The sequence below is a fragment of the Eleginops maclovinus genome, chromosome 6 (assembly GCF_036324505.1).
Source record: "Eleginops maclovinus isolate JMC-PN-2008 ecotype Puerto Natales chromosome 6, JC_Emac_rtc_rv5, whole genome shotgun sequence".
In the NCBI taxonomy this organism is placed as follows: Eukaryota; Metazoa; Chordata; class Actinopteri; order Perciformes; family Eleginopidae; genus Eleginops; species Eleginops maclovinus.
This window is the reverse complement of record NC_086354.1, coordinates 17,452,006-17,588,895: the sequence shown is the minus strand read 5'-3', so window position 1 is coordinate 17,588,895 and position 136,890 is coordinate 17,452,006. Positions and strand designations below refer to the sequence as shown.

Below are 136,890 nucleotides of genomic sequence, written 5' to 3'. Positions count from 1 at the left end.
ACTCACCAGGCACTGTCCACTTCTGTTCGATTCACCCATCTTCTTGATGATGGACAGAACTACTGCAACCTCTACAACCTGCTGTCAGGTGAGTTCAGGATCACTTCTCAACATGAACTGTCTCCTTCATGCATGGTTTTTCCTTGATTCTTTTAAAGTAACTATTTTGGATGATCAACTGTCCTGCTTGTGCTGTTTTAAAATGTAGAATGAATGTAATGATCTAATCATATCTATTTGTGTTTGTGTCTTGTAGCGAGCGGCCTCAACTCAGAACCAGGCTTCATGGAGATAACCAATGAATGGGCTTGCTTGGGCTACAAACTTGCCCCCTGTGGCTCAGCTTAATTCACCAAATCATGTTATGAGTTTTTATATTTGAATTGGTAAATGTGTTTTTTCTCATAAGGTCAACTTAGGCATGCATCCTTAAAAAAAGAACACCAATAAAGACATTGCAAATGATTATGCTCCCTGCTCCTTTTTCAATTTTAGATCAAGTATCAAAAGTTCTTTATTCTCACAGCAAGGAAATGTAGCTTGTTAGATCAAAGCCAGTGCAGATAAAAGACATAGATAAAATGTAGAAGTAGACTAACTTCTTGAATAGAGAAATAATTATCAGCCAGCTGTAATATCAGTAAATTAGCTTAGTTCACAAAATCATGTTGTGATTTGTCATATTTGAATTGGTACATTAGTTTTTTCCCCTGATATTCTCCTACATCTCCTATAATGTTTTATTATTTATATACCTCTGCCTAAAGGGAAGAGGTAACAATACAATCTTGAAGGTTCATTATGATTTGTTTCTGTATCTTGCAACTGAGCATTCAGATGGATGCATCCCTTGTAAAATGAATTAGTTTGATCACAAAGATCTCCTTTCTTTCACAACATTACTTTTCTTTTGTTTTGGGAAGAAACAATAGTATCTGCATGGATAGATTTATAAACCTCTCATCCTCTCTCAGCCATCCTATCACTTCTTTAGTTTTGTTTTACTGATAAGGAGCAGGAGTAGGAGCAGGAGCAGGAGTAGGCTCCGGCACAGGGACGGCGGCCAGAGAGCCAAAGAGTCCTGCAAAGAGAGCAGAGGCCAGCAGCAGAGTCTTCATGTTGATACGGAGCAGGTTTCTTCCTTCTGGAGAGCAGTGGTGGTGTTGCTGAGAGAGCTGGATGCTGACTGGTCCCCTTGACAGCTAATTTATACTAAAAATCAGGCCTGTCATGTAAAGGAGCCTTGAAATTGATTTTGTTAATGGCCTATACTTTGTGTCCTGTGCTCATTGTCTTAACAGCAGTACAATGCAAACCCTCAAACGAACCACATGCTTGAATGGCAAATGAAAAACCAAACATTTAGAAGCTTGTCACAAACTTGCCTCTGATATTACATTTGATAAATTTCCAAAATAAGGATATCAATGGTGTTAAAATACCTACACATCAAGGGGTTGGATTTCCTCAACTACACAATACTTCTTTCCCCTTACCTTTAGCCATGTAGCCATGTAAACCCTTTTTAATTGTGTTTGCTCGACAACATGATATTTTTTGGCATTGTCATTTGCAAGATTGAATAAAAAAGAAAAGAAATCAACACCTCTAATTTCTGACTATACTGACTAGTTATTGGTAAGTAGCTCCAAGCAAAAGTGTTTGTATTAAGGTTTAACGATATTAAGACTAACCAGAAAATTGTGTCAATTGATGAAATCACCCTTTAATGTTAAAAAGGTGGTGAGAGGGCGGTGGTGGCAAAGTCCATAGGGGCTTGGCCTGGGAACTGGAAGGTCACCAGTTCAAGTCCCCGAAAGACCAAGTGCCACCGTGGTGTCCCTGAGCAAGACACTGGTTACCTACACTGCTCCCCGGGCGCCGTACATAATGGCAGCCCACTGCTCCTAACACTAGAATGGGTCAAATGCAGAGACTGCATTTCGTTGTCCTAGTAGGCTACTTGTACTCTGTGCAATGACAATAAAGTTGAATCTATCTATCTATCTAAAAGTAACCTTATTAATGAAAGAAAGCTGACATCTTAACTTTCTTGACAAATGCTGGTAAAATGTTACTTCAGGGGCATGTTAAATGTATACAAATGTGCTTATTGGACATGTTACATGTTCTTATGTTTGTATAAATATTTGCATTTTATTTTATATTTGTATTGAACATTATTTATTTTACTTCTCTGTTTATATTAATAGTTCTTTATTTATTTATCTTTCATTTGGTTGTATTCTAATATAGAGCCACTATCACAAAAACCCCAAATTCCCCAGGCTTTAAATTCTGGTTTTCAGTGGAATTGTGATTCTGCTCAAGGGTGTGCAGGACTTTAAATTGTATTTTGGGATTAAAGTCAATCCGGAGTGTTCTGTAAGACAATCACCACAAGACACATAAGTCATACCCAAACCCAAATCAACAACAAGGATCTTAACTCATGACGGGTCTGACATTTTGCATACAACTTATAAAATGTAATTTCTGTGGCAAATTCAATACAATTGTGACAAGCTTCCACATGTTCTAATTCAAACCATGTGGTTTGTTTGAAGGTTTGCATTGTACTGCTGTTAAGACAATGAGCACATGACACAAAGTATAGGCCATTGACAAAATCAATTTCAAGGCTCCTTTACATGACAGGCCTGATTTTTAGTATAAATTGGCTGTCAAGGGGACCAGTCAGCATCCAGCTCTCTCAACAACACCACCACTGCTCTCCAGAAGGAAGAAACCTGCTCCGTATCAACATGAAGACTCTGCTGCTGGCCTCTGCTCTCTTTGCAGGACTCTTTGGCTCTCTGGCCGCTGTCCCTGTGCCGGAGCCTACTCCTGCTACTCCTGCTCCTTATCATGCCTTCTGCGAAACAATGTGGTGAGTTGGGATGCTGATCTGGTTCTTATATTTCACATGTGTTGTTTATTTCATTGTGAGATAAGATAAAAACCTTTGAAGAAAAGTTATTTCACTCTGACTTGTTGCTGCTCTGTGTGTCTCAAGCTTGAATGTGTGTTTTTGTTCCAGGCTCTTTGGAGACCCTTGTACTGAAATCCAAACCATGTTACTCACACAGATTCAAGCCATGACCGAGTATACGGTAAGAACCGCTTTGCTGTTAATGTGACTGATGTTTTAGACCGGTTCAGAAAAAAAAGAAAAGACGGCAAAAGTAATTGCTTCATGTATTTAATCATTTTCTGTTTCAGCTTGTGTTAGCCGTCCCTCTATTTGTCAAAGCCAACCACTCTTACCCGGAGATCCCCGACGGAGAGACCATCATCCTCAATTTGAGCCCAACCATACTGCCCGGAGGCTGTCGCGTCAATGTAAGTATCAATGATGCTCAATATATTATTGCTTTTAAATAAAATGGTCCTAAAGGGTTCACTGTAGAGTTGTGACGTTAATACAATTATTTGGTTGGTGAGTATTCTCTGCCACCAAAACAGACATTTTACTTTCTTGTTGTCTGGGAGAGAGCGTTGCATTATAACCGTCATGTTAAAGTAATACCACAAGATATATTTTGCTTTATTAATGTTAAGCAGGCCTTGTGAGAGCTCTAACTTTTGTGGACTCACACATTTGCAGCCCTAGCTTTATTTTACTTATTCAATATTAAAGAGGATATATTTTACTGACTTTCAGGTTCATATTTATATTCCATAACTCTACTATCTGAAACGAGAGCCCAGTCTAATCTGATTGGTTAGCAGGCCGGCTCTGTGGTGATTGTTGGAAATATCCCGGCCCTTAGCCTATCATGTGAGTGTTGGATAGTAATGTCACTGTGGAGGCGTGTCAGGCTGCGGGAGTGTGTGGGAGAGAAACTCCCTCTGGAGGGAACTTTGGGATTGTTGCCTTTGCAGACCATTTACATGCAAAAACAAACATCTACACGAAAGGGGAAACAAACAGAAGCCCTAATAGGGCCTCTTTAACTGATCAGCTACTGATGTACTACATCTGAAAAAACTGAGACATATGTTCAGATAAAGATATGCTTTCTGTCAACAAACTATCGCTAATGAAGGATAAATGTTGAAAACCAAAACCAAGGCCAATAGAAACTGTGCACAACCTTCAAATAAAACTAATCTTATTTATTTCCCTACTCACCAGGCACTGTCCACTTCTGTTCGATTCACCCATCTTCTTGATGATGGACAGAACTACTGCAACCTCTACAACCTGCTGTCAGGTGAGTTCAGGATCACTTCTCAACATGAACTGTCTCCTTCATGCATGGTTTTTCCTTGATTCTTTTAAATGTAATTTTGGATGATCAACTGTCCTGCTTGTGCTGTTTTAAAATGTAGAATGAATGTAATGATCTAATCATATCTATTTGTGTTTGTGTCTTGTAGCGAGCGGCCTCAACTCAGAACCAGGCTTCATGGAGATAACCAATGAATGGGCTTGCTTGGGCTACAAACTTGCCCCCTGTGGCTCAGCTTAATTCACCAAATCATGTTATGAGTTTTTATATTTGAATTGGTAAATGTGTTTTTTCTCATAAGGTCAACTTAGGCATGCATCCTTAAAAAAAGAACACCAATAAAGACATTGCAAATGATTATGCTCCCTGCTCCTTTTTCAATTTTAGATCAAGTATCAAAAGTTCTTTATTCTCACAGCAAGGAAATGTAGCTTGTTAGATCAAAGCCAGTGCAGATAAAAGACATAGATAAAATGTAGAAGTAGACTAACTTCTTGAATAGAGAAATAATTATCAGCCAGCTGTAATATCAGTAAATTAGCTTAGTTCACAAAATCATGTTGTGATGTGTCATATTTGAATTGGTACATTAGTTTTTTCCCCTGATATTTCCTACATCTCCTATAATGTTTTATTATTTATATACCTCTGCCTAAAGGGAAGAGGTAACAATACAATCTTGAAGGTTCATTATGATTTGTTTCTGTATCTTGCAACTGAGCATTCAGATGGATGCATCCCTTGTAAAATGAATTAGTTTGATCACAAAGATCTCCTTTCTTTTACAACAATACTTTTCTTTTGTTTTGGGAAGAAAAAATAGTATCTGCATGGATAGATTTATAAACCTCTCATCCTCTCTCAGCCATCCTATCACTTCTTTAGTTTTGTTTTACTGATAAGGAGCAGGAGTAGGAGCAGGAGCAGGAGTAGGCTCCGACACAGGGACGGCGGCCAGAGAGCCAAAGAGTCCTGCAAAGAGAGCAGAGGCCAGCAGCAGAGTCTTTATGTTGATACGGAGCAGGTTTTTTCCTTCTGGAGAGCAGTGGTGGTGTTGCTGAGAGAGCTGGATGCTGACTGGTCCCCTTGACAGCTAATTTATACTAAAAATCAGGCCTGTCATGTAAAGGAGCCTTGAAATTGATTTTGTTAATGGCCTATACTTTGTGTCCTGTGCTCATTGTCTTAACAGCAGTACAATGCAAACCTTCAAACGAACCACATGGTTTGAATGGCAAATGAAAAACCAAACATTTGGAAGCTTGTCACAAACTTGCCTCTGATATTACATTTGATAAAACTTCCAAAATAAGGATATCAATGGTGTTAAAATACCTACACATCAAGGGGTTGGTTTTCCTCAACTACACAATACTCCTTTCCCCTTACCTTTAGCCATGTAGCCATGTAAACCCTTTTTAATTGTGTTTGCTCGACAACATGATATTTTTTGGCATTGTCATTTGCAAGATTGAATAAAAAAGAAAAGAAATCAACACCTCTAATTTCTGACTATACTGACTAGTTATTGGTAAGTAGCTCCAAGCAAAAGTGTTTGTATTAAGGTTTAACGATATTAAGACTAACCAGAAAATTGTGTCAATTGATGAAATCACCCTTTAATGTTATAAAGTAACCTTATTAATGAAAGAAAGCTGACATCTTAACTTTCTTGACAAATGCTGGTAAAATGTTATTTCAGGGGCATGTTAAATGTATACAAATGTGCTTATTGGACATGTTACATGTTCTTATGTTTGTATAAATATTTGCATTTTATTTTATATTTGTATTGAACATTATTTATTTTACTTCTCTGTTTATATTAATAGTTCTTTATTTATTTATCTTTCATTTGATTTTATTCTAATATAGAGCAACTATCACAAAAACCCCAAATTCCCCAGGCTTTAAATTCTGGTTTTCAGTGGAATTGTGATTCTGCTCAAGGGTGTGCAGGACTTTAAATTGTATTTTGGGATTAAAGTCAATCCGGAGTGTTCTGTAAGACAATCACCACAAGACACATAAGTCATACCCAAACCCAAATCAACAACAAGGATCTTAACTCATGACGGGTCTGACATTTTGCATACAACTTATAAAATGTAATTTCAGTGGCAAATTCAATACAATTGTGACAAGCTTCCAAATGTTCTAATTCAAACCATGTGGTTTGTTTGAAGGTTTGCATTGTACTGCTGTTAAGACAATGAGCACATGACACAAAGTATAGGCCATTGACAAAATCAATTTCAAGGCTCCTTTACATGACAGGCCTGATTTTTAGTATAAATTGGCTGTCAAGGGGACCAGACAGCATCCAGCTCTCTCAGCAACACCACCACTGCTCTCCAGAAGGAAGAAACCTGCTCCGTATCAACATGAAGACTCTGCTGCTGGCCTCTGCTCTCTTTGCAGGACTCTTTGGCTCTCTGGCCGCTGTCCCTGTGCCGGAGCCTACTCCTGCTACTCCTGCTCCTACTCCTGATCCTTATCATGCCTTCTGCGAAACAATGTGGTGAGTTGGGATGCTGATCTGGTTCTTATATTTCACATGTGTTGTTTATTTCATTGTGAGATAAAACATTATAAGTTAAAAACCTTTGAAGAAAAGTTATTTCACTCTGACTTGTTGCTGCTCTGTCTGACTTCAAGCTTGAATGTGTGTTTTTGTTCCAGGCTCTTTGGAGACCCTTGTACTGAAATCCAAACCATGTTACTCACACAGATTCAAGCCATGACCGAGTATACGGTAAGAACCGCTCTGCTGTTAATGTGACTGATGTTTTAGACGGTTCAGAAAAAAAAGAAAAGACGGCAAAAGTAATTGCTTCATGTATTTAATCATTTTCTGTTTCAGCTTGTGTTAGCCGTCCCTCTATTTGTCAAAGCCAACCACTCTTACCCGGAGATCCCCGACGGAGAGACCATCATCCTCAATTTGAGCCCAACCATACTGCCCGGAGGCTGTCGCGTCAATGTAAGTATCAATGATGCTCAATATATTATTGCTTTTAAATAAAATGGTCCTAAAGGGTTCACTGTAGAGTTGTGACGTTAATACAATTATTTGGTTGGTGAGTATTCTCTGCCACCAAAACAGACATTTTACTTTCTTGTTGTCTGGGAGAGAGCGTTGCATTATAACCGTCATGTTAAAGTAATACCACAAGATATATTTTGCTTTATTAATGTTAAGCAGGCCTTGTGAGAGCTCTAACTTTTGTGGACTCACACATTTGCAGCCCTAGCTTTATTTTACTTATTCAATATTAAAGAGGATATATTTTACTGACTTTCAGGTTCATATTTATATTTCATAACTCTACTATCTGAAACGAGAGCCCAGTCTAATCTGATTGGTTAGCAGGCCGGCTCTGTGGTGATTGTTGGAAATATCCCGGCCCTTAGCCTATCATGTGAGTGTTGGATAGTAATGTCACTGTGGAGGCGTGTCAGGCTGCGGGAGTGTGTGGGAGAGAAACTCCCTCTGGAGGGAACTTTGGGATTGTTGCCTTTGCAGACCATTTACATGCAAAAACAAACATCTACACGAAAGGGGAAACAAACAGAAGCCCTAATAGGGCCTCTTTAACTGATCAGCTACTGATGTACTACATCTGATAAAACTGAGACATATGTTCAGATAAAGATATGCTTTCTGTCAACAAACTATCGCTAATGAAGGATAAATGTTGAAAACCAAAACCAAGGCCAATAGAAACTGTGCACAACCTTCAAATAAAACTAATCTTATTTATTTCCCTACTCACCAGGCACTGTCCACTTCTGTTCGATTCACCCATCTTCTTGATGATGGACAGAACTACTGCAACCTCTACAACCTGCTGTCAGGTGAGTTCAGGATCACTTCTCAACATGAACTGTCTCCTTCATGCATGGTTTTTCCTTGATTCTTTTAAATTTAATTTTGGATGATCAACTGTCCTGCTTGTGCTGTTTTAAAATGTAGAATGAATGTAATGATCTAATCATATCTATTTGTGTTTGTGTCTTGTAGCGAGCGGCCTCAACTCAGAACCAGGCTTCATGGAGATAACCAATGAATGGGCTTGCTTGGGCTACAAACTTGCCCCCTGTGGCTCAGCTTAATTCACCAAATCATGTTATGAGTTTTTATATTTGAATTGGTAAATGTGTTTTTTCTCATAAGGTCAACTTAGGCATGCATCCTTAAAAAAAGAACACCAATAAAGACATTGCAAATGATTATGCTCCCTGCTCCTTTTTCAATTTTAGATCAAGTATCAAAAGTTCTTTATTCTCACAGCAAGGAAATGTAGCTTGTTAGATCAAAGCCAGTGCAGATAAAAGACATAGATAAAATGTAGAAGTAGACTAACTTCTTGAATAGAGAAATAATTATCAGCCAGCTGTAATATCAGTAAATTAGCTTAGTTCACAAAATCATGTTGTGATGTGTCATATTTGAATTGGTACATTAGTTTTTTCCCCTGATATTCTCCTACATCTCCTATAATGTTTTATTATTTATATACCTCTGCCTAAAGGGAAGAGGTAACAATACAATCTTGAAGGTTCATTATGATTTGTTTCTGTATCTTGCAACTGAGCATTCAGATGGATGCATCCCTTGTAAAATGAATTAGTTTGATCACAAAGATCTCCTTTCTTTCACAACATTACTTTTCTTTTGTTTTGGGAAGAAACAATAGTATCTGCATGGATAGATTTATAAACCTCTCATCCTCTCTCAGCCATCCTATCACTTCTTTAGTTTTGTTTTACTGCTCTCAGGGTGTGATTCTGGCATCAAAAATACATGGTTTTATTCACACTTTTGGCTGCTAAGGTGAGCCAGTTCAAGAATATTAGCGATCGCTATAGTGTTACACAAAAGAAAATCAATAATTGTTGTCCCTCTTTGACGGTGGCCCACGGGTATATTCAGGTCACACTATCCGAGGCAAAGGATTTCACCTGATCACTACAATCAAAGATTCTATAATATACTATATGTCTTGAAACAACGTGGGGTTTGCAATAATAATACATTGAGAATTACAAAAGTATTCAATTCTTTATTTGCTCTGCTCTTGAAACACATATTTTTCAAAATGATTAACATGTGAAATAAACTGTTAACTTCATGTAGGAGGTCAAAACAACAGGGAGCTATTTGTCAGGCTGCTAAGTGGCATAAATTAAATTATTCGTTGCATGATAAAGAACAGCCTACTGTACATTTGAGTTCAGGACTATAGTATTATTCCACCACAGGTACCAGCTGATGTAACAAATGTAAAGAGGAATGAAATATAGGTTATAGATGAATCAATTTCCATAACCAGGCTGCAGCACACTGAGCACTTGTGAGTCCTTACCAACCAGGACTCATATGCCATCTCCCCTGCCAGGCTTGGATATTAAACTGTGAATATATCAGTAGAGGTATGTGTGTATAAAAATCAGGTCATTCACAAAGCTCAATAGTCACCTGCTTTGTGAATGACCATCAGCCACTGTTTGCTGTTATTGAAGGATGCGATTATTTCTTGCACGTCATTTGTTCTCCATGTGGTCACTGTGACCAACATGTATGGCTAACAGGAGTCCTCTGATCGGTGAATGACTATGATGACTAACGGTCCGTGTAATTGGAAAATCTTGTGATTTGAGCCTCGCGTACACGCTCCATGCAAGTATATGCACAGTGCACAGATAGGAAATCATACACAAGAGAAAAAAGACGATATTATTTATATTGAATATACTGTCATAACTTTAGTAGGAGAGATACTTTTCATATACGGGCAATAAAACACACGGTGACATATTCAGACCCATTGATCCCAAACTGATCAAACACTCACAGGGGTAACCTAGATTCGATCGTATGTGTTCTGCAATTATTTTCCATAGCTGGACATAAAATGGGAATGTATAATGATGTTAAATTTGAGTACAAATGACAGACCATATGACTACCTTGTTGGAGTGATTGTTGTTTGCACTAGGAGCTGTTATTGTGTTTTGGGGGGTCCTGGTAGGGTCTCAAAAACCTCAAACAATTGCAGGTTTCCTCTGCAAGCTACTAAGTAAACTACCTCCACCCCATGTCCTCCTTCTTTTATGCTGTATTTGACACTTCTAATGTTATTTACTGTATGTTGTCATTGATGCCTTCTTTGTTCCGTACCCTATGGGGGGCTTTTTGCTGCTGCTCTTTCAGCCTAAGGTATACATGAATGCATATGGAAGGGCGGGAAACTCTCAAGACAAAGCCATACTGGCAAATTTAGCCTACTGCAGATTTAAATACATTTTCTTTAACTAAAGTGGTTTGGACTGAAATAGCTCTAGAGTGTAGAGTAATGGCTAACGTTACCTTGTCAGCACATTGCAGACCTCGATTTCAACCCAGATCATTATTTTTTATGGATTGATCTTTCTTGGCATGAAAGACGTAGACCTCTCACTGGAGAGATATAACCTACTAATAAATAAACAAAACTGAGGAGGTAGAAGCCAAGAGAGACAGGAAGAGAGGTTTATTACACCACCTGTTAAAACTCTATTGTTTTTAAACAAACCAACAACATTCCTGTTATTGTCCAGCTATTTGGAAGAGTCAATTTGGGCAAACTTAAGGCTAAGCTTAAGAAGAGAGGATCAAAATTGATTATTGTTCAATGGATGGCTCCCTCGCCATGCCAAGTTGCAGGAGAAAAAAAGTATGACACACACACAGATCACCGAGAAGGACATGTATTGGAGTTTTATTGCATTTATGTATATTATTTTAATTTCAAAAGGATTGTCAGGCTTTACAAGAGGCGAGCCCGTAGCCCAGGCAAGCCCATTCATTGGTCATCTCCATGAAGTCTGGTGTTGAGATGAGGCCGCTCGCTGCAATCAAGACAATTAGACACAAAAACAGATAAATGAAAATGTAATTATTTAAAACTCATGCCTTATATTCATAGACATTGATACAACAACAATGTCTCTAAAATATAGATATTATTAAAGTGTTCAGTCGAGTAGAAACCCGTTATTAAAAAAGTGTACTACTGTAAAAATAACTGGATTTTCTTTTCTTTTTTTGTGGATAAACAAACGGTTGATCATGCATGGAGGAGACATGTGGATAAGTGAGCCTGAACTCACCTGACAGCAGGTTGTAGAGGTTGCAGTAGTTCAGTCCACCATCGAGAAGACTGGTGAATCCGATAGAAGTGGACTGTGCCTGGTAAGGAAGCAAATAAATAAGATTCAAACATTTAGACAAAGGTAACACGCTGATAATAATGACTTTATTTGTGGTTTTCTAAAATATATTATCATTTAGAAATAAGGTTGTGGGCAGATATCGATTCAAACTATGTCTTATGTTAACCTATTTCATTCTCTTTTTCACAAACAGACAGTAGGTCAGAAGCTCATATCTTTAAATATATCAATAAAAGAAAGCTGGTGCTGCTGTTAAAGTGGAAGCAACACCATGGAGCCTGTAGTAATGTGACATATCTGTAAGTAATTACTGTACATACTGTATATGGTTATTTGCAATAAGTATGGAATGCCCTCTTCAAGATATAAGGCAGAACATACAACCAAAGGAATAACTTTACTTTTGCACTTGTTTGTCACTAGTTTGTTCTTATGACGTCTGATCACATTAAAGCTCTACAAAGATATAATGCTATACTACAACTACACAAAACAAACCACTTATGAATCACTAACCACCTTTAATCATACACAATTGGACTCGTTTCTCAAAATTGACCATCATTGAAACTTACGAACACACAGCAGCCAGCGGTCAGTATGGTTGGGTTCAATGCGAAGGTGATGTTCTCACCCTTGGGGCTGTCGAGGGAAGTGTGATTGGCTCTAATAGAGAGAGGGTTGGTGGACAGAAGCTGGAACAGATAACAAAATGTCATTACAGACACATGATGATAAGAAATGAAATGTCAGCTACCCATCTACAATGTAATTCACATTAACAGAAGAGCAGTTCCTACCCTGTACTGAGGGCTGAAGGCTTGAATCTGTGTGACTACTTTGGTGCTGATTTCATTACAAGGTACTGCAAAGAGCCTGGAAAAGAGAAATGAAACAAAGGTAATTTGAAATCCTGATTTTGACCTCAGACTAAAGCGATCATGGTTTATCTTGAACAAACAACAGATGTAAAATGACTCCCTCAAAACCAGCAATCCTAACTCACCACAGTGTTTTGCAGAAGGCATGGTAAGGAACAGGAACTGGGATAGGGACAGCGGCCAAAGAGCAAAAGAGTCCTACAAAGAGAGCAGAGGCCAGCAGCAGAGTCCTCATGTTGATACGAGCAAGTTTCTTCCTCCTGTTGAGCGGTGGGGGTTCTGAGAGAGCTGGATGCTGACTGATCCACTTGCCAGCTCATTTATACCAAATATCAGGCTTGTCATGAGATGCAGAAAATATCGTTTGAATTGATTTTATGATGCGTATGACTTTGTGGTTGTGTGCTGTTTGTCTATAATTCCTGCAATAAAATGCCTCTGATTTTAAATTGTACACACAGTCAAACCCGTCACTCTTTTTATCACCCATAGTGAACCTGAAATTACATATTATAAACACAGGATTCCAGTGGAGTGTGGGAAACAGACAAACAACTATGTAAAACTGAGATTCTTTCAAAATGGGGCACTTTCTTAAAAACGCATGTGGTCAGCTCAATTAAGACACAAAAACACATGTTTCTGACTTACCTACAGCTATGTAGCCATGTAAAAAAATATGATATTGTTGCAGTTGGGTACATATCAACCTCAACCACTAACATTTTATGTTCATCTCATCTTTTACATTTTATATTTTAGACATTTCAACTGCAACACCTCTGTACAGAAACTGTGCCTGTTGTTCTGGAAAATCCAGATCATGCTGTAAACAATTTTCTTCTGTTTGTTAGGAAATAGTTCACAGAAATCTGGTCGAAAGAATATATAGCAAGTCACCGTGTTCAAGGAAAGAAATGTGGCTTTGAAACATTTGAGTGTCAATGTTCTTCCTTTGAGCACATATCATAAAATGTGGACACAGAAGATGTTGAAGAAGATATCTCAACAAAAAATAACCTTTTTTGGGTTGATATCACGAGAGGTTAAGGTGACAAAAGTTTCAAATCCACCTGTCTCCCTATTTAGTGAATAACTACCAGACACACTATAATATTAAGTGGAAAATATAAGGTAAGTATTTGTAATTTATAATAACTGAATCATGTTATTCTTGTGCTCGCTGTGACCAAAACGGAAATTTAACAAAAGTCTTCTGATCTGTGAATCACTACGATGACATTTGGTGCATACTACCATTTTAAAGAACACTCTTGTGATCCAGAGGGGGAAATAAATGATACAGTTAATCCAATTTAAAATATTAAAATGCTAACAGGGAGGTGCACAATGTTCTGGGAGGTACAAAGGGACTATAATTTTCACATCTGCTAAACTGACAACAGTTTAAAAAAACTAAAAAAACTACAGAGTTTCTGCATTTACTGAAGTCCTAGACTTCATTTGAACCTGTCCCATTACAGTTGTTATGTTTATCCATGCTGCAAACAGTATTGGTTTCAGTACACTGTAATTCAGTGGATGCTTTCTAGTGTGTGGCCAAATGCAAGAACTAAGGAAGACCAGAAGCACCCTCACCTCAACAAAGATTGAAAAATACAAACGTTTTGTTGTAATGGCCTATTATTTCTGGCCTGAATCTTTAGAAATTGTTTTTTGTATAAGGTTGTATTTTTCACAAGTAAATAACTATTAGAAAAAGTTAGAAAAAAATAATTAAGGATGTTGAAGCGTGAGGCATTGGAAGATCCTTGGAATATAGTTTTATATATGTACATAAGGGCGAGTGGTGATCACTACACACTGAAATAGCAGCTACACAAACTGTTATAAAGTCAATCAAGGGGAAAGATGTTATTCTTACCTAAATATTTATTTGTAAAAAATGATGGAGATTTAATCATTTATGCTAAACACCTGTTGCCAGCGTTATTCTAAGACATGTATGCCATGTTGGTTTGAGTGAGCTTTGGAGCTGAGATTAACTTCAAAGATGCATGTTGATAGTTCAGGAAGTTTGGAAAGAGTGGCTTCAGTATTTACAGATGCTTAGAAAATTAGAAAAAGAGATTGAGGGTACTTGCATCTCCATAAACCCCTTGTTGGGATGTTTCTTGTGGCTGTATGTCAGATAGATGCTAGCTTGTGTGTCAAAAGAAGCAATGCACAAAACAGTTGTTCAGAGTAAAGGACGGCCTGTAGGTTTAATCGTGAAGATGTTGTATAGCTTTGGGACTCATTAGTTCTGCTTACCAAGGCCCTTTAAAGGAGTGACCTGGCTGAAAGGGAATTAGGTTCAAACTTGATCCGACCCCTGTGCCGGTCGTGGTCTGAAAGGTATCAGGAGACATGTGTCTTTGTTGCTGTGGATGTGCCGGTCAGGGCTCGATCATAAGAGAAGATTAATATTGACACACATGACCTGACTGGCGTAATCTAATTAAATTGAATACCAGTTATTTTATGGACGTACCATAAATACTAAGAGCAGTGTTTCAGAGACAATGATGTCATGTCGCCTTATACAGCCGCGGAAAAATTTAAGAGACCACTTCAGCATTACTTGTTCTCTTGTTTTATTTTTATTATTCATAGCTATGCCTTTGAGTTTCTATTGTATGCTATAAACTACTGACAATTTGTCTCTGTGTTGAAATTCAACTGACACTGGAATGACTGCCATACATGTAGAGATACCAGTTTAAGAAACAATTGGAGTGGTCTCTTAATTTTTTCCAGAGCTGTATGTGATTACATTTCTTTTATTAATCTGTTTTGGCTCAAAAAGACAGAGGACTGACTGAAGCACAAGGCCACTGAGAGGTCAGCAATCAGGCGATGTGCCCCTCAAAGCAATCACAAACATGCAACAAATGAAGGATGGATCCTGCAGCGACATCAGGAACTCATTTCTATTTTCCCTCGGATAAAAGTTTCAGCACAATAGATGTGTTGTCAAAAAATTAAAGAGAAGTAAAGGACCTAATACAATCCTCTCCTTTGTTTGATGCGGCTGCAATCTCGGCACAGATGTGTAAATACAGTGGTGAGTTAATCCCACCTTATCTGCATTGCTAAATACATTTGGATGTATTTTTGACCTTTGTAATTTGTTTAAACCAACCCTTTAATAGATGTTTGCTGCTTTTATCTGCTAACAAACACACACACATTTGTGAGACAGCATGATACCAGGAGACACTCTTTATGCACTTGTTTTATTTACAACACACAGCATTTTCTTTATCCATGTAATGAATGACTTTAAAAACAAAATCCTCCCAAACTGACAATATACACTCTTTATGTACATATTATGCAATATGTTGACTTCTCATACACTATGCCTTGCGGTATATATACACTTCATGAATACAAGATTGTGACGGCAATGATTGCAAAATGTTCCCTGTCTTATCCGTAATCTTGTCTGTCTGATGTCTTGACTGCTGTCTAATCAGTCTCATCTACTTCCTTTAACAACACTTTTAATTAGTTGAACGCTATGCAGTGTGTCAAAGCGGACAAAAAAAAACCTCAGAGTAGTCTGGAGATAAACAAGGACAGGTCAGAGCATTGACACTTCCACCTTGCACTTAATTCACATCTAAAATGTCAAGTAATTCAAGTGATTCAGGTGTTAAAAAGAGCATTTCAAATACATAACCTTTTTCAAGTTTGCGATTTACCTTTCAAAGATTGGAAAACCCTACGCTTCAGTCAGATTATTTGTTGCTTAACAGAAGGTGGACAATTACATGGGAGTGGTAGAAAAAAAACATGTCATTTTAAACCCACTTTGACAGCTTCTTGTCCTCAGTACAATGCAATGCAGATCCGTAGTGCTGAGCACAAAGTTAATATGGCAATAAATACACTACCGACTCACATCAGTGGCCGTCTGTAATTCACTCTCGCTGGAGCCATCAGAGCCTCACCACAAACACACAAAACTGATAAGACATCACACACAACACTGAGCCAAGGGTTTTTTGCTTCCGCCTTAAATTACAGTGGGTCGTAGATCAACATGGTGTGATGTGCGCTGCAATTCAGCACTGCTTTAGGAAAGATGTTCCTGTCTGTGTACATTTTCTTTCATCAGTTTGACAATCGACTGAAGATTGGAACAGGGAGGACCGGTTGGAAGCTAGTAATTTCACATTTTGTTTTTTAAAGATGACAGTTTGGATGTGTCAACGCATCCAACAGAAACCTGCAGTGCTGCTTAGTCATTTCACCACAATGGGAGAGACTGAACAGTAGAAGAGTGTCTGAATGATCCATGAAAGAATGACATCTTAGTTTTACAACGACATGCATTGCCCATAGGTTTTAAGTTTTTATCCCCTTACGAAGGATGACAAGATAAAATCACATCTAATAAAGGTTCAACCCATCAATCAAGATCCAACCCCTTAACCCTTCTTTAGATAATTAATTGATTATAGACATGTTAAAATCTCTTAATTTCTTCTGAGATAATGGCATTAAAATAGCTTTGCCTTGATAATAACGGAAGATTATGTCTGATATCCTGTACAGTAGATGTCGATGATCATTTCAAGTAAAAGAGTAACAAAGCACAAATATTTATAGGAAAACAAAATTACATCATGAATGCTCACTGACCTCCGGCAAACTCTGAGAAATGCTACACCACACAACCACATTGTCACGTGTATGGCAGCAATCAAAGGCAATTGCAGGACAGTGTATTTCATTAGGATCCAGGCTCTGTATTGCATTCATCATACAATACACAGGCACGGAAAAAGCTCCTGCTCAGTTTAGCTCCAACTCGCCTCAAAGAGAGTCTGCTTTTTTTATGCTATATTATTGGTTCTCATAGTCAACTGATTAAACGGTTTGAAACACATGATGTCATATAAATATGCAACATCATAGGTCATGATATATGTGTAACATATTTGTCATCAGACTTGGTTTTATTAGTTCTGTTTTTTCTTGTTAATTCCAATGTTAGAGTAGTTCTATACGCATTTATTAGTAATTTGTTAATAGGTATAATAGTAAATGTGTTTACAGTGCATTGAACAACCTGATTCTATTATTGAACTTCCACAATTCAGAAATGAGTAGGCCTAAGTGTCTTTATTTAAGCAGATTATATCCTGTTATTGTTTTAGATGTGTGTTTTCTTATTCTTTTTTTTTACTTTTCAATTTCTCAAAAACTATTCGCAATAACTTAGTGAGAAGATGGAGCAATCTGGGCAAAAGCACCGACCATAGATGCAGCGATTAATGAAACGTACTGTATGTATACGTTCTCTTTTCTCCCCTTACTCTCTATGTGCTATGTGAAATATTATGTAAACTTACAAACCTGTTACAAAAGTTGAAAAAAAAGCTGTTTAAAATGCATGGCCTGACACCGTATGGAGTATTAGTGTCCAAACTTCCTGGGAAAAAAGGGAAGCAGGATGGTAACTGTTCGATGACTGACACTACAGTACAGTACATATATAGTGTGGGTAATTACTGTCTCTTTCACACACACAACTAGCCTTCGCTTTCTCTCTCATACCCTCAGGTGGGGCAGTAAATAAACGCTGATGGCCTGTTAGCCATCAGGTGTTTAGCACTGCTTAGCACATTTTCAAGAGTAATGAACCCGGTGTGGATCGAAACTGTCCTATACTGCTAGTACTGCAGTTGCATTATGGGCAGTAATGAATGCCTTTATACACTGTTGGTATTCCTACTGTGTCACTCATTATTCAGCTGAGAAACAGAGAGAAAGGGAAGGGAGTTTAAGCATTCTGTGATTAAGGCAGATTAAATATTGCAGAGAGGTTTTTGGCCCCCGTTTTGGAGATTCACTGCCACAACAGTCTTGAGTTCCTAGCTCTTACCAACTGCTGCCTCCCATCGACACAGATTACAGAGCAGACGAGTGGATGTGAATACCGATGTCTAAAATAAAATCTGAGTATGATGCAACAATGTTCGATCCATGGAGGAAAAAAAACATCCCATCAAAAACAACATCAAGCAGTAATCCTCTTTGGAAGAAAAGGTCATATTTGGTTTGTGTATCAGTCCTCCACACAATGAATAATCTTTTACGGGGACGGTAAATGAAAAAAAAAAGAGCACAGCTCAGAGCTCTTTAATTAAGAATTAAAAGTAAAGTAGAAGCCTATTTCTAATTTGTCCACTGAACTTAGTGCTAGGGGCTTTTTAAGCGGCGTGCAGAGACGAGGATAGACAAAGGTCCCACTTACAGTAGCTTAACTCTGTCTCACTTAATTGAGTTCATTCCAAGATACAGATAAAAGTCGAAGCAGATACATACATATTAGTTGGAAACAGGAGATGTGGCTCCTTTAATGTCTTCACTTGAGTTCTGCTGATCGTCTCACTTCCTTGCAGCCTGTTATGAGTTCAAGCTGTTTTAAAATCTGCCAACATGGCAATCCTCAAGAACTGTACCCTTTACAGTTCTTCCAATTACTGTACTTAGGGCTTCAAGTAATAGCTAGACCTCTATCAGAGCTTCACACTCACACCTCTCTTTACAGAGCGATAGCAGTCCCTCAGACCCACTCCTGCATGGAGCGCTTGCAGTACAGTATGTGGCGCTGTGTGCTCTTCCTCCTGAACTGGAAAACAGTATAGAGGAGGACCATCATGCACAGCGCCAGGACACAGGGGATGGCGATGGCCACTGCTTTCTCCGTGCCCCCAGCACTGTCCAGTTTGATGACAACGTCCACGTCACCATTGTCGTAGTGGCGCTCCTCCGCCACCGGGGGGTTCCAGTCCCAGTCGGGGTCTGCAGGTAGACCGTCACAGCCCATGAAGTCCCTCAGGATGGACCTCGGGTAGCCGGGCTCCACGCGAAGCAGCTGGTTGTTGAACTTCCAGTACTCCTTGCCCTTGTAAAAGTAGGTAAAACCTGCAGGGAGGTATTGTGGGACAAAACAAATTCACTTTTATACATATACTGTACAGCAGCATGTACCACTTTGTCATGCAATAAAGAAGCCAAAAGATTGACTATGTGTTATTGTACTTTTTTTTAGCTGAATTTCTATTTCTGTGTAAGTATAACAACAGCAACATAAACAAAATGGAGCAAATTCTTTGTAAGAGTACTCATACCTGGCCAATTAAGCTGATTCTTAATCTGATGTCTCTCAACAGAATCTTTATGTGAAAAAAAGAGATCCATTACTCGCTGTGTGGTTTAAAATAAGGCTAATCTTTTTGGGCTACAGAGTTGAATTGAAAGTAAAGTGCCTTGACATTCAATTGCAGCAAGCAAGATTGGAGAAAAAATATAGAAGAGTCAACGTTCCTAAAAGATAATTACTTTGATATGCTAATCCTAATTGCCTAAACTGTATAGCAGGGCAGCAACTAACTTATCATTTATTTTCTTTCATTCATATTAACTGTATGAGACAACCCAGAAAGATACAAATGACTATCATCCATCATGAAAACAAGCAGCAGATCATCATAAAGAACCTCGTCAAGTATTCCATTGATATTCAAAATGCATTTTCTTTAGATCCACTGTTTGTTGACTCTTGTGTTGAGCAGCTGCAGTGTATGCATTGTGTGTTTGTTTGGTTTTTTATCACTCCCTTACTATGAAGAGTTTTTGTGTGCAGATTCCCAGAGCTCTGATAAGTGTCTTAAAGCGCAGATTTTACGCCGGTTTAAATATTTTCACGGAAAATTTGAAAATTAATCCAGAAAACAGATGCTGTTCAGTCAACTTCCTGTTTTCTTTCTGTCAAGTTGTTGCATTCAGGACAAACATCTTGCTCTTCATATTTTATAAATGTCACTCTGGCATTGCAGCAACGTTGTTCTAAGTGTGTAAATTATCTCACTCCAATCTCACTGTCTAGTTTCAAAGTCATTGAAGCTGACATACCATTGGCCTTATCCACAAAAGCCCCCTGTGGAGAGTCGGGAATGCCCTTCCAGATGGTGATGGGTTTGGGATAACCTGGATCCATGGTCCTCATGTCCTCATTGTACCTCCAGTACCTACAAAAGGACAGAAACAATGTCAGTGAGTGCCACGGGCCCATGAAACACCTGACCTCCCCCTGACCTGGGTCGATTGGGAGGAGATTAAACATTCTTGCAACTATGCACAAATCCACACACAGAAACACAAAACAGCTCAGTGGTGGCAGGTTTAATTAATCCAACAGCTGGACACAGTTGCTAAATTCATCAATGCTAAAGCACACAACTATTTGTCAGTCTCTAAAGTATACAAATATAAGTATTTATTATTCTACTACACTAACAAAAAAAACAGTCCCATTTCATAGAAAACAACAAAACAAAAGCAAAAATTATCTATTTGTTTCATAAGAGTACAGTTTTGTCATTCCAACGTTTAATTATGCTATTACACAAAACTAAATATAATTTATTGATGCTCAAATGTTTGTTTTCTGTGACTATACTGGTGCTTCTAACAGTACACACACTTTTAAGGACTGTTTTTTAGCAAGTTGGATACAAACACCAGGTGAGGGCAGTTATTTTTCATATTGCTCAGAGAGAAAAGCCTTAAGAAGATGTTACGTCCTCACTATATACAGCTTTAAGAAAGGAAGAATACAATATCAAGGTTGTTTCACGGACAAGAACTGAAGATCTGCACGCTGTGTTCACAGCGATATTCTACAGCCGCGGAAAAAAAGAGACCATTTCAGCATGATCATTTTCACTTGTTTTATTATTTATAGATGTGCGTTCGAGTTAAAAATGTTTTATTTTTTTTATTGTATTCTTTAAACTACTGACAATTTTTGTCTGAGTTGGAATTCAACAGACACTGGAAACAAAAATGTAGAGTGGTTTCTTATTTTTTTCCAGGGATGTATCTGTAGCTTGCAGTTAGATTTGAACAAAAAACGTATTCTGAACATTTGAAGATCTGCGACTGACTTTATCCCATGACCAGAGAAAGTGGTCAATCCATCATCCACACTTTGTTTATCTGCCTGGCAAATGTGTTTCAGGGGTTGTTTTGATTGATCCGCTTCTCATACACTGATGCTCACACACATAAATCTTGCTACGCAGTGACATTTCTTTGAATTAGAACAAACAGCACACTGTCGCAGAGGGAGGGAGAGAGGCACTCGTGTTTGAGACGATGGACAAAGCGTCCTGTTTGTCATGATGTGCAGCAGCAGGTTGAGGGATGACGGTATCATGACAAAGCATTTTGACAGCTTTCACCATACTTTCACTGACCTCCTAGGATATGATTTATCATGACAGCTGAACAAACATGTGACTCACACTGCCATCTTTCAAAAGTTAAGATCATTGCCACGCACACGGGTAAACAACGCATCCTCTGCTGTTTCGGAAAAAGAATCCTAAGTAAAATAGAAATTAAACTCAAGTATTGCAATCCCCATCCCAGTTGTTGCTCTTATGTTGGCTCCTATTGGGTTGAATGCCAATAAGCAGCATTTTTGAGCTGTTAAATAGGCAATCAGCATTTTCAGAGCAACATCTGATTTGCATTGCTTCAAAGGTGACAGCTAATCTATGCCAAGATGCACTGAATTAAAAACCTGCTAAATTATTTAATATTTCATGGAAAACTGTCCCCAAAATCATTAAATGTACCATTCAATGACAAAATGTATTTATAAGGAGCCAAAGAGGGCTGACAAATACTTTTTTCTGTAATATCAACCCCTCACATTACTGTTTATATACAATTTGGTCACTCAGAATCAATTTATCAGCTTAATCAAAAGATTTCAATAAAGATTGCAGCCTTCATTGATCCTCATAGCACTTTGTCTGCTCTGAGAGCCAAACAACTTAACTTCACATCACTGCTGATAATCGTTCGTCACAGACCTGTCTCCTTTGAAGAAGTAGGTTTTGGCGACGTCCTCCCACCAGACGGCTGTCTCGATACTCTGAGTGGGCATGCCGCTCCCGAACAGCGAGATGTCCTGAGGGTATGATGGCTGGAGAGTCGTGTCCTTGAAGACCCAGAAACGGTTTCCTAAAATAAACACAACAAATTATGATGCTCTGGGACGAACACATCATAAAGATGACCTCAAAAATCACACCACAGTCAGTCAAGTGTGTGTGTGTTCCTTCTCAGTGAGTTTTTTTCATATCACAAGATTTTAAAGGTCAGATGTAACACCTCATTGACAAAATACCAGCACAGCACAACATCTATGCAGTGTTATCCACAATACAATAAACAGCAGGATGATGCTATGAACGGCACTCTGCAGAGACTTGTTGTTTTGAGTTTTATTGGAGCTATTGTTGCTTTTAATTTAGTCTGATCATAAATGCAGCAGGCAGGGTGAGGAGAGCTGCCGGGGTGGTGAGCTTGCAGTAAGTAGCTTGAGACTAACATACACACACATGCAGTTAAGTCCCCTTGAGAGAATAAATAAAGCATGAGGCACTCTGATCCCACTGGGTGACAGATGTCATGTTAATCTGCCTGATGGTCCGATGGCTGTAATGGACCTGCAAACATTGTGTTTACCGTACAGAATGCAAAGCAACGTCAAAGTCACCGGCTCAGACGCGTTCTAATAAACGCTTACTGGATGTTTGAAGAGCAAACATGTCCTAATGGACTTGTAGTGGGGGCAACTAAATAATTCACATTTGTCATTCGTTATTTGTTACAATAACATGTTTGAATATACAGTATCATGGCTATTTATTTGTAACTAAGGATAAAGGTTTTTTTTGTGGATGTGTTTTTATTTATTTTGTCAGAGTCAGGTGCCAAAGTTCTTGTACACAAACAAAACGTAGGTTAAAAAACTGTGGTTTCAACAAGTCATTGTGTATATGATAAGATGTCTTCCTCTTAAAAAATGTGCGAAGCTGTGATCAAAATGTAAAATAATCCTGTGTTGTTTACATCTACGTCTGCTTTTGTGGCAAGCAGTCAGGATCTTCCTTGCCTTTCTTTTATTGGCTACAACTAATTGAACCATGTGACAGAAATGCGCATCACGTCGCCCTTGTTCATGTGCATTTTAATGCATTTGCAAAAAATAAAAAATAGGGACCCACTTGTAAAAACTTTACTCTATAGCACTATAGCAAAAAAAACTGAAAAGTAAAATCCACAAACGGAAAATATTCTTCTTTATTACCTTTGAAGAAGACAAATTTCCCTTCGCTATTTTCATACACGGCATCAATTTTGGGAGGCAAGCCTTTCCAGAAGTAGTTGATCTGCATGGGGTAACCGGGGACGACTGAGTTGTCCCGTACTCTCCAAAACCACTGGTCCTGTAGAAACAGATAAGGTAGAATCATCATCATCATTGTTGTAGCCATGTTTTCTCAGGCTGATGATCTACTCTACCTTGAACACAAAGAGCTCCTGCCGCAGGATGGCCAGGGTGTTGAAGCCTCCGTCACAGATGTTGGGTTTGGAGTTGGGGTTGGAGGGCTTGGCCCCCTGTGGAGGGCGATGGGGTCTGGCATGGCGGTCATGCTTACGGGGGTCTGAAGGCGGGTGGAAGCGAGGAGGAGGGACTGTGGGTGGAGGCCTGGTAGGCTGCGGGGCTCTATCTGGTGGACCTAAAACGATAAAAAAGGTCTATACAGTTTTTCTGTATTTGTAAGATTGATCTTTTTTTGGGACTGTCCCCATGGAGATACTAAATATGTTTACTTTTTTTTTGGCCAATGCATATTTAATCTTGGCACTCGTTGAGTCATGTTGGCTGTCCTCTTTAACAGCTGACAAATGTTGCTTGCTGGCAAATACCCAAAATCACTGAATGTTTCAGCAGCTTTTGTTATAGTGACTAAGTCAGAGCCTCATTAAGACAGAGACTAAGAAATATCACAGAGGGTTACCATAGATTTTCTGGATGCCCTGTAGGTCATCGTGAGGTAGTTTGAAGTTCTCTGTGTCCATGTACTGGTAGAAAGGAGCCATGATGGCAGTCGGGTCGTTTGAATGTTCCAGACCGAGAGCGTGGCCCAGCTCGTGCACCGCAACCAAGAACAGGTCATTACCTGGAGAGGCAAAGAGGGTAAAAAATGCATTGTTAATGCAAAACCCTCAATCATATACAGCACACAGCACAGTACAGACAGTACATATAGGAGGTGGAGACAAATGGAGGTGAATATGTTTGCTGTGATGATCAGTAGAAAAAACTTGCACAGACACACTTAATTAACACAAGGGACAGGTGGTGATAAGCACAGAAACACATCATTAATAATAAGATTTATACTTTCATGAGATTCATTCATTAGCTGAGCATTTACGTTTCGCCACCTGATCTTTCTTGAGTTATTGTTTTCCCACCAACGTCTTTGCTTCTTTCTGGTTCATGTCAGTATGAATTGACTACCTTAGAGTTTAGGATTATTGGTTGGACACAATCGAGCAATTATTTTACTTATTATAGAAAACCCATTAAACACACAATTAACAAATAACAAGTTGATGAATCAACAATGAATATAATCATTATTTCCAGCCCTCTGGTGCACACGTGAGCTTCCATTGAGCTAATGCGGTGCAATGTAGTACAGGTAAAGAGTTTTGGAGGTAAAAATATGTTTGTGTTGTTGCTATAGAGAGAAATATGCCCCGTGAGCTGACACAATTATGTCATGCTCAAGTAACCAGAAAGCGGTGTAATTACAAACATTCATGCAATGCACCTGAACAACATTGGCAAGGCACAAGGAAAGATTATAGACCTAGTCCGTATCACATTCAAACACACACAGACAAATGAAAAAAGGAAAATGCCGGGGTCAGTGTCTCTGGCCAGCGCTCAGCTCATGGTGTCAACTTGATTTAGAAAGAAGTACACCATTTACGTACAGCTTGTGACTGAAACTGTCCCCAGGAGATGGTTGCCCTTTAAAACATGATATCCATTCCTGCCAGCAGCGCTGCACCGACCAACCACTGACCCTCAGCCAGCAGCTAAAAGGTTACACCTCCCCCTCCCCCATTTATCTTACACAAGCAGCTCCTCCACCAAACCAAAAAAAATGTCTACCCATAAAGACTCCCACGAGACAGGTTGGAGCAACCATTAGCACAAATGTCTACATGCAACATTTACAATTACACCGCTGTGAAAGCCCATTAAAGGTTGCACAGCTTTCCAGACCCATAAGCAGAGATGGGAGCTTTTCAGCCTCAGCTTCAGCGCTCCACATGGATAACCATGGGACACTGCCATGGGAATCTGACTTGGGAGTCTGAGACAATTACCATTGGAGAATGACAACAAAAGAGAGGGAGACAAGGAGGGAAGCTGATGGGTGGCAAGCAGTTTCCCAGAACAAACACAGTGTGAGCTGTTACCCTCCTCTTCCACTAATGGGAGGATAAAATGTAAGCGTACAGCGCATGGGTATTAGCAGGAGCAGCAGCCTGGTGGTGCTCTGACAAGCCTGGCGCCCTGTAGGTAGGGTAATTAAAGCATGTGTGGATGCACGGCTGAGAAAGGCATCTTCTCTCCTGCACCGTGCCGGGCAGGGTGGATCTCATTACAGGACATGTGGGCCGCTGTTACAGTATATTTTAATTTTTAATTTGAGCCTAATCAATAATAACATTACCTAACTTGATCCATCACCACATCAAAACATAACATGAAAACAAGGTTAAACCAACATAACAACAGAAGCCATGCTAACTAATGTGACCTAATTTATCCATAATAGCATGCCATAGCACTTAATGATTGCATCATTAGCCCACATCACCACGTAGTGTAACATATCACAAAATAAAAGATAACAAAATAAGTCTTAACTTTATACATGACGTAACATCATTTAAGTGTCTATAATATCCATAGCTCAACATAACATATTATTAAAGGACTTTGAGTTGAATTTTCGATTCTGATTGGTCAATTTGGACATTTCAGAGGGTGTTAATACTTGCTAACACACCACTGCTTATATAATATACCCATAATAACATAATGGTGTATAACAAAGTGAAGTAAAGCATAACAAGATTCAACCTAATTATAAACTCACCTAACTTTACCTAATATTCCCATAATAGCATTACAATATTTTGAAATTCATTTATATATATATCTCTCTTTCTTTATATCTCTCTTGAAACACACCACTGAGCTCCATCAAATTCACTAAAAACAGAATGGCCACAATCATTTACCAGCAAGCTATGTCTTAAAATAGCCGAGCTTTCTATCCTGTCATCTAAAAAGCTTATTATGCAGGGGGAAAAAACATCAAAATCCTGACAGATGGGGTGATGCATTTTAACAGAGCACAGCCGATCAAAGACATCTCTGCATTCTGTGTTTTTGGTTAAGCATCCCTCATACCGTGCCCTGTGATAACATCTCCCTTATTTCGCACTCCTGCCAAGCCATCTGTATTTCCATTTTTGCTTCCCATCAGCCCTTATCTGTCTCTCCTGACGACTGCTCCTTTTTCTCAATGTTTTCCTCACGCCTTCAACACCACTTTACTTGTTTACGTACCTGCCAACAATGCATTTAACAACCTTTTTTTGGCTTTCTTTCGTATTTTGCTAATCATTTCCAAAGAACTTCTCTGCTGCAGTTTCTCCTTACTTGAGCTTTTTCAATCCTTTATTTGTGTACTCTTGTTTAACCACCTTATAATCACCTCTTCACCCAACTCTAAAGGTTCAAACACACCTTTTTCTTCACTTACCATCATGGTTTGGGTTCCCTAGGGTCCATGGCTCATCTGAGTCAAAGTGTGTGTCACCTCCTATGCCTGGGCCCGGAAAATAGGCGTGGGCGAGAAATCCCCCTTCCCCGTCGAAGGGAGAGCTGTCACCATGAAAACCCGAAGCGAAGATGATGGTGATGTCCACATCACGCCTGCCAGTCTCCAGTGCGCTGTACGGAACGGCCTCAAAGCGTAGGGGAGTCACACCCTGCCACACGTCGAACGCTCGCCGGATGGCATCGTGAGTCTCCCGGGCGCCCACCTTAGGTGTGACATTTTTAATGCTGTGGAAAGAAAGAAAGTAAACCGGATAAAATATCTGCAACAAGGGAGAGGATACGAAGCAGTCAAAAGTAAAAGCTTTTTGCCATCTCTATTAAATTGTCAATGTGTTTTGCAACTGGCAATTAAATGTGCACTGCAATCCTCAGTTAAGTTTGAAACATTTTGATTAAAAAACAATATAAATCTCAGTAAATTGCATTGAACATGGAAAAATGTTGGGCAAGTTGTAGTTCATAAAGTGCATTCACAGTGAATCATACAGTATTATGGGGACTATGGGGAACAAAGCAATCAGCAGAAGCCAAAATAAAGTATAAACTGCATCAGCCCTGTGCCTTGTTATTCCCTTAATTTCAAGGGAAAATGCTTTACTGTTATGTGGGGAGAAAAGTTGCACTTGACAACTATTTCAAGCCCGGCAGCTTTTACTGAACTTTTAACACTGCAGTCGTTATCAGTCCCTAGCAGGCAGGGAGGAATGGGAAATCTTCTCCCTCTCTCTCCACTCATTTTGGTGAATAAAGTGCAGTCAGCAGCAGCGTTGGCTCAGCACTGATTGACATTCCATTAGGAGAGGTGGCTCATCAATTTAAATTTGTGGAGGAAGGAAGGATTTGAATAAATTGACAGTGTTATCGTCCATTACTGCTGCAACCTGTCAATTTGCAGTTGTGCCAGAGAACCTTTATCAGGACCACTCAGAACCTATTAAAAAAGCTGCAGCTTATTTAGGCGAGATAAGAGGAGAGTTTTAATATTTCCGCTGAGATTACGTCCAATTTACACTCAGGATTTTAAAAACGTTTTTCTATGTGGGAAAGGAAAGCCTCAATCTTTATGCTCCTCACCTAAAACCTGTTTGTTTTGTTTCATGGAAAGAATGCATAGAGAAGATTTAAAAAGAAAAACCTGCCTGATTTCATTTTTCATTTTGCCAGCAAGCTATTTATAAACCGGAAAGTAAACATAATCACAGCACATAAGGGCGCATCTATTTGTGAATCTGAACGTGTGATGTTGAAGATATTTTGGTGTGTGTGTGTGTGTGTGTGTGTGTGTGTGTGTGTGTGTGTGTGTGTGTGTGTGTGTGTGTGTGTGTGTGTTCCACCAGTATGTGTGACGTAATTGCACAGTCTCTATGACAACTCAGAGCTGTGATCCCAGGTGGTTAAAGAGGAGGAAGTGAGAGACAGGCTGAGAAAATTAAGATTAACAAATCTGAAACCTGCATTCGAAGCTAAACTCAATGGTCACCATGACAACTGTCTGTACTATCTCTCACCTGTAGGTGATGTGTGTACGCTGCCACTTCTGTCCTGTCAATGCGTATCTCCGCTTCCGTGACCTCGCAGCAATTTTAAACTTGTCCGGTACTCCACAGCGAGGCTTTTGCATCCAACTTAGAGAAAGGAAAAGAGGCGAAGAGAAGGTAATATAAGTTTGCAAAATATAAATTAGGAGGCACATGAAAAAAAAAAAAGTGCACTTAGAAGTTGTCTTTGTGAACATCGACACAGCAGCAAAACACAAAGGAAGTGGTGTGCAAAATATATCACTAAAACTACTGCAAACTACAGTCATCAATACAAGTGCAGGATTTCATTCTCAATGAGTGCTGAGAGGAAATCGACTTTCATGTTTTCTCATTCATAACACATGAGATTATCACAAGTACAGAACACACATACTTTGACACGTAGGCAAAACATTAATTCTCACCTCAGCGTGATATCACTGCATCATCATGCAAAATGAGAAGAAGGAGAAGTGTTAAAACCTTCGCCTGAGGTTGTTTCAGGCGAGGTGATGGAGGGTGAAATGAACAGCTCTATTTTTGGCCCTCACTAATTCATTAAAATATTGATTCCTTTTGCATTTTTAAATGAATGAGCGGAGCATTTGCATAAATGTGTCATCAATGGCCTGCACCTCACAGATTGTACAAGCATGTGTGCATACTCACTCCTTGGTTTTCTCATCCAGTGTCCCTGTGACATTGAGACCATAGACGCGCTGCATGGCAGCGATGGCTGAGTGCAAGGTTTGGGCCGAGCGCAGGACAGACATTCCCGGTTCTGTGCGGGGAAGGTAGCCATACCTCTGTAGCCATCCCTGCAAAAGGTGAGATGTCAAAAGATTTGGGTTTTCATCTGATGCATATTTCAAGCCTTTGTAAGTAGCCTTTTTAAGATAACTTTGGAGATGACATGCAATAAAAGTTGTTGTATCAAATCACATCAGGACATTGTGCATTTGCATTTTGCAAGTTTATTCTGATAATAAATGAGTTAAACATCAACTACAATATGTAACAACAGAGCTGTCAAAAGTGAAAGGATACAAAATAAGCTACCTCCTTTTGTGTGTCTGATTATGTGTTGGTCTCAGATGTAACTTTAATATTTATGCTCTTTTTTAGAATTCATATTTTACTTGACACTCCAAGGAATTGTAGTTCAACTACAGACCACAGATATTCATTGGGGTTGCTAACTCGAGGGCACAGTAGCTGTTTAATGAGGGCAAAGTACTCTTTGTGTAGTTACCCTACCCAGTATTTCCCAGTAAGAGGCCAATCCCATAATAGAAATCAATAAGAAAATAACTGCAGGGCAATTATTCTGCATCTCACAAAAGGCTGAGAGCGCACTAACTATATCTACAGTACTTTATTACCGCAAGAAAGCCAACTGCAGTGAGAATAAGCTTCTGTTATATATTTAATCTTACGGAAGCTTCAAATGAGGTGATTCATAGAATTTGCATGTAAATAATCAATTGTTTGTCTAACCAGCCATGGTAACCAATGTGTCTTAGTATACTTGCTGAGAGGCTCCTTGCACATCATTCTAACTGTTTGCAGTTGAATCCCTTGTAGTGTCCTTAGTCAGTGTTTCCTGCGGCTGCTCTCTTTTGCCCTGTTCTACTTGATACAGAGAGTTGATGCCCGGGCGTCATCCAGGGGTCATTTCCAGATTCAATCCTGATGCTTGGAGGCCACGAGGTGGCCACACTATGCACAGCTGTCCGCACGCCACCCAGCTGCCTCTACATCACTACAGCGGATGATATATGCTCCTTCTAGCTAATCTGAGTAGCTGTCTCCTCTATCCATCCCTCCCCCTTCTGCATCTATCCCTCTTTCTGCTGAGCTAAACGCCTTGTTTATCCTTTTTTTTCCCTCTCTCCTGTGGGCGTGTTTTCTGTGTGTGTTGTATTTGTTCCAAAGGCACAGATCTCAAATAGATATTGTTCAGATTTCAGTCATCCATAAAATTGAATAATGATGTGTTTGTGTGATTGTCAGCCTCAGCATTAAATTTTTTTCAGAGTAGTGGGAGGGGAGCCTGAGGTGAGGATGAAAATGAGGTACAAAGTAAAACAAATCCTATTATGCAGCTTGTGTGTAAATCATTTAATATCCTTTTAGCACTGTGATGCTGCTAAAGAATGTCTGACTGAATGCTGGCCTGTCACATATCCAGCAATGAATACTTCACCTCTCTGTTAAAATACACTCTTCTCTGGGTTGCACATTTAGGATCAGTGGGCTAAAGCAGCTCAGCTCACGGACCGCAGTGTAATAAAATGAGCATCCTTCTGTTTCATTGCACTCTACAAATGAGGAATGCGAGATATGTTCTCCGTTCAGTGCGTGAGCTGTGCTGATAGGCTTACAATGTATCCATATTATGCATTATGGTAATTGTTCCCACGGATAGCATTGGGAGTCGATTCACAAACACATATATGTTTTTCACGCTTAGGCACATGATGTGGAGGAGAGAGCACGGTCATTTATGATAACCAGGGAGGGAAGGCCATTCATCTTACCTCAACGCTGAACTGATGATCCTCCTCTCCGGACACAGCACACGGAATCCAAAGCAAAAAATGCAAGCAGAATGCTGCCGCGTAAAAGCAATCCGATGGTTTTCTTTTACTGGAGGATACTAAGGTCATAATGACCTGTTTTTCCCGAGTGTTTATTAGAAGAAGCCGCCCGTCTGCTTTGGCTCTTGTGTCAAATAAAAAGCATCAGGCGAGCTGTCAAGGCAGATTCACATGAAAGCGAGAAAAGGCCCCAGCGTTTTGTAAAATCCCGATGGTGGCTTCAAATGTTCCGATGTCAAGCAGAGATAACGCGACATGTTATGTCCGCTGCCCTCGCCATTCTTATTTACATCAGGGCTACATCTATCCAGCAGCATCAATGGCCATGTACAGTACCCAGTCTGCGCAAGATAGGCTCCCTCCCGACTCCACGCCTGCGCTTTGATTTCTCACACAGCGCAGCGCCGCTTGGCAGCATCATGAGAGCTGCCCTACAGAGTGCAGGAGATGAATTGCATTCCTCAGAACTGCCTGTACGTTTGACTTTTGCATTGCAAGATCATGTCTCTGAGCACTTAGAAGCACACATGTGAAGTCAGATGGTTTTATCTTAAATTCCTGATAGTAAACAAAGGCCTGCATCCAGATTATGGACTGATTCCTCCTCTTGCTACATACATTTGTAAGTGCACAAACATGGTTTAAAAGACTATATTTTTGTGCACTGACAGATTTAGGTAGATAGTCTATAACTAACAAAATAACGTATGCACCTTGCCTGTAATGATACAATAATCAATTATCTGATTTCAGTCAGCAGCTTGTATGTGCATACGACAGACGCTCATTTATCTTAAAATATCTGCCCCGCCCCTGTGCTGCTCTCTGGCCTGCAGACCCTGAACAGCCGACCTAACAGCTTCCTAAGACATTTATAGCTCCTACATCTCTTTATAGCCCAGATATACAACAACGTGCTTAAAGGAAACGAACCACAAGATGGCGATGTTTCCTTGAGGAATATGGCCTTCAGCTGTTGAGGGCACCGGACACACCACAACCTCAATGCACCCCACATGAAGTAATGAGCCGAAAAAATTGACACTTGACAGTAGATTTCATGTGATTGACAGACAGGAGTGAAGAACAAACTGTAGATAGAAATACACAACAAGTCCATTTGTAACTTACAATGATAAATTCCTTGGAAAAAAAGGGGCTCAAACTAATGAAAGGGCAAGCTGGCATTTAAAAACATATAGGTCTATGTCTGGGATAACTTATTTTGTGACAGCTGAAGGATAATGAATTGTATGTTTTCCAAACAAACCCATGGGGTTGATTCAAACACTCATACATGACAGTTAGTTTATGATACATAATATGAAATTAAATATATCTCATTAAAGTATTCTCACATGTTAACTATCTATCCCTCTGACCGACAGAAACTCTATTATACGGTTAAGAAATTACTACTATGTGCAAAATAATTAGTCAAATATTATTCACACCTCATCTAAGGCACACAATTATAAAAAAGCAACACATACACTTTAGATAAGGTGTATTTGAAACAGGTTTGGTATTTTTTAAATAGCACTTCTGTAATAGAAGGGCCAAAGCGCAGGTGCCGGAGCCCCCTTTGAGGTCTATCTGTGCACGTGCCTGTTCATGAGAGCGGTGGCTCCTGAGTTTAAATCTGAAGTTGCACTGGAAAGAGTGTCTATCTGCAGAGAAATCTACATTTTACCTGATTACATCCATGATCTCAATCCATCAATCACTTGTACAACAGAGAGTTGGAATGCACATCATCTGCCAAGCTGACATATTTGTGGTTTGGCAGGTAATTTTGTAGCAACGATTTGAAATGCAAATCTGCACTGCTGAAGCCAGCCTGTTAACGGACAATCTTCGTGACTCAGAGTTTCCTGTAGTCATGGACACTTTCTCAACGCTGACTTGAATGGATTTGGAGGACTGTGCTAACCTTTACCGGAAAAGTATGGCACCAATCCACACCCTAACCCTCATCCGGAATGTGCACCAAACCGCGTCAGTGCAAACTGGTAGTTAAAGGCCCATCAACCAAAGCCTGCATTCATTGATTTGTCATTGTTCACACGTGGAACGACTCGCGGATTTTCACACATCCAATTATACTAAAATTGAAGGTCCGCCTGGTTTTCCAAGCATGTGCATTTACCGCTCCACGTAAGTTTATTTGCTAGGACTTTTCCGCCATTTTTGCTTCGTTTTACTAAACAAACCTTCAGTTCAGTTTCTCCTTCTTTGCAATCCAGTCAGCGGAGTAGGCTTAGCCTACACGGCACCAAGTCTTTCTTCTTTATTACTGAGGTTCTTAGGCGGTGGGCAACCAATGATTTGGTGACGCCACCAACTGGAGGGGAGTGTAATACCCAACAACAAGAGCGTCCGCAGTCATCCAGTTTCCAGTGCGCACACGATTCACAAAGGTTGGCACTTGAAGTAATTTGCGTCACAAAGACCGTGGCACAGGGGCGGAGCCTGACATTATAAACAGTCGGGGCTTGAGTCCAAAGCTAACATAGGAGGTCCGAGGGCGTTAAACTGCATTAAAACACGTAGAAAAAAGCCACTCGTTATTTTCTGAGAAGAGAGAGGTATACAAACCCAATGTATAAAGATCTGCATTTAACCTCTTTGTGCAGAAGCGCCCCTAATGGGCCCGCCGCCGTGCCCATTCTGAAATAAAGATTCCGCTAACTTTATACTTCTACAATTGTCAATATACAACCAAGAAAACCAAGCCAACAATCTTAGATAGCGACACTTCCGCAGCAATAGAACTGTTGCTCCATTGATTTGCTGGTCCAGTCAGAGAGACAGAGGGGAAATTACACATAGTTGACGTTACCCTTAATTTAAAAACCTAAAAAAAGATTTGGGGCTTTTGAGAAAACATTCGGGACTTGAGCCCCAGAAGCCACCCCCCCCCCCACCGCTCCGCCCCTGCCGTAGCACCCCCACGCGGACGCGGAAATAATTAATTGGCCTACGTATAGGGTCACCTCAAATATCAAAGCTATGTTATCCTGCAATCCATGACACAAACAAAGAAAATGTCTAACTGTTCACTTTTTTGATTGGCACATAGGCCTACATATACGTCCTATTGTTTATTTTGGTTTGATTTTGTAAAGACATGGTCTTTGGCAAACTGCCTTTTTAAAAAATATACATTTAGCAAAATAATCTTTGAAATCTAAACCCACAAGCCTTCAGGGAATCATTCTCATTACTCATAACTGTGAACAAGGTGTTCCATGTTATGAAACAGGATGTGACTAGTTGAGAAGTTGAGAAAGGGATTCCTATTGGATTAAAACAGGTTCATTCATTTACTCTAAGGTGTTTACTGTGTAACCCAATGGGCTGCCATGGAGACCACATGCTCTGGCAAGTGAAGATGGCTGAGAGCCAAAAACCAGGGGCCTCTGCAGGAAACGGTGCAACACAGAGCAAAAAGATATGCATGTGTTATCCTTCTTACAAGGATGAGAAAACAAAGTGTACGCGTGTGCATACTCACTATCACAAAACAACAATCAATTCATATACTTACCTTCGCTATAAATTGGATGAAAGAGCATTGCCTTTAGGGGTGCAGATGGTGGGATACATGGTAATCTCACTGGCTCCTGTAATTAAACCACATTAATTGGTACTTGACAGTTTGGTCTAATCCCCTCAGGGTTTTCAGCAATACTGGTAAAAACACAATTCAGAAAGCTATTACTAAAGCTTTCATGGGCTCATCTAATCCACGTTTTATCTCATATGTCAGAGGTTAAGCAACCATGACGAATGTGTCATAGTGCAGAGATTCACAGGAAATACTTTTGAAGTTAAATATTTACTTTTCTCAATTTTATTTCATTACGTTTGGGAGCAGTATCACTCATAACCCACAGTTTGGTATGTCGCTTTCCAGCTGTTTTACATTTGGTATTATTTGGGCAATAATTAAACACTTTTTTAAATTCAATGCATAAACAAAACAAATTTTAAAAACTGAACAATAAGGCACAATCTTTATATTGCCTTTTCCTTTGTTTTGTTCCGTCCAAACATTAATGATCAATTGTTGCGTAAAAGCAGCCATTTAAATATAGATTGTAGTGTCAAAACATTTAGTAGAAGAAAACACAAAAAGTATCCACCCATTGGTTTTAAGCTCACACACATTTTCTTTTAAAAACAGATATATAACCATGTCCAAGCCTTTTCTCTTGTCTGATATTTAGCATATGCACCAATTATCTTCCGAAACCCATCGTTAATGTAATTTGGGTGGAAACAGCAAATGTTACGCCTTTGAGTGACTGTAAATCCTATATGATCCCATATGCTTCCTGCTTCTGCAGCTCATCTTTACAAGACAATCATAAATGAGCATATTGTTAGTGGGGGTTGGTGCTTATCTGTGCATGTTTTTCCAAATAATGTACTGAGATCTTGCTGGTCCATCTGGGCCCTTTCATGCAGATCAGACTTTAAACCTTTAAGACAAGGAGTTGCTCCCCCCACATCACAGTCCCATAACCTTTCTGCATCACCGATCCACTTAATAAGGCTCCTCATGTAAACATCATCCTCTTATTGTTAGGCATTACCTTTACCTTAAAGAACTCAACTTCGAACTGCATAAATTCACATATATTTAAAATGATCCTTCAGATACTTAGTACCTGTATTTTATGAACATAAGAGATGGAAAATGTAAATTATGAAAGGTGGGACATGTATTTACTTTGCCAGCCAGTAGCTGTCCTCTCCTCTCGTTCTTTCACACACTTTCTTCTTCTCTCACTTCTTTTCATCTTACTCTCTCTTTTGAATCCCCAGCCGCCATTATTCTGTGTTTGTTTGGTGTTTCTGCTTGGATGACAGACATCTGTGGTGTAAGGCTCTGGATGGATGGTGACATGAAACACTGATACATCCCGGATGTCTTTCGTTCTAACGGTGGAACATTTCAAAATTGAGACGTTGAACAGCGGTGTAGAAATCGACCGCTTTAGAGAAGCCAAGGTGATTTCTTAACCTTTTCTTTTAATTTAATAAGCCTCCATTGTGGCTTAGTCCGAGGTGAACCTTGGTTCCAAAACCTTTAAAACCAACCCATTTATTAGATTCAAATATATGAATCTGAAGTGAAGCACACGTTTGATTTTCAATAAAGGTAAAATTGCAATATTTGACTTCTCTTGATCCTCTTGGGACTTAAAAAAAGCATAACCTTGTGAAGGGAATAACTTTATCATTCAATGGACCTCCTTCAGTTATCATTTCCCCCCTGATTTACCAAAATGACAAAGGCCATGGATTTATTTTTCTGTTTTCAAATGTCATTGCTTGGACCATTTAAACTGGCAGTTGCATCTCACTGAGAATAGCTTGCCGTCTCCCGTGAAACGTTAGCCTCACATTAGGTAATTTCTCCTCGAGGAAAATGGTCATAATTTCACCCAACACAATAACCCCTTCCTCCAACAGTACAACCAAAGACGATTTGCTGAACCATTAGGCCGCGGTAATGAAATAAACACCAGTGTGAGAAATGATTTCTATCACTCCTGTCCCCATAGAGTCTGATCTGTGTACAACAACAAACACATTTAAGCAGCTTCACATCCAATTAGACTCGACTCCCATCAGACGGACACTCTGTCAATGGTCTAGACATTTGGTCCATTCAACTGTTGCATGACATTGATACTGAGGGCTGTCTTTCATATATGCACATTAACAAATAAAGAAACATTAAAGGTTATTTTTAGCTGGTATGAAACCTTTAGAAGTCAGCTTTGACGTCCAAGATGAGTCATCCTTTTTTATAACTTCCTATATTAAGGTGTTCACCTGAAATAGCTCTAGTAACACTTACATTAGATGTATTTTTGTATGTAAAAATCCAACAAATGGTAAATATGTGTGCAAAATGCACTTACCTCTCCAAGTCTGTGGATAAATTCTTTGATTACACTTAGCATCAGTGTCATTCCTAGCGCTTCATCCCAAATCCTTTGTGGTAATTTTAGATTTTTGTATTGTTTCTTCTGGCCTTAAAGTACATAGACTTGACCAGCTTTCATTGTCTAAGAAAGATCAAATAGGTTTTATTCCACAGGAGATATTTCAACATCACATAGCAGGAAAAGTGGAAAAAACGATATTGAAAATGACTCCACTCCATTTGCTTCTTCCAGTATCCTGATATTGTTCATTCCCACTCACTGGCTTAATGACTTTCTGGGACACTTACTGAGCCACCATTAATGTTATTAGTTAAACTTGTGCTTTTCCTGTTATAACAAATCAAATTGTCTGCTGCGAAGGACGCCTACAGCATTCGTAGTTATTGTGTCAATGTCATACATATGCTTAAGAGTCAAAGGCACATTAAAACCTGATTCCTAAGGAAATAGCATCAGAGCAATATGTCTAGGGCACATTTTGTTTTTAAAGCTATATTCAATGACTCAGGGCTCAATAGTGTCAAACTCATATTACTGTTCAGTATGTTAGAATGTATGGACTGATAGGTAATAGGAAGTTCCTAAAACCAAAATATGATCTACCCAAACACGGTTTGTCTGCTTGAGAGATTCATAATTGTCATGTTCTTTTTTTTTTTGTCGCTCAGTAGGCCTACTTGTCTTGGTCATAATTTCGTACTATATGACCAAATTAAGGGTTACTTGTTTTGTATGTTATGTAATATATTTGCTGAAAAATCTGATTATCACTTTGAAAAATGAAAAAAAAACAGTGTGAGGTCAACAACAAACATGTATATGTGTATGGTTTTCTTCAGGTTCAAGCATTGAACACGTTGGAAGGTTGTGTGTTTTTTTTACTATATGGAAGTTGAATCATTTCAAGGAGACAGACCATTTTATTCACTATAGGACGATTATCCAGCTTCCCATCAAGCACTGAACCACTGAATTTGGAAATGAAGGCACATTGCATAATACGACCTGTAATTCTTTGGCATGTTTTGTCCTTTCTATACATTTTCATTGTGTGTACTTTCATATACAGTAGGCAACTCACGGAAGTAGTGATTATAGCATTGTTCACATTTCTTGTTTCTGAAATCATCCCCTGTGCCTCTACCTGAGGCGCATCTATCCTCCCTCTTGCTGACGTCAGAGCTGCCAGTAGTTTGTGCTCGCTGCACGAGCTCGGACTGTTGGAGATATCTGCGAGGAGGAGGAGCTGTCAAAGTTTCCCAGGGAAGGAAAAGTCTTTAACTTAAGGATAAAAACAACTAAAGGTTTTTCAGTTTTGATAAAGCGGAATATCGCCTGTTGTTGGCATGGAATGACACCTTGTGACCGGGAGCTTCAAAACACGATGGCAGGCCGTTTAGTGAAGTGGATCCTTCTCACCTCTGTCTGCTTAGGCTGCTGTGCTCTGGCGGAAAGGAAAGGTATGTCGGGAAGCTATTACAACATTTACGTGGCTGGGTTGTAACGCTAAGCTTTTGCTTTTGTCTTTGCTTTCCGTAAATCTCAGCGAATTCCGCTCCAAAACCCGCAGAGAAACTTGAGCCAGCGTGGAAGGAAAAGTTTCTCACCGTCTCGCTGCTCAGCCTGTGACCTGGTAAAAGTTACATGGAGGCTCTAAAAAGTTTACCGTCAAATGCCAACGTGGGATGTTTATTATTGATAAGGAAAACAGTCATAGTGGTTTCCCGGAAAGTTGTGTTTAGTGCGCAAATACGCATCTCTGCCGCATCCCGTGTGAAATCCAAGTGCGCAAATGTTCACCACATTCATGATGGTGATGCTTCAGGGAGGGGATGTGCAATTTTTAAAAATATACTGTTGAACTAAATGTTCTAATCACTTTGTTTATTTTCTATGTAATATCTTTGATATCACAGTGAGCAGTGTAGTGTCATCATTTTATGATGACTTTGACCTACTTACAGGCAAAAATAGAACAATTCTGTCACCTTGAAACACACTACAAACTGATTCCTCCTCTACCTTTTTATTATTTACACAACCTCCATATATGTTCTGATTTGCATGCCTTCTGTTGCCTCATTGCTTCTCAAAAGTATTTATTTTTTGAATGTCCTATATTTTGAGCATCCTCTTACATAATGAATAAAACTGGTGCATCATGTGCCCAGTTTGCATCTGGTCCTAGAAGGAAATTAGATCAAAATGTGAAGACAGTCACTCTGTCCTAGTTGCACAGATGATATGAAGCACAGAGAGTCTGGAGTCTGGCCAATGTGGAGTAAAGCTGATGAAAGTATGAAAACAAGTGCTTGAAGTAGCAGGAACAGGTTCTTGGTTTGCCTTGCTCTGCTTGGATTAGTGCTCTATTTTGTCCCTGAAATAGCTCATAGAAACCTAATATTTTTAATGAGGTACCATTGTTTTGACTGTTACTTCAATGCTTTGTTCCTACATTGTCTTTTAGTGGCTTACATTTCAGTTGTTAAAGGAACACCTCACTTTAGACCGTAGCGAGATTTGTCTGGAAAATCAGAAGAATAATCCAACTAAATTTAAGTAAATGTATGTATTTTCCAGATGTAGTTTGAGCGACTCAGACCCCATGAAGGCCAGATGTCTGTGGAGAAAGTGAGCAGAAGTATCACTTTACCCCCTAATGACTTTAACTTCCTATTCTCATGAATCATCATTGTCCACGCTCATTGCACCGTTGTTCCTCCTTATAAGCAGATAAGCTCAGAGTGTTTGTTGCCAGCAGTGCACATGCAATTTGCATCTTTCCTGTCTGCTCCAACAAGTAACAACCAGTGCCGGTTTTTCAGACAACCATAACAAATCAAAAGTGTTTGTCAGCCAAAAAGACAGAGTCCCTAAATATTTCTGGGCCTCTAAACAAACTAGACAGAGCACATTTCACGCTGCAGCAAATCTCCCACAGTAAATAAGAATTTTAAATCTTTATTAGACCTGAAAAGATTAGCAATGAGCAGCTGTGGTGATAGATATGGTATGCAGAACAATTTGGTTGAATTACTTTTCATTTTCATTTCCAGGGAATGCGAGGTCCGCCATATGGTCTGACAGTTTTAGCTGTTGTTATTGTTGTTGCTTTTTGGCCACAGGCTAACACAGATGTGGCACACGGTGTATTCCAAGCACGCAGTGTCCATAATCGTTAAAACTTAATGGGAACAAGATGTCAAACTCCTATTACCATCTTAATGCCAAATGCTTTGATGTGTGGAGTGTTTTACATCTTGATAAACACAATTGACACATGTCTTAATGTTTTTATTAATTAAGGAAAGAGCAGCTGGAGCTTGCACAATGTGTTCATGTTGTTGTGCCATCCAGGTTTAGCAGTTGGCTTAGCCGTTAACTCAAAATCTTATTGAGATTTCTATGGATATCTGTTAAAACGCAATAATATTTGTTAGTGAATATACTGGATGTGTTAAATATTGCCCTAACAGAGATGAGGCAACTTTTATTTTGAAAATCAGATATATTATTTTCCTGTCTGGCAGAATAATAAAGGATTACTCATGCTGAATAAACCTGTCTTTGTGTGTCAGCTGTAAATCCACCTACACCTACAAATCTAAACAACACTTCCTTATAACACACTAGTTTCTTGAAAGGTAAAGTCATTAAAATGCTACAGTACAGGAGGTGCTAAAGAAGGACAAACAGAATTGTTCAAAGCTTAGTCACAATTAATTTCTGAGATAATCTGAAGGGTTTTTTACGAAGCCTTAAGAAGAAGGATCATTTTTTCTCAGCTCGCAAAGGAGCATGTAATCCGACGACTTATTTTAAAAATCACCAAACTAGGAGATACATGGTTTTCAGGGATGGACGACTGTTGTCCTGATCTTTATTAGAAGAGTCTGTTTGACCTAAGAAGTGTTTGTGTTGCTAGGAAGCCAGTGAGAACATCTGGTCAGCTGTTTACATTGAGAAAGATTGTCAAGTTGAGAAAAACTCAAAATGGATCATGAGTAAAAAATGAACCCTTGGGTCATTTTGTCCTGCAGATTTTCTCTTGTGTATTTTGAGTGATACATTTGTTGTTGTGTTATCAATGTAGGCCGCATCTAAACAGTTGTGAAGATGGAAAATTAGACAGGTGACGCAAGAGTTAACCAATGATATCACTTATATCTAAGATACCCAACGGTATTGAATCATAGATTTAAATGATTACAATTGACAGATTTATTTAACACAAGGTCATTTAGTCCACTCCTAGTTTCAGTTGTGGGTTAGGGGAGGACACTGGAAATTGAATTTGAGACCTGCTAATGCACCTGACAGTCGTTCCCACAGGAAGCCCACCTGACAGCCCTCTGCGAACCTGTCATGGCATCGTGGCTTCTGTGGGAGTCAGACAGGACCTGCTGAATAAAATAAAAGCTGCTCGTCCCGCGCTCAGTTTATTAACTGTCATCATCTGTGGGGAGGTTGTAAATAATGCCCACGGTTTCACCCTGCAGCCAACCACAGGCAATAACTGTGGTGATTTATTTCCCAGATGAAATGCTAAACGCTCTCGAAATCAATTGGATTCCGCCTCTTTGTGACTGTAGTTGTGCTGAAGAGGGGATGATTAAATTTTTTACTATATGCTCTTCTACCTTTCAGTTCTGAATGTTGCTTTTATAAGCTGCCAAACTAAAGCCACAGATATGAGGTCAATCTGCAAGGAGAGCCACTCTAACTGGGCTATGAGTTAACCTGTGAAAGATCAAACTAATCTCAGGGGCATGTTGATGGCTAAGTCCTTAATCCTTAATGCGAGGCTCCCTGGCTCGCTTTGGGCACAGGATAAACCTGATTAAATATCAATATGCTTTTTCAGAGTTAATTGGTTATTCAAGTTCTCCACAGAATGAGATTGAAAGATAATGCATCTAGGAAACGTGAAGTCTAGCTCCGTCAGTTCTACATTTAAATGTGCTTGCACACCTGCAAAAGTGGAGCTGAATCATGATAAAATTTCACTCCTGCAGTGCATTTCAGCATCCTGAGTAAGTGTTTTTCCCTCTGTGTTGTGCAGGGATCTAACAAGCCAGCTTTTCTCATCAGTCATCAACTTTTTTCCATCATTTCCCCAAAAACATACCTTTTCTTTTCATTAAAGCCCACTCTCTGGGATTAGATGGATGTCTATGGTCGTGAAATATAGGTTATGATCCTGTGTAATTCTAGAATCTGTAGGCCGCGTTTTTGGGGTCCTGAGTGGGCCTTGCACTACTTGCTGCTGCTTTTGCTTTTTGGTCTGATGACCTTCCCAGACTTCCTTCTACTGCATCCATTGTTCGAAATATTGCTTTTCGGTGTCGACCATGGGAGCTTGAGGATCACTTTTTGTGTCCCTTAGTCCCAGCTTTGATAAACTCCACCATGTCTGAGTAGTACAGATTTAAGGGAACTGCTAGTGAGGTGTAGGATTTTGGTTTCACTCAGGGACAATAGGGCCTCTGTACAGGCAGGTTATCTGGCAGAACTGATACTTTTGTAGAGCAGGCGAGGTCTGTGGCGTGCAGCAGACGCACCCGAGGCTAGACGTGCATGTCACTGAGAGGAAACAGAAGTCAAGCAGCTTTTTCTCTTCTTCTTACTTTTAACCGTAAAGACACATCTGAAAACAGTACATCTATTGTGTCGCATTAAAAATTGAGTAGTTTCTGCACTTCTGTAGGAATTAATTATGTGTCTAGTTCCTCTGCTCTTCAGCCTAAACAAACCACAGACAATACTGTTTTGTGTTTTGTTCTCATGTCTGCCATGAATGTTTAATAAGTTAGCAAATGCTGCCTGCTACATCATTGATTTTAATTATTGAAACATCTTCTTTGGCCTTATGTGAAAAGTAAGCAGGGTTTATTGTGTTGTAGCCACAGCTTCTGAAATCCATTCTGTAGTTTGTATACATCCACTGAGCATGGAATAAGTAAGTGAATGTGGTTACTCATTGAACAGATTTTGCGTCCTTTGTTTGTACACGGCAACAAAGAGATCCGCTGCATTTATGGCGTTTCCATGATCCACTGGCTGTGCATGGAGTCTGCAGTGGAAAGAGACCCAGGAATTCACTTTGGAAAAAAAGGCCTTCTGCTATCTTCCCATCTCATCTGATGAAGTAACGTGTTAAAAGGAAAATGAGGCCACAGCTCCAAATGAGTTATTATGCCTGTCTATGTATGTCTGTCTCCTACAGGATGTATAAGTGAGATGGTGTTGACAAGTATTCAATGTTATGTATGATTGCATTCTTTAGCAGTGGCTCTAAATGTTACTGTCAAATTGGGAAAGAATAAAAACCAACATAAATTCACAGTGAATCGCTAACCGCAGAATAATGTGGGGACAATTGCATGACTTAATTTTTTTTCTCAATAGGGTTTAAATTTGAGAAAATCCACTGATAAAAATGAAACCGTGACTGTCAACTGATTTCCCTTAACTATATTAGGTTAGTTAAACCAATAATATTAAGTATAAATAAAAAACATTAGGTTCAACTTAATATTATTGCTTTCAACTAACCTAATACATTTATTTGAAATGTGTTGACATAGTACATTTAATTAAAGTCAATGTTTTAGTTTTTTCAGTGTAATGTTCTCATAGGAGGCTGTTTGGTCGATGTTTGCCAATGCACACCATTTATGTTCATTGCTGTTGTAAATAAAGGACTTTATTTTCATGTGTTTGACAAGGCAGTTTTAAACGTGTCCTGTCAGGCTGCAGCTGCTGAAACAGCAAGTCAGCTGAACTAGTGGAGGTAAAGATGGAAAGTGGGCACCGAACATGTTTCCATACCAGAGGCTCTAAGCTTGAATGAAAACCTTCGCTTTGACTCGCTCATCGGAAATGTGCAGCTCAGTGCAGTTTAGACTGTGCACAGGCCCTTTTTCCCTTCAAGATAAATAAGGCATTTATACAGTATTTGTATTCAGCACTGAGCTCTATGGGTCTTTGTGTCACAATGCAAATAAGAGATGTCGATGAGATGGACAGGGGTGGTGCACAGTTTAAAGGAAGAATCACAGCGAGGGGAGAAACAAACAGGAAATTCGAGGATACACACACAAACACCAGAAGGACGGGGTGATACCTTTGACTTTTTATATCCTCCCTAAATCAATCATCAAACAGGCGTCAGTCTGATCTTGTAGTTGGTGTTGCTTCACTTTAGCATTTAAATTGGAGATTAGTCTCTTAACATTATTCGAAAGAGCTTCTGTAGGTGTGGCATCTTCAATAATGACCTGAAGGCAGTTCTGGGGAGAAATGTTTCAAACAGTGCGCGCCCCGAAGAGGAATCCCCTACAGGGAAAGGAACAATAGCTTCACAAAACAAATCTCCATCTGAGAATATTTCTGAAGAAAGCATTGGTGAAAGGGTGGTGGCTGAACTCTGAAACGTGCTTCCCTTTAGAAGAACATTTAGCCTCTTCCTGTGTGGTCCATTAGCTTAGTAAACTAAATGGTACATTTCAAGCTGTGACTCACTGTTTGTGGTTTGGACTTCTGGCACATTTTGGTTAATTCATGCATTTTTTTTGTCAATGAATACCTGCATTTTTCAAAAGATTTTGGGATGGAGGTACAGGATGTTTAGCCTAATTTGTAATCCTTATTGCACTGTAAAGAGAGGGGGGCTTCCCGGCTCACATCCTGGTTAAAAGGATGTTGGAGCTCTTTAACCCGAGGGATTATTTTCCATGAGTTTGTATTGGCTGTGGTCTAGTATATTGCTTTAAGGTTTACCTTTTTTTTCACACTCATACCTGTTAACAATGGAAAACACGGCACTGATGTAAAATTGTTCTGCTTCACTTGACTCAGGGTTAACGATAATTATGTTAACATCAAAAGTTATAGCGAGTTAATTTACAGAATACACAATGTATGCCTTTCTGTAATCCCAATTAGTGTTCTCTGACAGTTTTTATAGCTTGACTACTTATTAAAGTATGTTTTCTTTGCCAGTGTTATTAAAGGCATTACTTGCTTCATTGCAAATGTGTGGTTGAGAGTCAATCAAGACGCACAGTACAGTATGTGCCTTTCCAGTGCTGAGAATATATTTTTTGGGAACATCATAGGCTTTATCCTCTGCACCTCGGGAATTGTATAACTTGTTATCTTGCTTCTATCTTGCTTAATGCTGGCACTTAGATGCGTGCATAGCTTATTAACTTCCGGATTTGATTTGCACTGAAGCGCATTGGGATATAAGAAACTTTCTTCTCAGAAAATACTTTCTCATATGCAAAGCATATACAGACATGTTGAATCACTTGTTACCTGATACCTCTGTTGCCTCCAGGTTTCCTACAGGCTAGACCCACTGTCCCTTTTGAATGGGCCTGGTATTGACAAGTTGCGGAGTGCAAAGCTAAAACTCTCAACTAACAGTGAGCCTATTGTGGTATACTGTAGCTTCCCTGGTCTTCCCAACAAGAGTGTCTTATACAGAATAAAAGTGAATAAAGTTAAAACTAGGCAAAGTGCATTGTGGGTATGTGGCCAAATTGGTTAAAAAGACAACAGGCATGACTGTGAAACTGAAAGACTTTTCCTAAAGAAAAAGGAAAGTGAGTGAGACAAATTAATTCTCATACAGCTCCTGTGGCTCATGTTGAGACCAAACGTGAATGGATGTCTCCTCTTAGCTGAGACTTTAAGTCTATGGACAAAAGGTTCTTTATTCGGGTCTTTGTTGTCTTCTTTGACAAGGGCTTATCTGTCTTCCATGACCTTAACTTGCCATGTAGACATGACTTTACAGCTCTGTGTCAACAATGAGGAGAAAGGCATCCCTGTATGCTAAGCAATATGAAGGCTGCTACCGCCAAATAGTCTGTTTAGCTGTTTAGGAGCGTTAAATTTGATCAAGGCATATAATCCCATACAGAAATATCAGGAGAAAAACATTGCAATGGTATCAAGACTAAGAAGTGTGTGTGTGTGGCTGCACTTACATAACCTAATTCTTTAAAATAAAAACATCAACGATATCAATTATAATACCAACATGCTAGCAGGTTTAATGTTTACCATGCTAATCTTAAATTTAGCAGGTTAGCATGCACACATGTGCTAATAAGCACTAAACAAGTACATCTGAGGCTGATGGGTATTTGAAATCTTTACCTGATGGGGGCCTACGTTTAAACATAAAGATTACCGAAGGTATTACAATTCATCATTCAGGAAAACATATCACCATTACATCTAATTTTTCATCTAACGTTTTTGAGATATTTCAGTCGGGATCAAAGTTTTGGACAAACCGATCAAATGAAATGTCCATCTCAACAGCCATGCCGCTCTAAAAATGCTTAATCAGGTTTTTTTTATATGCCTACACATTTTTTCATCATCAAGTCATTAGCCATAAGGACACAGACAAGTTATCACACAGACCAGAGGAGTATACTGACAAGCAAATACCAGACGTCCCCTCCTTGTGACATAGCTGTCTGTATTACGACTATGATGATGATAGGGCTGCTGGCAGACATTGTGTTGGGGTGTGTTAGAAAAACAAAAGAAAGATGTCATCCTTTCCCTCACCCCGGTTCCAGCATTTTACAAGGCAACATCACCTCTCAGGGATTTCATCAGTGTCGTAAAACGTATTTCATCTAAGCCATTTAAAGATGAGATGATAGGGTTGTTCATAATACTTGAGTGGTGGCAAGGCTCAGCTACAGAGCTGAAGTGATTTGTTTAACTCCCGGAGCTCTAAAACATAATATGCTTTAGTCACAACACAGCATCTTCTGTACTACCTTTTCTAATTACCTAGTAAGTCTCAACAACACCAATGCTTCGTTGAGCTCAGAATTAATTTCCTGGTGGGACTTTGAACGCAACATCTTCATTACCACATGTTTTCATAAGTGAAGCAAGAGGCCTGTAAAAAGGAGGAACTCTGCTTGCTTCACTTGCAATGTTTCCCTCCATAAAAAAAAAGGTGGAATGGACCCTGTTATGCAAGATTAACCACTTTACCATTATTGAAGGCCATATATTATAAGGATATTACCATGCACTGCATCATATTACAGCACTTAAAGCACCACTGATACATGATCGATATCTGCTACTCATTTTCATAACAAACCACTTCAGCCAGATAGCCGTGTAGCACGGTGGAGAATGGGTTCCCTGGTAGAAATACCCTGGAGTGCATAGTTGGACTCATGCCAGGCAGTAAGGATAAGCCCCCACCCCCCACCCCCTCCTCCTCAGCCCTGCAGTGTGTCCACTACATCAACAACCTCTTTCTGAGTTGATTAGAAAGCTGTCTGAGATTTTTCAAAACAAATGCACTTGTTCAGATTTGATCCGACTATTATTTTTGATAATCAGGCACCCATATGATTTACAAGAGATAAAAAATACTCAAAATGTAATTGGGTTTTTGGGTCAAAGGCCTCTTAAACAACCCATTGAACTGGATTTTGTTACGCAGTCAAGAAGGCGGTATTTAAAATATGCACGTTAGGCTGGCAGGAGGTGATATTGCTTTTTCTTCTTCCAGTATTCTGGCTTGCTATGTCAGCATTTTGTATACTTTTTATGTTCTGATATCTTATGCTTCCCAGTAATAAAGTCATCTGAACTGCCCAAGATTTATTCTAGGTTATAAATGCTTGGCACCTGATGGTGAAAACGATCAAAAATGAAATCCAGGATTTGTGGCTGGAAACACTACATCTGTTGAGCTCTTTGTACGTAATAAAAATAAAGAAAACATCCCAGCACATGGTCCATTTAGGAGCTTTTCTAGAACTTTTGATCGTTGTCCTCAGCACAAATAGTTTTCCCAGTTAACATGAGTAAATCCTTAAAGTTCCCAGGAAAAGGGAAATGTAAACCTTTATCCCTTTTGCTGGGAACTTTAGGGCTTTTTAGTTGATGTTGGCTTTAGAGTAGAGGTGGATATTTAAATTGTATAACATTACCTCTGTAGGAGATGGAGTTTGCCAAATGGCAGTTAGAAGACTCAGGACCTTTAGCTTAAAAGTAACTATTGAAAGTATATTCTTCACCTTGGAAACTGTAGCTGGCAAAGCAATCTTACAGCATTGGTAGGAAGAATATGTGAAATGATCAAACCGCTCCTAAATGGATCTTGTGCTGGCATTTTTGCCAACATATTTGTAATGGTTGCACATGTGTAATACAAACATACAGGTTTCATCCAATATTAGGTAAATATTGCATTAAAGATGTAAGTATTTGATGATACTATTCACTGGGAATCTGGCCGATTCTCACATTTTTCCCTTGGTTGGACATTGGATCACTGTAATGCTGGAAAGGTTTTGTATGCTGGCCCATACACCGAATGTCCACTCTCTGGAGTAGCCATGAGCGTTTCAAACACAGTGATTCTGAGCCAGGGTTCTTGTGTTTAACAGTGTCGCTGATAGTGAAAAAAAGAGTCTGCCAAGTCTGATGCCTTTGATGACTGATGCAAAGCAGCCAGGCCTTACATTGTCCAAAAGACCCTCTGTGTGTCTGTAGTGAGGGGGCGGCCTTGAAACAACCGCCCTCCTCAGTCATAATCATCTTAAACAAGCTAACGCATTGTTTCTGGGCTTTGTTAACCCTGTGCGATGTGCTATTTTTTGTCAGGAACAGGATAACGCCCCGCACGTTGACAATGGATGAAATCTGAGCCGTGGGCTTGTAGGAGAGGTGTTTGATGAAAAACTACCACCATTTTCTGTCAGTTGTTGCTGCTCACACTATCTCAGTGAAGATGGTTTTGAAAGTGCTGTGTAGATTTTATCAGAGATCTGTTGGGCCCCTAGTACTTGGCAGAAGCACCACATTGAATTTCAAGCATTGTAGTTCGATGTGTCACCAGGAAGATGCAGCTTAATTCTTAGGAGCTTTCCTGGGCAAATTAAATTGGTCATGCTTTTGGCGAGTACAACGCAACATGTAACAAAATACCCTTTCAGAGTGTTGAAAATTATGAGAGCTCCTCTGCTGTCCAAACTAATTCCCCAAGCTCTGTTTGTCCCTGACTCTTGCCCTCTGAGGAAGAAACTACTCATCAGTGGATTTAGGGGCCTGCTGATGTGTAAACCAGACGTTGAAATGGTGAGTAAGGCCTGAGCAACAGAGTGAAGCTTACTAATGCAAACCCCGGGGCTTTTGTAGAATATTCCTTTTATGGTTTCTCTCTATGTGAAGACTCCAGCGGGGCAGAGTTGCTGGAGATATGACTAAGGCAGTAACAGAGTTGTTGGCAGGCAACGCTGCGAAACAGCGGTTAGATCCACACACAAATGAGCCTGTCAGCAATGGGGCTAAAATAAGAAACCCTTAAGAAGAAAGGGTGCCTCAAGGAGTCTCTATCTCTTTCTGTTTAGATGGATGAGGAGTCCAGTGAGTGAGAGTTATCTGTCCTCTCTGTTGATGAGCTCCAATACAGACCTGCTGTTATGAACTGGGAATGATTAAACTAACAGGGGATTCCAGAATCACAGCTGCTTTCTCCTACTGGAATGATGTGTGAAATGTGTGGGTTCTTTAGCTTGTGGTTGTTGTTTTTCTTCCTTTCTTCCTGCGCTCTTCTTTTCCAGGCATGGCTTAGTGCCGGTTGGTCGACAGGGAGGGGGGGCATTGAGCAGTGAGTTAGCAGCAGTGTGCTGGACGCCCACTCCCTCTCCAGTCTTCCTCCCGTGCTTCCTGTGGGATTGAAGAGGAGTATGGTTTTAACAGGGAACGAGAAAGAGGAAAGAAATGTGGGGGTGGGGGGAGGGGGGGGGTTGTCTCGGCTAGAATGGGTTTCAATAGGGAGAATGTCTGGATTTTAAAAGAGGAAGTGGGTTGAATGTTGGGGCGTTTCAGGAGAATGGTGGGTTCATTATTGGAATTTAAATGGGACTGGGGCTAACGGAGGTTGTGTGAGTTTTGGGTAACAGGAGTGGGATTGTTTGGTGCCTTTATGGAGACTAATGGACTTCCCAACAGGGCATGTGGGAGAATTGCCTGACTAATGATATGTATTGCTTGATTATTTGGGCCATCATATTGGGCCCCTCGTCTGTCTGTAACAGCTGGGGAGTAAAAGGAGTGCAGCTGTGTTTAACTAACTCCAATAAATCAACTTGGTGCCCGGTAGTTTATGCCTTTTTCAATGCATCTACTATAATTTATGGTTTACTTATCTCTTAGGTCATGGATATGACTATTGGGTACTGAACGCATCAGTTCTTGAGATGAATTTGCAGTGTGTTGATTATTCACAGCAGTAGCTGAAATGATTACCAGCATGAATACAATGGAATCTCATCTGGTAAATCAGTTACTTGAAAATAAATGAATGTTTTTCTAAATTAAAGGGTTGGCTCATTGAATTACACAAAACATGTCTCCGGTCGTGTGTAGCCAGGCAGGCAGTGTTGCTTTAAGGTTTTGAGATATTTATCTCTGAGAGCTGATCTGCCTTCAATCCAATACAATTAAGGTGAATGGAATAATAGTGCGGGGCTGACGATTAAAAAAGGAAAGCTGCAAACACACAATTGAAATATCATTATCATTTAATCAAACATCAAGCTTTATATGACGTCGTGTTTCAGGAAAACTGGCCACTATACTGTGGCAGTCTCTTTTCAACTGGTTATAATTACCTTTATGTTTTGTTGGAAGCTTCTAAATGCTCCACTATTTTCAACAGCTATATTTCTGTTGATAGTGTTAGCGTAGGCAGGTAGCATAATTGGTTTGTCAGAGCTTCTATGCTAAAATCAGCATTGATAGTGAACCAAAGCAGAAAACGTAAAGATGCGTAAAGGTGCTATAAATGTCCCTTAGCAGACTATTTTGTGGTTTTTTCTATGTTGGTGTGTAACCTCAAATGACCGTTTCTCATTACAGTTTTCATTGTAAATACTTTTTACGCAAGACTTTTTTCCAAAGAAATGGTCTGTTGATTTTCCAGATTAACAGGGACACACATCCAAAAACACGTTTTAGTTCAATTTAAAACATTTCCTTTCAATGCTGTAAGCAGCAGAAACATTGTATCAGCATCCTTTGTACTGGGTCTGCACTTATTATTTGAGAGACCTGTGGACTTTTAATCCCATATAGACCATGCTCTATATTAATATAACATTAAGAATTTTAGATATTAACTGATATTAATGTCAACAATGGATCTGGCTGGAAAGAGGCGTTATAGTGGACTGATTTGTATTCTTTAGAGTCTAAGAAATGCTGATAACAGTTTGCAGGAGTTTGAGTATACATAGATGTATTTCTGTGTTTGTGCAGAACCTAAATCCACAGTTTCCTCACGCTGAGGCGGAGAGTAAACATTATGATGGGCCCAGCCACAGGTATCTGGAGTGTCTCACAGACTGTTGGAGAGTGCTCTTCAGGAGCAGAGAGTAAACATTAGCCTTTTTGGTCTTTATTTGGTCACTTTGTTGAGCTTTTAACAGACTTAACTTCAGTGACTTTGCTCAGACTCTGCAGGCAGAGCCCGGGAGCATAGTCGTAGAGGTTGAACTGTTTACAGGACATGTGACATATTCTCTGGGATGCTTCATTTGCTTGTGTTCTACAGCTGGCCGCCCCGGTGTTTTGTCCCCTTGTTAGGGGACAGGTCAGCCACGTTCATACATCAAGTGTGAGGCTTTAACACCCCCTTACCACAGTTTGACCAACAGACGGACCCTGTGTCCCACATGTTCATCTCATTTTGTAAAACCACAAACCACTCCTGACTCACTTCTTTTTTTCCTACCACTTCCCTTTTATCAGTTATTCTTCTAAGATTGTACATGAAGTTGTTATTTAGACTGTCCTCCTCCCGTAGAGACGACAATCAGCTGCCATCTGGTTCAGCATCGCAGGGTAGCCGCCTGAAACTGACCCTGTGCACAAATCAACTTCCTGTGAGGTCAAAGGGACTTGTGTTGCTGCATTCACTGAGGATACGGAGGGAAAACGGGGCGGGGGGGTATCCTCTATTTCTGACTGGCCCCTTTTTTCTTTTTTCTGAGGCCCCAAGATGTTTTCTCTAAGGGATTGATGCATCTCCCACGCAAAGGAAGATTGGTTTCCCCTGTACAGAGAGCAGGATATCGGGGAATTCTATGTCAAACTACAAAGTGTGTTTATAAGAATATAAGTACACACCACCAAAGACTGCACATACTGTCTACTTGTGCTACTGGTTTTCCCTTTATATGACATTTGATTCCTCGTCACCTCCTGAGTCGTAGCCAGAAATTCTAAGAGTTGGAGCTGAATGCACAGCAAGAATCCAGGAAGTGGATTTTTTCCCCCTCTTTATTCCCTGATAGTGGGCTTTGAGAGATTTATGCCTCCCTGAAATCTGGAGCTCTGGAAATTTGAGCAACCCCAAGTGCAGCCCAAATTCAAACTGAGGCCAATAAAAGCAGAATTTGTATTCCTAACCCCCCCCCCCCCCCCCCCCCCTCTTATCTGCATCCTCTAACCATAAATACAGAGAGGATATGAGGGGGTTAACCATAAATTACCACTAAATAAGGGAATTAATCTTGACATCAATCTGTTATCAGCGGAGGAACACTGCAGATTGAGTTACATCAGAGACTTTGCCGTAATGCTGTGGGCTTGGAGAGAGAAATAAACAAGTCATGTCAGTTAGCATTGTAACTTCCCTTTAATTATGTATAAGTTTCCAGATAATGTGATTATCAGACTCTGGACACAGCCTAACTGAATTGCAGGTAGTAAATGAGAGGAAGCGAATGCGGCAGAACCATCTCTGCTGTCTGTAAGAAGGTATACAGCATGATGATTTACACGTATAGTAGATGTCTCAAAATGAAACCATTAGATGTGTTAGAGAAGTTTTTGCCATATCCTTGGAAAGTTTGGTCAGCATTTGTGACTGATCAGTGTTTCGTCTCAAGGCCAAAAAACTACAATCCTCCAGACATGTATATGAGACTCAGTTTCCCTAGGTTGGTTTTCATTCTTGATATCTCACCATTTTTAGTTAACCTATCTCAAATATTTACTTTTGCCCTCTGTCATGACTTTGCTTTTATACTTGATTCACTTGATTTTCCCCTTTTCTCTGTCTTGTATGTTTTTTTAGCATCAAAGTCAAAAGACAATACTTTTTTACATTAAAGATTGGTGCCTACATGTTTAATGTGATGGTAATAATAACAACACAAACACATGTAACATATATCCAATACAATAGGCCTTAACTTAATGCTACCCTTGCTGAACATTTTGGCAAGTATTATTATTTGTCAGATGAAAACTTTGATAGCAGTCTCATATCTGTAGCAGCTCGTCATTTCATTACAAATCTCTCAAAGGAAAACTTTTTTAACTTAAAGGAATATTTCAAATAGGCTTATTATTAACATTCCAGTTTAAAATGTTCAGTATGAGACTCGCATGACTCTACAATAAATGTGAAGCTACTGCCTGCTAATGGTTAGCTTAGCTTAGGACAGACAGGACTAGGTCAAAACAGCTAGCCAGGGAGATGTTGAACTATTACTGTAACTGTTATGTTGTACCAAAGATAAGGTTTAACAACATTTATTTTTGTAAGATTTGAGTAGGCTTATGCTCCCTTTGCTTCTAGCTCCTGGGAAAAAAAACTGGTTTGACCTGTTATCTCTGCAACAGTAGCATGTGAATTCTCAATTTCTGTGTAAAGCTAAAGAATAAGCTAATTTTCTCACATGCTTAGCCAGTCTCTTTTTCTGTAGTTGTGCAGATCACATAGCCTCTAGAAACAAATATCTACCCACACACCCTTGACTTCCAACACTACTCCCCATGTAAACATGAACATAGTGATATTAGACCGCACATTTCAACAAGCTTAGATGACTAATTATCTGGTGTATCAAGTATTTTGCTTAGCTCTGACTGGTGGCTGATCAGCCCAATGTAATCCAGATAATATTTTGTTCTCCTCACATTGTTGCACACATGCCTTTAAACACACCCACACACACACTCATACCTACAGCACTAAAGAAGAGATATAACAGACCTGCCACTCCTTGCTCCTCAAGTAACCTCCTGGACATTTTGTGACGAAAATACAGCTGGAGGAAGTGAAGCAATCGCTAATTAGTCTTTGTCACAGTATCAGTTACGTCACTGCAGGCCCTACCCTGTGCATTTAATCACATTCCCAACAGTAAGCTCAAAATTGAAACAGGTGTTGTGGAAAAAAGCGTTTACGGTCATTTTAAATCAACAAATACCTTTACACACAGGTGTTTTAACTTTGCGAAAGGTGCTTTGCAAGTTATGCAACCTTTTATGACACATATATCTCCGATACTGTATATGAGAGTCGATTCAAGTCAGTGTTGCTATCTTTAAGTAATAACCTCCATGTAACTTCAGCCTGACCTTCTTTCGTTCTCATGGGTTTGCAGCCCGATGAGGAAGTTAGTTTATGGTCATTTACCACCTGCAACCAAGTAATGAAATCTACAAGTGGACAGAGGAGAATGTTTACTGTGGCTTTATACTGCGCCTTGCTTGAGCAATCAACTTTTTTTTTTTCTTCCTTTTCCACCACACAAGTCTGAACCTCTGCTGGAGGAAGTTGGTGAACCTTTATCGCAGTAGCTTTTATGGCTCATCATAAATATTAACAGAGCAAAACATTCAGACAGGAAGCAGCATGGAAGGTGTCCATAGATACTGATTTGTACATGTACTGTATATGTAATACGACAGACTAGTTAACCATTTTTAGCATCTGTCATTCAGAATGTCGAATCAGGTTCATTTATTATTCACAGCTGCACACTCATGACAACCTTTTTGTTTACTACAGTATGTTTTCTCGGCCTGCCTAATAATTAGGGGGCTAATTACATCTCACATGGCTCCTCTAATTAAAACGGTCAGCTTGCCGTTGCTAGTCTGCCTCTGTTGCCGGGGTGTTGGGCTGCTGGACTGCAGGGTTCATGTCAGGGAGATCCCTCAGGGACAAACTAATGAGGAGGCAGAAGAGGCAGGGTGGGAGACAGATGTTTTTTTCTAATTTTCACTGATTTAGTGCAACATTGATGTTGTTTTGTGTGAATTCAAAACAACAACTTGAAAAAAATGCACCTTGGAAGAGGAAAAGGACAAAATATTGGCTTCAGATACTAGTTTGACAGAGCTAAACGATGATGTTATGTCTTCTATTTAAGTTTTCAAATCAGAAATCCATCAGTGCATTTAAGCTAACTGTTATGTACCGGTGTGTTTCACAATTTGGAGCACATGTTTGCCTTTGTTTGCAGTCAAGATCGGACACGTTGTGGAATGTGACTCGACAGAAATTACACGGGCACCACTATTTCTAATAAAAAGAAGGACGAATATTTTCCTATTTCCCACCTAACTGCTTAACCCATAATACTTAAAAAAGAAAAAGCAATTATATGCTTATTATGTGTGTGGTTGCATGTATGAATTCATGTGTGTGTATCGGAGGGGCATCACACAGCTGGGTCTTTGTCTTATGCCAGTCAGAACCTGTCTGACCAGACTTCAGAAGAAGAAGAGCTGCTCTCTTAATACATGCATTTACCCTTCTAAAGACATGAGCGGAAAAAAAAGCCTTGTGTGTGTGCCCTGTACTTATCAGAAATACCGTCTTCCTTATCCAAACACTATCAGCCTGCAATTATAATCCTGTGGATATCTGTATGGTTTTGTTGTTATTGGCACTGAACGTTTAAGAAGGTGCATTGATCAGCATTTGTTTTAAGCCTTAAATTGTTAAAGAGTCATGTGTAAGACCAAAATCAGATATGGAAATACACAGCTGAAGTTATAGAGGCCGTTATCAATTATGAGATTTAGAGAGCTAGAATTCCCCCAAGAAGCGCACATATCATGGAATCTGTGACACACCAAATCTTTTCTCTGAAATGACACAAAAGGCCTGGAAATGCTGTTTGCAGTGGTTGTTTTAACTGGCCACATAGCAGTGGAAATCTCCTGTCCTTTGCCAGTATAAATACAGCCGACTCACTTTGACTTATGAGCCAGAACTGGCTTTGTTGCTGAGATTTGATTCCTATTGTAGATGCAACCCAGAGCGGTTATTTTCACATGAAAGTTGGCTAAGTTATGACTGTGCAGACCAAATACACAAACAGAGACACACACTGAGACAGTGATACATTGAGCCAGGGTGTTACATAAGCAATGGATGTTACTGACACGCTGGGCTTTGAATAATGATTGTGTGACATTGTGGTTGATTAACAATCATTTTGTATCTGTGTTTCAAGTATGATTTGAATAAACACATTCCCACTTGTTTTTGTCTTTTCCTGCAGTATGCCAAGGCATCGCAAATCGTTTAAACCTTCTGGGTTCCAAAGAGGACCATTACTTGAACATGGTGAAGACCTACAGCAACTGCACTGTTGTCTTGGAGAACCTGGAAGTCACCTACATGGAGGATCACCATGACCTGTCCTTTCTCACGGTAAAGCCTGTACTCTGTTAGCGGTGGAGGCCAAACAGGCACAAAACAAATGGGAGAAGTTTCCTATCTTCTCTTTGGTGGTCTTTATCCAGTTTGCCAGACAATCTCCTCACTGCTTTTTATCGCTTCAGTCCAGATAATTTAAATCAGTGGAGAGTAAGTCCGTAGTGACAAATGATTTAGTGTGTTCATGATGCGGTGAACACTGTACTGACAAGGGACAAGCACACTCACATGCAAGCTTACACACACAAAGCTTACAGTCAGCAGATATCATGAGGTAGTCCCAATGGTCCCTAGTAGGGAAGGGGCTTCCTTGCTCACTTTTTTAAAACTATTTTTGTCCACCCAATCTTTAGTTCGACACATTTTCTCTAACTAAAAATAGCTGTCGTAATCCCCATTATAGAAGCTCTTAATTGTTAAAATGCTGTTTTTCTGATACTTACATCAATCTCATGTACATTCATTGCAATAAGCAGTACAAGTAACAGATGTTTTTCTTCACAGTCTATTGAAGAAGTGGGTGGTTATGTGCTGATAGCCCTCAACACAGCATCGAGGATTCCTCTGCAGAACCTGCGCATTATTCGTGGTCATTCGCTCTACGAGGGATTGTTTGGCCTCGCTGTTCTGACCAATTATGACAAAGGTACAGGTCAGAGAACCAATGAGGTTCTTCTCACAAGCCTCACAGGTCAGTACACCTCTCTATTGCTTTACTGTAGTCCTCTTTCACCAAATTTCTCAAAATCAAATAAATTCTGTATTTTTATCAAATTAACGTGGCAGTTTTCTTTTGCAGAAATTCTTAAAGGAGGTGTTAACTTTGGGAGTAACCAGCCCTGCAATGTGGAAACGATACAGTGGTACGATATTGTCAACAGTGAGAACAAACCCAAAATGGTGCTGCCATTGGACATCAGCCCTACGCGATGTAAGTAAAAGACTTCACATCGCAGGGGAAAAACACTGCACATTATTTGTTACGTCAAATGATTTGGAAATAGTCAAGGGTTACAAGGATGTGAAGTTATAATTTTAAACTTTCTTGTGGTTTGCTTTTAAAGGTAAAAGATGCGACTCAAGCTGCTTTAATGGCTCATGCTGGGCACCAGGTCCTAAAAACTGTCAAACATGTGAGTATCATTCAGTGATTCATTTTTACCCTTAAAAAACCTGTGTGGTGAGGTCGAATACTACAAACTGTTTACCATGTTTTTAGATTCTTTTGAGAAACAATGAGTCTTTATGTTTGTATATGTCTTGGTCATTATTAACATTCATACTGCAAACCAACAACACCAAGTAGGAACACATTTCCAAACTTGTTCTATTGTTTTAGCCATAATTTGTAAATGCAGAATACTAACATGGCTAATCAAACATAAATAGAAGAAAAGTTGCTACAGGTCATTCCAATGACAGTGTCCTGTTTTATTTCCAGTCACAAAGCTGAACTGTGCAGAGCAGTGCTCTAAGAGATGCAAAGGACCTTCACCGAGTGACTGCTGTAATGAGCATTGTGCTGCAGGCTGCACAGGACCTCGGCCAACCGATTGTCTGGTGAGAGAAAGACACTTTCACATGGGGCACAAGAGTAATGATATCATAAAGTACATTGGGAAGATACAAACCTAAACAACAGAATAGTGCTTCATACCTCTGCAACACATCTTGATGAGAGACCTCCAACTAAACAAAGCCCTCACTCATCTGTTTTTATGATCACACATATTGTTATTGGTTCCAATACCAATGAGACGTATAACTGCTGATTAAATCTTTCAATTGGCAGTGCCTTCAGTATCAGAGTCTGCTCTCTCTCTCTCTCTCTCTCTCTCTCTCTCTCTCTCTCTCTCTCTCTCTCTCTCTCTCTCTCTCTCTCTCTCTCTCTCTCTCTCTCTCTCTCTCTCTCTCTCTTTGCAGCTCTGAGGATTAAGCTGTGGCTGTAGAGGAATGCAGTGTTATCATTAGAGTGGGGCTCTGTTATGGTCCCTGTGTACTGGATGACTCTTGTTTGTGCTGCAGGCCTGTCGGGACTTCCAGGACGACGGGGTGTGTAAAGACTCCTGCCCGGGCCTTATGCGCTACGACCCCAACCTGCACCAGCTGGTTCCCAACCCACATGGGAAGTACAACTTTGGGGCCACCTGCGTCAAGAGCTGCCCACGTAAGATTAGATCAACATAATATTCTAATTTGCTTTGTATTTTTAGCCAGGATGCTAATACATTATTTAAACCCACAGGACAGTGATATATAATCATTGCTGTAGCTGTTTTCTTGATAGTCATTCAATCAACATAAAACTGGTAGGCTTCACTAGGCAATATGAAACACATCATGCATGATTATGAGCTCTTTCACATTGAGGTATGCTGAACAAGGGCCCTGGTTGTCCTTCAGGGTTACAGTTTGTCCCAGTTTAATTATAAACTTTAGAAACACAAAAAAGAAAATGATTGAGTTTCAGGGCGTGTTAATGCAACAACTGTTCCCTCTCAGTTTAACTTACACAGGTCTGTCCCAGTGTTACTCAGTGTTTACTGTAAGACCCGCAGCATTACCCATAGTCATACCTTTGGTACAAATCATAGAAGAGATAATTGGTATTGATATCATTCAAACTATAAACATTAAACATAAAACGATTATGAAGTAAACAGCTTGTGTTTTGGAATGATTCCAGATAACTATGTTGTAACGGATCATGGAGCGTGTGTGCGGACGTGCAGTGCTAACACATACGAGAAGGACGAGGGAAAAATCAGGAAGTGCGTCAAGTGTGAAGGACTGTGCCCAAAAGGTGGGGGCTTAAGCTATCACTCTGCAACCTGGGGACATTTCTCACTCACCAACTACAATATGCTAATGAAGCTTTCATATTAATGAAACACTAGTGGTAATCCAATATTGTAATACATACTAATATAACACCTTAAAGGAACATACTGCAGGCATATCGATCATTTTCTTTGTCATACTTAACATACTTTTAATTGACATAACATTATATTGATTCTTGTATTGAATTTAAGGGTATGAATACTATTACAATAGTTGTTTTTGTTTTGCTAATTTTGGTTAAACCCAATACCAAAATGAGAGTAATGTCAAGAACTCTTAAAAAGCCTCTTAACTGATGTTGTTTTGTTATTGTTTACAGTGTGTAATGGACTTGGAACAGGAAACCTGACTAACATCATATCTATCAATGCCACCAACATTGACTCATTTAAAAACTGCACGAAAATCAATGGCAACATAGCTATCATCCAAACATCAATTCATGGGTAAGTTAAGGACATTAAACAGCATTACAGCATTTATGCCTTTGTATGTGTACTACGTAAACTCTACACCTTTACCAATGGCGTAAAACATGTACATTATTGTTATTTGTAGGGATCCATATACCAAAACACCAAAGATGGACCCTTCCCAGCTTGAAGTGTTTAAGACAGTTAAGGAAATAACTGGTAAGACTACATAAGGCATGAGTAATGCTTGACACCTTAAATACATGTGAAAGAGTTTAACAATAAACAATCCATGTGTTGCTTCAGGATACTTGTTGATCCAAACGTGGCCAGATAACATGAACTCACTCAGTCCTTTTGAGAATTTGGAGATCGTTCGTGGAAGAACTAAACGGTATGTTCCTTGTAAAGATCCCCCTGTAGATCCACAACCTTTAGATCGCTAGAAGTGAATTTTCTTTTCACAAGTTGAGTATTTTTCCAAGCTGTCATAAAACCTTTTGTTTTTTTACTCTTCCTGTTCCACCTTTTCTTATCCTGTGTAGTGGTAGCCGCAGTGTGATTTTGACTCAGCTCAATATCAACCACTTGGGCCTTCGCTCCCTCAAAGAAATCAGCGATGGAGACGTGATCATCTTTTCCAACCAAAACCTGTGCTACACCAACAAAAGCGACTGGAAGAGGCTCTTCAAATCAGAAAGCCAGAGTGCCAACATAGAGGGAAATGCTGATGCTGCAACATGTGGTAAATTGATCTTGGTTCCCCAAAACACATTCAGACAGACTCTTTTCGTTGATTTGTAACTTCTGAATACAAAATGCAAAAGCCAAATTAAATTAACGAAGTATAATTACAAAATTGGGTGATTATGCGGGAAAGATCCTTGAGATTGTTTTTTTTTTCAGCCCTGTTGAACAAGACTTGCGACAGGAAGTGTACCGCGGATGGCTGCTGGGGTCCTGGCCCGGACATGTGTTTCGCCTGTCGAGATTACAGCCGAGATGGGAGCTGTGTTGACTCCTGCAACATCCTGGAGGGGTAAGGGAGGAATCAGGGGTTTAATGCCTTTTAAACTCTGAAATGCAATGTTTCTGACGTTAGACAAACACACAGTCTGAACATCAGATCCATGCACTTTACAGTTAACTCCTTCAAAGTCTGTTTTCATACCACAAGCATTTCCAGACTAGACATGGGGATTTGTTATAGAATAAATTCAAAGAGCAAATACGATCCACGGTATTTTAAGTTAAACCTCCTGAGGATAGATGTCAAACACTGTAGCTGAAATGGCACATTTACTTAAACCTGTTGATCTTTGTAGATCTCTGTCAAACATTAAATCTTGACGTGCTTACAATTTAACTTGTGCCCTCAAAATAAGGATTACATGTAACTAAGAGGCGGTCCAGTGGTGAGAGTGTGTCAGCTTTGTTTTTGTTTTTGCAGAGAACAGCGAGAGACAGTGGTGAATAACTCCTGCATCGAGTGTCACCCCGAGTGTCAACGCGTGAATGGGACCGCGACCTGCAGTTCTCCTGTACGTCTGACACAACTAAACAAAAACATTATAGAGAAACAAACTGTGCTGTAGAGAGGTTTGGTGAACGTGATCTATTCATCTCAAATGTTCTCAGTAAATGTCAGTCGCCCAGATTAAAAGAAAACCACAAATTAACAATTACGTAGCATGAATTCCGTGGCTAAATGTCTCCATTAACAGCAGCTTTATTAGACCATAATGCAGTTCAGCCACAAGACGTGTTGTGTTTGGGATGAGGGGTGTGGCTGTTTGATCTAGCTGGAGTACAGTCTACTTCTGAAGGCCCATAATCTCTTCTTTGATTGAAAACAAGTTCCAACCCCTTTTTGGGTTGGTTGAAAATAGCTGTGGGCAATGTAGGGTTTTATTATTGACAAGAGAAGTAGACCGTTTAAAGAAAGTATTGCAATGTTGTGCTTGCATAAAGTAAATCCACACATTTCTGGGTGGGTTTTCGTCGTCAGACATTTGCGTCTTTATTAGGAAGATGAGCGCACCTAGTGTTGAGAAATTATTATTATGAGACAGAGCCGTTTACATAATATTTACTCCTCTCCTCAAGTGAGATGTAAACATCTCAAGGTTTCTCTTTGTCTTTCAGACATCTAAAAGCTGTACTAAGTGTGCCAACTTCCAGGATGGCCTGAACTGTGTTTCTCGGTGTCCACAAGGCTTGCCAGGGGAGGACGACATGCTGGTGTGGAAATACGCAGATGAAAAGAAAGTGTGCAAGCTCTGCCACAAAAACTGCACTCAGGGGTAACGACTTCCGACAGCAGAGATGAGAACTGGCACTGTTTTTCTCTGTGTTGCAAACATTTGTCTGTCGTAATGTTGATGCAGTAACTTAACCCGAGCCAGAAGGGTCAGCTGTGGTGCTGCTGGCACAGATTGTGGAGAGAAATTGACTCCTAATATGAAGATATTTTTGCTGAGATCAGTGATGAAAATTGACAATTTAGGATCTTGATGAAGATTGTAGTACATCTTCTAGTTTTCCTATTTATTAAACATTTTATACATCATTACATGTGTTACTTAAGCAGTTTTTCCAAAGCATATCATAATTGTATAGCTTTCTAAATGCTGTTATCATTGGTTTCCATTTATTTCAATGGAGAGAGGTCTAAACTGCACTATATAACAGAACAAAACTAACTTTGACACAACTGAACGAGATGTTCACTTTGACTGTCAACTTTCAGCCATTGTGGTGTCTGGTAAATGGTTATCGTAGATATTGTTTTAAACAAACCTGTGTTGATTGGCTTTTATAACCATATTGTGCAACATTTTGTCGGGTAAAATATGACAAAGCATGTATTTTCACTAGTTTATAGAGTTTTATAAATACATAATTGGACTACATATGAGGAAACTGACCTCAATGGATTGATGCATTCATGGTATTTAATCTGGTAGCAACTTGCAGAGAACTTGGATGCTTTTACTGGCAGAAGTCATATTTTCCTGCACACAATCAGTGAAATTAAATGTGTTAGGAAAGAGAAGTTTGGCAGTCAGTGATAAAAAAAAAGAATGTTCGAAATCTGATTGCAAAGCCTTTGCCTCATCGTTTTAGCTTCAAAATAATACAATGGACTCATATTGACCTGGTGAATCTGCAGTGTGAAATAGAAAATAAAGTATATATTCATAATCTTTTGCATTGATTTACAGGTGCATGGGGCCTGGTCTTAACGGCTGCCAGAGTAAAAGGTGAGAAAATACAGTCACACTGATGCTGAAGGATAAACTAAGTCAGGCATTCTGATCTAATCTCTCCTTCTTTCCTTGTTTATTGAATTTATAAATGTACTCCGTGTTCTATGCGTTCTTAAATTAGCTCCCACCTGTCTTTCAGCACCTCTGGCCTCTCCATGATCGCGGCTGGTGTTGTCAGTGGGCTGCTGGCTGTTGTCATTGCAGGCCTGTCTGTGTTTGTGTTGCTGCGCCGACGCCACATCAAGAGGAAGAGAACGACGCGCAGACTTCTGCAAGAGAGAGAGGTGAGATGAGGCAACTGAGTCACCACGCTTGTAGAGACATCAAGCTGTTGAGGAGCTTTTTTTTCACATGTTGATGATAATTTACAGTGAAACAAGCCTGATTTAAGCAGAGACGGTTATTTTTACTCGTGGTCTTTTGCTTGTTAGGGCAACTTTTTTCAATGTTTTTTTTTAAAGACTCTCTTGTGCTGTTTGCGAGACAGTATTTAAGATATTCAATCCTTACTTTCCAGTTGGTTGAACCGCTGACTCCAAGTGGAGAAGCACCAAACCAGGCTCTGCTGCGAATCCTGAAGGAACCCGAATTCAAGAAACTCAAAGTGCTGGGCTCAGGAGCCTTTGGTACAGTTTACAAGGTAATAACACGCTACATGCTGGTTTGTGTCTCCAAACACCTTTTTGTCAAAATTCGACTCCCGCGTCAAGCTTTATTAAAGCTGGAGCTGAGGAGTTCTGCAAGCGCCAAGTTTACATAACCAACACCCGTCACTGTTTTCGCTCATCTACATCTGTTGTCAATTTTTCAATTAAAAGACACATTTTTTACTTGCCAGATCATTCACAAGTGACTCCACTCTCACTTTCAGTGCTGTGTATGCATATACATATATTAATCTCATCAGGATATGTGTTTACACAGTGACATTGTGGGGACTTACTTGTCATACAGAGACAAAAGACTGATCTCTACTAAGTTTCTTTTAGGGTTGATTTTAGGTTAGGGTAAATTTGCAGAGGGAGAATGTAAATAAACCAAATGTTCTTACTTAGTAAAAAAACTAGTGTGCGCCTGTGCTTTTGAATGATTAAGAGCAATTTTAGTTTAAGATCTTTAGGACAATATTGTAAATTAAGGACATTCTTCTGAATGGCTATTTTAGGGTTGGGATTTGGTTATAGGATGAAGTTGGAATTAGTTTAAAGGGCTAGGCATTTAGTTTCAAAGGCTAAAGATAATCAGTGTTGGAAGAAGTATTCACATTAATAGTCAAACTACCAATGTCACATGTTTTGAATTAGAATTCAAAGTTCTTCATTCATCATATATCAGGGTTAGGTTATTCTTTAGAAGAATATCATAAAAAAATAGCAGGAGAATGTACTTTACGTTTCTAAAAGTCATTAAATCATTTGCAGCGGGTCGCTTTTATATCCTGTTTTTGATGTGTTTTGATGCATATAGGTCTATGTTTGATTGTTTTACTTTATTTAATGTTAATGTAAGCAAAGTACCAAATAGTTGTATTTGAAACACAGAGGCGAACTACATGAAGTGGAATCAGAAATATTATAGTACATTCTGAAATGAAACATGAAAGCATAAATAGATGTACGTTAAAGTAAATATCAGTTATTGAGTAATTGTGCTTTTTCCCCTACTGGCAGGGTTTCATTTGAGCAATACATGAACATCAGCATTTATAATTATACTGTATATTTGCATGTTTGTATTTGTGTTCAGTTGATGATTCAACTGTCATAAACACCTGCAAAATAACAAAATGTGTCCATACAGGGCCTGTGGGTTCCAGAGGGAGAGGATGTGAAGATCCCGGTGGCCATCAAGGTTTTGAGAGAGAAAACATCACCAAAAGCAAACACAGAGATCTTGGACGTAGGTTTACTGATTTATGTGGTACATTTTGGAATGCTTACTGTAACACTGAGTCAGAAAGAAAAAAGCCATTCATTTAAAATGACATTTCCAAGAATACTCCAGTGAAGTGTGTGCTACTGGTAGGAAAAGACATGTAAAAGTCAAAAAGTCCTTGGGCATTATCGCAATAGTTTCACTATAAGAAGATATAATGCTCAGAAGTCAGAAGTAGTTGCTTAATATGAGAATGATTGCTTCCCGATGTCAAATTAAACAAAGGCCCTCCTGTAATTTATAGCACATTTAACTTTAATTTAAATGTAAGATTTCCTATTTTCTTTGTAATAGAGAACATGTCAGGTTTCTACACGGTGACCTGTTACTGGCCTGTAAGGAAATGAGATTAATTCATTGGAGGGTTATGGTGGGCGTTGCTTTGTAACCCAAGGCAGAGGTGTTCTGGAAAGGAATGTAGATCTGTAGCTGCACTGCGAGAGTAGCCTGCATTATGCAAACTGATGAATGTGCATGTTAGATCCTGTAATTTTGGGGTCATTTTGCTCAGTCACCATACGTCTGTATATTGAATCGGACATACGCGTCCTCTGAACCTTATGGCTTTGGGGCAGAGGCTTGTTTTTTTTAATTACAGGGCCCCTATCAATAACGCACCTTTATACCGACATTTTTTATACTGTAAGAAACCTGTGGATAATGTTTGGGGTACAATGTATGTACTCACAATAGGAATTCTCCTTAATAAAGTTCAGTTTAAGTGCTGTTTGCATGGGTTGTAGGAAGGCTGTTGTTGTTGGCTTGAGCAGATTATCCCCATGATTCCTTCTTTAATTCGCAAAATTCTGTTATGGCGACTGAGAGTTTCCACTTGGCTAGTTATGAGTGCAAAAAACGTATCATTAAACAGGAATGTCATGTTTCTTATGCTATTAGTTTTGGTTTCATTGAAGATGGAAACGACTGTGCGAAGTATTTTTCTGAAACAGACAATTTATTTGTACCTATTTTTCAATGATGTGAATGCTTATTGTCTCCTTTTGCCCGTGCACTAGATAAGGGGGTTATTTTGTTGTTTGTTTCATCTGACAGCATTCAATTGATATAAACATTAAATAAAAAAATATATATTATTGTGCCCCACAGGAGGCTTATGTGATGGCCAGTGTGGAACACCCCCATGTGTGTCGCCTGCTCGGCATCTGCCTGACCTCCACTGTGCAGCTCGTCACTCAGCTGATGCCGTACGGCTGCCTGCTGGACTATGTCAAAGAAAACAAGGACAATATCGGCTCCCAGTACCTGCTCAACTGGTGTGTGCAGATAGCCAAGGTAAGACAAAGGCTTGTAAACGCATCACATTACATGGGGGGGTCTGTTAAAAAGCTACATTGAGCTTTACTTGCGAATGCAAAACAGTTGATCCCGTCTCCATATCTACCATAGATATGAACAAAACTAAATTAAGTGAGCATTTTTGCAGGGCAAGTTTTGTCTTGGCAACTGCTAGAAAGAAATACTGTGATGTATTTGTTTATGATGACAAGTTTATTATGAGAACACTTTGATATCTTGGATCATGTCGGATCAAGCAATGTTTACATTTCATATCAGACAGTTTTTGAAAAAGAGAACTGCACTTATGTAACGACTTGTTCTTTATCATTTGTTTGACTAAAGGGTATGAACTACCTGGAGGAGCGCCACTTAGTACACCGTGACTTGGCAGCGAGAAATGTTTTGGTAAAGACTCCTCAACATGTCAAGATCACAGACTTTGGTCTGGCCAAACTCCTCAACGCAGACGAAAAAGAGTACCATGCAGATGGGGGAAAGGTTGGTGTCTGTCTGCCATAATAATTAAAAAAATAAAAAACATAGAATTCTCCAATAAATGGGACTAATCGCAACCGTAAAGCCTGTTGAGTTTTGTTTGCGTTGTTAGACAAATGACTTCCCGTTAAGTATTTTTGCGCTATGTCATGAGAAATGGTAAATTAAACATGTGTAGTTTTGCACTAAATTGTATCGTTTGTAAGTGAGAATAAAATGTTCTGTCACAGAGAAGAGAAATGACAACTCAGATAAGTTCCTTCTCTTATAGATGTTTCTTGGTGAAACTGAAAGCAATATTTTCCTCCAAGAAAATATGTAGTGTGTGTTTGCTTGCAAATACAGGGGGACCTACATTATAGATGTGCTGTAGCACCCAATAATGTAATAGTTTCACAATATTATTATAGTTTCCAAATATGTGTGTTCTTTTGCTGTGTTTTGGGACACAAACTAACCAAAGATAGATAACAAATTGGATTTTTGTATGTCAGACTATTGCAATTCACCACCACTAGGTGACAGTATAGTTACTTGTTGTGGTAAAGCAAGTATTTGATTTCAGTTCAATAAAGTACAACAATTCCTTGTACTAATGAAACTTATGAAAGGAAAACAAGTTCAAGGTTATTGTCCAAATGTAAGATGAAATATATCACATCACTGCTTTTTGTTCTGCAGGTACCAATAAAATGGATGGCTCTTGAATCTATCCTGAACAGAACATACACACACCAGAGTGACGTATGGAGTTACGGTGAGTGCTTTATTTTGTGTTCTAACTCAGTGAGGCATTGACACTGATTGTGATGCAGACCGAGCTTGGATCCTTGTGTAACGTCAGATATGTAAAACAGCTGTGCTTTTATACTTCTGAGTTTTGGTGGCAGTCTCACTGGAGAAATATTTATTCATTGCCAAATAAAGAGCTTTAACAGCGAAGGCAGCTTTGAAGCTAGGATGTTGTTTTTGGATCTGTCAACATTTCAAAACACAACATGAGAAGGGAGAACATCTTGATAGCATCTCAGATTTTTAGGACACAGGTAACAAACCTACACATCAGCAGTCTCAAATGGACAATAACAGATCAGAGGAGATTGTTTTGCCACAACCCACGTTACCATTTCTTCTAGCACAAGTAGCACACATTTACACAGGTGCCAACACACACACACACACACACACACACACACACACACACACAGAACAGCTTTTTGCATTGGTCAGCCTCCAAATCTTCTTTCCCCAAGGGTTTTGATGATGCCTTCCGCTCAATATGGCGAAAGCATCAACAGATCCTGGCAGAAGTGACAAGCTTCCTTTCCTCCTTTTCCCCCTTCTTCAGTTCTTTCAACACAGATATGCATCCTGCTAACTCCCACTCCTGCAAGCATAGCCAATTTGTCAACATAGTTATTTTGATTCTGTGTGTTATTTGGGAAACTTACATCCTGTCATTCTCATTTCCTTTCTCTTTTATCGGGAGTAATACAAAGTGAATGACAGCTCAACAGACTGACATATACCAACTGTCCTCCTCTCTGTAGGCGTAACAGTTTGGGAGCTGATGACATTTGGGACCAAACCATATGATGGGATTCCAGCCAGTGAAATAGCTGGGGTCCTGGAGAAAGGGGAGCGACTGCCTCAACCACCAATCTGTACCATAGACGTCTACATGATCATGGTGAAATGTAAGCTTAATGGGCTGCAGTTAAAACCTGCTTTTTAAAAGTTAATTCACGTGGTATTTACCAGCTTTACAGATCAAATGTAAGTGTTTTATGTTTTTCTTGTCTAATGAGGATATTTGCTGATGTGTGTGTACAGGTTGGATGATTGATGCGGACAGCCGACCACGTTTCCGGGAACTTATAGCTGAGTTTTCTAAAATGGCACGGGATCCTTCTCGATATCTGGTCATTCAGGTATGATTTCACATCACATCTTTAGTCGCAGTTTATTTATTTATGGCTTTTACCATTTTACACCAAGCTGACTAGGTACATGTTATTTTCTATCCAAGGGCGATGATCGCATGCATCTACCGAGTCCTACAGACACTAAATTGTACCGCAGTCTGATCAGCGGAGATGGCATGGAGGACACTGTAGATGCAGACGAGTACTTGGTGCCACAGCGTGGCTTCTTCAGCAGCCCGAGCACCTCCATCACCCCGCTGCTGCACTCCACAGTAAGCTCATTCTAATTAAAAAGTCCTGATCAAAGGTTTTGGAAAAGGTGTGTCTGGACGCCTGTCTCTCTGACTCAGGTGTCATTAGTTGTACTTTGGCTCAGATTTTGGCAACAGCTGAGAAAATCCTGCATCCTGGCATAAAAAACAAATCAACACTAAAATGTGATTTATTCAATGCCACTGCTGATATTTCAGAAAAATCTTTCAGGGAAGAATCCTTTCTGCTTTGTGGTCAGGTATTTTAAAGGCGAAACGGATGCCATAATTGAGACATTTCTGACTTTATAAATCCTAAAATATCTAAAACCACCATCAAATTTGAAGAAAGGCCAGAAGAGGTGTTTTTGTTGGTAAAATTACTTTAGGCAAACAACCTGCCACTGGCCAGTAAAATAGTTATTACACAACTGGCCTCTGAGTCACTCTGTGCCTGTGAAAGTTCACAAGGTGGAGTAAATTTACTGAAAATCAACCAACAGTTATTCAAAAGATATGTTGTATGATAGTCCGTCATCAGTAAAACCACAACCTCAACAATAAGTATTAAGAAAAATAAAGTGTATGATAGCAGGGTAGACAAATTAAGGCCCGTATTATAAAATATATGCTCTGTATACACTGTATCTATAATGATTGGAAAATATTAAGGTACAATTAGTTGCATTAAGCTATTGCACCTCTTAATAGGATCCACCATATTTAAGTATAATCATATAATGGTTTTACATATAATTGAGATCAACAGACAGAATTTTATCACAATATTCTACTGAATTTTCAGTCAATACAGAGTTAACTGTAAAAAACAGTGAATGTAATGAGACTACCTTTACAAACTCACTCACTAGAATCCCTTACATTGACCTTTTTTAAGTGTAAGATGAGTAGCCTACCAGATGCTTTGGGGGAAGGATAACATTTCCCAGAAAAACAGCAGCATTAATTGTTGATTAAGAAATTGCACCACATGCACCAGCAGTGTACACTTTACCGACATGCAGTCAACTGTTTGAAATTTTAATTGTGCTATTTTAAATGTGTTTTGGGAAATGGGGCTCTGCATAAATCATTACCCTGTGAGACGGAATGGAAATAAACCCAGAGTCATTTTTCAGCTTGTTGAAAGTAATTCGCTTTCACATGAACAGAACACTGACGGTTAAACTGAATACAGGTGATCGAACTGCAGTCAAACTGATTGACCTCAAGTTGAATTTAAGCAGGTAGTTGTACCTGACTTGAACCCTGCTCATATTCAGTTTAACTGTCACCAGAGGACTATTTCTCCGCTTCCTGACCCCTACCCACTCATCCTCATCATCTTCTCTTCTCCCACATTTCCTCCCTGCTGCCCTTTGATTTATGAGAACTGAACAAGGAGAACTCTTCTACCTCAGGTTCAGTGAAGGCCCTGCGTAGGTCTGGCTCTCACACCTGGGAACATTGTCCGCACTGAAAGCCTGGTTAGCCGATACAAACTTTAAAGTGTGATTACCTTTGCAGGCACCTTTTAAAAAAATCTGCTTCCAATAAAAGCTCAGCAGAGGCCTTTCAGTAGGTGCGTGGCTCACTGTGGTCAAGTTTTTTTTACAGATGGTTGCTCCTTCAGCGTGTTTAATTTCCTTTTCTTGTTGAAAGTAATTGCATCGCCACAGCTGTCACTTTGTTCTCTTTATTCGCTCGGTTTCCATGGTTTTAACACCATTCACAGTCCTTTCACTCGAGAATATGACAGACACAACAAAGCTGGTGAGATTGCCTGAATGAATATGAATCGGCTCGGCGGACGTTTATTTCGATCCTCATCAGCTCGTACAAAGATGACAGCTGTGGTTTCTCTGGTTCCATAAAAACACATTATCACTTTTCAAAGTGAAGTAGATGTCCCGTGAGAGGCTTTAAAATAAACCACACTGACCGAAAGTAATACACAAATATTTGCCTTAATAAAATGAGCACCATCATTGGAGTGTGCATTGAGCTGATAATGCCTATTCAGTTCAATTGTAAACCTTTCTTCACTTAATGTCTACTTTATGGTGCACAGAGGCATTTTAAAATGTGTGATGGATGTATTAAAAAAAGGGGTCTTGCTCTGCATTCAAAGTGGTGTCATCATGAGACATTAATTCATTCATGTATATTAATTTACAGAGCCTCAACAGTAGCATTGGAACGGGCCACTGCAAAAAGGGCCTATTGGTGAGACTAAATCAATCTTTTTGATTGCACCTCTTTGTATTATTTCCTCTTTGAGTTTCATGTACCACAGCCCTCAAAACTTCCTTCCTTTGTTGCAGAATGGATTCCCGAGCAGTGATGGCAGCATGGTCCTCCGATACATTCCTGACCCCACAGACACACTTTTAGTCGACGCCTTCCTGCCCTCTCCAGGCAAGCATCCTCTAACTTCACAACGCTTCAGTGGCACCACTATTTCATGTCATTTAAGTGAATCTCAGTAAAGCACTTCCCTTATCCCTCTATCGGATTCATTGAGAAAGGGGGCCATCTAGTGGACAAGGAGTGTATTTCTGTACCTATTGCGCTGCATACTTGCCGGATCTGAAATGAATTGTGGCAGGATTAATGCTGTACACTGGACCATAACAAAACATGTTATCATCTATGTATCAGCTACAGAGCCATCTCATTTATATTTTTCTAATCTCCATAAAGGTTGTTTTTTTTTTTTTACTCCATGAGTCAGCAACCTTTTATTTATGTAATGTCATCTGAATTTACTCCTTAGTAAAACATTGCTCATTAATGCAATGCTTTTTGACAGCATTAAACTTCCTTGAATGCACCTTTGGGAAAGACTTTTCACAACTTATTCTATTCAAAAATGTAATGACCCCTGATGGCTTTGATTTGAAGTAAAGCAAATGTAAAGCTCACTTTGATAAGCTGGTTGTCAAGTTTAAAGTCTTTGGTCAACCTGGTACTATGTTTATAGTATTGCCCTTTAATTGCAAGAGCCAGTTTTATATAAGATTGTTCAAAATCAATCCAGCCAAGAGGCATAGACATCCCTATCTGGTAGTTATAGCCCTTGTAATAATGAGGCGCACTTAGGAACACTGGATGCTGCAGTTCCTATCATTTTACTTGATAGACATCCACTCCTTTTAAACTTCATGCCAATAGTTTGTAACACCGAATACATAATTTAACAGTTTTGACAGTTTCTGACTGAATGTTTGGAGATCAATCTGCAAACATTATGGTTTGACAATGATCTGTAGTGTAGCAATTTAATGACTTGCAGTTAATGGGCTGAAACATACCACCATTATGTTCTGTTCATTTGATAAATGACCTGCTATTTGCTATATAAGCTGTGTCTACAATTAATGAAAACCTATCAAGTGTCGTTGCTAATGTCACTTGCTTTCTTACAGACTACATGAACCAGAACGGAGTCTCTGATATGATGAATCCCATCTACCAGCACCCGGGTCCTCCTCGCACCATGCTTCCGACCATTTCCTCAGACGACACAGAGTCTGAGTACCTGAACTGCTATAAAAACGGTGAAGCTGGACCCGAGTACCTGAACGAGATCCCGCCCAACGCCAGCCAACCGCTCCACTCGAATGGCACGGTCCACAGCATTCAGAAATACCAACCACAGAATAGCATGGACAACCCGGATTACCAATACGATTTCACTCCCACCTTCAAGACCCATGCAAATGGACACATCCCAGCGGCAGAGAACACAGAGTATCTGGGCCCAGACTGAGGACTTAGTGGATACAGACGATAAGTATCATGTTCCATTAAGGAAAGGCATTAATGTCTTGGAAAATATGGCTAAGTGGTACCATCAATTATCATTTATGTTAAGTGACACTTGGCAGAGCTTTCTGTGTTGTTTGCATGCAGTCACAACCCCTCTCGTTCCAAAGAGTTTTTCTTACCACCACAACTGCAAAGTACTTTTTCTTAATGAAAGCGTGACTCGTACAGGACTCAGTTGACCTGAGAGTTGCTGGACCAAATGCGCTTCGTTCAATTGTTGTAACCCCTGTCAGAAAGTGAAAATGTTGTCTGAGAGTTATGCACAAAATGCTGCAAGTGATCCCAATGTGTTAGTAGAGGACTGCTTATAAAAAAAGATGTAAATGCCTCCATTTTTCTAGGAGGCAGAAGCTCTTCTGCAAACAGCAACTGGCAGCTCAACCCAACCTAAGGTACATGTGTTTTGTGAAACATAGGTTGTATAAGCGAGGGACACAGTGGTGCACTCACTTGACACTGAAGTGAAGGCTTAGAGCATTTCTCTGTGGCGAAGTTAAGACGATTAAAGGGTTTTAAGAGTAAAATGCTGGCTCGACTGTTGGGGACCTCGGAGGCCTGACGACACTCATCCTGAGGGACGAGTCAACGAGGAAACAAAATGTCGCAATGTACAGAATGTATATTTAGGGGAAAACTGGTGACTGGTTTAAATATGTTACTTCTATGGTCTAAGACAGTTCTGTATGACTTTGAAATGGGGTGCTTCCTTATTTAGAAAAAAAAAGAGTATAATATAACACTAACTATAAGGAGAATGTAATGTTAATAAGAATTTGTGATTGTTGTATTTACACATCTGTGTTTAGCTGTTGGAAACCAGCAGGACCTCTGTGGCATAAAGCATATTTATGTGGACCCAAAAGTCAAACTCTGAGCTTTTTATCAGTATTGCGCATTAGTTTGTGTGCGTATAAAATGTTTTACTTTGGAAGCTACGGTAAAAACATAAAGGGATTAAACCAGTCTCTTTTAAAATGCATATAAATAGTTGTAGTATTCGTATGTTTCACTTGTTTGAAAAACACTGTTAGAACTGTCTTAGAGCATGTGAGTAATGTGTTTAATACTTTAGATTAGAAGTGTTTCCCTGTAAACGTGAGTTGTTTTACAGACTATGAATAGCTTCATGTTTCTTCAGAAACAAATATTTTTTCCTGATCTCTAATGTTTATATTTTTATTACCTGGAGACTTGTCTTTGTTTGAATTTCCGTTTTTTTAACAAAAGTGTATACACATGTTTCACGCCGGGTGTTGACATCATATCTATGAATTTGCTCTAAGCTTTTAAGTCTTGAAGTCTTGCAAGAGCATTACATTTGCAAATATTATTCCTAGTTTTAAAGGAAAATATTATTGTAGCAACATGAAGCCTACTTTTGCAGATTTTACACAGGTACATGTACAGAAAACAGAGATTATACTGTAATATACTCCAAAGTAGTCACCTATAATTTATACTCAATACACAGGTTTGTCACATTATACGTGAATATGCACTTATTCCTGAATTGTGATCATATCATTCAAAGGTGAACATGAATAAATCTCTTTCTATGGAAACTCTGTTTGTCTGTTTTCTTTTCCCATAGCTTTAGGTGTGGTACAGGAAGAAGGACTTATGACACAGGAGATTTAGTTATCTTACTTGGTTTTTTATCTTGATTCCTGCAGAACTTCAAGTAACAATTTGATGAACCACACTTAGGAGATAATCAGCAACCACCCTACGTCAGAGTGATCCTTTAACCACCACTGACGAGATAAACGGCGCTTGATTGAGCGTTAGGGACAAACCTCATTGAATGCAAAGAATTACACAATGGCGTTTTACATTGGACAGATGTTTGTTGTTGATGTTTTATCTGGTAATGTCTGCAGTGTTAAAGACTTGCTAAACTAAGTGAAATCAAAATGTTGAGTGGAATTTGGAAAGTGTCATTAGATATTGTATTCATGTATTATAATGAGTTAAGAGCTCAATAGCTGCAAACACAGAATTTCTGGCAGATTTTAAACTTTAGAATTAAAGATGATTACGTTGAGTATGGGGTTAGAAGTTGTCATTTTAAGGTTATATTTTAGGTTTGCAGGTTTTAGAGATGTTTGAGTTAGGGTAGCTGATATTAAGCTCCTGGATATTTGGTTTCAAGTCCTAAGTATGCCTTAAAACACATTTTACGTTTGATTAAATAAGCAAAAAGTCAGGGGAAATCATTAATAGTTAATCACTGATAGTTAGCACTGTTGACACTTTAACACAAAGAATTGTCAGTTTTACATGCAGTTTATCTGCTTCCTCAGGGCTGGTGGCTGTGCTGTGCTTTGATCAGATTTGATTGACGATTTCCACCAAACTTCATGCAGACAAACAAGGAAGATGTGTTTGCATTAAAAAGATCACATATCAATCATTAACCAATTTGTTGTTTTATGTATTTTTGGATTTCATATTAATATTTTGGATATCATGTTTTTTTTTGTATTGTCAATTATATTACCAATGATAATTATTATGAGGCTTCTTTCATAAAAGCCAAAACAGAATTTCATTCACTTTGCCTAGAGTGATTTATTTTAACATGGAAGTGCTCTGTAATGTTCTTTCATCCAGTGAAATAAAATGCCTTATTTAATTGAGGAAATGCCTATCGTGCATGCCTTTAAGGCAAAGGAAATATTACTTCAGGATAATGATATCTAATGGACTCATCTCCATTTTTTTTTCATTGTTATACTTTCAATACAATGAAGTTTGCATGTAAACATTATCTTAAACAACTGTTCGTTTACTGACAAAGTATGGTATGGATTTCACTGTAATGCATCTCAACAACTTCAAGGTAAATTGTACACTTTAATAATCTTTTTATTACTTATTATCATTTTTTCTGATTTGAAATACTTTAGATATCCAATTTGCTTTCTTCATAAACCATGTACATCATTTTTGGCTTGTGATGTCTCCTGCACAATGTTCAAACATGCAGGTACTTTGTATATACGGCACCCAAATAAAATAGAATAAAATTAATTTCAATAAAATAAAACAAATAAAATACATAAAATAAATAAATAGGGAATGTCATACAATTAACAGATGTAGTGCGTACTTACCATCGCCTGGTGGCAGCACTGAGGCAACAGTTTGTCTCCGCCCCGAACAAATAATCCGATGTAGAAGAAACATCAACAACAAATGCGAAACTTCAAGCGGACAGTCATATCGTTTCGGTCGTCTCAGTAAGAGGGATGGGAGTCCTACCAGGGAGAAGCCTTTTATCTTTACTTTTCTTCATTATTCTCTTGTCAGAGGTACATTTTCGATGGGTAAGTGTAACCTAACGCCCGTCTTCTTGTGACTAAAAACATGACTCAGCTCGGTCTGCTGTTGCTACACTGTTGTGTATCTGCGGCGGCTAACGAAACTCGCTATTTAATGTTTTACTCCTTGTTTTTAATCCCAGCGCAAAAATAGAGTTTGCTACTAATAGGCTTAACAGTAGCTAAAACATAATGGCTACCATCAATGCTTGAAGCAAACTGCACTGCACGAATAATTGATCACATAACATGTTAGCGTTGACATTTCTCACAGACGGGTACAGGTTGTATCTTTGACTCCGAGCCGGTGTCGAAATAAGTTTGCTGCCCATCATCACGCCTTCACAGATTGAAAACACCACCCTATGTTAACTAGATATTAAAACGAAGCTTAGGTTAACGTGTTTATGACGGTTAATGTTATTATTATCCAAGAATATAAATGTTAATATCTCACAAAACAAGCCATTCAGGATGCAGACCTTGGGTGGCTTGAATGCTAAGTGCAGCTAGCTAAATTCATTTAAATATCACAGTTTGGAAATGTTATATCTGTGTTGTATATGAAGTAAACAGGAGTTCAGATAATGCAGTCATACTGACAAAACACAAGACACTTGAGTGTTTAACAGCACTGTTCAAGGGTAATATTAAGAGAGTAAGAATAAATAAAAGGCTAAATAAGTAGGTAAGAACATGGACATTACAATAGGAAAGACAGCAAACATTTGATAGAAAATGTTCATATTAAGGTGTAGTAAACAAGATCCACTGTTCCTTATGCCCTGCTGTAGTTTAATGAAGAGTACTATTTTATCCACAAACACCATCAATTAATTATCCAATAGATTTAGTGTATTACTGTGGAAAATGTGATTTCAAAACAAACCAGACAGAAACCTCTGATTCATCTGCTTTGATTTAATCAGATGTAGATACTCACTCACTCATTCACTCACTCGTCATCTTTAGGGTCTCCTTTGCATTGTTCGCATTCCTATTCATGAGGTAATTTAGTCAGTGAACTTCACTTCACTCCACTTGAAACTGTGCTAAACCAATACATCAGAAACTGATTTAATCATAACCGTTTCAAGAAAATATATCTGCTTCCTCCTGGTAAAAGAAGTAGGATGTGGTACAAGTAGAAATATTGATTAATAATATTGAAAAAAGAGGATTTTTTAAAAGGCTGTGTGTGCCAGTTCCTTTTATTTGGTAAGGGATGGTACATAATGTCTCTGTTATGTATAAACCACTTTAAACAAACATTGCAGGTTCCGATCCTTGCTGAATCAATCCACACGTCTTACAATTAGTCCTTAGCAAGTTGACTTTGGACAAAATTAAATTATTGTACTGGCTTAGTCTGCAGCTTTATAAAACACTAACCGAAGCAATAATGAGACACGAATGCTGCCCTTGAACACAGTCTCACAAGACGCAGTAGGACAGTAACACTGCTTACTCATAAAAAAGTTTGTAGAGTAAGTGAATTAACTTCCCCTCCCAACAAAGAACACGTGAGAAGCTCTCATGTTGAATAACAGACAGCAATGGACAACTTTGACTGCAAAAGCTATACATTGTTTTACACATTTACTTATAATACTATGGTGTTGTATTTTTTTCTAACATACATTCAAAGCAAATGTTTTAATTGCTCATATTGAACTTTGTTGTAGCCATAACAACAGTGACTGTTTTGTTGTTGTAGAAATCGGACTAAAGTTCTCCTTTCTCTGGCCTTACTTGACATTATTGGAGCACTTCATGATCACACGATCTGACTAAACTGACTCTATCTCCGTTTGATACAGTTTTGCAGAAGTGAAATTATTATTTTCAGAAATTCAAAGCACGAGATATTAGAAGCACAGGAAATGAGACATGCCTAGAGGTTTGCCCTTGGCATATACACTGCCTGTTCTAAAAAAAGGTCACCACCTGGACTTAACTAAGCAAATAGGTAAGAGCCTGCCATTGGATAATTACTGCATGGGTGATTATGTTTCAGCTGGCAACAAGTTATTAGGTAAGAAGAGAGGCAGCTGAAGTGATGCACCCAACATGCCTAGTGCCTACTGTACAAGCCTGTGGGGGCAGTGCTATGATCTGGGGTTGCTGCAGTTGGTCTGGTGTAGGGTCAGCAACATTATGTCCCCAAAGAATGAGGTCAGCTGACTGAATACTATATACTATATACTGAATGACCAGGTTATTCCATCAATGGATTTTTTCTTCCTTGATGGCACGGGCATGTTCCAAGATGACAATGCCAGGATCCATCGGGCTCAAATTGTGAAAGAGTGGTTCAGGGAGCATGAGACATCATTTTCACACATGGATTGGCCACAACAGAATCAGGACCTTGAGAATCTTTGGGATGTGCTGGAGAAGACTTTGCACAATGGTCCGAATCTCCCGTCATCAATTCAAGATCTTGGCGATAAATGAATGCAAGACAGAAATAAATGTTGAGACATTGCAGAAGCTTGTGGAAACGATGCCACAGCGAATGCGTGCCGTAGTCAAAGCTAAAGGCGGTCCAACGGAATATTACAGTGTGTGACCTTTTTTTGGCCAGGCAGTGCATAAACATTCAAGCTAAATAGGTAGAGCTTTAACATGATATCAGAGTTGTGAAGTTCTTTTTAGCTGCCAAAACCCTGTCACGTGGTCAGTTGTGACATCTTAGAGGAACTATTGGTCTGTTTGGACTCTCTGTTTTTTGTTGGCAAAACCTTGTACTTGTCCTCACTAGATAAAAATAGAAGAAGGCTGCTATCAGTATGAACAACATAATATTTAACAGACTCTGACATAAAAAGAAGGATATTTAATGGATGTGAATATTTAAATCATTGCTCTAACACCTCACAAATCATCACTGTTTCTTTTGTTGTCTTTCTGTCAGGTTGATGCCCAGCACTGTGTGTGGTATGGGGAGTGTGGGGAGTCCGAAAAGGTGCCCGGAAAAAAATACAACTGCAACTACACTGGTCCTCCCAAACCACTAGGGAATGAGCATTATGAACTTCTTACGGTAAATACAGTGACATGATACGTGTGACTTACAAACATGCTTATATTGCACTGTGGAAAAACTATGCAAAAGTGCATCAAAGTGACCTCTTCCTCTTTGCATTTACGTACAGGAGCTTTGTCCTGGATATGACTACGGAGATCGAATCCTCTGCTGTGATGGTAATCAGCTGAACACTCTCAAAGGAAGTCTCCAACTGCCCCTTCAGTTCCTGTCTCGGTATGCACTGCGCTTATAACATTAACTAATGATGCACATGACATTCTTGGAAGGGAAGTATCTTTCTCTTCCTGGAAAAAAAAGAGTAGGAGCATCTGCTCTTTTGACAGTATGTGCAGCTTAAATGTCATTCTTCGAGCATTCATTGCTTTCCATGTTTAAAATAATGGACTTGAGACGGACTGGCTCACAGGCCAAATGGCTATGATCTGACTAGGTTGGCATATTTTCTTATCTTTGTAAGGTTTAGTTACTGCGTTGTTTTTGACCTTTTACATTCTTAAACTTTTTTATTATTCTGAATGTCCTGAATCAACTCCTTTTTCTTTATTGGTTTTCCGCCTTCCTCTCACGCTCACTTTGTCTTCGTGCAGTTGTCCTGCCTGTTTCTTCAACCTGATGACCCTCTTCTGTGAGCTGACATGCAGCCCTCACCAGAGTCAGTTCATGAACGCCACCAAGATCAACGAAGACAACGTGGTGGAAGTGCAGTACTACGTTGGACAGACATTTGCTAATTGTGAGTTAACAGCCAAATGATAATGTAGATATGAAAAGCAGCTTCACCTTCCTTATTTCCATGGCATGTCACATATGCTCATTTTCCTATTTCAACATACAGTCATGCTCTTGGTAGTGTAATTCTGTAGGTGACTAACTGTTATACGTGGTCAAATAAAATAGGGAATGGGCAATTTGACCTTTTGAAAATCTTGAGCCTCTCCCTAAAATGATCAAATTGGACTTTTTCAGCCATGTACAATGCCTGTAGGGACGTCCAGGCACCCTCCAGCAACGTGAAGGCCTTATCACTGCTGTGCGGGAAGGATGCAAAGGACTGCAATGCTACCAACTGGATCCAGTATATGTTTGATATCAACAATGGACAGACTCCTTTCCCTATCATCCCAACATTCACAGGTAAGTCGTTAATGTGTGTTAAATAGATGTTTACCTGTTGCTTTTTGAACAGTTGCTTTACCATGCTGTTTTTTTGCTCTAGATGCCCCTGTGTCTGGTCATACTCCCATGAACAACAAGACATATGCCTGCACGGAGGGCCTGGACGACGGATCGGGCCCCTGCTCCTGTCAGGACTGCACGAAAGCTTGCGGGCCCAAACCTGTTCCTCCCCCACTCCCCCCTCCCTGGCTGATCCTTGGTATAGACGCTATGACCGTCATCATGTGGATTTCATACATGGCCTTCCTGCTTATCTTTATTGGAGCTGTAATAGCAGCTTGGTGTTACAGGTAAAGGACATGGTTTTGTTTTTGCTTTCAGATTCGTCTGTATACCGGCAAGCCCTTGTCCACCGTGAAAAGATCATCTTGGTATTTATGCTTGCTTTACAAGTTTGGCTTGTGTTTTTCTGTGTGCATGCAGGAAAAGGACTGTCCTTTCTGAGTATGGCCCCATATTGGACAGCAATAACCCTTTGTCTGTCAACGGAGACAAACCTGAACAAGGTATTGTACGGCTTTAAACAAGTGAACAGTTTTGTATTCATTCTGCTTGTTGTGCCACTTTTTATTCCCATTATTTTATTCTTCTTTAGGTGTAATGCACGTATTGTGAAAGGGGCCTATTATGCTCATTTTCAGGTTCATATTTGTATTTTGTGCCTCTACTGTGACACGTTTACATGCTTTAATGTTCAAAGAGGTCTTTATTTTTCTCATGCTGCCTGTGCTGAAGCACCTCTTTTCACCCTCTGTCTGAAACCAGAGCTAGAGATGTCCCGCCCTTTCACGTACAATATGTTGGTGCACTAGCCAATAGAATGGCAAGTGTTTCACAGTGATGTTGTCACTATGTAACAGAAGTACTCAAAGGAGTCCAATGGAGGCGTTTCAGACGGGGGGGGGTGTGAGAGTAACTTCCTCTAGAGGGAAGGATTTTAACTTTTTTTAAACATTTGCATACACTAAAAAAACTCACTGCAGGAAAGGGAAAACCCTAAAAAGTCAAATCGAACCTCTTCAAATAAGACATTTTTCTGTCTCTCCTCTTAGTGAATGCATCATGCTGTGAAACCTTGGGCGAACGCTTCGAGAACTCACTGCGGATCCTCTTCACCTCCTGGGGCTCCTTCTGCGTGCGGTACCCCTCTGTGGTCATACTGGGCACCCTGATACTGGTGGTAGCCTGCTCTGGCGGCCTGATCTACATGCACATCACCACAGACCCTGTTGAGCTGTGGTCGGCTCCGAGTAGCCAGGCCCGTCAAGAGAAGGACTACTTCGACAGCCACTTCGGACCCTTTTTCAGAACTGTGCAGCTCATCATAACCACTCCAATCAATGACACTTTTATCTACTCTCCATACTATGGAGGCTCTGATGTCCCATTTGGAGCCATCCTGAGAAAAGACATCCTGCACCAGGTTGGTTTGTGCGAGGGATCATTTTTATAATAAGCAATATATGGTTATTAAAGCCGTTGCGTGTTTGTATAAAGAAGCATTGCTACTTTGAATGAAGAGCAGCTGCACTTCTGAAACTGCGGTTCATCTATTCTCTTTTTTTGTCTTCAGGTGCTGGATCTGCAACTCGAGATAGAAGACATTGTGACCACATACGAGGGTGAAAATGTCACTTTAAAGGACATCTGCTTGGCTCCGCTGGCTCCGTACAATAACAACTGCACCATCTTGAGTCTCCTCAACTATTTCCAGAACAGCCATGCTGTGCTGGACCACATCAAGAGAGACGACTTCTATATCTATGCCGACTACCACAGCCACTTCCTCTACTGTGTCAGGTGATTTTTTTTGGGGGCGGTTCACTTTTTAATTTTCACATATTTCCAGATAAGCTGGGATTTATACGGTTTTAAATGTGTCATTAATTCCAGCAGGAATCTGTTACTGAAACATTGATTTTGTAGAAAGGTTATTTTAAACCTCTTGTGTTGAAGCTGAACACCTGCATCTCACAAACCAATTTTCCAGACACTTGCATCTGCATTTTCTAAGAACTGTTGTGTGTGTGTTTCTTTAAATAGACCAATCAGACTTCCTCATAATTTGTCACACTGCTGTTCCTTATCTGTTGCTCTTAAATGCACTAAAATAAGATCAGGTAACGGCACAGTTTCCAGTCCATTAACTCTGTTCCTCTTTTCCTCCACAGTGCACCAGCATCCCTCAATGACACCACTCTCCTCCACGACCCGTGTTTAGGCACATACGGTGGCCCCATCTTCCCTTGGCTGGCCCTTGGGGGATATGATGGTGAGCTGGATTTACACTTTTCGATAGCAAACATTTTTGCAGCTTCTCAGTAGAATGTTAGCTTTGCTCTGTGTCACTATCTTTCTGGGTATTAACCTGCTATCTGTGGCAGTGTTTATCCAAAATTGTATCCGTAACACTTGCTATTGTCCTCTTTGCAAATGGTGCAATGTTGATGCAGTTAGCCATTCATTGGAGCTTATATTTTATCACTGTTACCTTAGTATATATAATAAGCCCTACACGGTTAATACAATATAAGGAATTTCTGCAGCAGACCGGTTACATGCAAGATTTGTTCAAAAGTAGTATAAATATAATCAAGAAAAATGATCATTTCTACTTCCTCTAACTATCATGATTAATAAACCACAACCATTTATCTTAGAAGTAACCTGGTTATCTAGGGAATTTTATCTGGGTTACTGTTGTCTTCCTACCAAAAGGAATGCTTAGCTGTAACTGCCAATTCAATACATTTACAAATTCAGTTTACAACTGAGGATTTTTAAGTGACTTTACAATGAATGTCTTTTTTCCTGCATTACAGAAACCAACTATAACAACGCCACAGCTCTAGTGATCACCTTCCCCCTCAACAACTACCTGAATGACTCAGTGAGGCTGGGCAAGGCTCTGGCATGGGAGAAAGAGTGAGACGACTATTCATAAAACTCAGTAAAAAACTAATTTGTTGTTCCTTGCAATGCCTTTACTAATTATTTCATGTGCATTTCAGGTTCATCAATCTCATGAAGAACTATACAAATGCCAACCTCACCATCGCCTTCAGTGCGGAGAGGAGTATTGAAGACGAGATCAACAGAGAGAGCAACAGTGACATCAGCACCATAGTAGTCAGCTATGCCATTATGTTCATCTACATATCTCTGGCTCTGGGTCACATCCACAGCATTCGGAGAGTGATGGTAAGTACCCAAATATACAACGATTACAATCATCACAATATGTCATGCTTTTTTTTTTCAGCTCTTACGTTACATGAAATAGTGATGCTGTGGAACTCCTCTTGCCTGTTTGCGACGCAACAACTTTGCTTTGACAGAACTAGTCAAACACGCTGGACGACTTCCTGCTACTCTAGCGTGAAAGGGAGCAGCCAGACAGAAGAACGAAACCTAATCCTCCATCTTTTTCCCTGCTCAGGTGGACTCTAAGATTTCTCTGGGTATCGCCGGGATCCTGATTGTGCTCAGCTCTGTGTCCTCCTCACTGGGGATCTTCAGCTATTTTGGCATCCCCCTCACCCTCATTGTGATCGAGGTCATTCCTTTCCTGGTGCTGGCTGTTGGAGTAGACAACATCTTTATTATAGTACAGACATATCAGGTAACCACTTCCCAGTAAAATGTTACTAAAATGAACCCAGTGACACAAAACCCATCCACCCCCCCCAAGTCTCCCCTTAAAAAAACATGACCTTATCTTGCAAATAGAACCTGTTGAACCTGCTAAAAGTTATTTCCATTTGTATTTTGAAACAGAGGGATGAGCGGATGCCTCATGAGGAACTTCACCAGCAGATTGGTCGCATCCTTGGAGACGTAGCCCCTAGCATGTTCCTCTCCTCCTTCTCGGAGACAGTGGCGTTTTTCTTGGGTAAAACAGACTTTTTAATACACTCTTTATGTTCACAGACAATGTAAATAAAAAATGTTCTAAATGATAATGTGAAATTGAAAGAAGGAAGTTTCGGTGGAGGGGATTGATGCAGTTGGTGTCATATGCTTCCTAGTTCCTTTGTGAGTCACAAGCTGATTAAACTGTTGACTCTTTCCTACTCTAGGCGCCCTGTCCAACATGCCCGCTGTGAGGACTTTCTCCATGTTTGCTGGCTTGGCGGTTTTTATTGATTTCCTGTTGCAGATCAGCTGCTTTGTCAGCTTGCTGGGCCTGGACGCCAGGAGACAGGAGGTGAGTCTGGAGGAAGTGGTTGTGACACAAGTGGTTATAGTGGGGGGAGTCACACATGGCCGAACAGGAAGTTTACCAGAGAGGGCTTTCCTGCAGATTAAAAAGCCCTTATTTAATGCACAAATATAGGACATTTTTTTATCAGTGGTGGAAAGTAATAGTACATTCACTGAAGTATCATTTTGAGGTACTTTATCTGATTTTTTTAAATTTTATGCTACTTTATACTTCAACGTCACTGCATTTTAGTAGCCAATATTGAACTTTTTACTCCACTACAGTTATTTGATAATTGTAGCCATTAGTTATTTTATAGATGCAGATTATTAGCTAAAGAAATACAAAAAATAACTCTATCGTTAAATATGCGTGACATATATTCACAGGTAATTAAATATCATCTTAGGTTAAGATAACCAGCAGTAGTCTACAAAGTCCTTCAAATTAGCTCAATCTTTACAAGCTTTACAGGAATCCAGTAGTTTCATAGATATATTTCAAAAAATAGACTTGGGTACTTTCACTTTTGGTTCTTTACATATATTTTGATGACAATAAATGTAAACTTTTATGGTCATATTTTTTACAATTAAATATTACTACTTTTACTTAAGTAAAATATCTATGTACTTCTTCCATCATACCACTATCTGCACTAGCTGACTTATATGATGACTCCTCATATTTGTGGCATTGTCATTAATCAGTGACACACTCAAACTGATTCTGCACACAGTTAAAGGTTTGGATTGGTTAGAAAGTTAGTGGCACTTATTAAATGCTGCGCTGTCTGTGTAAAGGCGAACCGACTCGACATCTTTTGCTGCGTGAAGCTGCCGGAGGGGCAGGAGACAAAGACGGACAGCATCCTCTTCCGTTTCTTCAAGAAAATCTTTGCCCCATTCATCCTCAAAGAGTGGGTGCGGCCGATCATAGTAAGTACCGCAGTGGCACTCAGGCCAGTAGTATTGTAACATGTTTTGGGTATTTAGAGTCATTATCTATTTGATGATGCTGATAATGGCTTCCTTCTCTCCTTCTTTAGGTGGCAGTTTTTGTGGGGATGCTCTCCTTCAGTATTGCTGTGGTGAACAAAGTAGAGCTAGGACTGGACCAGAAGCTCTCTATGCCTGATGTAAGAGTTTTTTCTTTTTTCAATCATAACTGTGTTCAGTGATTGCTCCCGTGTACATGCTATATAGAATGGTGAGATGAATAAAAGCCTGGGTTTGCAATCCTGTACTTGCTGAGGTGTATTCTGACGATCTGTCTCGGCCTACAGGACTCGTACGTGCTGGACTACTTCAAGAACCTGAGCATGTACCTGCACACGGGAGCCCCGGTGTACTTTGTGGTCGAGGACGGTCTCAACTACAGCAGTCGAGAGGGGCAGGATGCAGTGTGTGGGGGAGTCGGCTGCAGCAACAACTCTCTCGTCCAGCAGGTCTACTCCGCCTCTCTCATCAGCAACTAGTAAGTCCGAGCTAATACATCACAGGATACAAACGCAATTGATATTTAAGATAAAATGAGTTCAAGGAAATGTTAGAGAACCTGTTTCAAACAAACATCATTATACATTGATTGTAAATGTCTTCATGGCACCAGAACATAAAAACCTCTGAGTTCAGATGAGGTGAAGGTCATAAAAGGACTACAGTCTGATGTGTGATTATAAGCTCATTTCAGTTTTACTTTTCCTTTTGACTTCTAGCACAACCATTGCCTTCACACCGTCCTCTTGGCTTGATGACTACTTCGACTGGGTGAAGCCGCAGTCCACCTGCTGTCGATTCTTCAACAGCAGCGGGGATTTCTGCAATGCCTCTGGTACATTTTTATCCAATGCCATCATACTTAACAATTGTTTGATGATGTGTCACGAGCAGCGTCACGTGCAGCGTTTTGATCCAAGTAAAAAATGGATTCATCCATAACATGCAGTGAATAAAAGTATTTTTAAAGGATAATGCATTTAGTAGATCTTAACACATGTTGGCATGAAATATGGATATAGATGAAATGCAGTAAATTAGTAACAACAGCTATGATGTTTCAGCATTCAATCCGACATCCATAATAACCCATACATCATGTACTGCTGATTTTTAGACTCGGTGTTCAAAGAGGTCGTTCTTTTTCATTTTTGTGGCAGACCAGATCATGCAACTGTATTGTATTACTTTGTTTACAGTTCATGCCTTTGTCTCGGAACACATTTGTACATTTTGTACATTCTAATTGGTTAGGCGTATAAATGAATTCCTGCTTTGGTTTTCCAGTGGTAAATCCCTCCTGTGTTCACTGCCGGCCCATGACTCCCGAAGGAAAGCAGAGGCCGGAAGGAGAAGACTTCATGCGGTTTCTGCCCATGTTTCTGTCGGACAATCCAAACATCAAGTGTGGAAAAGGGTAATTTCATAGCTCTGCTGGATTCATTTCTTGGAATTGCTTTATTTATTGAAAACACATGACATGTCAGTTGAACTTTGGTTTCTACGCTGTATAACAGTTTCGGTGTGGTTGCTAATTTCCTGCTCTTTTATCTCTCTCAAAATGTGTTAATGCTCCTTCAGAGGCCACGCAGCCTACGCCTCAGCAGTGGACCTGTATCCCGACCACACGGGGGTCGGGGCCAATTACTTCATGACGTACCACACCATCCTGAAGGAATCCCCAGATTACATAGAGGCTTTAAAGATGGCCCGAATACTAGCTGCCAACATCAGTCAAGCCATAGACCACAAAGTGTTTGCCTACAGGTAAATCTTCTTGTACTACATGTAGTGCTCTTACTTTTGCTGTTAGATAATAGTATTCATTATATAATTATTTTAATGTAATATATATATAATAAAATGTCTGACCTTAATAGATCTTTTCAGTTTGAGCCTCCGCTTTAGGGTTTTCAGTTTAATTTTTTCTAAGGTGAAATACTTGCTGCAGGTTTGCTTGTTTTGAAGTCAATGTTCAAGGGTACTGGAGTGGGGGGTAAGTAGGTAATAGATAAGCAAACAGCAAGGAAAACATGATAAATGGTCATATAGCTCGAGGTTTACCTTGAATCTTCAATTTATCTTACTTCAGATATGGAGGTTGAGCCAATATACCTAGAGAAGAGATTATTGTCCAACTAGTTTTTGGAATGTGTTGACCTTAAAGTATTTTTTTGCAATGAATGCAAGGAAAATAGATTTATTGAACATGACTATTACAGACTTGCTATATCCTTTTTATTTCTGTTTTGCAGTGTCTTCTACGTGTTTTACGAGCAGTACCTCACCATCGCGTATGACACCGCTCTGAACTTGAGCGTGTCGCTGGCGTCCATATTCGTGGTGAGCACGGTGCTGTTGGGCTTCGAGCTGTGGTCGGCTGTGATCGTCTGCATCACCATCGCCATGATCCTGGTCAACATGTTCGGGGTCATGTGGCTGTGGGACATCAGCCTCAACGCCATATCTCTGGTGAACCTGGTCATGGTGAGAAGCCACAGGAAACACTTATACAATACCTGAATAATACCCAAAGACAGTCCCAAACAACATAAGTTATAAATGAAGCAGGGAAGTACAACGTTTTACGATTGAAATAGACAATATACGATTTCTATTGTTAGATTTTGTAGATTTGGCCCTTATTTCTGTCAGGTATGATAAATAATTAGCTTTAGTCTGGGAACATCGGAGCCTCACTTAAACATCTTAGCAAGCTACCAAAACCAATTATCTGAAAGGGAAAAAAGGTGAATTTTACCATTATTGACCACTATTGTGTGTTAAAGTTAGTATAATTACACTAACTTCTTTATTATAGTTGTTTATGGACGTGGGAATAATTCAGTTGTAATAAAAAAAATGAATTTTACTCCCAAATTTGTAATCTGTAAAGGCCAGATTAATCCATTTTAATATGTATATTAAATAATAACAATAACCATTATTGAAAGCAAACGCTTTTTCACAATCATGACTGATATAAAAACCACACACCACCTAGCTTGGCCGTGGCATATCTGTGTGTTAAAAGACTAGCTAATCAATGTTAGAGTGACAGCTGGTGCATGGCTGTATTTTGAAGGGTGTGCCTCACACACTGTTCCTTTAAACTGTTGACGATCTGTCTGCTCGTCTGACCCCTCGTGTTCACCCTGAGGGACCTTGTTCTAGCTTAGGCCCTGTGTCCCTAGATATCACTGCGCATGTTGTGCTGTCATAACATCCGAAGACTTTTTTCTCTTACTGTTAACATATACGTTGTAGAATATTCATTTGTTGGCATGATAAAAAAGAAATCTAGCAATTGTAGTTCTCATTGATGAGTTGTTTCCTGTCCTGTGTTGCAGTGTTGCGGTATCTCGGTGGAGTTCTGCAGTCATATTGTGCGAGCGTTTTCCATCAGTGTGAAGAAGAACAGAGTGGAGCGGGCTGAGGAGGCGCTGGCTCACATGGGCAGCTCTGTAAGTCTTTTAAATGTATATATTTTTATCTACATAAAATCAGCTGTAAATATTTGGGACATTTAATGACATGTTTCTCCTTTTTGCAGGTGTTCAGTGGGATCACATTAACAAAGTTTGGAGGAATCCTGATCTTGGCTCTTTCCAAGTCACAGATCTTCCAGGTCTTCTACTTCAGGATGTACTTGGCCATTGTGTTGCTGGGGGCGGCGCACGGCCTCATCTTCCTCCCTGTACTGCTAAGTTATATCGGTGAGTAACTCACACGTTTAAATCAAGGAAAGATGAAGCAAGTCGTAAGATTTAAACACAGATTACATTTAAATTAATTGTTAAATGTTGTGATTTATTTCCACAGGTCCTTCAGTGAACAAAGCAAAGGTGTTAGCTGCTAACAGCCGCTACGCTGGAACAGAAAGGGAGCGCCTCCTCAACTACTAACAGGCAGTTTGGGACAATGAACAATGAACTGTTTGACTGTGTGGGTGTGAGCACTAGGCGTTTCTGAGATAACTGACACACTCATCCTCGTTGCCACTACTATGCACGGACTGAACTCAGGAATATTCTTGGGGATAGGAATGCCACAGGCCTCATCCAAACATATTGATTTTCCTCAGTAGACTTTGGACCCCACCATTCCCTCTCCTCACACTACAGGACAAGCCCGGCTTCAGCTTTTAAAGCATGATCGACATACCACTGCACAAAGAAAACGCCACTTCGACAACGAGGATGTAGGAGACCCTGCCCCCATTTTGAATACCCTCAGTCCGCTCCATATGCTATGAGCTTGATTTGGAAATAAGCTCTAAAGGGACAGGTTTTTTTCATATTTTTAACCAGAAACTTGTGTTTTAGGATATGATTTTGAAATGTTTAATTATCGGGACTTTTTTATAAACTATTTAATGAATCATTCACTGAATCGAAGAAGGCAAACAATGGAGCTAATAAATAACAATAGTTATACAACAACCGTTATAATAACTTGCATTTACAATATATTCTGTGTCTACATACTGTAGGATAAAGCAGGCCAGATTTTCATTGAATTTTCATCTAGCAATAACTCATGTGCGCCAGTACACTGGATTTAAAATGAAATTTGAAAGAGATGACTTTTAGTTGAAAGGCGTTTTGGGAGAGCAGGGAAGGAATTGCAGCCCCTCTGACCTTTGGGGGGATTTAAAATGGCTACAAGCTCAACATGGATGTGATCGCTTAGACCATCAAAATTAAAACCTCAAAGTAGTTGTTTCATTTTAAAGTCAGTGTCCCGGTATACAGGGCCAAAACAAATCAGTCCAAGTACATGCGCACACTGCGCCCTTGTTACGTGTTGCTCTCCAAACTGCATCCTGCCTGTACTTTTATTTCCACATTGGAAGGTATTTACATGATCCGGAGCACCATTTCATTTTAAAGCTAGTTTATGTTTCTTAAGTTTCCTTTTTAAAGTGTTTGCATGGCTAGCTTATGAATCCATTTTTAGGTGCTTTTACAGGAGCCCCTGTGTGACATCAGTTTTAATTCATGTTGATGCAGCTGACAACCGGGCGAATAATGGTTTTACATTGAAGTTTAAATTACTCATTTTGAAGTTACTGAACAAAACTTTGTTGCATTAAGAGTTAAAGAAACAAACATTTAACTGTAAATATCTTACACAGGACTAATTCAAATGTATTCATGTTTTATCTGGGATGATTTAATACAGAATAACTGGATAATGGTACAGACCTGACTTTTTCATTCCAACATATACGTTATTATTTTATTTTGTAAACTATTAACATTTTATTGCAAAGCTGTCTTGTACCCCTTCCCCCAGACCTTTGACCTCTTTGTTTTTAGGGAAAACCATAAACGCCCCAGAACCAACATCTGAGATCTTAGCTCGTTGAGATTAACCTCATCGTGGAGAACAGGGTTGTAAACACTTGGAAGAGGATTTTAACATTTTACCCATGGTGTATAAAACGTGCGGATATTTTAAAGGATCATTCCTTGTTTTTTCTTTGTTTTTTTTCACCACCCTTTGTTTTATATGATAGTGTTTTTTGGAATTGAAAAAAAGTAGATTGAATTTATGAGCAACCCACTGAGAAAGTTGTAACATGAATAACAAAGAAGTGTGCTTGTTAACAGTGCTGTGCATTGAAGAATCCTTGTTTAGAATACTTTAGTTTTGAACAGTTTTAACACATAATAAATAGTTCTCAGAAAAGTGTGTGGTGGATTCTGTTATTGTTTGATTTGACATGTTGTGAGAAATGTCATAGTATAGTATGTAAGGAAGGTTGGGTTATCGGAGAAATATTGTCTATTTCATTAATAATAGCAGTAAGCAGTATGATCAGAAAATAAATTCTAATCATAGTTTGTCATAAATTCAAGTGATTGTACATTAAGCCATTGAAATGTCATACAGTACAGTGTGCCAAAATTTCAAAATAGCACTTCAGTAAAATGTAATCCACAAGAGAAACGGTTTAGTATGTCAGAAACAAAGTAAAGCTATATTTTCTCATGAAAAATATGTGATCGGAATATTTTGCCAGTATTTTGATACCTTGGGTGTTGCTCAGTTTACTGTGGCATCCAGCTTTGCAGCACCAAATTACCAGTATACACTATGTATGAAGTAATCTTCAGAATGAAAATACTCTGGTTAAATTATTATGGAGAAATACAACTGAATAACAGAGAACCTGGATTTTAAATCCCTGGAATAAACATTTTTGTCTTATATAAAAGGATTAATTCCAATAATCTGTCAGTTTTCTAATAACTATTAAAGCTCAGGAGTTGCGATCACAGCAATAGGTTTTTTCAATTGAATGTCGTAGTTCAATGAAGAGTAGTTATTCAGGTGTAATCCCACCCCAACTGACTGCTGTTAACTGTTATATAAAGGAACAGGAGGAATCACAAGGTGACACATTATTTTCTCAGTCTGTTATTGTTGTACGTTTGATTTTACATGTTATGAGAAATGTTTTCTAAAATCTACATTAATGGTATTCTTTTAAAGTTGGCTGCAGAGGCTTTTTTAGCATAAAGCACCAAAAGTGAGGGTTGCCCACACTGACCACTGTGTGGCGCCTGAGTCAGCTCCTGAGCTGTGACTGCATCATGCTCTCAGCTATGTGGTGGGAGTGACCCAATTTTTATGTTTTAAAGAGCTGCAGTCTGCCATGCTTTTACATCCTCAGTGAATTACATTTCTGCAGGGTGCAAGACATTCAAAAGCCAAGTCTGCAGAGCCATTACACTAATGCATCTGACTGGAGCTGGTTCTTTAGCATCTAATGTAAGTCTGCAGCTTTTGGATATTTACACCAAACTTTACAGCCCATTTTTAAGTGGCTGCCAATCCCCCGAGCTGCACTTCCTCCCAGCATGTGTTGTTGTGTCTGTCTGTGCGCCCTGTTGTCACACAAACCTCCAGCTCATGACTTATTTATCATCTGCCCTCTGAGAGTGGGGACTGCTCTTTGAATCTGGCTGAGAGATTCAAATAACAATTTCCTTTGCAGGTCTGCTGTGCTGTCTGCAGGAGAGAGCACTATTATGTAATATATGCAAGGCTCGCCCCTCACCAGAATCTGACCCGTCCCCATCTTTCACACAGGAACAAAAAGCACAAAATAAACCAAATCAAAATTGCAATTTTTGCTGACAAATGAAACTGAATGAATTAACCGTACACTGTTGGCTAAAAAACAATTAAACACATGGATAGCCCTGTTTATTGGAGTAGTGCAAGATTTCCAAATATGTGATGGGAATATTTTGCCAGTATTTTGATGCCTTGGGTGTTGCTCAGTTTACTGTGGCATCCAGCTTTGCAGCACCAAATTACCAGTATACACTATGTATGAAGTAATCTTCAGAATGAAAATACTCTGGTTAAATTATTAGAGAAATACAACTGAATAACAGAGAACCTGGATTTTAAATCCCTGGAATAAACATTTTTGTCTTATATAAAAGGATTAATTCCGATAATCTGTCAGTTTTCTAATAACTATTAAAGCTCAGGAGTTGTAATCACAGTAATACGTTTTTTCAATTGAATGTTACTTGTGAGGAAAACTAAAGATATCTAGTATATCTAGTTTAGATCTAGTAATAAGAGTAGTTATTCAGGTGTAATCCCACCCCAACTGACTGCTGTTAACTGTTATATAAAGTAACAGGAGGAATCACAAAGTGACACATTATTTTCTCAGATTTTAGGATTGCATCTCATGTTTTGGGACATATAAGTTAATTGTTAATTAAGTAAACATTCAGCAGCATACTCCTTGACTTTCTCAAGAAGGTATCCCATTCACATACATACATTCATACACACATGCTCACACGCACGCACACGGTAGAGGGGCCAAATCTACTCGTATCAATGTTTTTTCTCCTAAAGTTGTCCTTGAACTCACATTGAGGCCTCCTTCACACGTACTTAAACCTTAAAAGTTGATGTTTTTTAAACATCCATAAATAAGTTAGTGAATGAAGCGTTTAATGTCCTACTTTGCGTCACTGGTTTTCTGTTACAGTGGGTTCAGCTGTCTCTGAAATAGACTCTTGGGGTGGAACAAAAGAGATTAGGTAGCCTTGTTAAACACGGACAGAAGATCAGATTTTCAGGTCCACCTGTTTTCCCCTCCTGACCATGGACCAGTGGAAACACAACAGTAGGAAGATTATACCAGATGGACTAACCCGTTTAAAGTATGTACTTTATGTAAATAAAATGAAGACATGAACAACTTGTCATATTGCTATAGAACAGAATCAAAAATGAATGATAACATAACAGTGTCATCCCCCACTAATTTAGTAATTAATATTCCACATTCCTCTGTGTTCACTACTTTCTTGTTTACAAACTACTTTACATGCTGGAAAAGCCCTGAGTCACAGTATGACAGGAAGGGGCTAAAATGCAGTTTCAGCCAAATGTTGTTATTTAAAGGGAAGGGCAAAAACGGCAGCTTGCCCCAAACGATGGTACACATATTTTCACAATGAGGGTCACTTGTGTGTGAGCAGGGCTCAGGAAGGGCTGTCAATAGACCCCTTTATGAGGCGGTTCGGGGGGACTTAGGTCATCAATAGTGAGGATTAGGCAACGTATGCCGTGATTCCAAACACGGACCTGGCCTGTTTGTTTTGATGGCAGCACGAGACTGGCGTGACTGCGGCCTTGTTTACATTGGATGAGAGTGAAGCAGGAGAGTTCCCACTGGATGAGAAACTGACCTCTCGGATTTCATCAGAGCCAGAGGTGCAATCGAGTCAAAACTTCCTGAGTCACACCTCATTCACCACATTAAAATAATGAGAAAATCTGAGTTATGATAAGGCAAGATACGTGTTGGAAAAAGAAACAGGGCTTATTGTGCAAAGCCTGTTTCAAAAAGTCACTTAAAGAACTGCTTCTTCATATATTTCTAGATGTATGTTTTTTTTTATATATTATTTAAGTGACATTAAACTAATTATTAAATGCTACTTACATGCCTACAGCAATGAGTAAACATTACTAGCTTTATTAGCGAAATGTGATAAATGTGACATGTATGCAAGTTGACTTCGACATGCTCTGTAAAATGGGCTCAAGTTCACAGTGCAGCAGTTAGAGAAAACTTGATGGAGTTACAGTCTGACAGATTTTTTGAAACACTCCCAAGTGAAGCAACAAAATACTTCAAAACTAGCCTGAACAGGCGAGTCTGGGGGCGGGGGGGGGGGGGGGGGGGGGGGGGTTGTTTCCACAGTGACTAGCGATATGTTAACCACCTTTGTGCAAATAAGCACAATTATCTTAGGTTATTATCTTACTGGAAAGCGTATCAGCCCACACGTTCATTGCACAATTGATTTTAGAAAGATTTAAAAAACATCCTCAAAATCTTGTTTCTCTATCAGGCACTGCCTATGGGTGTTGGTTTCATAACAATAGCTTGTGTGCAAAGTGTTACTTCATGACAGATTTCTATATTTATGATTTTGGCTGAGCTTTTTTCCAAGAAACGGGCGGGCCGTGACTAAAGTATGACATCACAAATTGTATGCACCAATCAGTGTTTAGAAACATTATATTCAAAATAGGATGACAGTTGCAATGCTTACCAACAACTGCTTGGAAGACACAAAACCACACCCACACAGTAGCTGATCGAGGAGTTTGACTGAGTTTGTGATTAATAAAGAAGTGTTTAATTTTTAACCAAACTTAAACTCTCGTGTCTGTAATGCATGTTGTCATGTACATTTAATTTTGTAAATGAAACACCCTTCCAAATCTTGTTTTCCTCACCGCACTGCTAATTTTACAGGTGAACTCCAACACCTCTGACATGTTGGGTGTGGTCACAGGTACAACAAACCACATTTATGAAAAAGGCCTTCGTGAGATAGGGCAGCAACACATGCTTTACAATCTGTAAAGTGTTAAAAGAGAGACTGGATTTGAAGTAGGGTTTGCACAGGCTTTAACTCTGAGGCAGCATAAGGAGTTAAAGGAATTATCCCGGGGAGGGGGGCAATGAAGCAAAAAATGCAATTCAAGCTAAAATATGCCAGAGTCTTTTTTTGAACAAGCAAAGCAATTTATTTACAAACATACACAGGAAATAAGTGTTGCCCACCAGTCTTTCCTCACAGAGTCTTTAGTGTGCATCTTACAGCGAAATCTTTGGGCTTGCAAACAGAAATAAGCTCAGTATTTTTTCGCCTTAAATCACCATGCTTTTTCTCATTACAATTTGGTTTGATATTGTGATCATTTCAACTCACATTTCGTAAATACTTGGAGCAGCACAAAATACCCTTTTCTTCAATACTGTGGTAGTGTTTGAAACTATTTTAAGGTAATATAAAGAAGCTAGAATCAACTTGAGATACATGCCAAATGAATGGAACTATACTGTAATTAGTTACATTGTTAATGTTTAATTTAACTTCTAAATCAACAAAATCTTATTCAAGTGATATGAAAATGTTGGATCCCTCATTGATCCCAGTCAGGATATTGTTTAGATTTTCACCCGCCTCAGAGAGATCAGGAATCAGGACAGATAAAAAGTCCTTGCAGCCTGAAGTATACTTCAGCAGGATGTACAATTACTTGCACAGGTTTTCAGTCCAGTTAAAGGTAATTTTCTCTCAATAATTGAGCACCGTGTTGCCAATCTGCTGCAAATCTTGATCACTGTTTAATGGCATTTTTGCACTCATGAATACCTCTTCAAAACTGCCTTCCTGCCCCCGTTATAGCACTGTAAATGTGCTAGCAATATACTCTAACATAGAGCACAGGAAACTCGACACTGATAAAAGTGGGTCTTGTCTCATTAAGTCCATAGCAAGCATTCGGTATAAAATGAATGGAATGGTATAAAATGCAAGGAATGGTAGAAAATAAATGGAATACTTCAGTGAAAATAGGAAGTCCCATTTTGTCTGCAAGTACCTGTATGCAAACTATCAATACTTTTCATGCCGATAGTAGTGGATAGAAAATGGTGAGTAAACCATAAGAGAGATAAACAATCCAAAAGGTTATTTATGACTTGTGAGATGAACACAGCTTATTTTCCAGGGTTAGTTCCAAGCTCATTAAAACTGTCCCTCTTCCCTCTATGTCTCGCAACATTAAAAAGTGCACTTTAAGATGATTACTTGCGAAAAACACGAGTCACTAGGAGGAAGTCCAGCCAAAACCAGCCACTTAAAAAGGCCTTTGTTTAGTTTGTATGCAAGTCAGGAGGCAAAGAATCATACCGGAGTTTACATACATATTAATGAAAAGAGATGATAAAATGTTACAATCATTCGTTGCTTTAACTGTGAAAAATGTCCCCATCAGATTCAAACAAAAAAGCTCCCTTAATCAACAAGAGAACTTTCAAATATACAAAGTGAAGATGAAGACATTAAAACATGCAAACAATCTGTTTGCAGACGGTTGAACAATTTCTGTCAGAAGTCTGTGTAGTGAAGAGGAATGTCAAACAATGGAGGAACGTTTTAGAAAATGTGACCCTTTGGCTGATTTCAGGTCTCCTGAGAGGAAGGAGAGTTGTCGGCTGCAGGTGATTGACAGCCGGCACAACGTCAGAGCCGTCAGACGTGGCAAAGGAAGGGTGGGAAGATGGAGGATGGAGGATGGATACCGTGGGAAGCTGAGAATCAGAAGGAGAGCCTGCTGGTCTTCCTCCTGATGGGTCACTAATGCTAGGAGGTCTGCAGCAGGCGTCTGTAGTGGGGCATGATTTCTTGTTCTGGCAGCTGCAGGTTGAACTCTAACGCCACCAGGACTGGGAACTCGAAGGCGATCAGCTCTCTGCGGTTCACTCTAAACCTCTCTTCCAGTTTCTGCCACAGGAAAAGAAAGTTAAATAATTGATACATGAAGCTGCATTCCTAATAGCTTTTTTTTACTACACCCACTTATTTTAACCAGCATTTCATGAGGCCTGGCACGGTAGATTTTGCCTGTTTGGATGGTTGTCAAACCACGGTTGAAATTGAGAGACAATACTGAGTTGGTTTTGCCCATTCTAAATCACTGACAAATCTGCCACAATAAAAGCTTTCTTTGAAAAAAAGGGATTGTACAGATGAAACACTGTTTTACAGTACCACTCAGCCTGTGGGGAAAAAAGAACTTCTTTCATGTCTTTTGAATGGATATTTCTAGAGTCAAAATAACTCCCACTTTCTCAAGTTCAGCTCAGGGATTCCCTGAGATTTGAGAAAAACTATGATTTAAACTGGAGGCAGCATAAAGGGAATTGTAGTTGTTTTTTTAGGATATCCAAACATCTGGTGCAGATGAGTTGACTAACAACACTTTCTTTCTGACCTTCAGTTGTTTTCCCTTAGCGGCAGGCTTGCTGTGGAGTCTGGTTCACTGGTTGGTTTGGCTATGTTTCTGACTAGATTCTCGATTAAAGACAGGGATCTTTTTTAGAGAGGATGACTGTAGAGCAACTAAGAGAATGAAGGTTTCAGACCCAGCAAGTCTCTAGACAAAAAAATGCAGCCCTCCAATTATTGGATTTGGAAAAACGTGCAATTAGCAACATCAGAACAAGAGTTTACCTTAAATCTGGAACAAACTCTTAAATGTCAGCTTTGATGGTATTAAAAGGTTATGTCAGCACTTAATCCTTTTATTTCTGAGTGGGACTGTAAAACCCCTTTTTGACCAACTTTTTTTTTATGCATTATGGCTGTACTGTGTCCCATCTCCTTGTTCTATTAACAAAAAGAAAATGTTTAACCTATAAAATAGTTTGTTGTGTTCTGGAAACAATTGATGTTGAAACCAGACAGTCTACACTAATCTTCACATATCCCTTATGGTTTCTAGTCCTGTAAAAAATTGAGTTTATATCTTTATTCATGAGAGAAAAAAAATCCTAAATTCAAAAATCTATTTCCTGATATATCAGAATAATCCGCAAACATCACTGCGTGACTGATGTGACTATCTAACCTGGTGGACCATAAATACACAAACCAACATCAGAGAATGATCAAGTCACTTTTCTTTTAGGCGTAAGCGAAGAAACTTACATCTATCAGGTGCTTGACCTCATGTTTCTTGAGATCGCCACCAATCTTGGCAGCCAGAAGGACACAAGCTCCAGCGCAGAGTTTACGATTCTGCTTGTTTAGTTTGCCTTGAAGCACCAGTTTCTCAAAGTAGACGAAAGCCATGGCCACTGTCGGTTCCTCATAACCACATTCATCCTGGGCCAACTTTTTTATCTCCCTTTTCAAGCTGCAGGGGGGAGAAAAGGTGGAGATCAACAAAAAAAAGTGAAGCCAATCAATAAGCAGATATCAAAGGAAAAATAACAAGGCAGTGTGAAGTTAAACACTTAATATGACTTTTCAATGCATTTCTGTATGTTTTACCTCCTAATCTTGCTGAGGGTAAGCCTTATGTGGGGGAATTTCTCCTTGAAGGTTTCGTTCATGTCCTTCTTGAGGTCAGAGGGTTTGACGTATTCAATGACCGTAGTCTGGAAAGAAAAACCAGTGGTGTCACAATGACCACACGTTCAGCACTGGGCAGGGTGACTGGATCCTCACACACTAGTGTTGGATTCCACAGTTTCACAATGAGGCTTTGCGGAGAGCTGGTGATACCCGTGTCACTTAAAAGATAAGTCTGCTGTTACTCTATATCTTTCTTCACAAATCCCATGAAAAGACCAGAACCAACAATGAACTGATCCCACTAACACACATCCCACTGTGTGAATCCAAAGCCTGACATATCACGTCTTCTTCTGTGACATAGAGCGCCATTGTAGTCCAAACACACCAATAAACCAGTGTTGCCCTGGGTGACATAATCCTTCACTAGAATGAACATGGGCACTGTGGTTGATTTACAATAAGTACTACATGCATTATCATGCTGCTGTAAACACTCATTAGCACACCAAATATGTATCAATCCTCCACTGAAAACAGTCTCAAATTATAATTTACTTCAGTGTCTCGCTGTTAAAGCAAATAACAGTGCTTTATGTGCTTCGACCTGAATGACGCACAAAGCGAATCAGCGTTGAAAGATATTGAGATTGGCTGACTTATTGCTGGTTTGGATCTTTTCAAAGTATTTGCAGAGGATAAGAATAACATAGATGATCGCCTTCCTTTTCCTGTGGGCTCAAAACATGCTTGATTGCTAACCAAGCTTTCCATGCCTTCATCAGGCTTCCAATAAACACGTTTTGGTGCGTGTTATAACATGCTTTAAGTACAAGGAGACTGAGTCACATTAGTTTGGGTATTTTGTAGTGGGTCGTATTGTATGTGGTACAGTATATTCCCTAGAGTAGATAGCGGTTGGTAGAACCACAGTGAGCGTATCAGCAAACGTATTTTAGCCACTTAAAAAAAGAAAAATGTTGCGACACTGTACCTTTGATAAAACCGTTTTAGACACAGAATTATTCATGCGCTCTTTTTATAGACACCACACTCCATCAAAGTAGTGATTTATACCTCAAAGAATACCGGTTTCGCTGGTAGAGATAGTTTATAACATCCAAACTATCCCCTTAAGACAGTAAAATGAGTGGCTGAGTGTTTATCTGCAACGTAAATTAGAGATGTTCTCGAGGCAAAACAGCAGGAAGCCTGCTAGATGTGCAGGATAATTCTGATTGATTATGACATGGGTCTTATTTCTGTCAACTAGAGCATCAATCCTCTTAGTAATAACAACAATCACCCATTTAATTCCTAAGCTCTAGGAACATTACTCAGAGAAATCAAACCAACACTCTTGCCATAGTTTTCCATGCAGGATTATAACCAACAGTTAGTCCACATTTGGAGTTTGACCTACAACACTTTAGCCAGATTATCTAAACCACTTCATTTGGCCTGTTTTTTCTTTTTTCACTTACCCTCACACCTACACACAGACTGGCATACATACATACAAGACATTTTTCACATGCAAGTATTACTGCATTAAGATTTAACTGCATTGCATTTATGTTTTGTTTGCCTTTGTTGAAGATATACAGTATATAACCTTTAAAATAAAGTATTGCATTGTTTACATTTATTAGACCTTTGTTCCGTAGGTATTTCTTTAACAGCTAAACTTTGCTGTAGCAATGTCACTGAGTTTCCAGACTGAAGAAATGACCATCGTTGTAAAGATGAAAAGATTAGAAGTAAACTGAAAAGGTGCCAAACATGATTTGGTACTAGCTTTAAAAATGTAAGACTTTGCTGCTTTTCCTTGTCACGTATGCAACGGTGCTAAAAACATAAAGATGATCCTCAATATGTATGCACCATATGAAGTGTGAAGAATTGCCTCCACCCTGAACACCACGCTACTGGTCATGAACCGTGAAGGAGAACAAATGCCTATCGATGTTTGAAGCCGCAAGAAATGAAGTAGAGCTAAATAGCACTGACTTTGTGTGACAGAAATAGTCCACTATGACCATGTTTCACACTTATGTCAACACATAAAGACATTTAATCATTCCATGTTTTCACCCTTAGGATATTCTTACACTATACATATTACAAAGCCACAGACATGTTTGTAACCACATTTAAAATGACTTAAGTTTTTCCTTGCTTTCTAATAATATTCCAGGTCATACACATTTCCTTAATTGCTTGCAGAGCCTAAAAACTATAATTATGTGAAGATTTAAAGTGCAGTTAGAGAGTCATGTTCTCTAAGTAGCCTTTGCTCAACCTGCAAAAATACTGAGAATGTAATAGTTCACTTCATGTAGTAAACACAAAAGCCATTGTTGTGAGATGCTGGGTTTTGTAACTGGAGGAAGAGGAGAACAAAAAAACACATAGCCTGGCCTTGACTTAACATTTCAACTATGACAGTCCCTGTTGTGTATTCTGCCAGTCTCCGTAACAAAAACAGAGCCGAGGAAAGAATGAGGTGGGAGTCTAGTCAGGTTTTTTTCCCTGTTTCCCACCCACAATAAAACATCCGTTCTTTCCTGGAAAAGAGCAAGAGCGATTAAGGCTCAGATACAAACGCTACACTCGCTGTTGCTCCGGTGGCTGCTTAATATCTGCTGCTCACTATAGTAGCGGATAAAGCATTTTTATTCACGACCTAGAAGGTGGGAGAGAGTTTGGCCCAGTGACCTTGCTGATTAAAACTTAAAAGTGCTCTCTCAAAAACAGCTGATAAAATTGAGCTTTATTAAGAAAGAAACTGTTGAGGCAGATGTCTTTCTTGCTAGTGCTGGGAAAACTCAGCATAAACTGTCCTTAATGACAAAGATAACCATTGACAAACTCACAACAAACCAGGGACATTTCAACAAAAACAGAGCTGGGTCTATTTCAGGAATCTTCTCCTGAACAAAAATAACCTTTCCATTCTGGTCTCAAAAGGAAACGTTGATGTTGTGTTTGTTGTTCCTGGTGCTGGTAATGTGTTTTTAGACACAGTGAGGAGGGTTTTCTCACCATGTATGAGGGGAAGATGAGGACCCTCTTGTGTTTCCCACAAGGCCACTGCGGGTCATCCAGCAGGTTGGGATCGTAATCACGAAATTCCCCCAAATCATTCCCTGATACAGGCACAAACACAACAACAAAGGTTGAGACAGATGTCAGTAAAGATACACTGGATAATGGAGAAAAAACAACAGAGTGCGAGTCATCTGCCACATTCATAATGAATGAGTACTTGTTGGCAGTGGACTGACCTGTGTCTATGCTGCTCTGGTTGCTGTTGGCTCGGCCCAAACTGAGGCTCCTATGGCTGGCGTTACGAGACTGAGAGAACGACGAGGTGGAATCAATGGTGTTTCTTCGACCACCCAGTGCATTAGTGGGATACAGGAACTGGGTGTAGGACACAGTCTGCAGACACAGGAGTAGTTATAATCTCATAAAGGCTTAAAATGATAAGCCCATAGTGTTACAGGTTACTTACAGGAAAAGCACAGGTGGTAGAAATAACATAAAGGATGACCAGTATATCACACATCAGTACATACACAGGAACAGATCTGCCTAAATTGAATGCATTTATTAATATTGTGTTTAATTACACTATGGGATTCAGGCTATGACATGTCCAAATGCTGCTTAGAAAAAAAGCCTAGTTCAAATATGCCAAGAACTGTATTGATGTCCTTTATTTAGTACTCTTTGTATCAAATACACACTGCAATATTGGAGACAAGAGTATTAAAATGCAAATATTGTGACATAGCCTAGTACCCTTCTGGCCTAAATTTCATTATTTTTTGTATACATTTAGTTATAAATAATCATGTTTTTTTTCCCATAATGGAGCTAAAAAGCAGTTTAACTTCTCCATCACCTCTCAGTGCTTGCTCAGTTAACCTTTGTTTTTATCGAACACACTGGACGCGAGTACATCAAATCTAAAGCACACATGCTACTTGTTCCACTTTGAATAACATTTTTACTTACTACATTATACACAGTAGGTTTTTGTAAATTGGCCTGTTCTTAATTAGTTACAGTAAGTTCAAGCATATTTCAACTGACCTTTCCATCAGCTCCTAACTCCACTCCCTCCAGTCCGATCACCATCTCCTTGGCACTGACGCCTCCTGACGGGTGCCGCTGACGCCCTCCTCCTTCCAGTTTGACATCCCTAATGAGCACAAGACCTTTAGATCTTTCACTGAACAAATAAACCTCACCGCTTCGTTTATCTCTCTTTATCTCCTTTCCTTAACCTTCTTACTGACGCCTGATCTAGCCCACCTCCACATCTGTACCTCACAGATAGACCTGTACTCATCAACTGGACCAGTTTGTATAAATCTGTCCTTTGGTGTATCAGGGTTAGTTTATAGCAGGCCAATCAGCTGCTGCTTCACTAATGCTTAATATGCAGTACCGCTGTAAGAAATCTGCAGGAGGTCAAAGGCTCTGCTGGAGTAGAGAACTCCTGGAGAATAAAGTGGAGAGCCCTCAACTGCACACATTTTATATTAGCTGAATATTTATTTTCATTTAATGTCTGCTGCTGAGAATGTAGAGTAGACTCGGGTGAACATGCAAAATGAAAACTGTGAAAAAAACATTTTAAAATATACCAATTAAAGTAGACATTGGTCACTGACATGATTTAACATGCTATGATATAGCTTCACTTGATGATCACTAAAATTGACATTTAGTTTTCAAACTATATGGGCTAAAAAAGTCTCTTGGACTTGCTTTCACGTCAAAACAAAAAGACAAGTGCGGACAAATATTAATTTGCGTTTCTGTTGTATTAACTTAAGCCTTTTTAACCTAATATTCTTATATTTCATTTCAGAATGTGAGCAGACAGCAGACATATCGATAACACTTTCTTGTTTTTCTACTCCTCCCTAGCTCGGTCATGCTTTCGGTTAAACTTGTGTGCCCAGATAAACAGAAGAAATGACACAGAGGGACTTCACATGACTCCCCCTGTGTTATGATGACATGCGGGGCAAATCTGTTATAAATGAAAACAGTGTTATTTGGCAGACATGCACATCAAGACACAATGTTGACAGATGCATCATAGACATAGAGATCCCCAGGCAGCAGACGTCTGACAGAAGAGTGGAGATGAAATAAAAAGGGGGAAACATACAAGACAGAAAGCTTTTCTAGGAGAAGAGCTTTTCTAAGAAGCGATCCAGAAAACAATTGTAGTGCTTTAATCTGGCGAAAGTAGGGGGAAATGAAAGGAAATTACAAGAAAAGCCGACATTGCTTAGTAACATGCATGGATAGGAATCACCGGCAAATATCTGCATGCTGGGAGTGTTATAATATATGCAAATTCTTCATAATGCCCTATAAAATGTTTCCAAATCTAGAATAAAGCAAATAAATATTAACAACACTAAAACTGTTTTGACCCTAGTTGGCTACTTTACTATTGAATGATTCAACACTCAAATAAACATTTTAATGTCGGCTTGAAATAATACTCCACAGCAGTCTTGCCCAAGTTTCACACATAACACTACTTTTATGAGGTAGGCTAAATTTGCTACAATTCAATGCCAGAAGCATTGCCCAACATGGATGCTTTTTAGGGTCAGATAAACTGAAGAATATGAGGAAACCCATACCAGCACAGGGGATACATGCAGAGTTCGTACAGAATAGCCACGGTGGACTGTAGCGGGGCTATGAACCCAGAACCTTATGGGTGTCAGGAGAAAGTTAAGCCCCATAAACCCAACCACCAATCAAACAGTCTTTCAGTCTGAAAGGTTTAACGTTTTCTTTCCTTTAATGGAATAGTTTGAGATTTTGCTTTCTTACTGACAGTTAGATTAAAAGATTTATACTCACCAATCTCATAGCCATAGCCTAAAAATGATAAATGCTAATATCTGTTAGCATATTTCAGCATTAGGTCTAGAAATAGGGGAAAACAGCTAGCCTGGCTTTTTTTGTCAGGGGGAGTAACTTCATTTGCTGAACTGCAAAAGTGGTAATTTTGTCCATGAGGCAGAAGTTATAGCAAGCTTGAAGACAGAGAGACAAAAGGAAACAACTACATGCAATCAGCACTTTTGGGCCCAGTCGTCTCATAAAATGTTGTTTTGCAGTTACAACACTTTACTGAGGCAGCCAAAGCCTAACTGTTAAGTGTCAATTAACAGCAATGAGCAGCCAGATGTATATATTGGATAGCCCTGGAGGTTAATTAACCTTTGACCTGGCACAGATTGGCTGGCTTTAGATGGATTGAGCTTTCTGTGTTCACTAAGCACCAGTGTGAAGCTTTTCTTTCTGTGCATTATATTCAATGGCGTTTATCTCTCCCATGACACGTTCACATCCTCCCAAACACACCGTTTCATGGGACCTTGAGGTCTAGGAGCCAAGGTCATAGTCATACTAGAGCTATCCCCATGCAAGCCAGGCATAGAACCAGCCATAAAACACCTACAGATAAGCATAAATGTTTTCTGTGTCAGCACTCATAAATATAAACTCTAAAACATGGCAAAAATGGTTCATTAGAAATCAAGCAGCGCTGGAAGCAGATACTGCGTATGCCAGCATAACGCATAATTAGCCCAACTGACAACACACGAAAAAAGTTGAATAGTTAAAGTTACTAAACATAAAAAGAACAGAAACCTGTGAAAGGTGACACTAAAGAGCAAAGTCAGCGCTGAAACAGACAAAAATGGGTTGATTGAACAAAAGGGAAGATTTGCTTAAAGCCACCGGAGCCATTATGGGGAAAAAGCAATAAAAGCATTAAGCACTGGGCAACAATATAGTCTAGATATATAGAAAATTAAGCCTTTGCAGCCCATTTCAGCCCGCTGTTCACTTATTTATCAGACGTTAATGGCAAAAATGCATCCACCAAAACCAACCCTTAGCCATGTATGCACCATTCAGAGGAGAGTACATCCAGAGAAAAAGAGCGATGGGAAAAAAAAGGGAAAGAGGGAGCACAGGCCGGAGGAGGTTACAAAGTTCGGCATGCTGTAGGATACATACCCTGCTTGGCTACAATCTCGATATGGCAGGACAGAAAAAACACTATAGAAGGATCTTCTGCCACTGATTAGGACTATCCTATAAAAAACAAAAATGTAAAAAAAAAGCTGATCAATATCTATCTGACAAGATCCACAGATTAAAGTTGGAGCGAGTGTGCAGTAAAATTAGAATCAAGAGAATGAGCTGCAGACTTCAGAGTGGCAAATGTGGGACATAGTCAGTGGTTGGGGGTAATAATGATGCATTTTTGTAAAAAATACCTTCAGTGAGCATATGCTATTTTTAATTAAACTGTGCTTTACTAGTGGACACATTTATAAAGTATCCAGTCAGAGATGTATTCAAGTGAGATGTCAGCAGCACCAGAAACCCCTCAAATATTTTGGTTTATATCTGCAACTCCCACACTATATTCTGGCAACTCTGGATATAGAAAAACATGCCTTCTATACCATGTTTCAGTTAATAAACAAATAAGTGTGGAAAATACTGGAAACTACAAAAAAAAACCCACCCTGAACCGAGGTCTGGTCAGCTAACCGAATTAGATTTCAAATCCAAATAATGTGACAATTATGAAATTCACCAGAGCAGTAAACTCTTTCCATGTCTTCTGACCTAGATTAGACAACAATCTTTCCTTGGGTTACTATGAGCAAACCCATTAACACCCCTATGCCATTTCATTTAGATTTAGAGATGTATGTGCTACATGCAAGCTTACGTAACCTCTGACACAACGATATGTGACTTAGCTTGTGATTTCACCATTTTTACAGTGAATGGATGAAGTTTCAAATAAAATTATACCTTGTGAATTGACAGGTTTCTCAAAAACGACTACATTTCATTTACGAGTCAGAATTACATGAAGTGAATGGACCTGGCCTGCTTGCCTACGATGAGGCTGTAATGTGAGAAACATCCAAACTGCAGTTCATTGACTGGGGCAGCCTGCCATTATCCACTGAGGACTTGTATTGACTATGGGATAGCCTTGTTTGCCTTCATACCTTCCATTGCGCATATCATGTTGCCTCATGTTCTTTATGAAGTGGATCTTCTTAAAGCTCTTTGGTCGGGGTGAACCTGATAGGGTTCGGCATCTAAAATGTTAAACAAACACAAAACATCAGTTCCTCAAAACACAGAGACACTGTGCCAGTGAGTGAGATATATTACAGTGAGGGCAGCAATGCAAAAGGTAATGGTATTTCTGTGCAGTTAACTACCTGCGAAGAGGAGCGTTCTCCTCAATGTCCTCTAGCGTTTCAAGTGAAGAGCGTTGAGAGATGAGTCTTCGCCTGGAAGCAGACAGTCAAAGAGGAGGTTTTAAGTTAGGGGACACAAAGAGACATCATCACAGCAAACACAGGACCAATTGTTCTTCTGCAAAAAAAACGTTTTTAGAAAAACAACACTTGCAAAAATGATGTTGAGAAAACCTTATTGTGATCTTTTTTGACAGACAAATGGGCACTTGGTCCATTGCAAAGCAATTTCATTAAAAGTAACAGCACTTAATCAAATTATTTCCACAGCACAGCAATAACAAAAAATTGCAAGAATAGAATTGAAAAAATTCTTACACATAAAGGTCAGTCAGGGCATCAGCACACACAAACTAATGTGTACTTTTTGTGTAAAGCAATGGGAAGTGGAAAAAGTCCACCATATTGCACTTGTACATTGCACATATTACACAACTAGTGAAAGCCTAACTGACACTTTGCCCTTTTTGAATTAAAATGTTACGGTCAAATTTCGGTGAGTGTTCAATAATTGTTGAAGTTCTTTACAAGGACATGGAAAACTAAATATGTGTGATCTCTGAGGGCTTTTGAGCAAAAGGTCAAACAAAGTAGTTAAATTATTACCTGCCTCTGTCTGTTCTGTGATTATTTTACAAAAGCAAGTCTTGGACGGTTTAGCAAGGACCCTCCATCGGCAGTACTGTGTGCCTGTATTGTCAATCATCACTCCTCAATCTTACGTACATCACAGAGGTTTTTCCAGGGTCAGGGCTGCTAAAAGGATAAGGCTCGGCCAGCACTTTGTGTAACACATTTAGTAACATTAGGCCTTTATTTCACAGTAGTTTCATGGCTCAACAGGCTTATTCTGCAGAAACACTTTTATATGATTTGCTGCCACTGTAAAAACAAACCCACATGTGACAGCTAAGTATGCCTGAGCTGTTCCAAAATTACATTGTGATTGTATATTTAGCACCACAATAACAACATAATCCAACCCATTAATCACCTTACAAAGTGGCCACATTTAATGGCAATGGAAATAAACACATTAATGGTCAAATAACAACATCGTGACACATTTTCCCTACAGGAGATCTGTTAATAGTAAATACATTTGCAGCAGAGTTGGAAAAGCCAATTAAGAGTCTAAAAACATGTCTGTTTACACCAGCATAGTGAAGATCATCTAGGTCTTTGCAATCCTTTTCACAATTCACAAAGTGTTGTAATGCTACGGCCCTGCACGATAACACAAACTTGATGCCAATTGCCTTCCTCTTCAAAGAGCATTTCAACCAAAGTGGGGAGAAGGACAGCGGCACGTTAAGCAAAGTGGCTGGTTAATAAACAACAGATCATGAGGACAGATTAACAAAAGATGACTCCAGCCTTGAGGATCCCCCAGGGTTTAAATCAACACAAGCTAAGTGAACAGTGTATGCTGTAGGAGAGGGGCCGAGTAGAGTGTTTACATGACAAAACACAGTTAGCAGACGAGTAACCGAGAGCCTGTATATTATGCACTGTATATTATGACCCCTATAATCATAAACTGGAAGGGGGAACATTACGCTCTGATAAAAGGCATGAACAGGACATGATATAGTCCACTTGAATATAATGAAGGGGTGTGACCTTTGCCTGAAAGTCAGACAAGTGGTTTCATGTGATTTAGGGTCTTAGATCATCCTTCTGATAGCTTTGCAGGATAAAGATCTGAGAGCACAGATAGTCCAGAGGACAAAGCGTCCTCATGACGGTGCGACACTTCATCCCTGAAACAATTCAGGTCATAGAAAAACAATTCAACATGGTCATGCTTCTGTATATTAAGATGTACCTTTATTAATCCCTGTGGGGAAATTCATATATTGATTTATTTAAAACCAAACCAATCAAACATGATACTTTAAATGTCTTATCATTCAGCCACACCCAAAAACAGTTGTGTATGTTGTAATCTTTCATCCTGTCCTTACCTTCCATACAAGCCTTAAAGCGATCAGTCCTAAAAGTGAATGTGAATAGAGAATAGGACAAAAACTACAGTTCTTGTTCTGCATCTTAAATAACATTGTTGGTAAGACTTCAGCGGCTTGACTTGGACAAATTAAATTAGTTATTTCATTAACGTTGACTGCTGAAGCCACAAACAACTTATTAGGAATGTACAGTGGATCTTGTCCCATTTTTTACAGTGATCACTCAACAGCTTGTCAATCCTAAAGAAATTACTTCAGCAGCTAATATCTCTGAACGTTCATACAGGCATTAAGATTGACAGAAAAATTCAAACCTGTCATTTAACTCTGCAAAGAGTGTTACGCTGTGTGCCCATGAAGAAATAACCTCTTATTGTAACCATCTGTTTCCATTCTGTGTGACGTTCTGTCATTTCTTTCCAGGCCAATTTCTAGTGAATTGTTACTGATCTTCAGAAAATCATTCATCAGTTAGCCAAGGGGCATGTTTCCAGATCAGGAGGACACAGCTGAACCGTGAGGACTTTGATCCAGGCACTGTAGATGAACAGCAGCATTGGGACGTGTTTTTCATGCAAAAGATGTTTTCCAGGCCTCTACAAATCCTGGAAACAATAACACTGGCCAGGCCACTCATTCACCTCAGATCCAACTCCTACCAACTGCGGTTAGAACAGCCTGTTTTTACCCAGTTTGAAATTAACGAGGCCTGGTCAGAAGCTTCAAAGAAAGCTCAGTATAAATCAGTAGCAATAGGAGCAACAAACACACTATAGCATCTCTGAAAAAATCCCTGCTATTGAAGCCTCAAGCGATTAAACTCAAGCACATTTTATAAATGCAATCAATGCACAAGTTATTTCTCAAACACAATGACATCCTCCTGCAATGAGAGTGCTTAAAAAGCCATTGATAATCCTACCTAGCAGTGCCATGCAATGAGCTATACAACTCAAGTGGACTATTTAGATGTGGAGATTAAACAGTTTTACACGTACGCCCTGTTGGCCGCTTGCCACAGGATATAGTCTTCCATTTGCTGGAGAGTCGCTGAGTGGAAATAAATGTAATGTTCTGGCCTTCTTCACACAAATACTGCCCGGGCCAACGGAAATGTGATTATTCTGATAAAGAAAAGCACTGTCGTTCAGCCTGTATGACCTGAAAACACACCAGGAGTAGGAATAGGATGTGTTTGCAGATTTGACAACTCATGGGCTAAAAGGAAGTTAAAGAAATGGAAACAGGGTGAGAAACAGATCCAGCCTGTTATGGACATTTTTCCTCAGGGGTTTTAGTTTAAACTGCAAGATGAAAACATATGCTTGTTACACTTTAAGTAGGTTTGTCAGTCGAGACTTAAAGGGTTGTCTGAGTGTTTGTTGACCGCACACTAGAAAGGAAAATTAAGCATTCTTTTATAATCCTGGGAATATGCCAACCATGACCTCAGCGAACAAAAATCAACCTCCTAACCAGAAGTATGTGACCCAGTGGCACTAAACTCCACAGGACCATTATAATGGGTTACACTGCTTGTTTTCCAGCCACAGTCTCTGGTGCCTCATGAAAAAATAATCTCGTACCTAACGGTTAACTTAAAGAGGCATGAGAAAAGCCTGGATGTGTTTTAAGGGGGAAAGAATGAAATGAGAATTGCTTAACACCTAAGGCAGACAAGGCCAGATGGTAATAGAATGCTATATTTAAAATCTGCAGCTCTAGGCGTGTTAATTCATGATGGATGAAGGCTGAGGAATGGAAGGAAAGCTGAATATGAAATCATCCATCATTTGCATGCATTAGATTTTGATGAGGATATGGGCAAAAGCACTTTTGGCCTCAGAAAGTCTATTTTGGCAGCACATCAAAGGCTCTTCGACTTCCTGAATAGGAGCAGGACTGAGGGCCAAAAGTCTGAGGGGAGAGTGTGTTTCTGAAGCCCCTGGGATAGGAAGTGGAGGACAGAAAATACAGAGCGGAGAGCCAGGCTGCTTCTCAGAAAGCCTGGGCATCCTGCCTCTCCCAGCCAGGGACCTCTGGACACGTTTCCACCAGCTGCCCCCAAAAAAACAAACCAGGCACTGTGCAGAGCGCTCGTCTGTCTGCGCACTGGTGGAATATGGCCACCTTCCATCAACAGGTTGCTTACATTGCAACATTACAATTAATTGTGTGTGTATATCCTCCAACTTCATACGTATTAACGGACTAATCAATATAATGGCTTTGTAGAAACAATAACTCAACACTATGCTTAGGGCTAGGTGTTAAACCTCAATGCTTAGTTTGGTAACAACTGAAATGTGTCAGTAGGACTAAGTATTGGAAACTGAGTACTGTAGTACTGAAAGCTTAGAGGCATAGAATGTTTAGTAGAAAAAGGTTTTTGAGTAAAACCATAATTTTGCCAGATTTTGAATGTACTCCATTAAGGGAAAGCTCTTGCACAGCTGCTTGCGTTTAACATTAAAGAAGTTTGGCTTCTTTTGTTGCATAACATTTTTTTTTTTATTTAACATAAAAACATTACTTAAAAAGGCACTCAGACAGCGGATGTCTGCTGAGGCCAAGAAGCCTTAAAAGGAAAGTCAAAATTATTTTGGGTGTCTTTCCGGTAATTTGGACCCTCTCCAAAATGGACTAGGCACTTCATTGGCCAATGCTACATCCTTCCTTCCTTCTTTAGTTCTGCCTACAATATTAATATAATGCAATTGAAAATAATTTAAATCTATTTGAACCAGAAGTTCATTCTTTTCCTTAACAAATAGCACTTGACAGAGCAATCCCACCGAAAGGTGCATTTGGGTCAGTGACGTTTTAGAATTTCAAAACAGTAAACAAATTAAAATGATAAGAGAAGTCCAATATTGATTTTTTTGTGTAAATCTATATGTATATTTTCAGTTTTTATAAGTGCCCTTTGTTAAAAATAACAATATATGGAATTTTAATGCGTTTCATTGTATACAGTCCTTGAAAATGTCATACGGTGAAACGTTATTATTTTTTTAAATAAATAAAATTTGATATTCATGTCACAGTTAAAAAACACCAAAAATGTAATAGTTGATATGTTAGTATTCTATAACTAATTCAAAATATAAACACTTACACAACAAATACTAGATATTTAGTTTTTTAATGACTACGGCGTCTCACCTTTTAACATTTGTTCTATTTTTTTGCTATAAATTCATCAAAAATGGTCAAAGGTTATATATATTTATATATCATACTATCTCTCCTCCATTACATTCATTAACCATGTAGAATAACAAATTATTAATTTGATTTATTATAAAATTCAGTGTTTTACCATATGACATATTTTGTTTGACCGTATGACATGCAATGTCAATGTTTCTTTGCATTTTGAATGTATTAAATTGATGTAGGTCAATTCAGAATAGTTTCAAAGAACAAGTGAACCTTTTATTAATAGTTGAGAAATTGTGAAAAATTCATTACTCAGTTAAAGAAAAGAACAGTTACATTCATATCTGCCATCAAAAGGTTATGAACAACCTAATATCATAAAATGTACAATAACACAATATAACAATACAATCAAAGCTCATGTTTCATATCGATAGATTCCTCAAACTGATTTGTGATTTTCCCTTGGCTACAAAAAAAACGTTTAACAAAACATTACAGTAACATCGTTGAAACAGTAACTTTATCTTTCATTAATATAAACAAACATCCTCCGCCCCCCACCCATGCACTCACATGCACGCACGCACACACACTGACACGTACACACACAACTACCACAAAGGGCTGGTCATTGCTCAACTTTTCACACCAATATGAATCTTTCCCAGTCCTCAAGTGACAATCTTGAGCTTCGACTGGTTGATGGCTCTGGTTCTGAGATGACAGCAATGACATCTGTTTGGAAGTAGAACACCACATCTCGGATTTGGGGCCATACAAAGCAATTCTTCGTCCCAGACTGCTGCATACAGGAGACCTCGACTTCTTCTCCGACGACCTTCAGTACCTGCCCAACAAAAGGCTTTTTGTCATAAGACACTATAACCATCTTTCCAACCACGTCATCTTGGGTCGGAATGGTGGCAGAGGGTGCAGCTTTTTCAGTATTATAATTTAGGACTGAGGGTGATTCACATTCACAGGAAAGTCCCATACGATGGCAAAAACAGGACAGTTCTCTGCAGGAGATCTTGCCTGGGGTGTTTGTTGTCACCTGATGAATACCCAAAGTGCCTCTGACTACTGGCAAAACATCTGGCACTGCCTCATCCACCCTGGCGATGTCAGCCTCTGATACCCAATGGAACTTGACACTCGAATTTGACTTTTCCAGAAAGGAAAACAATTCTTCAGGGTGTTGGATATCACCTCCTTGAAGCACAAATGCATCGGCAATCCTTTTTATTGAGCCACCAACACCATCTGGCGCCCCCTTTCCATGTGCCTTCTCTGAAAAGTTCCATGTCATCTCCTTAATGCCACGAATAAAAGGCAAGGTGCACATCAGATAGAAATTTTTCCTATTCCTATATTGCGTTAGTGGGCCATCACTCATGAAGTGCACAGTGGTGATTCTTGGATTGCGTTGGATGTCATCCAGCACAGGCTTCAAATGTGCCCATACTGCCCGCTCGTCATGTCTTAAGGAGTCAGATATTGTGGCATAAGCTTGTGACCCCTCTTCCGTGTAAGCCATGCATGTATGGACAGTGGCCTGTTTTCGACTCCCCCCCCAGTGGAAGTGCTGGACCTCAACATTCAGCTTACAGGCGTAGTTCTCTGAAAAGTCCATGTGGACTACAGCCTCATGGTGTTTTAGACTGTTCTTGACTTCTCTGCATTTCTCCACCTGATGAATCCACGTATACTGATGCTTGGCCAATCTGTCAAGTTTTTCATTGAAACTCTTCACGAGATCCGCCCACGTCCCAGTCAGAGTTTTCTTCACAAAATGTGAATAGGTTTTTCCATCAGTGCAGACCTTCTCCCTCTGCCACTGACTCCACGACACCTGGCCGGATTCATCTGGTAGGAGTGGCTCCATCTCAGTGTAGCAGCACTTCGTACACAGCCTATGCATACACTCCCGGCTTTTCATATCGCACACAATGTTGCCAAGTGCTTCAGTGGTACTTTTACTGGCTACAAGGCCACTCTGGTGTAGTTTCTCCAGTAGGAGGCTAACATTTTCATGATCTAAGCAAGCACATGTGTTTCTGTCATTAGCCTTTGGCTCAGTTACATAAAATGGACGGAGACGAACAAACTGCCGGTAAGACACTACACATCCCTCTCCTACCTCTGCATTGTACTCCTTGTGGAGCTCTTTAAGCGACTTCGACAACACACGACGCTGTTCCTTAACCCTGTCCTTTGAAACCGTGTCCTTTTTTCCAGGTAGGAGACGGCTGTTTTCATCCCTAGTGAGGAACTCCACCACACTCCGTCTTCTTGCTGGCCCCTTCCTGAAAATCTTTGTTGATCTGTTTTTTATTTCTTTTCTGCGTTTTGTTATCATCAACCTGTTCGCTTTCTTCCGACATCTATCTGCTCTTCTCTTTTCTTTGACAAGGTCCCTTTTCAGCTGTGCTATCTCCTCCCTCAGTTTCTTTGTACGTTGCCCTGTTCGACTGCTGGAGGTGGTCTTCTTTGGGGGTTTATGAGGGGTTGAACATTGTTGGGATGGCCCCGGTGGTGTGGAGTGTTGGGATGGCCCAGGTGGTGAGAAGTGTTGGAATGGCTCAGGATGGTCATGGTGTTCGTCCACAAAAGAGTCTTCAGACACCGGTGTCAAATTCATCAATGCCTCCACCTGCCTCTTTTTCTCTCTGCATTTTTTCTGATGGAGCCTCCACTGTTCCTTCTTCTTTGCATGTGCAACTGTTGTCAGTTCTTTGACGGTATGGTAATGATTACCCTCTCCAGCTTGTTTCCTCTGCCGTTGCCTGCGGGTATACATAGGTACATTAATTGATATATATATTCATTCATAGATACATACAACGTTAGGCTATCGTGACCTACTGTCAGGACGGAGTCATCAGTAGTGTAACGTTAACTAGCTCAGTGATGTGATGCTTATGTTGGCTGTATCGTCCGTTTTAGGCCACCAGTGGCAGTACTTCAATCAGCTCAGGCACCGAAAGGAAGCACCGAAATTAACGTTGCGTTTCGGTCCGGTAGGTACCGGTCATATAGGAACCGGTGCCATATTGGTACCGGATTTCGGTACCCAACCCTAGACATAACTGGCCAATACTGGCATTCCTGACATCATACACTCTCACAGTTATACCTTTCCCTCCTCCTGGCTAGGTTTTCCTCTCTAGCAGCAGGATCTGCCATTAGCTTTGCACGGAAACGTGCATACCTCTCCTTACTAGAAAGAGGCATCTGTAAAAATGTGAAAAAAAGTTAAAAATAGGCAGAAATATATTATATATATTAATATTAATTCATATTAGTTGTACAAACTATATATGTAGTAAAACCATTAAGAAATAACTAAATAATTCAGTTAAATGCCCAGTGTCATATGGTACAACAACATGTCATAAGGTCAAACCGTTTGTCCATATGACATTTATTGTTTGACCTTATGACAGTTTCATGCTTTGTCATTGATAACAGGCAGTTGCTTGGCCACCTACTTATAACTTCATCCTTGACCTTGGCTTTTATACTTTATATTTCACATGTAAATCAATAATATTTCCAAATTTAAACTATTTATTCCCTTTTTTGGCGTTTGACCATATGACACCCAAATCTGCGACACATGGTACCGCACTGGAAACGGTGAAAATAACTGAAATTCAGGAGCAAAATCTTAAACTCACCTTCAACTTGGGTGGTCTTCAGGGGTCCTCTGAGTGATGACATCCCATGTCACATGACTTGAGTCATTAATATGCAGGTCCAAAATGGCTTCCAAACTTTGTTTGACCATATGACATAGGGAAAATGTGTCTTTGCGGAACAATTTGTTTTAGATACTAATGACATTTCTTGAAACTCTATCTCACTGATACTTTAATATGCTTATCTTAAGACTTGAAAAAATATGCCAAATTAAAAAGTTGATAATCTTTGATCATTTTTAATCATTTTTAATGCAGTTGTCTTAAATAAGTTTAAGTGAATGCTGTTTGACCATATGACAATTGACCACTTTAATAGTCTAAAAGTTACCTAATTTTGATTTTTTCACATAATTATGAACAGTGAGGAGGACAAATAATACGAGATTAAAGCTTATATAGAATTTTAAACTTATTTTATATTAATATATAATATTTATTGCTCCTGGAAGTGCAAATCAATGCGCCACGTCACTGACCCATTTATTCTGGAGCATTTGAGCTTATCACATGACCTTTCTCAGCAGATGAAGTGTGCACAGCTGTCACAGAATTGTAGATAGTCAACTTTTTATTTTTCTGAGCACTTGAGGACCTCAAGGAATCAAAGAAAGAAAATAAAATTGTAATCTTGACTTTTTAAACCAATATTAACTCCATGACAACTGGGCAAACACCATATGCTGAGGAAGACAATCAAAAAAAAAAAAGAACTCAATTGTGGTGACGCTACATAATAATGGATACATGGATACAACGGATTGTGCATTGGTTGGTATTTTTTGTGTGATCTCATAAAAAAATGAAATGATTAATGGTGTCTTTTTGGGTTATACAGCCTAATCAACACACTTCTTTCAATATGAAAAAGTAGAAATTAATACATTCGGAAGCTGTTTGGCAGGGCAGTTTCCACGAGGTCAGGAAGGGGAACTAAATGCTCGTTGAGTGTTTCACCATGAAAAAGAGCTTTCTGAGAAAGTCTGCCAGAGACACCAGAGGAAGGAGAGGATTTGGGTAAGAGAGGGGCCCTGAATGGAAAGCAAAGCAGAGCAGATCTGACATTGACAGCAGATTCTGACAGTGAGAGAAGGATGAGACGAATGTGTCTGACAGCTGTCCTGCTGCGAGGTGAGACCCTCGAAAACTCTCCATGTGCCTGCAGTGTTACGACAAATTAGACGGACAGGGCAAATAAAAAGACATCCACGTAGAGCAGCAAGCCCATGTTGTATATGGAGTTGAACAGGGGTGTAGAGTTACAGGATGTCAACATCACGCTGAGGAGATGAAGGTAGCAGGTGTGTCACATGCTTTTGAAATTACATTTACAAAAAATCATTTAAGCACTTGTATGTTGCATCATTGGAGCAGGTTCGCAAGTATGACAAGAAACTGCTGAGTCCCCACTCTTGGGAAACCAGGTTACTGCTCCACAGCTGTTGGAACTTTGACCATACTGCACATATCTGTCCTTATGCAGACCAATGAACACCTGCATGCAGTAAATAAACAAACAGTTGATCCTTGTATTACTGTATCCAGGCAGACTGCGTTGCTGAGAACCAAAACTATCCTTCCAAAACAGCCTAAAAGAAACACAATTGCCACAGTTCATTCATTCAGGCCCCTGGTTAATGTGGCTTTGTGGAATCATAACAGAAACACTTACTCTGGTATAAATGGCCAAATTGTGGACCATCTGATGATCTACTCAAATGCAACATAATGAGTCAATGATATGCTGTAGATGTAAACACAAATAAAACTGCATTGGGTTTATCAGTGGCATCTTATTGGAGCTAATAATCGGCCTATGCAACATGATTGTGAAAACAAATTAAATGTGTCTGCAGGACTAAGTAAGTTAACCAAACGTGCATGGGGACTGACTGCTCCTATTCATTTCTCATGACTCCTTTGGAGAGTGACATGGTTAGGTTTCTGTTTGCTTGCTATGATGACATCAATGCACAGCCTGACTGTGCAGATCCTGCCGACAAGCTTCCACCTTTGACATCACTGTACTAAATGTTCTCAAACACCAGACATGGTTGCTCACACAGTTACCTTGATCTCTGCAGCTCTATCGCAGAGTTGGCAATCTGTCCGCCCTCCAGGCTGTAGTTCTGGGGGTTTTGCCTGGAGTATGGGGCAGGTAGGATTCCCTGAGTGTACGTCTGCAGCCTCCCTCTAGTCGACACTGGCACCGCGGAGAACGGCGAGCTGAAAGTGGAGGGCATGAAAGCGTCGCCCTCCGTGTCTGCACTGGACGGGGCAGCTGCGGGACCCGTCCCGAAACTACCCCGGCTGTTAGCTAACAGAGCCTGGTTTGCAAAAGCGAGCGCCTGGGCGGCCGTGGAGGCAGCCGCCGCCGCAGCAGCCGCAGCCCCATACGCCGTGCGCTCAGGAGAAACCAGGCTCTGACTAGTCCTAGCTTCAAGAGAGTCGTCGTCTTCGTTCTCATTGTCTGCATCGTCTTGCACGGGTCGTCCATCCAGGGAAATGTTGCTGAGAAAGGACAACGCCGCTTGCCTCCTCCTCGGGTCTATGCGTTTCCGCGTATGCTCGATACTGGAGTGCTTGATCTGCAGCGTGGCTGTGGATGTGTTGCTGCTCGTGGCAGCCGCCATGGTCTGCTTCCAGTGATCCGAGTCCCCGCAGCAAGCGATCTTACCTGGCAGACATTAATAAAGTGTTAATCGTGCTTGTGTTGGTGAATGGTAGTGGCCTGTCTTTTAAGTACATGCGCTTAACTGGGTGAAAACAGGGAGGTCACGTGTGTGCAGTATTGTGGCAGCACAGGGAAAATTCTGACCAATGGGCGGTCAGGAATACATGTGTTTTTTTCTCTACCTTTTCCTGACTGCTAAAAGCTCTACTGGCTCGTCTGACAGGGTATGCCAAAATTACGTAAACAACAAGTACGGTATATGTAAGACAGTTTAACCTGCAGTATATTAGTCGTCATGCTTAATTTGCACGTTTCGATCCGTTTGGAAAACCTACTGTAGAAAAACAACTTTCAAGCTTTTATTTCAAATTTCATTAAATCATGTTGAAGTAGCTGCTTGCTGAATTGTCAATCCGCAGCACAAGGGGCAGTTGTTTGCAGAATGATCAATGGGTGCTGACAGAACAGGGCCTGCCTCAGTTTGTTTTGAGAAAAATCGATCATTTTCTGAATTGTACAAATCAGCGTCTCTGCAGCAATTGCGCCATCTTTCTGCTTGACATGCAATGCGTGTGCTGTTTTCCGCCCAATAACCCCATTAAATATGCCATCTAGAGGTGTTTGTGTGCCACAACCACAGTAACTTATGCAAGGGAACATGTTTTGGTCGGTACAGCGTCCTGTGAACGCTGGGACCCCTCAGCCAAACATTTAAAACAACAGAAAACTTTAGGGAAAGTTCCCTGCAAGTTATTTAAATACCTTTAGACGATTTCAGATTGAAATACTCCCTGTTGCCCTGTTACTGCCAGTACATGTAGCAGCAGAACACACACCAGCTTGATTAGACCAAGAAAACAACCAGTCAGTTCTGTTGTTAACTTTTTTCTCGGATTTGACCATGTGAGCAAAATATGAACTAAATTTTAAAAAGTCTTATGTCTAGGTTTGAAGAAATTTTTGTCCAATAGCGCGGGATTTAAAAAAAACAATTGCTGATAAACTTAGACGGTTATTATAACATCACAGTCCTGGCGTTGACATAGGGAAATAATATTTGTAGAAAGTCATTTAACTCTTAAAACTCTTTATTCCTACAAATCAAACTCTAAATATTTAAGAATATTATCAATCAAGTTTGCTTATCAATAACCAGTATAGTAGGGATAAGTAGAGTTATTAAACTCAAAATCTAATTATGTAATGTTCACTTTAGCCATGTAAGAAATGTAATGTTCCTGTGTAGTTGGTCACTTGCAGCCTTACTGCTGTACACAGCACTGAACTTTAACAAGTCTGCTTCTAACAATGTAAAATTGTTTGGTTATGTGTAAGGCAGACAGAGGTGGAAAAAGTACTTGAGTAAAAGTAGAAGTACCAGACTGTAGGAATACTCTGTTACAAGTCCTGCCTTCCAAATGTTACTCAAGTAAAAGTAGAAAAGTGTTATCAAAATATACTTAAAGTACCAAAAGAAAAAGTAGTAATTTTGCAGATTGGTCCATTTCAGAATAATATATATTATATGTTTTGATTATAAATATTGATGTATTAAAGTGTTATCAAAGCTGGTAAAGGTGCAGCTAGTTTTTATGACTTTGTATACTGCAGGGTAGCTTTTGAATTTGCTCCAGGTGTATCTAAAGTCTGATTATGTTTCACATCATTTATCAAAATCTGTAAAGTTACTAAAGGTATTAAATACATGTAGTGGAGTAAAAGTACATTGTTTACCTCTGAATGGTAGTGGAGTAGAAGTACAAAGTAGCAAAACATAAAATACCTCAAAATTGTACCTAAGTACAGTACATGTTCTTAGTTTCTTTACACCACTGAAGGCAGATAACTTGTCATAGAGGCTATCTTCTACACAATTTGCCTTTTCCTCATCTGCAGATTAGGTCTTTAAAAACATGTTAAATAAGTCAAAAGCTTGAACTTGTTTTGGATACTGCCAAGAACATAGCATTTTCTTCACCAGAAGAGGTCCCTGTTGGACCTTAAAGCTGCATGCATCCCACATTCTGCGTTAGACAAAGGACCACGTTGTAACTGATGTTTATAAAGCCCCTGGGTCAATGTCCATCATAATATCAGTGTGTATATACCTCAAACCCCTGGCTGTGTGTTTGATTGATTGCTGAAATGTAACTGTCACAGGTTAGAGGCACTATTGATGTAGACTATTTAATGATTTTAGTCACTTGTCCTTTAAGATTATGGGATAGATATATACAGCACTATAAAGAAGTTTGAAGTCTTGACAATGGTTCTACTGAGATAAACTCCACAACATTCATAACCAGAATGCTACACACAATATACATTTAACATTTAGCTACCCATGCCCTGCAGATCTATGCTCTGATGCCAATCTGTAGGCAGCCTGGGCAACAATAATGTGTATGAACTGCAGGTTCTTTAGTCGCAGTTAATCTGAGCAGCCCATCAGTCCCTGCACCGCCGCAGCAGAGACTCCTGCCCTCGATCAGAAACTCTGAGCTTCCTGTGTTTGTGTGAAGTTTCCTACTCATGAAGTACTTCAGCACCTCATTGTGAGGCTCCGCACACATGACTCTGCTATACTTTCACAATGATTAAAGACAAACATGCCAACGTTTATCATACATTTTCTTCACTGCCCTAAGAGGGAGAAACACAATACTGTAATATCTTGATTAATATCCTTGATTACATTTTTGTATTTGAAAGATAAATGGTATCAAGGTGAGAGGACATATTCTGGAAGTAAGAGGGCAAAGAGACAACAATAGGGAAATAAAACAGAGTCTTCCAGGTATTTATTGTCCTTATAAAAACATGGAACCAAGCTCTCACTGGGAGAAAATCCCTGTCAGTGACGTATGATTAGTGTTTCTGGTAATCCTACGCCTGGGAAAGGTTTTACCCTTTTGTTTTTTTTACACCAATACCATTTTGAGCCATTGCAGGGGAAAGCAATTAAAATGCCGCACCATCTATTTCAGGGGTGCTAATGTCACTGCTTGCCTTAGTTGGTCTTGCTGGGACACACACTTTAAATGTCTCACACACTTTACATGTCTCTCTCACACACACACACACACACACACACACACACACACACACACACACACACACACACACACACACACACACACACACACACACACACACACACACACACACACACACACACACACAAACACAGATACATACACTTTGAGGGCCATGAAAGCATGAAAACATCACCTATATGCCTTAGCTCTTACCCCACCCCAGCATGAAAACTATACCAAAATCAAATACCAATATACTGTAAAGAAGAGAATGCTTCTGATTCCAAAAATCCCTAATAAAAAATCTTTACAAATCCTTCTCTACAATGCAATAATACAAATAGTTTCTTATTGTGTGATCTTTTACCCCAAGTTCTCCCATATTCCCTGGTGGAGAACCAAATCTATCAACATTAGCAGCAGTGGTCAGATAAGGTGTGCGTTGATGAAGGATTTAGATAAGAGAGAGTGTGTGAGTCCAGCGCTGAGCTCTCACACAGGGACAGCTCCTTCTAATGGGACCGGGCTCTTATCAGAGGAATCAGGAGAGCTCCCTGAAGTTCACCTCGCAGGCGTTTGGACGACACTTATATAGCCCAGTGATGTACTGAGCAGAAAGAATGAAGTGAATATCGTGGGCAATGGGTTCAGTGAAGACAATCTTGTTTGTATTCTGTTCAGGGAGTGTTGCAAACTCAATAGTTTATTGAGTTGCTCGTAAAAATTATGTGAAAATAATCTACTAAAGTTTTTCGGAAATTCACTTATTTGTATCATGCCAAGAGTTACATGAGCAAATCAATACTAGTTTTGTGTGTGAGAGTGAATATGTTTAGCTAAGCACAAAGCCTGAAAACAAGGGGCGACAGCTAGCCTGGCTCTGTGTAACATTCAGTAGTACCTCTGTAGCACACTACACATGTTTTACATAGGCTTATGTGCTGGAGCAGAGACTTCCATGGAGACTTGTTGACAGTGAGGATGCCAGGTAACTAATATCTGCAAACAGTTGTTTCAGTATTCATTTAAAAGTTGCAGTTACACTGAATAAGTAATGTTTCTGTGTTTCTAATTCTTGCCTTCACAGAATGTGCCTGTTTGTGCCTGACACACACAGATATGCTTATCCTGGTTGTGTGTGAGTGCTCTGTGGTCAAGAGGGCAGGGCTGGTTGTGGTCGAGTCCACGGTTAGAGGGGGGGGGGGGGGGTGTGGGGGGGGGATAGGTCTGCAGTTGTGGCCTGGGATTGATGACTCTGTTATAGGTCGTGGGGAAAGAGCCCACCCGCGTGCCACAGACCCCCACAACATCAAACATGCCGTATTGTGTTGATCTATGGAGATGGCTGGGCAGCACTTTCAACTGAGTCAGGCCAGGTCCATCAAAGGATTTATCTCTTCACAAGATTAAAGGGGGCCAAGGCGTCTGCCAAACAAAGGCTAACTCTGAGGGTCAGCCCAGGTCCTGAACTGAAAGATTTACACAACCTTCAGGTCGTAGTAAGACCCAGAAGAAGACATTTCAGGCTGTATGACATCTGCCTTAAATCTGACAGCCTGTAAATTCAGTTAGCAGTTAGCTAGCTGATACTCCATCATGATTGTCCACCATGAATGATAAATTATCCATGAATATTATTTTGACGTGGATGTCTTTGTATGTTTAAATGTTAAGCAGTACCATCTGATGCTAAAAACGCATTAGCACACACTTTGTGTCTGACCGTGAGGCAGGCAGTGTTAGAGTTATTCAAAACCTCCTTTATATTTCTGACATGTTCCTGGCATCCTTCTGGATTCCACAGTAATGACGAAATCACTTTTTGGGAACATTAGGTCAGTTGTTTTTTCACATCTCCTTTGAAATAGTAAAGCGGGATCTATACTTAAACTTGTGCGTGAAAATCTGAACTACTTTTGTACCAGTTCTTGTCATTTCCAGTGACTTGTTCCTGTTGCTTTGACCTTTGAACCCTTTCCTATTAGTCACTTTGTAGTGTTTTTAGTCTAGGAATGCAGGGCTGTTTCGCTGTTGCACATATTGTTAGATGCTTTGGATACAAACAGCTAAATGCCAAAAACAAGTAAAATGAACATTATTTATTAGCCTTGTTTATAATTTGACTGTTTATGTTCTACCTCATTTTTCTTTTGGTATTCTGTTTTTTGAACACCAAATGCAGACATGAAAAACAATTTGGCCTAACCCTACTTGTGTTTTTCTTTTAGACGACTTTGCTCCTTTTAAGAGTATTAGCCAGTGTTTTTGGTAACATACTTTGCTGTTTTTGTTCTGTCTCGCAATGAAAACACTCATTTATATTAATTTGGAATTGAGTGGGTGAGAGACATAAAGTGGACTTGTGGCGAGATATGATCGGACGACGTGGGCTCGCCTACATGAGCAGGCAGGGTTTTGAACAACACTCAACCTTGGGCAAAAAAGCCTTAAATCAGGGTAAAGCATTTGCAGGAATGTACCTTCACATAGCATTCACATGGGAATATTTGTCTCACTTATAAAATCCTAGGTTCAGAGTGTTAGGTGATGCTAATGGAAGAGTGACATGAAGGGAAGAAAATACTTTTATTTGAATTCTTCTGTTCCCCTTAAACTGTCCATCCATAATAACTTTAAAGAAGAAGAGAAATGTGACCTGTGAGGACTTTTTTACACCCCATCATTAATAAAGGTACTACACTGTTTTGATTGGCAGCCTGCTAGCCATTGTCTAATTCAAGGATAACAATAACTATGCAGCTGAGCTTTTTGCAGGAAAAACAAAACAAACAAAAAAGTTTGGGACAATTCAACGTTTTACTCCTGCAGTTTATGAACTTTGAATGTATTTATGCAATGAGCAAATATCACAGTCTTTATTCTTTTAGTGTGTGTAGGTGTGTGCGTGTCCGTCTGTCTTTTGGCCTATCTGTGTATGCACATATCAGTATTAGCACAGTGTTGCTACGTGCTTCACCACCAAGCCTCGCCCATAGTAGGAGGAGAGTACAGGGCAGGGTCAACACTGTGTGAGCCAGAAGAAACGCTGTGCCTGGCACCACCACACACTCACACACAAACACACACAGACACACACACACACGAGACAGGCAACCTTGGGAAACACAGCCAAAGCAGAACAGAATGTACATTAAGGAGGTCGTCTCTCCTATGCTCTTCTCCATATTTTTTTCCCCTACACCATCCATTGTAACCACATTAGTGAGGCAAAAAACAAATTATTGCGTAAACTTATCTCTGTCTTATTTATGTTTATTCCTATTTTCTTCACATTTGTGTCAGTGAATTCAAGGCAATTTTCCACCCAAAACTGTGGCACGAAATAGCACTGTGATATTTAAGCGTTGTTATGTGTTTAAATCAAAAGCATTTAATGGTCAAACAGCAGAACGCCATAATCAGGCCCTCGCCCGGCTGCTCCCTTCCTCCTTCAGTCACTTTCAGACAGTTTTAGCGTTGGAGGTCACATGGCTAAACTCTGCCTTGTAAACACCCATCGCACGGTTTTACCTTTGTGTTAAATGTCCTGCTTTAACAGTGCACCCAATGAGTAGCAGATGAGGGGAGTTGTGTGCGTAAAGTTTATAGGTGTGCATGTGTCAGTGTCGGGTGTGCTGTCAAATAGGACTTGGAGGATCTATTGCAGTTCCTGGGACTTTAGAGTTAGTACGGAGGGGAATAGTGCTCTGTTTTACAGGCAAAATGTGAAATGCTGCTCTTAAAAGGTAACTGACCCACAGAAGAATCAAAGCTAGCTCAAAGCTTGAATTTAAAAAGGTCGGATTTGAGGGTTTCTGTTTCCATCAGGGACTACAAATTGAACTTTAAAATATAGACATAAATAACAATTCTTAGCAGTTTTATTTTTTTGACAAATCTTTTTATTAGTTTTTGCACAGAAAGAAAACAGACATTTTCAGGACATTAAATGTAAAATACTGTGATTTTCTAATACAAATGTTAAAACAACCAAAAACCCCATTACCCCACAATCTCATTCACACATACATACAAAGGGGGGTGGGGGGGGGACAAGAAGTTTGAAGTTTTTAAAGGATTTATTCAACATTTTTGCTGCATAAATGACTAATTTTGGTTCAATACCACTTTGGTCTTATAGCTTTACTTCTGGCCATTGTTTCTATTAGCATTTTATCATGACAATATCAATGTTAAATAGTTCTGAGTTCTTGAAACAATGGAATTGTCAAATGTATGTGCATTGAGTTTCCCATCATTCCCTAACTGTAACACAGTAGTTTCCAATTACAGTTATTGGAGAAGGAACATTTTTTTTTCTAACATTGTCATGAACATAATGCTCTATTTGGCAGCATCTTCCAATAGCTACATTTGTTTGGTGATAAGTTGTCCATTGTCCTTCAGTTTACAGATATGCTCCCTTGTTTAATTATGACCTACTGTACTTGTAGCACATTGTTTTCTTATGCAATGAGAAATTACAGATTACTACCAAAAACTGTGATATCCCTGGTTTGGTTATTTGAAGGGACACTTGATACATGCCCCTTTATCCCTGTGTTCCTTTTTTGCATCTACACTGTGAACTATCAAATAAACTCCAAAAAGCCAAAATAATTACTTATGTTTAGCAGACATTATAAAAGTGTTTCTAAGTGCACACATTTCAGTCCTGTCTCGAGTGCAAGCTCACCACCTTGTCCTAACAGCTTCCTGTTTTCGATCCCTGTTGCTTTTGATGAGAAAGTGTTGAGGGAGAGAAGAAAAAACACAAGCAGTAGATTTCAGGCATTCTACAACGCATTAGGTCATGAGAATTGGATCGCATGCTGTTTAAATGATGAAATGGTTCACCAAAGGGACCTCGATTGAGGTCCACACAATTGGTCACCAAGAGGTCATCTCTGTCTGAGTGAAGAGAAGGAATGATAAATACACTCGGCTCCACACAATTATTACATTTCGGTTACTTGTTTTCTCTTCTAAATGAAGTTGTTGTTGAGGGTTTTTTAGGTTCGAACATGAGCTTTGTCTTCGTTTGGGAATTTGAATGTGACAGACGCACAGAAAGCGATGAGGCCCAGAGAACAGAGAGGTCGTAGCCAGACATCGGATCTATTTTTGTTTGTAGAAATTCAGAAGTGGTCCTGTTACCCTGGAGGCAGCTTGTGTTTTCCATATAGCTCAGCGACTTGGCAGGCCTACAGGGCCAGTTTCACATTGAGCCCCCTCCTGTCCCTCCCTGCCTCAAACTTCTTTCTCTCCCCCCTGCATCACCCCCACCCTCCTCCCTTCCTCCCTCCATCCTCCCACCATCCTCCTCTCACCCCCAGCAGGAAAACGCTCGTGGCCTGCAATGGAGACAGCCTGACTGCGCAGGCGGCCCGGCAGATGCACTGGAGATAAGTTTGTGTGCGTAAGCTGGGCCGCGACCCTTGGCTGCAGGACATTGACCAGATCCTGTCAGTGAGAGGGCAAGAGCCGGCCTAGCACCTCTTCTGCTCATTTGCTTCTATACAGGCCCTCCCCCCCTCCCCATTCTACTGTCTCCCTGCCTGGCTTCCCCAGCAGCCCAGTGAGAGCCAGAGGGGAGGGGAGGCCCCCTGGAGCCAAGACTTTCCTCTTGGATCCGAGACTCCAGTCTTGGTCTCCCGACACCTCCTGTATGCACAGTAGAGGTGCCACAAACACAGTCAAAACTCCACCGAGCATACAATGGGTCCCCAAGATAACTTCCCCTGTCCCACGGGAAGATAATGGATAGTGGAGTGTGGCAGGCTTTGTGACATAGACGCCTAACCACTTATGAAAACACCATCTCTCATGCTACATCAGCACTTTTGGTTTGTTTTGTCCATGAAATGCTTTTGGAGGAAACACCTAGGCTAGAAATGTGAATGATTTGTCATGTGAAAGTGTAGCTGGTGGCATCAAGTGGGGACTATAAGAGAAAGTTGCTTAGGTTTTTGTATAGTCAGGGTTTTTCAGCAGCAGTGGTAGTATACAACAGGATGTCTTATTATCTTGAGTCATTAATTCAGAGTCAGGGAAGCTACGAGGAAAATAACCCCTGACACCATGAGATCATAAAATAGAGAAACAAGGTGTAGCTTAATAAATACCTCAACAAAGAATAGTGTCTCTCTATATATATACATTGCCTTGCCTCTGACATATGTGCCAAGCAGTGGCAACAAATTCCTGCCCCCTAAGTGCCCGGCCCTAAAGCACCATGGGCAGAGATGAAAGAACTGGCACAACTTGAAATGTCATGGGGAAGTATTAACAATTTGATTGCTTTGAAGTAGAGATAATTTAGCTTTCACTAGTTTTTATCTTCTCCTGAGACCTATATTTAAACAGATGTGCACTGGCCAGTTTCATGTAGGCCTAGATCTTGTCAGAAAACATCGGTGAACACTGATCATGTATACACTATGGATAGTATAGTTTTAGATTAATACAAAACTCTTGTATTTAAACCTACTTACTACAGATATTTGTAGAGCTAGTATTAAATACTTATGTTGCTCTGTGTCTGTTAGATGTTTAAAACAGATATAAAAATCAACTTTGTGTGATAATATGTTAATGTTGTATTAACAGTATGATGCACTGGCCCCAAGTGGCCACAAAAAAAGTCAACAAACGCAGGTTTAACATAAAAAAGACACAGGGAATCTGAATGCCCTTTTTCTTGAACTCAGTGAAGTATCTTAGACTCAATTTGCAAAGCCATTGATATATTCCAATCTGTTAAAGGGATTAAAAGGTGCTTGTGATTCAAATAACAGTCTACTGGAAGAAATCTGAATCCATACCTCCTTCTGTCCTGAATCATAACCCTTCACTAAAATTCTCTCACTAGAGAAGCGACTCCTCCGCACAAGCAATAACAAGCTGAACCCAGCTACTCATAGCTGAGAGGTTAAACCTAGTTTGTCATCAGATTCAGGGGGAGTTAGAGATGAAGACGCTGAGAAAAGAGCAACCACACCCGTTCACAGCCAGGATCTGACTCTCACCAACACCTCTTCTAGGAAAGATCTTTCAAAATTCCCTTTGAAACAAGAAGCTTCATGTCTTTAGAAACTCTCTCTCCTCTTCTTGCATAGTTTTCCCGGAAAATAAATGTGGGGAAATTCCTGAGCATCATTTGTCTCCACTCACAACCTCAGAAGTTGGTCCAAGTAAAAATAAGTTGATTGAATCAATTTTGAAACCATCCATCCATCCATCCATCTTCTCCCGCTTTTCCGTCAGGGTCACGGAGGTAACAGCTCCAGCAGAGAGCCCCAAACTTTCCTTTCCCTGGCCACATCAACCAGCTTTGACTGGGGGATTCCAAGGCGCTCCCAGGCCAGCGAAGAGATATAATCCCTCCACCTGGTCCTAGGTCTACCCCTCGGTCTCTTCCCAGCTGGACGTGCCTGGAACACCTCCCTAGGGAGGCGCCCAGGTGGCATCCTCACTAGGTGCCCGAACCACCTCAACTGGCTCCTTTCAACGCGAAGGAGCAGCGGTTCTACTCCGTGTCCCTCCCGGATGACTGAACCTGTAACTTGTATCTGCGATCTCGTTCTTTCGGTCATGACCCATCCTTCATGACCATAGGTGAGGGTAGGAACGAAGATGGCCCGGTAGACAGAGAGCTTTGCCTTCTGGCTCAGCTCTCTTTTCGTCACAACGGTAAGGTAAAGCGACTGCAGTTCCGCTCTCGCTGCTCCGATTCTCCGGCCCATCTCAAGCTCCATTGTTCCCTCACTCGAGAACAAGACCCCGAGATACTTGAACTCCTTCACTTGGGGTAAGGCTTCATTCCCTACCTGGAGTGGACAGTCCATCGGTTTCCTGCTGAGAACCATGGCCTCAGATTTGGAGGTGCTGATCCTCATCCCAGCTGCTTCATACTCGGCCGCGAACCGATCCAGTGAGTGCTGAAGGTCACAGACCGATGAAGCCATTAGGACCACATCATCTGCAAAAAGCAGTGGTGCAATCCTTAGCCCACCGAACTGCAAACCCCCTCCCCCACGACTACGCCTCGAAATCCTGTCCATGAATATCACAAACAGGATTGGTGACAAAGCGCAGCCCTGGCGGAGGCCAACCCTCACCGGAAATCGGTCCGACGTGCTCCCGAGGAACCGGACACAGCTCTCGCTTTGAGAGTACAGAGATCGGATGGCCCTGAGCAGAGACCCCCTCACCCCATACTCCCGCAGCACCTCCCACAGTATCTCCCTGGGAACCCGGTCATACGCCTTCTCCAAATCCACAAAGCACATGTAGACCGGATGAGCATACTCCCAGGCCCCCTCCAGGATCCTTGCGAGAGTGAAAAGCTGGTCCGTCGTTCCACGACCAGGACGAAAACCGCATTGTTCCTCTTCAATCTGAGGTTCGACAATCGGCCGGACCCTCCTTTCCAGCACCTTAGAGTAAACTTTCCCGGGGAGGCTGAGTAATGTGATGCTTCTGTAATTGGCACACACCCTCTGATCCCCCTTTTTAAAGAGAGGAACCACCACCCCGGTCTGCCACTCCTTCGGTACTGTTCCACGCAATGTTGATGAGACGTGTCAACCATGACAGTCCCTCAACACCCAGAGCCTTGAGGCTCCTAAGACCTTGAGACCACAGCTCCCTGCCGAAGCTTCGGCAATAGAGGCTTTGATTACCGCCCACTCTGGTTCAATGTCCCCAGCCTCCACAGTGATGCCTGAAAAGCTCCACCGGAGGTGTGAGTTGAAGGCCTCCTGGACATGGGACTCCTCCAGACGTTCCCAGTTCACCCGCACTACACGTTTGGGCTTACCAGGTCTGTCCAGAGGCTTCCCCCGCCACTCGACCCAACTCACCACCAGATGGTGATCAGTTCCGCCCCTCTCTTCACCCGAGTGTCCAAAACATGCGGCCTCAGGTCCGATGATACGATAACAAAATCGATCATGGACCTTCTGCCTAGGGTGCTCTGGTACCACGTACACTTATGAGCATCCTTATGTTCGAACATGGTGTTTGTTATGGCCAATCCATGACTAGCACAGAAGTCCAGTAGCAAACCACCACTCCGGTTCAGATCAGGGGGGCCGTTCCTCCCAATCACGCCCCTCCAAGTGTCTCCATCATTGCCCACGTGTGCGTTGAAGTCTCCCAGCAAGACTAAGGAGTCCCCTTCAGGAGCCCCATACAGGACTTATTTCAGGGTCTCAAAGAAGGCCGAATACTCTGAACTGCTGTTTGGTGCATAAGCACACACAACAGTCAGAGTTTCCCCCCCCATGACCCGCAGGCGTAGGGAGGCGACCCTATCGTCCACTGGGGTAAACTCCAACAAAGCAGCACTCAACCGGGGGCTTGTGAGTATCCCCACACCCGCTCGGCGCTTCACACCTTGGGCAACTCCGGAGAAGAATAGAGTCCAACCCTTATCCAGAAGTAAGGTTCCACAGCCGACGCTGTGCGTAGAGGTGAGCCCCACCAGATCCAACTGGTAACGCTCCACCTCCCGCACAAGCTCCGGCTCCTTCCCCCCCAGAGAGGTGACATTCCACGTCCCCAAAGCCAGCTTCTGTCGCCTGAGTCTGGTCCGTCGAGACCCTCTGCTTTCACTGCCACCCTTCTGGCAGCGCACCCGACCCCATCGTTGTTTCCCGTAGGTGGTGGGCCCGCGGGATGGAGAAGCGGAGGTGTTGCCCACGTTGCTTTTTCGGGCTGTGCCCGGCCGGGCTCCGTGGCAAGCCCGGCCACCAGACGCTCGCTGACGAGCCCTCCTTCTGGGCCTGGCTCCAGAAGGGGACCCCGGGCTTCCTCCGGGCCGGGTATCCTCGCTTCCAATTGTGTTATTCATGGAGTCTTTTTGAACCAATCTTAGTCTGGCCCCTTACCTGAGACCAATTTGCCATGGGAGTCCCTACCAGGAACACAAGGTTCCAGACAACACAGCCCCCAGGTTCATCGGGGCACACAAACCTCTCCACCACGATAAGGTGCTGGTTCTTGGAAAAGCAATTTTGAAACACTATACAATAAAAATGTACACCCAGAAAAACTAAATAATTGCAATGGCACATGTCCTGTGTCTCTTGCTATTGAAAACAGACCTTGCTTGCTCATATGCGACACAAATCAAAAGCTGCCTAATTTGAAAACGTTAATAGAAATTGTTCCAAAATTAAACAGATGATTAACGTAAGTCAGCCGGGATATATTTCCTTACTGTTTAACACTGAAATCAAGCAAGTTCCCCTGCCAGCTATAAGATGTATTTCCTAATGATTCAAAAAATACACCTGGCCTCCATAATAAATGACATCCAACAAGCAAGGGTTTACAGGAGACGTTTACCAAAAAATGTAATAATGCTGCTGAACTATTTACTCAGTCTTTAGTCAGAGTACAAACAGAGTTTGTCAAAATTAGCAACATATATCACGATCAGATGAACGCAGAGCTGTGGAGCATTGGGGACAATAAAGTGTGTTGGGCGTCACAATGTTGTTATCACATGAAAAACATTACATCTTATCTTCATAAAACAACTGTTTGGTTTCTTACAAGTTTCTAGACATGTGACTCATAAGAGGCAAAGCTACTTTTTTGGGGGAGTAATTATCTTCCGCAAACATCCCCATCACACCCACTGCCTGTCAATGAGGAAAAGTTATTGCAGGTCGGAGAGGCACTTGAGAACCACATGGGAACGACAAAGCCAATGACGTGCTCGTTTTGGTCTAAAGAAATAAATCTAATAAGACAATTTGTTGTGTACCGCCACACTCCCTGATGTCCCACGGTGAATTTGATGAATTTCCTGTTCCATTGCACAACATTTTAGAAACTGTGGTCCACTGTAAACATTGTTATAACATGATTCACCCGCATTTCTGACTTACAAATATGGCTTTGTCATCAGCATGCAGCTGTCACAGTAGCATTGTGTGAAAATAATGTGATTCCATTTTAGAGTCTGATGTCAGGGCTAAGACGTTTTTGTAAAAGTGTGTAAATGACTTGAGGACATACAACATAGACAGCATTAGATACTTTACAAGTGAAGATGTTGCATATAAACATGATTATTGTATGGAATATGATGCAGATTTTATTATTTAAATGGCCTGTGTGTGTGTGTGTGTGTGTGTGTGTGTGTGTGTGTGTGTGTGTGTGTGTGTGTGTGTGTGTGTGTGTGTGTGTGTGTGTGTGTGTGTGTGTGTGTGTGTGTGTGTGTGTGTGTGTCTGTGTGTGTGTGTCTGTGTTTATGCTGTAATACCAAATGTACTCAGAGCTGAACTAACCATGTTGTTGTTTTCTGGTGCGTTTTCCAAACATTTCTAAGTGGATACTGATTCGGGAGAAACTTTTGAAACTTGCCTAACTTTTGCAACCCATCAGTGTGCATGGTAATATTGTTTTGATTGCAAATTGATTTGTGCATTTCTAATATGACTAAGGAAAATGTATGTGCAATTAATGTTCAATGTGATGTTGTGTTATACAACACAGTTGGTACATTTTAAGAGTCTGATAAAAGGTTACTCCCTTCTGCACAGGAATGAAAAGGTGTCCCAACAGTAGCAACCTTATGGTGTTGATTTAATTAATTGAATGATACCAGGCCTTGTTTCACCTCTGCTGGTGGTCTGCATCAAAAAGAGCATTGATGTAAATCTCCTGTTATCAGCGCCTTTTGGGGTCATGCATTCACTGTCACTTCATTGTGTGTAGCATATCTTCCCATGAGATGATATATACTGTTTTAAGTTGTTTCAGTTTCTCCTGCCACAAAAATTAATGGGGAAATTGTTACACCATAACTCATGTACTTCAGGTTCAATTAGCGTGTAAATGAACATGTACATGAGGGAGTGTCTTGTTACAGTCAACGTTTGAACACTCCCATTCCTGAGCGCGATGCTCAGCGATCCAGGGAATATGTTTTCTGTTCTTATGAGCTGGTCTTTCAGCACAAGCAACAAAGCTAAAAGATTGAATGAATTTTAAATACATGTTGGGTTACTTCCCAGATTAGAAGATCAATGATGTTTTTCCCCAAACTCTTCTGAGACAGAAAGGAATATTAGTGTGACAGATGTGGCATATTTATGGTGGCTATAGCGGAGCTATCCTAGGTTTAATTAGAATAAATCTTATTTTGATTTGAACAAAAGGTTACCATAAATGGTTGAAACATGTTAAACTTTAAGGAACCAAAACTGTGCAGCTGTAACACAAACCACTCCTCATGTCTGTTTTGAAACATTGAATAAAATATTACCGTCATTGAGCGTGGGAGTGTGTGATCACTAGCAGCATGTTAATTTGGTACGGTGGAAGTATCTTCTTTTTGGATGTGATTTAAAATATCTTATTGCATTTTATTCATGTTTTACTTATCCTGACAGGATGATACCAGATCATGAACGCAAAATCAGCATTGATCTGCAGCCATATGAAACAGATATCTTGGGGATATAAATAAGAGTATGCTTTAGAGTTCAGGGCTCTGGTCTGTGAAAAGAAAAGAAGTAAGAAAGAAAGAAGTAGCTAATATAATAAAGTATGCAGCAAATCATAATAACCAGCTTAGTTATTTATCCAAGTCAAATAAACCCCAAAAACTAAAATAATCTGAATGCATCATGTTAACAACCTTAAAGAAATGATACCTCACATTAACATTCATAAACGCTCTAAGCCGTGGCAACTCTTGCTGCTGTCTAGGATGCTAACCCTAATTAAAGATGGTTTATTTAAGATTAAGTTCCTATACTTATTCCTAACATCATGTTTTATACTAGTTATTTTAAATCCAACAAAAGTAAATTCCAGGAACAAGTTAAAAAAGAGTAGAGAACACACACACAGTCCTGGCAGCCACCAGCCAGTCAAAGAGAGTTGACTGACATCAACATCCGCTGACTAAACCTGGAGTAGGTAAAATATTGTTCTCTGCTGTTTACCTCACAAACTGAATGCCCTTTAATCTCTAATCCCTCTCTTAGCCCTCAGACAACACAGGCCAGCGGACCCATTGTATGGATTTCTACGTCGCTCTCTCAAGGTGTGTGATTAACCCCTACTGTACATAAGAGCAAACAGCACATCAAAGGCAGCCTCAGAGGGTGTCTGCAGGTGACGGGTCAGAGGGAGGTGAGGGGTCGGTCGCAGGCTGGTAGAGCAGTCTGAGCAGGCCTATAGAAAACACAGAAAAAAGGTTGGCTGAGTTAAAGACCAGGGTGAGAGTGTTTACTCTTAACCCCCACTCCGCTACTTCGTCTGAAATTAAACTGCTGCCATTTAAAATCCCAATAGTCCCAATGTGCCAGATGAAAAATGAGCCAACAAACACTGCCGCTGCTCATAATGGGATAAAGTCGACAGGACAGATTCATCAAAGGACTGGCTGAGAAAGCTGAGTCTGAACTAAGCAGTGATGTTGAGGCTGTTCGTGTTACTTATTTGTCTAACTTTCACAGAAAAAATGTATAACACAAACATGTTATACTTATGTAAACCATATCCAATATCAATATAAATTCCCTGTGATGTTAAAAACATAAGAATGCACAGACCAACATGACATATAACATGTGCTTTTGTTCCCATAACGCTGCTGCATTTTCACACAATTGCAGAAATGGTTTTACTTCTTAGTCTTTGTTTTGTTTTTTAACGGTCAACCAGAGTTCAGTCCTCTGAACCTTAAGATCACAACGGCAGAGAGACAAAACCTTGTCACCTATTTCATAGCACATCAGCAATATTGTGCAGAAATGCAGTAAAAAAAACTGCACGTTGCACACGAGAAAAAAAAGTTACAAAGCAAAACAAACCAATGTTTTCAAGGTAAAATAAAAAAGGAACAACACAGTGATTTCAATGTAGCGTCATAGTTTTGTTGATCTACTATTAAGGCTTATATTTTAGCATAAAGATCAAGATAGGTCAAGATAAGGGCAGTCATTAGTAAGTGCAGCATTATCGTGAAATACTTTAAACTCTGATATAACTAAAACAGCTGATTGGGCTTTTTAGGTCCTGTTAATAGCCTAACTGTTTACCATAACAACAGAGCTAACCCCCTTTTCTAACCAAGACCGTGAGAACTGGTTGAATGCCCCATAATAATACTTATCGTGCACAATGATTTGTTATTTTAAAAAAATGATAATGTCCTGACATAGTTGATATCACATGCAATGGTAAGTAAACATAAACAGTACATCAAACTGAGGGTAGAGTTAAATTCATATTTTCCTTCATCTTAATGTATCACTAACAAGCAGATTTAGCTTCAGGCCCCCTTGACTTCATAGTTGGGTGATAGGTGTATTTAGCAGGTGTTAGCACAACTGTGGAGCCAGGTTGTGAAGTGATGTTACTCTCTGTAAACAGTCAGCAAACACACACACACACACACACACACACACACACACACACACACACACACACACACACACACACACACACACACACACACACACACACACACACACACACACACACACACACACACACACACACACACACACACACACACACACACACACACACACACACACACACACCTATCCCACCAACAGAGAATTCACCACCAGACCACACAAACTGTATTTACACCTTGGAGTTCTCTGCATAAACACCGCTGCTATTAATTGAGCTCATGCTGTTTGTATACTACTCTGTGTTGCCAGTGTGGTTTTTACAGAACAAAGATATGTCAGACGCCCCCCCTTTCCTCCCCCTCCTCCTCCTCCTGCTGCACT

At 40.0% G+C, this 136,890-nt stretch overlaps 4 protein-coding genes across 9 annotated transcripts; 2 read left to right on the top strand and 2 right to left on the bottom strand.

Moving 5' to 3' along the window:
* Positions 1 to 15,572: 15,572 nt before the first annotated feature.
* On the bottom strand, positions 15,573 to 31,619 carry mmp16b (matrix metallopeptidase 16b (membrane-inserted)). Of its 4 annotated transcripts, XM_063886879.1 has the most exons (12): positions 31,216 to 31,619; positions 29,345 to 29,493; positions 29,101 to 29,115; positions 28,664 to 28,780; positions 27,076 to 27,380; positions 24,238 to 24,399; positions 23,738 to 23,955; positions 23,523 to 23,661; positions 22,240 to 22,390; positions 20,270 to 20,385; positions 19,486 to 19,530; positions 15,573 to 19,279 (listed from the first exon to the last, which is right to left on the bottom strand). In XM_063886879.1, exons 1-12 carry the CDS (start codon positions 31,342 to 31,344, stop codon positions 18,918 to 18,920), a joined length of 1,908 nt encoding a protein of 635 aa, XP_063742949.1. In that variant the 5' UTR covers positions 31,345 to 31,619; the 3' UTR covers positions 15,573 to 18,917. The 4 variants fall into 4 exon arrangements, with proteins under 4 accessions (XP_063742949.1, XP_063742952.1, XP_063742951.1 ...); XM_063886882.1 differs by lacking the exon at positions 19,486 to 19,530; XM_063886881.1 differs by lacking the exon at positions 29,101 to 29,115.
* A 6,832-nt stretch (positions 31,620 to 38,451) lies between these two features.
* On the top strand, positions 38,452 to 74,599 carry egfra (epidermal growth factor receptor a (erythroblastic leukemia viral (v-erb-b) oncogene homolog, avian)). Its single transcript, XM_063885377.1, has 28 exons — positions 38,452 to 38,701; positions 56,618 to 56,769; positions 57,280 to 57,466; positions 57,575 to 57,706; positions 57,840 to 57,908; positions 58,217 to 58,335; positions 58,801 to 58,942; positions 59,462 to 59,578; positions 59,939 to 60,065; positions 60,178 to 60,251; positions 60,339 to 60,426; positions 60,578 to 60,777; positions 60,939 to 61,071; positions 61,483 to 61,573; positions 62,178 to 62,335; positions 63,257 to 63,295; positions 63,441 to 63,585; positions 63,819 to 63,941; positions 65,102 to 65,200; positions 66,344 to 66,529; positions 66,878 to 67,033; positions 67,712 to 67,787; positions 68,581 to 68,727; positions 68,864 to 68,961; positions 69,060 to 69,227; positions 71,385 to 71,432; positions 71,531 to 71,624; positions 72,635 to 74,599. The coding sequence occupies exons 1-28, from the start codon at positions 38,593 to 38,595 to the stop codon at positions 72,976 to 72,978; spliced, it is 3,621 nt and encodes a 1,206-aa protein (XP_063741447.1). The 5' UTR covers positions 38,452 to 38,592; the 3' UTR covers positions 72,979 to 74,599.
* Positions 74,600 to 76,200: 1,601 nt separating this feature from the next.
* npc1 (Niemann-Pick disease, type C1) lies at positions 76,201 to 91,484 on the top strand. Its single transcript, XM_063886176.1, has 25 exons — positions 76,201 to 76,366; positions 79,278 to 79,406; positions 79,519 to 79,625; positions 80,000 to 80,145; positions 80,379 to 80,546; positions 80,629 to 80,878; positions 81,012 to 81,094; positions 81,641 to 82,011; positions 82,162 to 82,388; positions 82,760 to 82,860; positions 83,411 to 83,513; positions 83,600 to 83,789; positions 84,028 to 84,210; positions 84,366 to 84,480; positions 84,668 to 84,795; positions 85,596 to 85,730; positions 85,841 to 85,930; positions 86,078 to 86,268; positions 86,510 to 86,625; positions 87,078 to 87,207; positions 87,372 to 87,557; positions 88,046 to 88,277; positions 89,141 to 89,254; positions 89,344 to 89,506; positions 89,613 to 91,484. Exons 1-25 carry the CDS (start codon positions 76,289 to 76,291, stop codon positions 89,693 to 89,695), a joined length of 3,819 nt encoding a protein of 1,272 aa, XP_063742246.1. The 5' UTR covers positions 76,201 to 76,288; the 3' UTR covers positions 89,696 to 91,484.
* A 5,495-nt stretch (positions 91,485 to 96,979) lies between these two features.
* On the bottom strand, positions 96,980 to 119,176 carry cables1 (Cdk5 and Abl enzyme substrate 1). Of its 3 annotated transcripts, XM_063885647.1 has the most exons (10): positions 118,475 to 119,173; positions 107,530 to 107,601; positions 107,311 to 107,403; positions 106,295 to 106,372; positions 103,322 to 103,430; positions 102,508 to 102,664; positions 102,266 to 102,369; positions 99,197 to 99,303; positions 98,852 to 99,059; positions 96,980 to 97,645 (listed from the first exon to the last, which is right to left on the bottom strand). In XM_063885647.1, the coding sequence occupies exons 1-10, from the start codon at positions 119,035 to 119,037 to the stop codon at positions 97,505 to 97,507; spliced, it is 1,632 nt and encodes a 543-aa protein (XP_063741717.1). In that variant the 5' UTR covers positions 119,038 to 119,173; the 3' UTR covers positions 96,980 to 97,504. The 3 variants fall into 3 exon arrangements, with proteins under 3 accessions (XP_063741717.1, XP_063741718.1, XP_063741719.1); XM_063885648.1 differs by lacking the exon at positions 106,295 to 106,372 and having other exon boundaries at positions 118,475 to 119,172; XM_063885649.1 differs by lacking the exons at positions 102,266 to 102,369; positions 102,508 to 102,664 and having other exon boundaries at positions 118,475 to 119,176.
* Between the last annotated feature and the right edge of the window lie 17,714 nt (positions 119,177 to 136,890).

Bases quoted from the DNA above. Each gene is read 5' to 3' on its own strand.
- mmp16b (XM_063886879.1), bottom strand. From the start codon at position 31,344: ATGACCTTAGTATCCTCCAGTAAAAGAAAACCATCGGATTGCTTTTAC. The intron at 24,400-27,075 runs GTAAGTGAAGAA...TTGCCTCTCCAG, and splicing joins AGGGAACCCAAACCATGATG to GTAATGACCTGTTCTTGGTT. The intron at 23,662-23,737 runs GTAGAGTAGATC...CTGTTTCTACAG, and splicing joins AGGAGCTCTTTGTGTTCAAG to GACCAGTGGTTTTGGAGAGT.
- egfra (XM_063885377.1), top strand. From the start codon at position 38,593: ATGACACCTTGTGACCGGGAGCTTCAAAACACGATGGCAGGCCGTTTA. The intron at 65,201-66,343 runs GTAGGTTTACTG...TGTGCCCCACAG, and splicing joins CAAACACAGAGATCTTGGAC to GAGGCTTATGTGATGGCCAG. The intron at 71,625-72,634 runs GCAAGCATCCTC...GCTTTCTTACAG, and splicing joins CGCCTTCCTGCCCTCTCCAG to ACTACATGAACCAGAACGGA.
- npc1 (XM_063886176.1), top strand. From the start codon at position 76,289: ATGGGAGTCCTACCAGGGAGAAGCCTTTTATCTTTACTTTTCTTCATT. The intron at 76,367-79,277 runs GTAAGTGTAACC...TCTTTCTGTCAG, and splicing joins CAGAGGTACATTTTCGATGG to GTTGATGCCCAGCACTGTGT. The intron at 87,558-88,045 runs GTAAATCTTCTT...TCTGTTTTGCAG, and splicing joins CACAAAGTGTTTGCCTACAG to TGTCTTCTACGTGTTTTACG.
- cables1 (XM_063885647.1), bottom strand. From the start codon at position 119,037: ATGGCGGCTGCCACGAGCAGCAACACATCCACAGCCACGCTGCAGATC. The intron at 107,602-118,474 runs GTAACTGTGTGA...GTCTGCTTCCAG, and splicing joins ATAGAGCTGCAGAGATCAAG to GCGAAGACTCATCTCTCAAC. The intron at 97,646-98,851 runs GTAAGTTTCTTC...TTCCTGTGGCAG, and splicing joins AGGTCAAGCACCTGATAGAT to AAACTGGAAGAGAGGTTTAG.